The sequence below is a fragment of the Eleutherodactylus coqui genome, chromosome 8 (genome assembly GCF_035609145.1).
Source record: "Eleutherodactylus coqui strain aEleCoq1 chromosome 8, aEleCoq1.hap1, whole genome shotgun sequence".
Lineage (NCBI taxonomy): Eukaryota > Metazoa > Chordata > Amphibia > Anura > Eleutherodactylidae > Eleutherodactylus > Eleutherodactylus coqui.
The window spans coordinates 196227418-196367863 of NC_089844.1; the positions used below are offsets into that span (position 1 = coordinate 196227418).

The 140446-nt window shown below is 52.6% G+C and overlaps 5 protein-coding genes across 17 annotated transcripts; 3 read left to right on the forward strand and 2 right to left on the reverse strand.

Moving 5' to 3' along the window:
- The first annotated feature begins 28728 nt into the window (after positions 1-28728).
- Positions 28729-53143, forward strand: PAQR4 (progestin and adipoQ receptor family member 4). Of its 4 annotated transcripts, none has more exons than XM_066577207.1 (4): positions 28770-28986; positions 34499-35019; positions 51479-51697; positions 51936-53143. In XM_066577207.1, the coding sequence occupies exons 2-4, from the start codon at positions 34854-34856 to the stop codon at positions 52367-52369; spliced, it is 819 nt and encodes a 272-aa protein (XP_066433304.1). In that variant the 5' UTR covers positions 28770-28986; positions 34499-34853; the 3' UTR covers positions 52370-53143. The 4 variants fall into 4 exon arrangements, with proteins under 4 accessions (XP_066433302.1, XP_066433304.1, XP_066433305.1 ...); XM_066577208.1 differs by having other exon boundaries at positions 28819-28901; XM_066577205.1 differs by lacking the exon at positions 34499-35019 and having other exon boundaries at positions 28729-28901.
- A 71-nt stretch (positions 53144-53214) lies between these two features.
- On the reverse strand, positions 53215-66022 carry PKMYT1 (protein kinase, membrane associated tyrosine/threonine 1). Of its 8 annotated transcripts, none has more exons than XM_066577197.1 (8): positions 65860-66022; positions 57886-58287; positions 56863-57359; positions 56677-56783; positions 56390-56562; positions 56041-56288; positions 55713-55802; positions 53215-53747 (listed from the first exon to the last, which is right to left on the reverse strand). In XM_066577197.1, the coding sequence occupies exons 2-8, from the start codon at positions 58240-58242 to the stop codon at positions 53567-53569; spliced, it is 1653 nt and encodes a 550-aa protein (XP_066433294.1). In that variant the 5' UTR covers positions 58243-58287; positions 65860-66022; the 3' UTR covers positions 53215-53566. The 8 variants fall into 8 exon arrangements, with proteins under 8 accessions (XP_066433294.1, XP_066433296.1, XP_066433297.1 ...); XM_066577199.1 differs by lacking the exon at positions 65860-66022 and adding an exon at positions 65355-65840; XM_066577200.1 differs by lacking the exon at positions 65860-66022 and adding an exon at positions 64770-64790.
- ELOB (elongin B) lies at positions 65500-72958 on the forward strand. The gene is made up of 4 exons (XM_066577209.1): positions 65500-65733; positions 72125-72259; positions 72333-72441; positions 72509-72958. Exons 1-4 carry the CDS (start codon positions 65515-65517, stop codon positions 72619-72621), a joined length of 576 nt encoding a protein of 191 aa, XP_066433306.1. The 5' UTR covers positions 65500-65514; the 3' UTR covers positions 72622-72958.
- Positions 72959-88751: 15793 nt separating this feature from the next.
- Positions 88752-105818, forward strand: LOC136577323 (cytospin-B-like). 3 transcript variants are annotated; one of them, XM_066577211.1, is made up of 15 exons: positions 88752-89824; positions 90103-90170; positions 90253-90417; positions 92027-92446; positions 92672-92709; positions 92848-92902; positions 92980-93041; positions 93163-93296; positions 102078-102171; positions 102244-102310; positions 102987-103059; positions 103182-103284; positions 105120-105236; positions 105317-105376; positions 105451-105818. In XM_066577211.1, exons 3-15 carry the CDS (start codon positions 90375-90377, stop codon positions 105538-105540), a joined length of 1356 nt encoding a protein of 451 aa, XP_066433308.1. In that variant the 5' UTR covers positions 88752-89824; positions 90103-90170; positions 90253-90374; the 3' UTR covers positions 105541-105818. The 3 variants fall into 3 exon arrangements, with proteins under 3 accessions (XP_066433308.1, XP_066433307.1, XP_066433309.1); XM_066577210.1 differs by having other exon boundaries at positions 88752-90170; XM_066577212.1 differs by lacking the exon at positions 90103-90170.
- A 2808-nt stretch (positions 105819-108626) lies between these two features.
- On the reverse strand, positions 108627-113329 carry CD2BP2 (CD2 cytoplasmic tail binding protein 2). The gene is made up of 7 exons (XM_066577214.1): positions 113212-113329; positions 113071-113134; positions 111842-111977; positions 111205-111362; positions 110593-111127; positions 110427-110521; positions 108627-109004 (listed from the first exon to the last, which is right to left on the reverse strand). Exons 2-7 carry the CDS (start codon positions 113131-113133, stop codon positions 108894-108896), a joined length of 1098 nt encoding a protein of 365 aa, XP_066433311.1. The 5' UTR covers position 113134; positions 113212-113329; the 3' UTR covers positions 108627-108893.
- Positions 113330-140446: the final 27117 nt, after the last annotated feature.

The window sequence follows — 140446 nt, forward strand, 5'->3', positions numbered from 1 at the left end:
GAATCTACCGTACCACTATGTCTATATACTGAGGAGAAGCTACCGTAACTCTATGTGTATATACTGAGGAAAATCTACTGTACCTCTACGTGTATATAGCGAGGAGAATCTACCTCATCTCTATGTGTATATACTGAGGAGAACCTACCTTACCTCTCTGTGTGTATATACTGAGGAGAATCGACCCCACCTCTGTGTATATAGTGAGGAGAATCTACCTCACCTCTCTGTGCATATAGTGAGGAGAATTTACCTCACCTCTATGTGCATATAGTGAGGAGAATCTACCTCACCTCTATGTGTATATAGTGAGGAGAATCTACCTCACCTCTGCGTCTGTATATAGTGAGGAGAATCTACCTCACCTCTGCGTCTGTATATAGTGAGGAGAATCTACCTCACCTTTGTGTGGATATACTGAAAAGAATCTAACTGACTTCCATGTGTATATACTTAGGAGAATCTACCTCACCTCTGTGTGTATATACTGAGGAGAATCTACCTCACCTCCATGTGTATATACTGAGGAGAATCTACCTCACCTCTGTGTGTGTATATACTGAGGAGAATCTACCTCACCTCTATGTGTATATAGTGAGGAGAATCTACCTCACCTCTATGTGTATATAGTGAGGAGAATCTACCTCACCTCTATGTGTATATAGTGAGGAGAATCTACCTCACCTCTATGTGTATACAGTGAGGAGAATCTACCTCACCTCTATGTGTATATACTGAGGAGAATCTACCTCACCCCTATGTGTATATAGTGAGGAGAATCTACCTAATCTCTATGTGTATATACTGAGGAGAATCTACCTCACCTCTGTGTGTATATACTAAGGAGAATCTACCTCACCCCTATGTGTATATACTGAGGAGAATCAACCTCACCTCTCTGTGTATATACTGAGGAGAATCTACCCCACCTCTCTGTGCATATAGTGAGGAGAATTTACCTCACCTCTATGTGCATATAGTGAGGAGAATCTACCTCACCTCTATGTGTATATAGTGAGGAGAATCTACCTCACCTCTGCGTCTGTATATAGTGAGGAGAATCTACCTCACCTCTGCGTCTGTATATAGTGAGGAGAATCTACCTCACCTTTGTGTGGATATACTGAAAAGAATCTAACTGACTTCCATGTGTATATACTTAGGAGAATCTACCTCACCTCTGTGTGTATATACTGAGGAGAATCTACCTCACCTCCATGTGTATATACTGAGGAGAATCTACCTCACCTCTGTGTGTGTATATACTGAGGAGAATCTACCTCACCTCTATGTGTATATAGTGAGGAGAATCTACCTCACCTCTATGTGTATATAGTGAGGAGAATCTACCTCACCTCTATGTGTATATAGTGAGGAGAATCTACCTCACCTCTATGTGTATACAGTGAGGAGAATCTACCTCACCTCTATGTGTATATACTGAGGAGAATCTACCTCACCCCTATGTGTATATAGTGAGGAGAATCTACCTAATCTCTATGTGTATATACTGAGGAGAATCTACCTCACCTCTGTGTGTATATACTAAGGAGAATCTACCTCACCCCTATGTGTATATACTGAGGAGAATCAACCTCACCTCTCTGTGTATATACTGAGGAGAATCTACCTCACCTCTCTGTGTATATAGTGAGGAGAATCTACCTCACCTCTATGTGCATATACTGAGGAGAATCTACCTCACCTCTCTGTGTATATACTGAGGAGAATCTACCTCACCTCTATGTGTACATACTGAGGAGAATCTACCTCACCTCTATGTGTACATACTGAGGAGAATCTACCTCACCTCTATGCGTATATACTGAGGAGAATCTACCTCACCTCTATGTGTACATACTGAGGATAATCTACCTCACCTCTATGTGTACATACTGAGGAGAATCTACCTCACCTCTGTGTGTATATACTGAGGAGAATCTACCTCACCTCTATGTGTATATACTGAGGAGAATCTACCTCCCCTCTATGTGTATATACTGAGGAGAATGTACCTCACCACTTTGTGTATATACTGAGAAGAATCTACCTCACCTGTATGAGTACATACTGAGGAGAATCTACCTCACCTGTATGTGTATATAATGTGGAGAATCTACCTCACCTGTATGTGTATATACTGAGTAGAATCTAACACTTCTCTATGTGCATATACTTAAGAGAATCTACCTCACTTCCATGTGTAATATATACGATTGAAAGATTTACAGTTTTAGCGACCATTTTGCATAAAGTGTTAATGGACACTAATGTCCATTAACACTTTATTAGCTTCATTGGCATGTAAAAGGGCCTATGGGAGGTGGTTGCAGAGCACAGCAGGCAGTCTAAGCTTTGCACACAGCTCCTTTTTTCTCACAGGGGCTGCCGGCAGAATATAATCTAATCTCTGATTTCAGTACAACATAGCATGCGGTCCCTGTTATCTTTTCTCCAGCTGAACGATGGATTTTAAGCTCACCTTAAAATCATCGTTCAGCCGAAGAGTGGACGATGTCAATGTTTACCGTTTTATGCCATCATTTGAACGAATTTTGAGCAATAATTGTTGCATGTAAATGGGCCTTAAGAAGGGTCTGCAACCTCCAGTTGGGGTTAAATTTGAATAAAAGGGGCGTTACCTTTAAGGGTATAAAGTGAGGAGAGTGGGAGGGGTGGCACATTTTGCAGAGGGACATTGGTACAAGTAGTCTTAGGAGAATCTAATGCTCCTCTATGTCTATACATATTTTATTCCTCGGTTCCTCTGAAGTAACCATGACTTCATAAAATTTTACGTGCGAACAACAGGTAAACTCCTCTACCAAATTAACTTGGGTGAAGCTGGGTATATCAGCTAGTCATGATATACTCCAGTTACAGCTAGAGCTGCAGTGACAGTTCTATTGTTACATCATATATTAGATGCCTGACACATACAGAGCTGCACTTACAATATTGCAATCCTACACCGATTTACAGATATATGATACTGACTGTCTTAGCACTGACTTGTCAGTTTGTCTATTATCATCCCTATACTGGATTTAGGGGCGGAGGGGTGTTACTTCTTGGGACAGGATGGCACAGTCATCATTTTTTAACCCTCAACCGTCCCCCTGTATCCACTAGTAGTGTACTGATTGTGTACTAGCCCTAGACCAAGGAAAAATTGGTAGCTGTAGGGGTTGGGATACCTGGGCAGAAGGGGAAATATAACAACATAAAAACACTCACAGAAAATGGCCATATACTTACTGACTAAGGAGGGCAGATTGCTACCTGCATACTGAGGGGATGCAACTAACTGCCAAATGAGGGAGCTAATTACACCTATGGGCGTCACTGATGAGACAGCCACTCACACAGCCTCTTAATATAGAGGGGGGTAGCTGCTTGGTGTATACTCCCACACAGAGTAGATACAAAGTGTCACACCTTCTGATACATGTAGTTCACCATGCAGACCTATTAATAACGCCATAATAATTCGGCAGGTTGTCCTGCACCTCAAAAAGTGAACCACATTGGTACTGCCACCATGGGCTTCCCCTGGCGTTTTAAAGCCACACTGCGTGTGACTTTAAAAACACTCACAGAAAATGGCCATATACTTACTAAGGAGGGCTGATAGCTGCATCTCCTCAGCATGCAAGTAGAAAACTACCAAAGGTTTGCTACCTGCATGCTGAGGGGATGCAGCTATCTGCCCTCCCTAGTGAATAAGAATATGGCCATTTTCTGTGAGTGTTTTATATTTCCCCTTCTGTGACGTATTTATATTAGTGTAGGGACTTCCTAAAAGCAAGGAACCTTGACGTGGTTAGTGGGCTCATGTATCTTGGCCAAAATCCAACTAATGCCTTGCATTTATTATATATTATTCACATGCAGTGTGGGTTTAAAACGCCAGGGGGAGTCCAAGGTGGCAGTACCAATGTGGTTCACTTTTTGAGGTGAAGGGCAACCCGCCGAATTATTATGGCATCAGGTTGCTGGTCTGCATGGTAGACTATATGTATCAGAAGGTCTGCCACTTTGTATCTAGTCTGTGTGGGAGTATACACCAAGCAGCTACCCCCCTCTATATTAAGAGGCTGGGTAAGTGGCTGTCTCATCGGTGTCCCTCACAGGGGTAATTAGCTCCTTCATTTGGTAGTTTGCTACCTGCATGCTGAGGGGATGGTGTTCTGTGCCCTCCTTAGTCAGTAAGTATATGGATATTTTCTGTGAGGATACCTGGGCAGAGTTTAGGGTTCTTATCCATGAAGTAGAGGAGCCCTGGCCACTGTAGTAACTAAAACATCTGTTCTGACCTTGAGGGATTTTTTAACTGATTACCTATCTTTTGGATAGGTCATCAGTAGTTGCTTGCTGCTCAGGACCCTTGTCCACTAGCTGATAGGTTGGCCCCACTGTCAATGCAGCAGGTTGGATATTACTAGTAGACGGAAGAGGAATTGGGAGCACTGGCTGCACTCCTATTTAAATCAGTGGGAGTGTCGCACTGCTCTTACACTTCCTGCTCAGGATCATGGTCAGGCTGTCCTGAGCAGGAACTGTGGCGCTCCCATAGACTTCAGTGGGAGGGAGGCCACTGCTCTGACAGCGGGGCTGGACAATCAGCTAAAGATGAGGGTCCTAAAAAGTGGGCACCTGTCCATCGACTAATGATGACCAATCAAAAGCCCAGAATACCCTTTTAAAGGCACCCTTATTACAGGTGACATGTACAAGAGATGATCCCACCGATCCAGGCAGTGCGACAACTCAGAGCCACTGCTTTAGGGGAAACTGACCCCTCAGTGATTTAGCAGCACCAGGTTGTGATCACAAGAGAGCAGAGCCACAGAGCATTCTTCTATTTGCATAGTGCTCTTCTATATGATTGAAAAGGGGGAGTTAACAGTGCTCCTCTATATAATGAAAAGAAGGTAGAGCTTTCGCTATACAGTGACTAGCAAAACTATTCACCCCCTTGGTGACTTTCCTGTTTTGCTCCATCACACTCTAGCATTATATTGTTATTTGGGGGTTTGTACTCGATGATAACGCATCATGTCAATCACTCTCAAGGTACATAATATTTTCACTGTGACACAAACAATAACACAAAATGTGCATAAGTATTCACTGCCAGAGAGACAATACTTTGTGCAGCCATCTTTTCTTTTGGAGTACAGGATAAAAATGGGTGAACAATAGCCAGAGCTCCAGGGAATACATTGGCAGAGAGTAGAAGTAAGGAAAATTAACTTTACAGGTGGGTCTCCATTGAGAACACCCTTCCTGGTTGGCGATGTACCACAATGGTGTGACCAAGGGCTTGGATAATCGATCCACCGGAGGTAAGGTTTCCAGGGTTTATTCATAAAGTTATAAGATGGTCGTACCCCAAGGGAGGTCGGGGCAAGGAAGCTCAACCCACTTCTGGTTCAACAGGGGGTAGACTAGCACGTTACCTGAGCCAGTGGCAGGGGATAATATCTAACCCCTGGGTACTTCAGATAATTGAAGCGGGGTACTGAATTGAGTTTCACTCTCTACCTCCTAGGAGATTCCTCCTAACCTCCCCCGTGTCCCTGCAAGAACAGGGAAACCTGCTAAAGGGCATCTAAGAGCTTAAGGACCTAGGGGTCATTACACAGGTTACTGATCGCGATAGGGGTGTGGAATTTTATTCCCCCCTTTTTCTGATTAAAAAACCGAGCGGCTCTTTTAGAACCATCTTCAATCTCAAGGCCCTAAATAAATTCATTTCCTATAAGACATTTAAGATGGAAACCGTGAGGTCCATTGTATCACTAATAGATCCCGATAGCGTCATGTGCACTAGATATCTCAGACGCTTACTATCACGTCCCAATAGCCGCAGTTAACCACAAATACCTGAGATTCGCCCTGCGGAACGGTGACGTAACCCATCACTATCAGTTTATGGCTCTACCCTTTGGAATCTCGACTGCCCCTCAAGTCTTTACAAAGATAGTTATAGAGATGGTAGCTTATTTCAGGCGAAACCAGATTCTTATTTTTCCATATTTGGATGACTTTTTGTTGGTGTCAAGAACAACAGAGGCCATACGCACAGACCTGTCCGTAGTCCTGTCTACCCTGAATGATTTAGGGTGGATAATTAACAAACGATAGTCCGATTTGACCCCAGGTACACGTAAGGTAGACCTGGGCGTACTACTAGACTCCCACATCCAGGAATCTCGGCTTCCACTATCCAGGAGGGAAGACCTTATTCAAGCAGTAACCTCTCTGTTCCGGGCTACTACGGTATCTATCAGAGAAACAATGTAAGTGCTTGGTATCCTGACAGCCTGCATACAGATAATTCCGTGGGCGCAAGCCCATAACCGACAACTACAAGGGTTCATCCTTGCCAGGTGGGACAAATGGCAGACCTCCCTAGACAAGAAGGTGAGCCTGACCAACCAAGTTAAAGAATCCCTACACTGGTGGACCTCGCAGAGGAACCTGAGTAAGGGTACCTCCTGGTCATGGGAACCCGCCATATCTGTCACAACAGATGCCAGCAAAACAGGATGGGGAGCGCAAGTAGCCGACCTAACCCTACAGGGAACCTGGGACTCCCAAGTAGCAACACGCTCGTCTAATTATAGAGAATTAAGAGCAATCTGGGAGACCCTTCGTGCGGCAGAACCCCATTTAAGAGGAAGGCATATTAAAATCTTGACCAATAACATGACAGCCCTGTTGTTTGTTCGTCACCAGGGGGGAACGCGACACCCACACCTCCAACAATTGACGACAAAGATACTTCGCTGGGCGGAATCCACCGTGCTGTCCCTTTCAGCGATTCATCTAAAAGGGTCCACAAACGTCATGGCCGACTTCCTAAGCAGACAGAGCGTCCTTCCAGGAGAATGGGGTCTCAACCAGCAAGTCTTTCACCAACTAACCTGCCAGTGGGGAGAACCGCAGATAGATCTGTTCGCCACGAGGGGAAATACCAAATGCTGGGACTTTTATTCGCTCAACGCAAGAGACAACCCGTGCGGAGTAGATGCCCTGTCTCAAAGTTGGGACATGGACTTAGCCTACGCTCTCCCCCCCTTCCCACTGATCCCGCACACCCTCAGAAAAATCCAGGCCAGTCGGGCGTCAGTGATCTTACTCGCCCCAATGTGGGACAAGAGACCCTGGTATCCCCTACTAAAGGCTTTAACAATCCGGGGTCCACTTCGACTACCGGCCATGGAAGATCTCCTCCAGGACCCGCTAACATACTCGGGGGTCGAAAAACTGAAACTAGTGGCCTGGATGCTGAAGGCGTGATAGTTCGAGGGAAGGGACTTTCCCACAAAGTAATTACTACCTTGACCAAAAGTCATAAGCCTGTAATTATAGCCATCTACGCCAGGATATGGAGAAAATTCTCAGACTTCTGTAAGTTAGATCCAGGCAAAATTCCAGAGATTGACATACCCACAATTCTGGAATTCCTGCAGGCAGGCCTAGAGAAAGGCCTTAGTCCAAGAACCCTTAGGGTCCAGACAGTGGCATTAGGATCATACCTAGACTTTCCCTTGGCGGAACACCGCTGGGTTCGTAGGTTCCTCAAAGGGCAGACAGGCTTCGGCCTTTTATTAGGGAAACTTTCCCTACTAGGGGCCTAAACCTAGTCCTAAGACTACTCACGCTAAAAGTTGCTCTTTTAGTCGCCATAACTTCGTCCCGGAGAGTAGGAGAACTACAAGCCTTATGCTGTGTCGAACCACATATGCTAGTACAGGACGACAGAATTACGTTTAAATTAGACCCAGCCTTTCTACCAAAGGTGGTGTCAAAATTTCATAGGGAGCAGACAATTACTCTGCCCTCTTTTTGCCAAAACCCCCGTAATGATAGAGAACGAGAGTTTCACAACTTAATGTCAGAAGGGCCGTTCTAACGTATTTAGAGGCTACCCACTCTTTCCGAAAGAATAACAACCTCTTTGTACAATTTCAGGGGCTGGGCAAAGGAAAGACTGCATCTAAAGGCACTATTGCAAGGTGGATCAAGACTGCCATCCAGGAGGCGTACAAAGCCAGGGATCTTGATCCCCCGGGAAAAATTAGAGCCCACTCCACACGCTCTCTCTCCTCCTCATGGACAGAGAAGGGCCAGGCGTCTGCCGAGCAAATTTGAAAAGCAGCCACCTGGTCTAGTATACACACCTTTATCAAGCACTATAGGGTTAACGTCCAGTCGGACAAAGATTTGGGATACGGACGAAAAGTCCTCCAGGCAGTAGTTCCACCCTAAAGTCGCGTATAATTTGGTATTACTCCATTGTAATGGGGCCGTCAGGATGACAACCTGGAAAGATACAGATTACTTACTGGTAGTCCCTTTTCCAGGAGTCATCACGATGGCCCATAGTTCCCTCCCCTTTAGAATAATTATGTTCTTTTCAATGTAAATATGACCGAATAAAGGTAAATTTTGGTTCAGTCAACATTGTCCACCGTAATAATTTGAAAGTCACTGAAGCATGGTGGAAAGGGAGGTGCTTTTAAGGACTCTTCCTGTCCCTACAGAGGTCAGAGGGCAACCTCCATTGTAATGGGGCCGTCGTGATGACTCCTGGAAAAGAGACTACCGGTAAGTAATCCGTATCTTTCCCTACAACATCATGACAGCATACGCTGGAGGTTACTCCCCTGCTGAACTAAAGGCACAGGAAGAGGCAGAGCCTGAAAGAAACAACCCCTCCACCAACACCAGTGTTTTTCGTGTTTCTTCAGGACAGCAGTGGGAAGTACCTCACCTGGGTGCTAACCAGGGACTGCGTGGGCCTGGGTCCAAGAACGGGCTTTCTGGCACCACCGTGGCTGTCATCCAGGCGGTGGCCGCTGCATCGGCTTTCTGGAGCTAGTGGCTGACACGAGACACTCCGCAAGGGGATGGGGCGTCAGATGGAGTGCATGGAGGGGGCGTAGCCTAGCCTAGCTTGGCACTAAATTCAAAAATAAAAAGCCCCTGCACCAGCAGAATACTGCAGGCGGCTACTACAGACTGGGATCAGTTCCTAAGGACAGGAGTCCGAACCCACAGTGCAGGATGTCGGCCAGGTAGGAACCAGACAATCTCCAAACTGTAAGTGGTCCTGTGGGCCAACCTACAAACACCTGCACTACACTCCCTTTACTAAAGGAGTTCTACCTTGTTCAGGACAGGGATACTCAAAAACCAGTATGCTTAGCGAAACTGGACATCTACTATACTAAAACGCTATGTGTTGCGTGTTCAGCAAAGATTCTGCAGGAAGAAAAATCTTCCCTTATGTCTGAAATTCGGGCGGTCATCCGGGAAGAAGTGCAATCCTTCCTTTCTGATCTCCAGCCAGGGCCCTCGGGGGCCGCAAGAAGATCAGCTATGGCAATGTCAGAGTCTGACTCTGACATGGTTGAGGAATTCGCTTTGGGGGAATTAAGCAAAGTGGCGCAGGAGGAGAAAAAATATCTATTCTCCAACGCTAACATGGATCATTTAAAAGCCGTCCGTAAGACCATGCAAGTTGAAGATAAAATACAACAACCTCGCACAGCACAAGATGACATGTTTGCGGGCCTGTTACTTCAATGCAGATCCATGTTTCCCGTGAACGTCACACATAAACAGTTGATTCTAAATGAATGGAATTGTGTGGATCAAACTCCTGTGATTTCTAAGGAATTTAAGGAGCGACTTTTGTTTTCAGATGAAGACATTGCTATCTTTGACAAAACGCCGAAGATAGATACAGATATCTCTATGGTGGCAAAGAAAACAGGGCTCCCCTTTGAGGATATGTCCCATCTGAAAGAGCCAATGGATAACAAGGTGGATATGACCATGCGGAAGGCTTGGTCCACATCGAGTTTGGTCATGAAAACCAACACTGCTGCCACTTCGGTAGCACGCTCCATGGCAGTCTGGTTGGATCAGCTTACCTCTCTAATTGATCAAAAAGCCTCGAGAGAGGAAATTGCTAGTGGCATTCCTTTACTTCAGATGGCCACAGGATTCCTGGCAGATGCTTCCATGGAGTCAGTCCGCTTTGGAGCCCGCATGGCAGCTTTATCCAACATGGCCAGAAGGGCAGTCTGGGTAAAAGAATGGTCAGGGAACGTTACCTCCAAAAACAAACTGTGTACATTACCCTTTCGAGGTCTACGCATGTTCGGACCAGACCTGGATCGCCAGCTTGAAAAATTGGCAAACAAAAGCCCGGGGCTGCCAGCTATTAGACCTCCTAAAAGACCCTTAACTCCGCGTCTGTCAGTTCTGGCCTTTATAGGGAAAGGAAAGACCGGGAGATGGTCTTATCCGAAAGGAGGAAGGGGTAAGGTCCTTACAGCTGTCCCTCAGTCTACATCTCCGTGCCCGATAGGCGGAAGATTAGCCTATTTGGCAGAATATAACAACCAATGAATGGGTTCTACACCTGGTAGTGGCGGGTTACAAGATTGAGGTAGAATCTCGTCCCCTAGATAGATTTGTGTTAACCTCGTTGCAGTTTCCAATTCTAGAGCAGGCTCTCCTTAAGGGACTGCAGAACCTGTTGGACCTTGATGCTGTTATCCCCGTCCCCAGAAGGGAATGGGGAAAGGGTTTTACTCTCCATTATTTCTGGTTCCTAAACCAGATGGCTCTCACTGCACCATAATCAATCTTAAAGAGCTAAATAATTTTATAGAGTACATGAAATTTAAGATGGAGATGATCAGAGCTCTAACCTCCCTAATTGATCTGGATAGTGTGATGGCTACTATTGACCTAAAGGACGCGTATTATCACGTCCCCATCTATGTTCACTTGCAAAAATTCCTAAGATTTGTGCTGGAAATTGAAGGGGTAATCAGTCACTATCAGTTTATTTGCCTTCATTTCTGTTTTTTTCCAAGGTTGTTATGGAATGATAGCCTTTCTGCCTAATCTGGGAATTGTTATTATCCCATATTTGGATGACTTCCTTCTGGTGGCGGATTCTCCGACAATTCTGAAGTCTCACTTAAGTACCACACTTCGGTTACTCTGGGACCTGGGCTGGATCATTAATGATCTGAAATCAAACGGCTATAAACATTCAAAGATCGCCTATTTTTGTTTTTTTACCAAAGTTCCAGTTCAGGTATTACCTAGGCCAGGACCCTCTGATGCCTTTTATCCTTCTCAATAATAACCATTTCACTTTACATTGGTCCACAGAATTTTTATTTAGATTTTTAATATACCTTTTTACTCCCAATAAATTTTATATCATTTAACATTTATTCCAAGAGAGTTTTACTTTAAAACCTTTACATGCTATGAGTATTTTAATGATTTTTTTCCATGATTATAAGTCAATCCAGGTTTCTGTTGCAGTTCCTTTGGTGGCCCCCTCTAGGCGCAATTTCTTCCCTGGATTTCCGAAGTATTTTTAACTTTTATATTACATGTAATTTAAAACACTCCGTATCGCCACTCCACGTACCCGTTTTAGTCTTTATTTTATATACTTGGTCGTCATAGCCCATACCTTTTATGATGATCGATTAACTCATCTCTCTAAGCAGTTCCTGTATTTTATCCTGAAGTACTTTCAAGGTTTGAGTTTCCCCCCTTGGTACCTTATGTATTTCTTTTTATTTAATTATTCATTTTTGTAATTTTAACTTCAGTAGCCGTATAACGGTCCTTCTTAGGGCTGCCTGTGACCGTGTGCATTTAACTCCGTGGTTGCTGGGAGTTGTAGTACCTCAGTATTGCACAGCAGAGCCAGCATGCAGCCTTCATGTAAATATTTTTCGGTCCGCAGTTAGTGTTACGTCAGCGCTGTCTGCCTCTAAGTCTACGCCAAGAAACCACAAATTTTTGACACCGCTCTGTGTTACATGCGTGCTGTCTCAGAAGTGTACGGTGTGTCTGACGCCCATAGATTGAAAGTGCAATACATACTGCATAGCCTCAGCCTGCATTGCATCGAAAAAAAAGGAAATTTAAAAAAGCAATCCTTTTTACGGCTGACGGTGACCCAGTGCATTTGCCGGCGTGGCCTGTGGGACTTCACATCCATCCAAACATTTTTACCGCTCTATCTCTGCTCAATTCTTAATCCACCATGCTGAGGGGTAGGGGTAGAGGACGGGGACGCGGGCGAGGACGCGGAGTTCCAAGTGAGGGTGTGGGTATAGGCCGAGCTCCTGGTTCAGGCGAATCACAGCCGGCTGCTGCGGGAGTAGGAGAGAGGACAGTTTCTGGGGTCCCCAGCTTCATATCACAATTTTTGGGTCCACCTGGTAGACCTTTATTAAAAACCGAGCAGTGTGAGCAGGTCCTGTCGTGGATGGCAGAAAGTGCATCTAGCAATCTATCGACCACCCTGTCTTCTACGCCGTCCACTGCTGCAACTCTAAATCCTCTGGCTGCTGCTCCTCCTTCCTCCCAGCCTCCTCACTCCATGAAAATGACACATTCTGAGGAGCAGGCAGACTCCCAGGAACTGTTCTTGGGCCCCTGCCTAGATTGGGCAACAATGGTTCCTCTCCCACCGGAGGAGTTTGTCGTGACCGATGCCCAACCTTTGGAAAGTTCCCGGGGTCCGGGGGATGAGGCTGGGGACTTCCGGCAACTATCTCAAGAGCTTTCAGTGGGTGAGGAGGACGATGACGATGAGACACAGTTGTTTATCAGTGAGGTAGTAGTAAGGGCAGTAAGTCCGAGGGAGGAGTGCACAGAGGATTCGGAGAAAGGGCCGCTGGACGATGAGGTGACTGACCCCACCTGGTGTGATAAGCCAACTGAGGACACGTCTTCAGAGGGGGAGGCAATTGCAGCCGCAGGACAGGTTGGAAGAGGCAGTGGGGTGGCCAGGGGTAGAGGCAGGGCCAGAGCGAATAATCCACCAGCTGTTTCCCAAAGCACCCCCTCACGCCAAGCCACCGTGCAGAGGCCAAGGTGCTCTAAGGTGTGGCAGTTTTTCACTGAGACCGTGGACGACCGGCGAACAGTGGTGTGCAACCTTTGTCGCACCAAGATCAGCCGGGGAGCCACCACCACCAGCATGTGCAGGCATATGATGGCCAAGCACCCCACAAGGTGGGACGAAGGCCGTTCACTGCCTCCGGCTTGCGCCACTGCCTCTCCCCCTGGGCCCCAACCAGCCACTGAGATCCAACCCACCTCTCACGACACAGGCACGACCATCTCCTGTCCTGGACCCACACCCTCACCTCCGCTCTCCTCGGCCCCATCCAGCAATGTCTCTCAGCGCAGCATCCAGCTGTCGCTAAGAGAATCGTTGGAGCGAAAGCGCAAATACGCCGCCACGCACCCGCACGCTCAAGCTTTAAATGTCCACATAGCCAAATTGATCAGCCTGGAGATGCTCCCCTACAGGCTTGTGCAAACTGAGGCTTTCAAAAACATGATGGCGGTGGCAGCCACGCGCTACTCTGTCCCCAGTCGCCACTATTTTTCACGGTGTGCCGTCCCAGCCCTGCACGACCAAGTCTCACGGAACATTGTACGCGCCCTCACCAACTTGGTTACTGGCAAGGTCCACTTAAAAACGGACACGTGGACAAGCACAGGCGGGCAGGGCCACTATATCTCCCTGACAGCACATTGGGTGAATTTAGTGGAGCCTGGGACCGAGTCAGAGCCTGGGACCGCTCATGTCCTACCCACCCCTAGAATTGCGGGCCCCAGATCGGTGCTGGTTTCTGCGGCGGTGTATGCCACCTCCACTAAACCTTCCTCCTCCTCCAACGCAACCTCTATCTCGCAATCAAGACTTGTCAGCACCAGCACGTCGCCAGCACTCGGTGTCGCGGCGCGGCTGCACAGTGGGGGCAAGCGTCAGCAGGCCGTGCTGAAACTACTCAGCTTAGGAGAGAAGAGGCGCATGGCCCACGAACTGTTGCATGGTCTGACAGAGCAGACCGACCGCTGGCTTTCAACACTGAGTCTGCAACCGGGCATGGTCGTGTGTGACAACGGCCATAACCTGGTGGCGGCTCTGCAGCTCGGCAGCCTCACACACGTGCCATGCCTGGCCCACGCCTTTAGACACAGATACCGTTACTACTGAAATGTAACTGATACTGTGCTCTGCCTATACTGCAGCTACTGAAATGTTACTGGGGTCCGTCTATGCTGTAACTACAGAAGTGTTAATAGGGTCTCTGTATACTTATAAAAAAAACCCAGTCTGACAGGGGCATGCAGTGTGGGCCAACGCCCACCTGTATTTTATCTGACGGTACCTCAGCTGTGCAGGGCACTGCAATGGGATTTATTTATGTACCGCCGGTGGCTTCCTGGGACCCACCCATGCTGTCGGTCTACACGGACTTCGCATTAGGGAGTTGGACCTGCCTGTGTCGACTTCTAAAAAACCCCAGTCAGACTGGGGCATGCAGTGTGGGCCGAAGCCCACCTGCATTTTATCTGACGTTACCTCAGCTGTGCAGGGCAATGCAATGGGATTTATTTATGTACCGCCGACGGCTTCCTGGGACCCACCCATGCTGTCGGTCCACACGGAGTTGTACCTGCCTGTGTCTACTTATAAAGAACCCCAGTCTGACTGGGGCATGCAGTGTGAGCCAAAGCCCACCTGTATTTAATCTGACGTTAGCTCTGCTGTCCAGGGCACTGCAATGGGATGTATTTATGTACCGCCGGTGGGTTCCAGGGAGCCACCCATGCTGTGGGTGCACACGGAATTCCCATTGCGGAGTTGTACCTGCCTGTGACTATTTATAAAAAAACCCAGTCTGACTGGGGCATGCAGTGTGGGCCGAAGCCCACCTGTATTTAATCTGACGTTAGCTCTACTGTCTGGGGCACTGCATTGGGACAAACTACAGGAGCAGTACAGCGCTAATGAGACGTGCACAGCTACGCTAGCATTGGAGTCCGCTGTAGGCCCGCGATTGCTGAGGGTTTGTGCAGAGGCCTATGTCCTGGGTGCAGTGAAAGTCCGCTTCCTGCCTAGGATTGCTGAAGCTGTGGGCCGAGGCCTATGTCGTGGGCGCGATGCAAGTCTGCCATGTTTGGCCGCTCAGATCAATTTTTTGTACATGTCTCGGGTTTCCTAGGACCCACCTATGCTGTTGGTGCAAAATTAGTTCCCATCGCAGTGTTTGACCTGTCTGGCACAAAGACACTGACTGACTTGGGTAGGGGGCAGAGCGCAGACTGCTTTCCCCTTGCAGTGTCGATTGAGCTATGCGACACCTTGACAGAATGAATACTGTGTGGCACATGGATTCCCCATTGCTATGCCCACGTTTGCAGCTCCTGACGGAGGTGGCACAGGATTGGATTTCTCATTGCTTCTGTACAGCATTGTGGGCTATCGCCCCGCCCCTTTTAAAGAGGGTCGCTACCTGGCCCTGCCAACCCTCTGCAGTGTATGCCTTCGGTTCCTCCTGATCGCGGACACACTTATAAATAGACATGATGGTGGTGTGGCTGTGCAGCTAGCGTGTGGCATGAGGGCAGCTGAAGGCTGCGCAGGGACACTTTGGTGTGCGCTGTGGACGCTGGGTCGTGCGGGGGCGTTGGGCAGCATGTAACCCAGGAGAAGAGGCAGCGGTATGTTCCGCAGGCAGTGCTTGTGCTTAGTTGGAGGTAGTGTCGTGCTTAGCTAGGGTGTGCCTTACTAATGAGGGTTTGTCCGAAGTAAAAATTGTTAGGGGGGGGCACTCTTGCCGCTATTGTGGCTTAATAGTGGGACCTGGGAACCTGAAATGCAGCCCAGCATGTTGCCCCTCGCCTGCCCTATCTGTTTCTGTGTCGTTTCCATCACTTTCTTGGGTTTTGCAGATTTTCACCAATGAAAACCTTAGAGAGCATCAGCGATATACAAAAATGCTCGAGTCGCCCATTGACTTCAATGGGTTTTGCTACTTAAAACGAACCCTCGAGCATCGCGGAAAGTTCGACTTGAGCAATGAGCACCCGAGCATTTTAGTGCTCGCTCATCTCTAATGTTCACCCTTTTGCATGGTTCTTTGTGTTACCCAGGAAACACCACATGGAGGTAACCATGCAACGTTTCCTTTATATAAAATGACATCGGGAAGTGAGAGAATTAGATTCCATACGTAAAATTTGGATGCTAATTCTTTTGCGCTTAGAATTGAATAATCGAGTTGGGACCCAATAACTTTTCCTATTTATGACATAATCAATGCTTGTGCCAAATTTCAAGTTTATATGACATCGGGAAGTGAGAGAGTTAGATTCCATACATAAAATTTGGACGGTAATTCTTTTGCGCTTAGAATTGAATAATCGAGTTGGGACCCATTAGCTTTTCCTATTTATGACATAATCAATGCTCGTGCCAAATTTCAAGTCTTTATGACATCGGGAAGTCAGAAAATTAGATTCCGTACATAAAATTTGGACGCTAATTCTTTGGCGCTTAGAATTGAATAATCGATTTGAGACCCATTAACTTTTCCTATTTATAACATAATCAATGCTCGTGCCAAATTTCATGTTTCTACGACATCGGCAAGTGAGAGAATTAGTGGCAGTGATGGAAATCGAACGATCTACGTGGGGGGGGGTGTAACTGTCGACGACGCTCACACACGCGCCACCTATCGTAGGATAGTTGTACTATGCCAGTAATCTTCCCAGGAGTGTACTCAACAACTTCCCAAAGTTTCATGGCGATCGGATGAATGGTGTAGTAGCGCATAAAGGACAAACACACACACAGACAGACAGACACACACACATACATTCAATTTTATATAGATAGACTAGCTGATATACCCGGCTTCGCCCGAGTTAGTTTGGTACTGGTGTTTATCTGGTGTTCACACGGAAAATCTTATGAAGTCGTGGTTACTTTAGAGATACCGGGAAAAAATATGTTCACCATTTTGCATAGTTCTTTGCGTTACCCAGGAAACACCACGTGGAAGTAACCATGCAACGTTTCCTTTATATAAAAGGACATCAGGAAGTGAGAGAATTAGATTCCGTACATAAAATTTGGATGCTAATTCTTTTGCGCTTAGAATTGAATAATCGAGTTGGGACCTCTTTACTTTTCCTATTTATCACATAATCAATGCTCATGCCAAATTTCAAGTTTCTATGACATCGCGAAGTGAGAGAATTAGATTCCGTACGTAAAATTTGGACGCTAATTCTTTTGCGCTTAGAATTGAATAATCAAGTTGGGACCTCTTTACTTTTCCTATTTTGGACATAATCTATGCTTGTGCCAAATTTCATGTTCCTATGACATCGGGAAGTTGGAGAATTATTGGCCAGTTTGTCGGTCGATCAGTGAGTGAGTGAGGGCTTTCGTCTTTATATATATAGATTTATTTTGCATCATATCTGAACTCCAGAGCACTTTAATGCCTCCAACCCTTTGGAGCCCAAGGGGGTGCGTTCCAGAGATTCTACACTTGGACACAATACGCCGTTTGGAAAGCACAACATTGGTAAATGAGGTAAAGTCACTCTCCGAAATGCGCTGCACGCTTTCTTAACTACTTATCATATATTTAGTATTTTTTATAACAAACTAGCTTACCCGTCGCGCGTTGCTGCGAAGACAGACAGACAGACATACATTCGTTTTTATGTATCTAGATAACAACCAATCACAGCGCAGCTTTCATGTTACCTCAGCTTTATAATATATAACACCCAATCACAGCGCAGCTTATATGTTACCTCAGCAGTATAAAATATAACAACCAATCACAGCGCAGCTTTCATGTTACGTCAGCAGTAAGAGAAATAACAACCAATCACAGCGCAACTTTTATTCTGCCTCAGCAATATAAAAAATAGCAACGAATCACAGCGCAGCATTCATTTTACCTCAGCGGTATAATATATAGCAACCAATCACAGCACAGCTTTTATTTTACCTCAGCATTCTCAATATCCAGGAATTGTCTTGTGATACGTTTGGCGGATGCATCATTTTGTAGTTGAACACGCATCCCGTTGCTCGTAATGCCTTTTGCTTTTGTGCTTGAGATGGAAATCAAACGATCTTTGTCTGGGGGGGCATAACTGTCGACGACGCTCGCACGCACCCCACCTATGGTAGGATAGATGTACTATGCCAGTAATCTTCCCAGGAGTGTACTCAACAACTTCCCATTAACTTTTCTTATTTATGACATAATCAATGCTCGTGCCAAATTTCAAGTTTCTATTACATCGGGAAGCGAGAAAATTTGATTCCGTACGTAAAATTCGGACGCCAATTGTTTTGCGCTTAAAATTGAATAATCGAGTTGGGACCCATTAACTTTTCCTATGTATGACATAATCAATGCTCGTGTCAAATTTCGAGTTTCTATTACATTGGGAAGCGAGAGAATTCGATTCTGTACGTAAAATTTGGGCGCTAATTCTTTTGCGCATAGAATTGAATAATCGAGTTGGGACCCATTAGCGTTTCCTATTTGTGACATATTCAATGCTCGTGCCAAATTTCGAGTTTCTATGTGAGAAAATTACATTCCGTACGTAAAATTTGGATGCTAATTCTTTGGCGCATAGAATTGAATAATCGAGTTGGGACCGATTAGCGTTTCCTATTTATGACATATTCAATGCTGTGCCAAATTTCACGTTTCTATGACATTGGGAAGCGAGAAAATTAGATTCCGTACGTAAAATTTGGACGCTAATTCTTTGGCGCTTACAATTGAATAATCGAGTTGGGACCCATTAGCTTTTCCTGTTTATGACATAATCAATGCTTGTGCCAAATTTCATGTTTCTACGACATTGGGAAGTGAGAGAATTAGTGGCAGTGATGGAAATGGAACGATCTACGTGGGGGGGGGGCGTAACTGTCGACGACGCATGCACGCGCGCCATGTATCATAGGATAGTTGTACTATGCCTATAATCTTCCCAGGAGTGTACTCAACAACTTCCCAAAGTTTCATGGCGATCGGATGAATGGTGTAGTAGCGCATAAAGGACAAACACACAGACAGACACACACAGACAGACAGACAGACACGCATACATTCAATTTTTTATATATAGATGAATATTGCTCAGCTCACATATTACTTTATGAATAAACCCTGGATACCTTACCTCCGGTGGATCGATTATCCAAGGCCTTGGTAACACCATTGTGGTACATCGTCAACCAGGGGGGTGATCTCAACGGAAACCCCAATATAAAGTAAGTTACATTTTCCTTCCTTCTACTCTCTGGAAACATATGGTCATATTCCCTGGAGCTCTGGGTATTGACGCTCTCCTCTTCTGGATGCTCGTATGACCAGGAACCATCGGATAACTTCTAAGCAAATGGGGATATCAGGTGTGACGGACTGTCCTTTCTAGAGTGGCCAGATTGTGCCAGGTAAAGGCACAGGAGGATTATTGTTCTGGTTGTTCAGGCTCCTGTGGGGTTTTGAATGATAATCGTCTCGTGCAAAAGCATGCAGAAACTGAATGACTGGATGATCGTGCGGGGTAAACGGCGGCCGTTCGTACTGAATGACTGGATGATCGTGCGGGGTAAACGGCGGCCGTTCGTACTGAATGACTGGATGGTCGTGCGGGGTAAACGGCAGCCGTTCGTACTGAATGACTGGATGATCGTGCGGGGTAAACGGCGGCCGTTCGTACTGAATGACTGGATGGTCGTGCGGGGTAAACGGCGGCCGTTCGTACTGAATGACTGGATGATCGTGCGGGGTAAACGGCAGCCGTTCGTACTGAATGACTGGATGATCGTGCGGGGTAAACGGCAGCCGTTCGTACTGAATGACTGGATGATCGTGCGGGGTAAACGGCGGCCGTTCGTACTGAATGACTGGATGATCGTGCGGGGTAAACGGCGGCCGTTCGTACTGAATGACTGGATGATCGTGCGGGGTAAACGGCGGCCGTTCGTACTGAATGACTGGATGGTCGTGCGGGGTAAACGGCGGCCGTTCGTACTGAATGACTGGATGATCGTGCGGGGTAAACGGCAGCCGTTCGTACTGAATGACTGGATGATCGTGCGGGGTAAACGGCGGCCGTTCGTACTGAATGACTGGATGATCGTGCGGGGTAAACGGCGGCCGTTCGTACTGAATGACTGGATGATCGTGCGGGGTAAACGGCAGCCGTTCGTACTGAATGACTGGATGATCGTGCGGGGTAAACGGCGGCCGTTCGTACTGAATGACTGGATGATCGTGCGGGGTAAACGGCGGCCGTTCGTACTGAATGACTGGATGATCGTGCGGGGTAAACGGCGGCCGTTCGTACTGAATGACTGGATGATCGTGCGGGGTAAACGGCGGCCGTTCGTACTGAATGACTGGATGATCGTGCGGGGTAAACGGCGGACGTTCGTACTGAATGACTGGATGATCGTGCGGGGTAAACGGCGGCCGTTCGTACTGAATGACTGGATGATCGTGCGGGGTAAACGGCGGCCGTTCGTACTGAATGACTGGATGATCGTGCGGGGTAAACGGCGGCCGTTCGTACTGAATGACTGGATGATCGTGCGGGGTAAACGGCAGCCGTTTGTACTGAATGACTGGATGATCGTGCGGGGTAAACGGCAGCCGTTCGTACTGAATGACTGGATGATCGTGCGGGGTAAACGGCAGCCGTTCGTACTGAATGACTGGATGATCGTGCGGGGTAAACGGCGGCCGTTCGTACTGAATGACTGGATGATCGTGCGGGGTAAACGGCGGCCGTTCGTACTGAATGACTGGATGATCGTGCAGGGTAAACGGCGGCCGTTCGTACTGAATGACTGGATGATCGTGCGGGGTAAACGGCGGCCGTTCGTACTGAATGACTGGATGATCGTGCGGGGTAAACGGCGGTCGTTCGTACTGAATGACTGGATGATCGTGCGGGGTAAACGGCGGCCGTTCGTACTGAATGACTGGATGATCGTGCGGGGTAAACGGCAGCCGTTCGTACTGAATGACTGGATGATCGTGCGGGGTAAACGGCGGCCGTTCGTACTGAATGACTGGATGATCGTGGGGGGTAAACGGCGGACGTTCGTACTGAATGACTGGATGATCGTGCGGGGTAAACGGCGGCCGTTCGTACTGAATGACTGGATGATCGTGCAGGGTAAACGGCGGCCGTTCGTACTGAATGACTGGATGATCGTGCGGGGTAAACGGCGGCCGTTCGTACTGAATGACTGGATGACCGTGCGGGGTAAACGGCAGCCGTTCGTACTGAATGACTGGATGATCGTGCGGGTTAAACGGCAGCCGTTCGTACTGAATGACTGGATGATCGTGCGGGGTAAACGGCGGCCGTTCGTACTGAATGACTGGATGATCGTGCGGGGTAAACGGCGGCCGTTCGTACTGAATGACTGGATGATCGTGCAGGGTAAACGGCGGCCGTTCGTACTGAATGACTGGATGATTGTGCGGGGTAAACGGCGGCCGTTCGTACTGAATGACTGGATGATCGTGCGGGGTAAACGGCGGCCGTTCGTACTGAATGACTGGATGATCGTGCGGGGTAAACGGCGGCCGTTCGTACTGAATGACTGGATGATCGTGCGGGGTAAACGGCGGCCGTTCGTACTGAATGACTGGATGATCGTGGGGGGTAAACGGCGGCCGTTCGTACTGAATGACTGGATGATCGTGCGGGGTAAACGGCGGCCGTTCGTACTGAATGACTGGATGATCGTGCGGGGTAAACGGCGGCCGTTCGTACTGAATGACTGGATGATCGTGCGGGGTAAACGGCAGCCGTTCGTACTGAATGACTGGATGATCGTGCGGGGTAAACGGCGGCCGTTCGTACTGAATGACTGGATGATCGTGCGGGGTAAACGGCGGCCGTTCGTACTGAATGACTGGATGATCGTGCAGGGTAAACGGCGGCCGTTCGTACTGAATGACTGGATGATCGTGCGGGGTAAACGGCGGCCGTTCGTACTGAATGACTGGATGATCGTGCGGGGTAAACGGCGGTCGTTCGTACTGAATGACTGGATGATCGTGCGGGGTAAACGGCGGCCGTTCGTACTGAATGACTGGATGATCGTGCGGGGTAAACGGCAGCCGTTCGTACTGAATGACTGGATGATCGTGCGGGGTAAACGGCGGCCGTTCGTACTGAATGACTGGATGATCGTGGGGGGTAAACGGCGGACGTTCGTACTGAATGACTGGATGATCGTGCGGGGTAAACGGCGGCCGTTCGTACTGAATGACTGGATGATCGTGCAGGGTAAACGGCGGCCGTTCGTACTGAATGACTGGATGATCGTGCGGGGTAAACGGCGGCCGTTCGTACTGAATGACTGGATGACCGTGCGGGGTAAACGGCAGCCGTTCGTACTGAATGACTGGATGATCGTGCGGGTTAAACGGCAGCCGTTCGTACTGAATGACTGGATGATCGTGCGGGGTAAACGGCGGCCGTTCGTACTGAATGACTGGATGATCGTGCGGGGTAAACGGCGGCCGTTCGTACTGAATGACTGGATGATCGTGCAGGGTAAACGGCGGCCGTTCGTACTGAATGACTGGATGATCGTGCGGGGTAAACGGCGGCCGTTCGTACTGAATGACTGGATGATCGTGCGGGGTAAACGGCGGCCGTTCGTACTGAATGACTGGATGATCGTGCGGGGTAAACGGCGGCCGTTCGTACTGAATGACTGGATGATCGTGCGGGGTAAACGGCGGCCGTTCGTACTGAATGACTGGATGATCGTGCGGGGTAAACGGCGGCCGTTCGTACTGAATGACTGGATGATCGTGCGAGGTAAACGGCGGCCGTTCGTACTGAATGACTGGATGATCGTGCGGGGTAAACGGCGGCCGTTCGTACTGAATGACTGGATGATCGTGGGGGGTAAACGGCGGCCGTTCGTACTGAATGACTGGATGATCGTGCGGGGTAAACGGCGGCCGTTCGTACTGAATGACTGGATGATCGTGCGGGGTAAACGGCGGCCGTTCGTACTGAATGACTGGATGATCGTGCGGGGTAAACGGCGGCCGTTCGTACTGAATGACTGGATGATCGTGCGGGGTAAACGGCGGCCGTTCGTACTGAATGACTGGATGATCGTGCGGGGTAAACGGCGGCCGTTCGTACTGAATGACTGGATGATCGTGCGGGGTAAACGGCGGCCGTTTGTACTGAATGACTGGATGATCGTGCAGGGTAAACGGCGGCCGTTCGTACTGAATGACTGGATGATCGTGCGGGGTAAACGGCGGCCGTTCGTACTGAATGACTGGATGATCGTGCGGGGTAAACGGCGGCCGTTCGTACTGAATGACTGGATGATCGTGCGGGGTAAACGGCGGCCGTTCGTACTGAATGACTGGATGGTCGTGCGGGGTAAACGGCGGCCGTTCGTACTGAATGACTGGATGATCGTGCGGGGTAAACGGCAGCCGTTCGTACTGAATGACTGGATGATCGTGCGGGGTAAACGGCAGCCGTTCGTACTGAATGACTGGATGATCGTGCGGGGTAAACGGCGGCCGTTCGTACTGAATGACTGGATGATCGTGCGGGGTAAACGGCAGCCGTTCGTACTGAATGACTGGATGATCGTGCGGGGTAAACGGCGGCCGTTCGTACTGGATGATCGTGCGGGGTAAACGGCGGCCGTTCGTACTGAATGACTGGATGATCGTGCGGGGTAAACGGCGGCCGTTCGTACTGAATGACTGGATGATCGTGCGGGGTAAACGGCGGCCGTTCGTACTGAATGACTGGATGATCGTGCGGGGTAAACGGCGGCCGTTCGTACTGAATGACTGGATGGTCGTGCGGGGTAAACGGCGGCCGTTCGTACTGAATGACTGGATGATCGTGCGGGGTAAACGGCAGCCGTTCGTACTGAATGACTGGATGATCGTGCGGGGTAAACGGCAGCCGTTCGTACTGAATGACTGGATGATCGTGCGGGGTAAACGGCGGCCGTTCGTACTGAATGACTGGATGATCGTGCGGGGTAAACGGCAGCCGTTCGTACTGAATGACTGGATGATCGTGCGGGGTAAACGGCAGCCGTTCGTACTGAATGACTGGATGATCGTGCGGGGTAAACGGCGGCCGTTCGTACTGAATGGCAACTGCTTACAATAAATGAAGAGGGCCGGGGGAGAGAAATCTTCTCCAGCCGCCTCGCCTCCCTGCTGGCCGCACTGTCAGCGATATTCGCTCCTGTGTAATAGCACAGGAGCGAGTATACACGGAGACAAGTATCAGGAATCGTTTGCCCCACACATGTCCTGTGTAAAAGGGCCTTTAACCCTTTCCTTTCCAATCCACTGTCTGATGTCTTCAGACATTCTGATTGAAGGCTGTACAGCTCCGATGTCGGAAGACGTCCAGCAGGGTATTCTTACTGTATATTACTGGCCGCTCTGTTGTCGGGGGGCTCTCCAGCATGTCATATACCGCAGTACTGCTTCTAGCCAGCAGATGGCACCATTGTATAATGCAGAAAGAGAAAAAACCCTAGGAAACCCTGAATCCAAAATTGTATTGCAAAGGGTTAACCACCTCTGTTTTCTTGCAGTTTCTATCTTCCTACCTCAGGAGTGCTGCCCTTGTTTATTATTACCTCTCATTACCTTTTTTTTTTCTTGGGGTCTCTATTAGCTCAGCACAGTGGGATTTGTGCCCATTCTTCTGGGTTGTGTTGGTGTCCGACCATCTACAAGTCATGCCACAGATTCTCCATTGGGTTGAGGCCATATGAAGACATTTCTGTGTCCCTCCTTACATCCCTGCAGTGTAGCTTTATCCATATGTGTAGGGTCCTTGTGAGACTGGGGTGACAAATGTGTCATTTACACTGACGACAGACACGGCTTTTTGTGCATGGTGACCACCTTCTTCTGGCTTAGGCTCATATTCCCGTTCATTGATACAAGACCTGCAGAAGGTCTTGTAGGAATGCTGCCTTCCAATAGGTGGCGCTGATGAGGTATTGTAACATCTCTCAGATCATGTGACACTTTGATTGCACACCAATTCTATAACTCGTCACGTTAAGGCTGGGTTCACACAGGGCGGATTTGCTGCGGTTTTGCCGCTGCATATCCGCATTGCGGCAAAACTGCTGCGTTTGCAGTGCAATGCAGCACAAATGTGTTTGGGCAAAAAGCTGTTCTCACAGGACGGATTTTTTCCGCACAGCCGCAGTGCTGAAATGCAACTGCAGCACGGTTTTTCAAGATCCAGCATGTCCATTCTTCTGTCTTTTCCGCAGCGCTTTTTTGTCCATAGACCTCTATGGACGCAGCAAAATGCGCACCAAAATCCGCTGCAAAAAGTAAAAAAGCGCTTGCGGATTTTTCCGCAAGAAAATCTGCAAGCCAAAATTAACCTTTGAAGCGGTTTTGTCGCAGAAGCAGTTCTTCTGCGGCAAAACTGCAACGGAAAAAACGCGGCAAAACCGCAGCAAATCCGCCCTGTGTGAACCCAGCCTAACGGGTTGGGCAGAGCTCAGGGTGCGTGCATATGGGCGACTTTCATCCTAGATATATGACCGATTACGATTTGGTGAGATATTACATGTGGAAAGAACACTTTACTTTACATGTTTCTTCAGGAGAGCTCGTTCTCGTGGCTTAGCGGGCTGAGAGTCGCTGCATGTGCTACTTTAGGGTGGTTCCGTTTAAGAATTGCCCGTTACTCCTTATGGGAATTTTTTTAAAAAAATTGCGTCGCTCTGGCGTGTAAATGGGCCTCATGTGAGGGCAGTGCGACTTTTCCATCTTTACTATTGTACGAAACATGCGACCTTCACGTGTGACAATCACACAGAGACGGTCACTATTTTGAACGTGCGATATCCGTCTGGGTTTCTCTGACTCCCATGTGAATGTAACCTTATTTAGGGGGTTTATAGCGCAGGGGGTGAATACTTCTGCACTGAAGATTTAATGCATCAGTCAGGTTGTCAGAAAGTGTGTGTTTCTATGTATGTATTCAGGTGTGTGACCATGTGTATGTCTGTACATGCATGTATTTGAGTATATGCATGTATGTGTATTTCCACGTACATGTATGTTTGCACATGTGAACTTATTTACATATGTGTATGTATAGGTATGTGTACATGAGTGTATGTAAGTGTATATGTGCATACCTGTGTGTGCATGAACATGTATACGTGTGTGTATGTATACATCTGCGTGTTCTTCTCTCGGCTCTATTACATACAATCTAAAAGTGAAATCCATATTAATTCCAAGTTGTAATTCAACAAAGCAGGAAGAACAAAGCAGGAGGTGAATATTGTCACAAGGCACGGTATATGAGGCTGAGATTGGGGCACTGGCTTCTCTCATTCACTCTGGGTTTGGGTCCTCTAACAGATTTGGGGTACAGGTCCTCCTCTCCTAGATTTGGGGTACGGGTCCTGCTCTCAGGGCGGGGGCACAGATCCTCCTCTCAGGGCGGGGTCACGGGTCCTCCTCTTAGAGTTGAGGTATTGGTCCTCTTCCCATTAATTAGGGGACATGCCCTCTGCTTACAGGTTTGGTCCTCTTCTCAGGGTTGGGATACAGGCACATCTCTCAGGGCTGGGGTACGGGTTCTAATCTCAGGGCTGGGGTACGGATCCTCCTCTCAGAGTTGGGGTACAGGCACACCTCTCAGGGCTGGGATACGGGTCCTCCTCTCAGGGCTGGGGTACGGGTCCTCCTCTCAGGGCTGGGGTACGGGTCCTCCTCTCAGGGCTGGGGTACGGGTCCTCCTCTCAGGGCTGGGGTACGGGTCCTTCTCTCAGGGCTGCGGTACGGGTCCTCCTGTCAGAGTTGGGGTACAGCCCCACCTCTCAGGGCTGGGGTACGGGTCCTCCTCTCAGGGTTGAGGTACGGGTCCTCCTTTCAGGGTTGAGGTACGGGTCCTCCTCTCAGGGCTGGGTTAGGGGTCCTCCTCTCAGGGCTGGGTTACTGGTCCTCCTCTCAGGGCTTGGGTACGGGTCCTCCTCTCAGGGCTTGGGTACGGGTCCTCCTCTCAGGGCTTGGGTACGGGTCCTCCTCTCAGGGCTTGGGTACGGGTCCTCCTTTCAGGGCTTGGGTACGGGTCCTCCTCTCAGGGCTGAGGTACGGGTCCTCCTCTCAGGGCTGAGGTACGGGTCCTCCTCTCAGGGCTGGGGTATGGGTCCTCCTCTCAGGGCTGGGGTACGGGTCCTCCTCTCAGGGCTGGGGTACGGGTCCTCCTCTCAGGGCTGGGGTACGGGTCCTTCTCTCAGGGCTGCGGTACGGGTCCTCCTGTCAGAGTTGGGGTACAGCCCCACCTCTCAGGGCTGGGGTACGGGTCCTCCTCTCAGGGTTGAGGTACGGGTCCTCCTTTCAGGGTTGAGGTACGGGTCCTCCTTTCAGGGTTGAGGTACGGGACCTCCTCTCAGGGCTGGGTTAGGGGTCCTCCTCTCAGGGCTGGGTTACGGGTCCTCCTCTCAGGGCTTGGGTACGGGTCCTCCTCTCAGGGCTTGGGTACGGGTCCTCCTCTCAGGGCTTGGGTACGGGTCCTCCTCTCAGGGCTTGGGTACGGGTCCTCCTCTCAGGGCTTGGGTACGGGTCCTCCTCTCAGGGCTTGGGTACGGGTCCTCCTCTCAGGGCTGAGGTACGGGTCCTCCTCTCAGGGCTGAGGTACGGGTCCTCCTCTCAGGGCTGGGGTACGGGTCCTCCTCTCAGGGCTGGGGTACGGGTCCTCCTCTCAGGGCTGGGGTACGGGTCCTCCTCTCAGGGGTGGGGTACGGGTCCTAATCTCAGGGCTGGGGTACGGGTCCTAATCTCAGGGCTGGGGTAGGGGTCTACTTCAACTAAATTAGGGGACAGACCCTCTGCTTACAGGTTTGGGGTACGGGTCCTCCTCTCAGGCCTGGGGTACAGCCCCCTCCCTTAGGGCTTGGGTACGGGTCCTCCTCTCAGGGCTGGGTTACGGGTCCTCCTCTCAGGGCTGGGGTATGGGTCCTCATCCCATAAATTAGAGGACAGGCCCTCTGCTTACAGATTTGGGGTACGGGGCTGCTTTGATCATCCCATAGATTTGGGTTATGAGTCCCGTCATACATTTGGGTTATTAGGTTAAGGGCTCTTTCTCCACTTCTCCCAGATTTGGGGTAGTCCCCGCCGCTCTCCTCATATACGGGACTCATATTTGCACTAACTGCTTAGGTTAAGCAGCACTGCTGATTAGAGCCACCTGATTGGCTCTTCGGCACCACGTGACTATACAGCGTGCACGCGCATTGCCTTCAGCAGCCGTGCACTACACACTACAGTTAAGCAGACGTGCGCTACACACTACACTTAAGCAGCACGGGGTTAGGTTTAGGGTTAAAGCTAACCCTAAACCTAACCCTAAACACTAACCCTCAAACTAACCCTACACCTAAACCTAACCCCGTGCTGCTTAAGTGTAGTGTGTAGCGCACGTCTGCTTAACTGTAGTGTGTAGTGCACGGCTGCTGAAGGCAATGCGCGTGCACGCTGTGTAGTCACGTGGTGCCGAAGAGCCAATCAGGTGGCTCTAATCAGCAGCGCTGCCTAACCTAAGCAGTTAGTGCTAATATGCATACGGGACCATCTTTGCTCCACCCCCTCCGGATGAGGCGTAGTCTTTGGTTGCTAGGAGACCGCTCCTCTTCACAGACTGTGGTACCGATGGGCGATGCCGCTTTGTCGCTATGGGCGGAGCATTAGTGAAGGGCGGGATTCACGCAGTAGGCGGGAAAACGGCTGACAAGCAACGGATGAGAAGGGGCGGAGCCTGGAGCGGCCGAGGGGAGACGGCGCCGGTGAGAGAGGCCGGAGGACCCGGGAGAAGGGGCACAGGCAGCTCCCGTGTGGGACCCGCCATCCCCCGGACCGACCCCATCAGCAAAGGACCGCCTCAGAGACCTAACCATACCTACCCCATCAGTAAGAGATCCCCTGACAGAGACCTCCCTGTACCGACACCATCAGTGAGAACTCCTCACAGAGACTTCCTGTACCGGGACCCCGAGTAAGAAACACTCTCAGTGAGAGACCCCCCTCACAGACCTCATCAGTAAGAGACCCCCCCCCCCTCAGAGACCTCATCAGTAAGAGACCCCCCCCCTCAGAGACCTCATCAGTAAGAGACCCCCCCCCCTCACAGACCTCATCAGTAAGAGACCCCCCCTCACAGACCTCATCAGTAAGAGACCCCCCCCTCACAGACCTCATCAGTAAGAGACCCCCCCCCCCTCAGAGACCTCATCAGTAAGAGACCCCCCCCCTCAGAGACCTCATCAGTAAGAGACCCCCCCCCCCTCACAGACCTCATCAGTAAGAGACCCCCCCTCACAGACCTCATCAGTAAGAGACCCCCCCCCCCTCACAGACCTCATCAGTAAGAGACCCCCCCCTCACAGACCTCATCAGTAAGAGACCCCCCCCCCCCCTCACAGACCACATCAGTAAGAGATCCCCTGATAGAGACCTCCCTGTACCAGGACCCCGAGTAAGAAACACTCTCAGTGAGAGACCCCCCTCACAGACCTCATCAGTAAGAGACCCCCCCCCCTCACAGACCTCATCAGTAAGACCCCCCCCCCTCACAGACCTCATCAGTAAGAGACCCCCCCCCTCACAGACCTCATCAGTAAGAGACCCCCCCCCCCTCACAGACCTCATCAGTAAGAGACCCCCCCCCTCACAGACCTCATCAGTAAGAGACCCCCCCCCCTCACAGACCTCATCAGTAAGAGACCCCCCCTCACAGACCTCATCAGTAAGAGACCCCCCCCCCCCTCACAGACCTCATCAGTAAGAGACCCCCTGATAGAGACCTCCCTGTACCAGGACCCCCAGTAAGAAACACTGTCAGTGAGAGACCCCCCCCCCCTCACAGACCTCATCAGTAAGAGACCCCCCCTCACAGACCTCATCAGTAAGAGACCCCCCCTCACAGACCTTGTCAGTAAGAGACCCCCCCCCCCCCCACAGACCTCGTCAGTAAGAGACCCCCCCCCTCACAGACCTCGTCAGTAAGAGACCCCCCCCCACAGACCTCGTCAGTAAGAGACCCCCCCCCCACAGACCTCGTCAGTAAGAGACCCCCCCCCCCTCACAGACCTCGTCAGTAAGAGACCCCCCCCCTCACAGACCTCGTCAGTAAGAGACCCCCCCCCCCTCACAGACCTCGTCAGTAAGAGACCCCCCCCTCACAGACCTCGTCAGTAAGAGACCCCCCCCTCACAGACCTCGTCAGTAAGAGACCCCCCCCCTCACAGACCTCGTCAGTAAGAGACCCCCCCCTCACAGACCTCGTCAGTAAGAGACCCCCCCCTCACAGACCTCGTCAGTAAGAGACCCCCCCCTCACAGACCTCGTCAGTAAGAGACCCCCCCCCTCACAGACCTCGTCAGTAAGAGACCCCCCCCTCACAGACCTCGTCAGTAAGAGACCCCCCCCTCACAGACCTCGTCAGTAAGAGACCCCCCCCTCACAGACCTCGTCAGTAAGAGACCCCCCCCTCACAGACCTCGTCAGTAAGAGACCCCCCCCTCACAGACCTCGTCAGTAAGAGACCCCCCCCTCACAGACCTCGTCAGTAAGAGACCCCCCCCTCACAGACCTCGTCAGTAAGAGACCCCCCCCTCACAGACCTCGTCAGTAAGAGACCCCCCCCCCTCACAGACCTCGTCAGTAAGAGACCCCCCCCCCTCACAGACCTCGTCAGTAAGAGACCCCCCCCCCTCACAGACCTCGTCAGTAAGAGACCCCCCCCCCTCACAGACCTCGTCAGTAAGAGACCCCCCCCCTCACAGACCTCGTCAGTAAGAGACCCCCCCCTCACAGACCTCGTCAGTAAGAGACCCCCCCCTCACAGACCTCGTCAGTAAGAGACCCCCCCCTCACAGACCTCGTCAGTAAGAGACCCCCCCCTCACAGACCTCGTCAGTAAGAGACCCCCCCCTCACAGACCTCGTCAGTAAGAGACCCCCCCCTCACAGACCTCGTCAGTAAGAGACCCCCCCCTCACAGACCTCGTCAGTAAGAGACCCCCCCCTCACAGACCTCGTCAGTAAGAGACCCCCCCCCTCACAGACCTCGTCAGTAAGAGACCCCCCCCTCACAGACCTCGTCAGTAAGAGACCCCCCCCTCACAGACCTCGTCAGTAAGAGACCCCCCCCTCACAGACCTCGTCAGTAAGAGACCCCCCCCCCTCACAGACCTCGTCAGTAAGAGACCCCCCCCCCCCTCACAGACCTCATCAGTAAGAGACCCCCCTGATAGAGACCTCCCTGTACCAGGACCCCCAGTAAGAAACACTCTCAGTGAGAGACCCCCCCCCCCTCACAGACCTCATCAGTAAGAGACCCCCCTCACAGACCTCATCAGTAAGAGATCCCCTGACAGAGACCTCCCTGTACCAGGACCCCCAGTAAGAAACACTCTCAGTGAGAGACCCCCCCCCCCCCTCACTGACCTCATTAGTAAGAGACCCCCCTCACAGACCTCATCAGTAAGACCCCCCCCCCTCACAGACCTCATCAGTAAGAGACCCCCCCCCCCCCTCACCAGTAAGAGACCCCATTAATAAGAGATCCCCTGATAGAGACCTCCCAGGACCCCGAGTAAGAAACACTCTCAGTGAGAGACCCCCCCCCCCCCTCACAGACCTCATCAGTAAGAGACCTCCTCACAGACCTCATCAGTAAGAGACCTCCTCACAGACCTCATCAGTAAGAGACCCCCCCTCACAGACCTCATCAGTAAGAGACCCCCCCTCACAGACCTCATCAGTAAGAGACCCCCCCTCACAGACCTCATCAGTAAGAGACCCCCCTCACAGACCTCATCAGTAAGGGACCCCCCCCCCCTCACAGACCTCATCAGTAAGGGACCCCCTCCCTCACAGACCTCATCAGTAAGAGACCCCCCCTCACAGACCTCGTCAGTAAGAGACCCCCCCCCCCCCCTCACAGACCTCATCAGTAAGAGACCTCATCAGTAAGAGACCCCATTAGTAAGAGATCCCCTGACACCTCTCTGTACCAGGACCACCAGTAAGAAACACCCTCAGTAAGAGACCCCTCCCCTCACAGACCTCATCAGTAAGAGACCTCCTCACAGACTTCATAAGTAAGAGACCCCCCTCAGAGACCTCATCAGTAAGAGACCCCATTAGTAAGAGATCCCCTGACACCTCCCTGTACCAGGACCACCAGTAAGAAACACCCTCAGTAAGAGACCCCCCCCCCCTCACTGACCTCATCAGTAAGAGACCCCCCCCCCCTCACTGACCTCATCAGTAAGAGACCCCCCCCACTGACCTCATCAGTAAGAGACCCCCCCCACTGACCTCAACAGTAAGAGACCCCCCCCCACTGACCTCAACAGTAAAAGACCCCCCATCACTGACCTCATCAGTAAGAGACCCCCCATCACTGACCTCATCAGTAAGAGACCCCCCCATCACTGACCTCATCAGTAAGAGACCCCCCTCACAGACCTCATCAGTAAGAGACCCCCCTCACAGACCTCATCAGTAAGAGATCCCCTGACACTTCCCTGTACCAGGACCATCAGTAAGAAACACCCTCAATAAAAGACCCCCCCCCCCCCCACTGACCTCATCAGTAAGAGACCCCCACACAGACCTCATCAGTAAGAGACCCCCCCCCCCCAGAGACCTCATCAGTTAAGAGAGCCCCCTCAGAGACCTCATCAGTAAGAGACCTCATCAGTAAGAGATCCCATTAGTAAGAGATCCCCTGACACCTCCCTGCAGCAGGACCACCAGTAAGAAACACCCTCAGTAAGAGACCTCCCCCCCCCCCTACTGACCCCATCAGTAAGAGACCCCCCCCCCTCACTGACCTCATCAGTAAGAGACCCCCTCACAGACCTCATCAGTAAGAGACCTCCTCACAGACCTCATCAGTAAGAGACCTCCTCACAGACCTCATCAGTAAGAGACCCCCTCACAGACCTCATCAGTAAGAGACCCCCCTCACAGACCTCATCAGTAAGGGACCCCATTAGTAAGAGATCCCCTGACACCTCCCTGTACCAGGACCACCAGTAAGAAACACTCTCAGTAAGAGACCTCCCCCCCCCCACTGACCCCATCAGTAAGAGACCCCCCCCCCCTCACTGACCTCATCAGTAAGAGACCCCCCTCACAGACCTCATCAGTAAGAGATCCCCTGACACCTCCCTGTACCAGGACCATCAGTAAGAAACACCCTAAGTAAGAGACCCCCCCCCCCCCCTCAGAGACCTCATCAGTTAAGAACCCCCCCCTCAGAGACCTCATCAGTAAGAGACCCCCCCTCAGAGACCTCATCAGTAAGAGACCCCCCTCAGAGACCTCATCAGTAAGAGACCCCCCCCCCTCAGAGACCTCATCAGTAAGAGACCCCCCCCCCCCTCAGAGACCTCATCAGTTAAGAGACCCCCCCTCACTGACCTCATCAGTAAGAGACCCCCCCTCACTGACCTCATCAGTAAGAGACCCCCCCTCACTGACCTCATCAGTAAGAGACCCCCCTCACTGACCTCATCAGTAAGAGAGCCCCCCTCACAGACCTCATTAGTAAGAGACCCCCCTCACAGACCTCATCAGTAAGAGACCACCTTTCACAGACCCCATTAGTAAGAGATTCACTGACAGAGACCTCCCTGTACCGACACCGTGAGTTCTCAGTGAGAACTCCTCAAAGAGACCTCCTGTACCAGGACCACTAGTAACAAACACTCTCAGTAAGAGACCCCCCTCCCCACAGACCTCATCAGTAAGAGACCACCCTTCTCACAGACCACATTAGTAAGAGACATCCCCCTCACAGACTATATCAGTAAGAGAGGCCCTGACAGAGACCTCCCTGTACCGACACTATCAGTGAGAACTCCTCACAGAGACCTCTTGTACCAAGACCACCAGTAAGGGACCCCCACTAACAGACACCACCAGTAAGAGACCCTCCTGACAGACCCCACCAGTAAGAACCCCCCCTGACAGACCTACTTAGTAGGAACCCCCCCTCCCCGACAGGCCCCATTAGTAAGAGCCCCCCCGATAGACCCAATCAGCAAGAGCAACAACCCCCCCTGATAGACCCCCATCAGTAAGAGCCCCCCCCCGACAGACCTCATCGGTAAGATTCTCCCCCCCCCCCCTCCAACAGACCCCATCAGTAAAACCCCCCCCTGTCAGACCCCATCAGTAAGAGCCCCCCCCCCCCCCAACCGACAGCCACCATCAGTAGGAGACCTCTTCACCAAGAATTCCCCAGACCATCGCCATTAGTAAGGGACCCCCTTAGAGACCTCAGCATACAGACCCCAGCAGTAAGAGATCCCCTCACAGAGACCCCATCAGTAAGAGACCTCACCATAGCAACAACTTTAATAAGAGACCCCCACCCGGAAAGAGGCCCCCTCAGTCTGAACCCCGCTCAGTAAAAGACAACCCCCACCAGTAAGAGTTCCCCTCAGTCTGAACCCCCCTCAGTAAGAGACCCTCTGGCGGCTTGTTCTCCAGGCACACATGATGCAGGACGATAGGAGTGATGGAGGTTGGAGCTGACAGCGGCAGCGGGGGAGGTGGCAGTAGACTGCTGGATACATGTGTGGCCCGTGGACTCCGGGTAGTATCTCCAGAGTTTGACGCGTTTGGATTAGACGCTGGACCCTCCCTCTGAGACTGGTATCCGTGTAGAGGGCAGCTTGTATGAAGGTGTTACCTGTGATCACAGCCTCTGTGCCCGGGGTCGGAGAGAGACGCCTCCTGGCCGGGGAGACCTCTGCCTGTCCTTCCTTCTGCTACTGATGCCGGCTCGGAGATGTCCAGGTGGAGTTACACCAGCGCTCTGAGTCTGTGAGAAGACGGTGACCTCATGGCGTTCCTCAGCGGTCCCCGGCTCCTGGACTGGGCCAGCTCCCCCCCACACCTGCAGTTTAATAAGTTTGTGCTGACGGGATACCGACCTGTGGCCAGCGGAGCGGAGTGTATGCGGAGCCTGTTCTACCTGCACAATGAGCTGGGCAACATCTACACACATGGTGGGTGAGCAGGCGTGTGAATGCTGTGTGAGCTGCCCATGACTGCTGCGCCGACTGTCCACATACTCCTACGCGCTACACGTACCGTCCACATACTCCTACGCGCTACACGTACCGTCCACATACTCCTACGCGCTACACGTACCGTCCATATACTCCTACGCGCTACACATACCGTCCATATACTCCTACGCGCTACACGTACCGTCCACATACCCCGTCCAGACACTCCCGACGCGCTGCACGTCCGTCCATATACTCCGACGCGCTGCACGGACCATGCACAGACTCCGTCCAGACACTCTGACGTGCTGCCCGTACCGTCCACATACTCCTACGCACTACATGTACTGTCCACATAGTCCTACGCGCTCCGCGGACCGTCCACATACTCCGACGCGTTGCACGCACCGTCCATATACTCCGTCCAGACACTCTGACGCGTTGCTTGTACCGTCCATATACTCCAACGCGCTGCACCTACCATCCATATACTCCGACGCGTTGCTTGTACCGTCCATATACTCCGTCCAGACACTCCGACGCGCTGCACGTACCGTCCATATACTCCGTCCAGACACCCCTACGCGCTGCACGCACCGTCCGTATACTCCGAGGCGCTGCACGCACCGTCCGTATACTCCGAGGCGCTGCACGCACCGTCCGTATACTCCGAGGCGCTGCACGCACCGTCCGTATACTCCGAGGCGCTGCACGCACCGTCCGTATACTCCGAGGCGCTGCACGCACCGTCCGTATACTCCGAGGCGCTGCACGCACCGTCCGTATACTCCGAGGCGCTGCACGCACCGTCCGTATACTCCGAGGCGCTGCACGCACCGTCCGTATACTCCGAGGCGCTGCACGCACCGTCCGTATACTCCGAGGCGCTGCACGCACCGTCCGTATACTCCGAGGCGCTGCACGCACCGTCCGTATACTCCGACGCGCTGCACGTACCGTCCATATACTCCGTCCAGACACTCTGAGGCGCTGCACGTACCGTCCATATACTCCGTCCAGACATTCCCGCACGCTGCGCGTACCGTCCATATACTCCGTCCAGACATTCCCGCACGCTGCGCGTACCGTCCATATACTCCGTGCAGACATTCCCGCACGCTGCGCGTACCGTCCATATACTCCGTCCAGACATTCCCGCACGCTGCGCGTACCGTCCATATACTCCGTCCAGACATTCCCGCACGCTGCGCGTACCGTCCATATACTCCGTGCAGACATTCCCGCACGCTGCGCGTACCGTCCATATACTCCGTGCAGACATTCCCGCACGCTGCGCGTACCGTCCATATACTCCGTCCAGACATTCCCGCACGCTGCGCGTACCGTCCATATACTCCGTCCAGACATTCCCGCACGCTGCGCGTACCGTCCATATACTCCGTCCAGACATTCCCGCACGCTGCGCGTACCGTCCATATACTCCGTCCAGACATTCCCGCACGCTGCGCGTACCGTCCATATACTCCGTGCAGACATTCCCATACGCTGCGCGTACCGTCCATATACTCCGTCCAGACATTCCCGCACGCTGCGCGTACCGTCCATATACTCCGTCCAGACATTCCCGCACGCTGCGCGTACCGTCCATATACTCCGTCCAGACATTCCCGCACGCTGCGCGTACCGTCCATATACTCCGTCCAGACATTCCCGCACGCTGCGCGTACCGTCCATATACTCCGTCCAGACATTCCCGCACGCTGCGCGTACCGTCCATATACTCCGTGCAGACATTCCCACACGCTGCGCGTACCGTCCATATACTCCGTCCAGACATTCCCACACGCTGCGCGTACCGTTCATATACTCCGTCCAGACATTCCCACACGCTGCACGTACCGTCCATATACTCTGATGCGCTGCACGTACCGTCCATATACTCCGTCCAGACATTCCCACACGCTGCGCGTACCGTCCATATACTCCGTCCAGACATTCCCGCACGCTGCGCGTACCGTCCATATACTCCGTCCAGACATTCCCACACGCTGCGCGTACCGTTCATATACTCCGTCCAGACATTCCCACACGCTGCACGTACCGTCCATATACTCTGATGCGCTGCACGTACCGTCCATATACTCCGTCCAGACATTCCCACACGCTGCGCGTACCGTCCATATACTCCGTCCAGACATTCCCACACGCTGCGCGTACCGTCCATATACTCCGTCCAGACATTCCCGCACGCTGCGCGTACCGTCCATATACTCCGTCCAGACATTCCCACACGCTGCGCGTACCGTCCATATACTCCGTCCAGACATTCCCACACGCTGCGCGTACCGTCCATATACTCCGTCCAGACATTCCCACAGGCTGCGCGTACCGTCCATATACTCCGTCCAGACATTCCCGCACGCTGCACGTACCGTCCATATACTCTGATGCGCTGCACGTACCGTCCATATACTCCGTCCAGACATTCCCGCACGCTGCGCGTACCGTCCATATACTCCGTCCAGACATTCCCGCACGCTGCACGTACCGTCCATATACTCTGATGCGCTGCACGTACCGTCCATATACTCCGTCCAGACATTCCCACACGCTGCGCGTACCGTCCATATACTCCGTGCAGACATTCCCACACGCTGCGCGTACAGTCCATATACTCCGTCCAGACATTCCCGCACGCTGCGTGTACCGTCCATATACTCCGTCCAGACATTCCCGCACGCTGCGTGTACCGTCCATATACTCCGTGCAGACATTCCCACACGCTGCGCGTACCGTCCATATACTCCGTCCAGACATTCCCGCACGCTGCGCGTACCGTCCATATACTCCGTCCAGACATTCCCGCACGCTGCGCGTACCGTCCATATACTCCGTCCAGACATTCCCGCACGCTGCGCGTACCGTCCATATACTCCGTCCAGACATTCCCGCACGCTGCGCGTACCGTCCATATACTCCGTCCAGACATTCCCGCACGCTGCGCGTACCGTCCATATACTCCGTCCAGACATTCCCGCACGCTGCGCGTACCGTCCATATACTCCGTCCAGACATTCCCGCACGCTGCGCGTACCGTCCATATACTCCGTCCAGACATTCCCGCACGCTGCGCGTACCGTCCATATACTCTGTGCAGACATTCCCACACGCTGCGCGTACCGTCCATATACTCCGTCCAGACATTCCCACACGCTGCGCGTACCGTCCATATACTCCGTCCAGACATTCCCACACGCTGCGCGTACCGTCCATATACTCCGTCCAGACATTCCCACACGCTGCGCGTACCGTCCATATACTCTGATGCGCTGCACGTACCGTCCATATACTCCGTCCAGACATTCCCACACGCTGCACGTACCGTCCATATCGCTGCACATGATGTAAATATTCCAACGCAGTGCACATGCCATGTGTATACCCCAGCACATGGTATGCACCCTGTGTATCGCAGCACGCTGCATGTGTCATGTACATAACCCAGCTTGCTACATGTATCTCATTGCACATCTCACAGAGTGTATTTCGCCCCACTCCGTGCTTCCCTCTACACATATTCCTGCCTTGCCCATATCCCAGCTTACTGCCATGGCTATAGGGGTTATTTTCTACGGAGGGGGCACTGCAGGAGTGTGTAACCTCGCGTTGGTGAAGAATGCAGGAAGGAGCTGGGTGTGTGGGACTAAAGTCCACATGTGGACTGTCTGTATGATCTAGTGGTCCTGAGCTCCTCCCATAGGACAGATGTCACTGCGAGCTGGGAGATCCACCATCATCTAGCTGGAGGCTTATTATAAAGGTGGCCTCATTCACACAAGACAGTACTGCTGCCGTCAAGGAGATCCCATTCACATGCCATGGAAAAATCTGCATAAATTGACCTGTGCGTTGGATCTCTAAACACGCAGTCTGTCACTTTACACGGTGGTTTCTCACAACATATATCACTTCTTCAAATGAGGGATGAAATATGTGTAACACCTCCCCAGCGGGAGGCGCAAGTGAGCTGATGCTGCAGACATTCTGTGATGTAAAAGGGTTACCCCATGAAAGGCATTAACAGAGGTCACCGGTGTACACTACTGCTCCATTGACAGTCGGAGTGAAGGAGGCAGCAGAGTTCAGCACGTGACAATCTCGTTTTGGCCCTTTAAGCAGTGAATGGAGCTGCAGTGCATGTGCCTGACCTGGAATGGAAGCTCAGGACCCCTGTTTTAGTGGTAGGTGGGGTCCCATTTATTACCTATCCTGTGGATATGGGATAACCCCAGTAAGTGGATACTCGTGCAGTCATTCCTGTGTCGGTCCCGTTGATGTGGCTGCAGCGATCTGCAGTCCACCGGGGCCACATGACTGCAACTGATTTGGTGCAATAAATATATACCACTTGTGAAGTCAGCTGCTCCATCTTGGCTCAGTGTGGGCAGCAGAGGGTTAAGTTAAGAATTTAAAGTCTTTAGAAGCTTTGAGGTGAGTCTGAGGAGCCGCTATAAGGAGCTCTAAGTCTTAATCTGTTTACTAGTGACCTGGATTCCAGGAGCCGCGCACGTTCGGGGCCCGGACCAAGTGCTGATAGCTTTAGGTTTTACGGCAGTCTGGTGCAGTTTGTCCTTTGCCAGTACGTAGAAGCAGAGTCCACCGGTTTCTTATAGAATGTGCACATCTTAGCCGCAGCCAAGCCTACTGTTTGTGCCCGCACATGGGCTGTGCGTTACGTTCAGGCCACGCTCTGCTCATTGCTTTAGGTCAAGTCTTGTTAATGCAAATCTTATAATGTTCTTTCACAAATGACCTTCCACTGACGTCACCGTTGACCCCCACCCGGCACTTTTCCGATGAGGTGACCACTCAGCTCCTTTAGAAGAGGAATTTCTAAAAGCGGATTGAGCCAGAAAGATGGAGGACATTGCTTAGTCAGCTGCTTCATCCCCATCCCCCAAATCCTGCTGCTCCCAAGAGCCCCGTGCAGTGTTGGAGGGATGTCACACCTGCAGTGTCCCTGCGGCACTGACCCCTTCAGCAACTGTGTAAACTACCAACAGTCAGAACAATGTACTACACTGCATTATGGGGAAGGTAAATCAGCAGTCGCATGATCGGGCGGGCCTCAGTAGTGGCATTATCAGAGTGAGCTCCCAGGACACTCCTTGTGTAAACCGCACTCCCTCCTGTGTGCACAGAGTAAATACTAAAACTGCCGCTACTAAAACCAGAACTTTCCACAATGGTGCAAAACTATGCAGCACCTCTCCCCCATCACATTTAGGCCCCAGTCACATCTATCATTGGGATTCCATGTTCCTGCTCTGTTATGGCAGCAGGTAAACTGACTCCCTCCTGCCGAGAATGAAACTGTGCTATGATGGAATGGGAAAGGCCCCATCGGAGTCTTGTCTGGTGTCAGTCATTCCCGGGCAAAATAGTTTGGTAAGCTGTGCTATTTGAACTGAGATTTTGGGACGGATAGGTGCCTCTGGTGGAGGTGTAAACAGTCTTACTGTCTTTCTTTGCCACTCTCACCTGTGTCATACAGAAAGCTACAGATGCCAACGTGGTGCAGCTGATCGGAGCAGCATCAGTCTGGCTGTACTTTTTATAAGCCCAGAAGGTATCACTGTCCCCTGTATTACTTACAGAACTGGCATTAACCCCCTTGTACCACCCATGCATGTTTTCATGTCCTGGGTAGACAATGTCCAGACGGCACTATAAAATAAAGCTGCAGGGTTGGGGAGTATGACAGCTTAGAGCTGTTACTGGGGGCCGTGGTGTATAGTCCTCGTTCACGTGATCACCATTATTTAACAGATAACTACGTGAAAGTTAAAAAAAAAAAGTTTAAAAAGTTAGTTTTGTCTCAACGATCCGATTGGTGAGGGGAGATGAAACTCCTTACCAGAGGCCTCTGATGATGTCCCACGACGCGATCTTCGTCCACGGACCTTTCCCGGCTTCCGCGCATGCGCTCACTGGCAAAATGGACCCATGCACAGAAGCCGGGTAGAGACCGCAGAATTAAAATCTCCTTGCTCCCAGGTACCAAAGGTAGTGGAGAGCCTGGAGCAGTGACCAAGGGCCATGGCGAGTGGTCACGTGATTGCCGATATCCAATGGATAACGGCAATCACATAAAAGTTAACATAAAAGGAAAAAAGTTAGTTTCATCTCCCCTCACTGATCCAGTTGCTGAGGAGAGATGAAACTTCTTAGCTGAGGCCTCCGGTGATGTCCTTCAGTCCTGAGCCCCTCAGCTGATATGCGCATGGTGATCTACAGACCACCACAAGTGTCCCAGAAATAAAAAATTTTGAAGGACCAAGAGATGGTCCTGCCTACAACAGAATGAATAATCTGAGGCCCCTAATCTCCTTGCTGAAAGAATCCTCTGTAATAATATATACACCCCTCCAAGAGAAACCCGTCAGTTGACAAGTCCCTAATGAGCCTCACAGGCGGCTTTTTTTCCGGCAGCTTATCCCATCTAAATGCCCCAGGTATGGAGTCAAGTTATATAGGGTGTGCGAGGCCACTACAGGATATACCTCTGATTTCATATATCAGATATGAAGGCAGGGACCACCACCGTAATCCCCTAGCTTGCCAGACAACAATGGCATGAATGGGAAAATAGTTTGGGAGCTCACGGGGCTGTTTTTACACAAGGGGTACCATGTATACACAGACATTTACTACACCAGTGTCCCACTATACAAATCTCTCCATGCCACAAATACGGGGGTTTGCGGGAAAACCAGCGGGATTCCCGCAACACCTTAATATCCAGGCGTCATATATGCTTGCAAGTGACCCAGTGAGTGTAGTCAAGTGGCACAACTAGAAGGCCTTCTACATTCTCTGGACGCCACGTAGATACCTCAGTAGCAGTAAGGCTTGGTTCACATGGGACTAAAGTCTCACAGAATGACCACACGGAGGTACCGCGAGATTTCCGTGGGGGAAATGCAGCTTCAAAGCCCGCGGGTTTTGGAGCGGCTTCGCCGCCAGCATTCCGCTGCGGCCAGCTCTCCCCATAGAGAGGAGAGAGACTACCACAGAAAATGGGGAAAGAATTGGCATGTAGCGTCTTTTGAATTCGGCGTGGCATGTCAATTTAAGCATGGCTCGGCCGCAGCGTGTGGACAGCATTTTTGCAAATCTCGTCCACTTTGCTGGCTAATCCCAGGATTAAAGTCGCAGGCAGCCTTTCTGCACGAAAATTCCGCGGCACTTACACCCCGTGTGAACCCAGCCTTAAGGAGAGGGGGGGCTGCCACAGACTACTCCTTATTTAAGTTTATGGGGGGTGTAGACCTGTCCGACCAGGTACTTCAGCCATACCCGGTGAGGTGAAAGACCAGGGTATGGTATAAAAAGGTAGCGATCCACCTTATTCAGATCGCTACCTGTAATGCCCACGTCCTTTACACGACGTCCCCGGGAACACTCACCTTCCTGCAGCTCCTGGAGCAGCTGGAGAAGCCCCTTGTGTGTGAGACCACCGCACGTCAGCAAGCTTACAAGTCTAAGGAGGTGGGAAGGTTCACAGAGCACCACTTTCTACACCACATCCCTGCCACGGAAGTCAAGAAATAACCCCCCAAAATTGTTGGGTTTGCAGTAAGCATGGGAGGAGGATGAATACCCAATTTTATTGCCCCATGTGCCCATCCCAACCAGGCTTCTGTAATTACCGGTTTTCAGACAAGCTACATTGTTTTACATTATAACTTTTATGTAATATTTAGTGAATGCCAAAAAGAGGGGTGAGGGGGATTCCTTTTAGAGAGTCAATTTTTTAAAAATTTTACTGCAACTGAATTTATTCAGTTGTGCCCTGAAAGCAAAGGGTGTTCCTCCATCATAGGCCTAGTCATGAGTCCAGTGAGCAGATTGGGGCTACAATGGGTATGTTTCTGAACATGGAGCAAACAAGGGGATCCATTCTGCGGTGCAGGCCTTCATTCATATGTGTTCTGTACAAAGAAAAAGCTTTTTAAAATGACATAATTGCCAAAAAACTGAAAATCGTAATTTTTTTTTTCTTCTGCCTTGTTTAGATTCATTCAAAAGCTGTGGCGTCAAAATATGCAGTTCAGCCCTTGAATTTGTTAAGGGGTCTAGTTTTCAAAATTGGGTCATTTGTGGGGTTTCCCCCTTGTTTTGGCAGCTCAAGAGCTCCACAAGTGGGCAATGGGGCCTGAAGCACCTTCATGCAAAATGTCTGTTCTGAAAGCCACCGGCTGCGCCATTCATTTTGGGCCCCATTGTGCATAGAGACATAAGATTAGGGCCACAACACGTATGTTTCTGAACACGGGACAAACAGCGGGATCTATTTGGTGATGCAAATCTAATTTTCTGCGCTGCAGAATGTTGTCGCTATATAAATAAATATTATGAGCGTGTGCACTATAGAAAAAAAAACTAGTCTTTAAAATGACACACATATAGAATTGTATTTTTTTCTCCTTTAAATTGCGTTGACTCCTAAAAAAACAAAACAAAAAAAACTGTTGGAGTCAAAGTACTTATGGCACCCCTTAGTGAATACAATAAGGGGTGTATTTTTTTTAAAATGGGGTCATTTGTGGGGGTATCTATCATTCTAACACCTATGAGCCTTTGTAATCTTGGCTTGATGCAGGAAAACAAAGTGTTCCTAAAAATTTTTAATTAGTGTTACATTTGTATGTCTCCTAAATGGTTAAAAAAGCTAGTGTTTTTCACTTGTGCTTCCAGAATAAAGTAAACAGATGGAAATATATATTTCAATCAACACTTTGTACAGTATGTTTGCACATATTTAACATATTGCAGTTGAAAATGAAAAAGACATTTTTTTTCAAAATTTTCCCGATTTAATTTAATTAATGTACAAATTCTATTGATCTACTTTTATCACCTAAATGAAGTACAAATGTGACGGGAAAAAAACTTGGATACATAAAACCTTTATGTGACATGTCAAATTTCCAAAATTTGGTCTGGTCATTAAAGCACAAACAGGCTTGGTCACGAAGGGGTTAATAGGTAAATTTCACTATGTTTTGTAGTTTACAAGCACATCTAAAATGTGTGTCGGTCCCACAGCCAGACCTACAGTAAGCTGTGAGCCTGTACACTGTGTATATATATATACACCTGCAAGGTCAAAAACCTTATATTGTATGCAGTTGCATTAAAGCCCATAGATCACAGCACTTCCCAATACAGTTGGGTCTGTGGGATCAGAACGGTCAGCGACCAAAAGACTGTAGTGTTGGTGTGTATACTGACACTGTGCCAAGGACAGAGGGGATTTAAGAGTATTATAGCTAAAATCTATGCCTGCTTGTTGATAATGCCAATTTCAAATTGTGGAATAGGGACGGCCGAATGTATGAAGAGGCTACACAGTAAGACCAGTCTACTAAGCAGTCTAGATTAATTTGCCCCCTAGTGGACTGTGTGTGGTATAGCCTGAACTTCTAACTCTCAGGTCTGTGTTTACTCAGGGACCTTTCACACAAATGCTTTTTTCCCCACTGGGATGCAGCAAAATTTACGCTGCCGAATTTCACACCAAAATCCGCAGGGCCAACTGTAGTGCGCTGTACGGGGATCTCTGTGCAAATTTGTTTGCAAGTCCTTCAAATACTAAAGATTGACTTTCCGCTAGAAGACTTAATTATAAGACGTTATTTTTTAGGTGAGCTGAAACTAAACCAGTGTGTGAATTATTGCTAGTCACCCCGTTCGTGGTCCGGGTTACGTAGGACATCTCTTGTTTGCATTTACTCATCATCCTGTAGAAAAAGGTTCTTTTAATCACAGCCTAAAACCTTATACCGTAGTTTAACCACTCTTTTCTACATACTCCCTCATCCTACCGTGTCCCATACACCTCACATCTGTCCGTGCAGCCACCACCTCACTGTGTCCCATACACCTCACATCGGTCCGTGCAGCCACCACCTCACTGTGTCCCATACACCTCACATCGGTCCGTGCAGCCACCTCCTCACTAACGTGTCCCATACGCCTCACATCGGTCCGTGCAGCCACCTCCTCACTAACGTGTCCCATACGCCTCACATCTGTCCGTGCAGCCACCACCTCACTAACGTGTCCCATACACCTCACATCTGTCCGTGCAGCCACCACCTCACTAACGTGTCCCATACACCTCACCTCTGTCCGTGCAGCCACCGCCTCACTAACGTGTCCCATACACCTCACATCTGTCCGTGCAGCCACCACCTCACTAACGTGTCCCATACACCTCACATCTGTCCGTGCAGCCACCACCTCACTACCGTGTCCCATACACCTCACATCTGTCCGTGCAGCCACCACCTCACTAACGTGTCCCATACACCTCACATCGATCCGTGCAGCCACCACCTCCTCACTAACGTGTCCCATACACCTCACATCTGTCCGTGCAGTCACCGCCTCACTAACGTGTCCCATACACCTCACATCTGTCCGTGCAGCCACCGCCTCACTACCGTGTCCCATACACTTCACATCGGTCCGTGCAGCCACCTCCTCACTAATGTGTCCCATACATCTCATATCGGTCCGTGCAGCCACCACCTCACTAACGTGTCCCATACACCTCACCTCTGTCCGTGCAGCCACCTCCTCACTAACGTGTCCCATACACCTCACATCGGTCCGTGCAGCCACCACCTCACTAACGTGTCCCATACACCTCACATCGGTCCGGGCAGCCACCTCCTCACTAATGTGTCCCATACACCTCACATCTCTCCGTGCAGCCACCACCTCACTAACGTGTCCCATACACCTCACCTCTGTCCGTGCAGCCACCTTCTCACTAACGTGTCCCATACACCTCACCTCTGTCCGTGCAGACACAGCCTCACTGTGTCCCATACACCTCACCTGTCCGTGCAGTCACCTCCTCACTAACGTGTCCCATACACCTCACATCGGTCCGTGCAGCCACCTCCTCACTAACGTGTCCCATAACCTCACATCTGTCCGTGCAGCCACCGCCTCACTAACGTGTCCCATAACCTCACATCTGTCCGTGCAGCCACCGCCTCACTAACGTGTCCCATACACCTCACATCTGTCCGTGCAGCCACCGCCTCACTAACGTGTCCCATACACCTCACATCTGTGAATACTGCGACCGGCATTCTACCATGTCCCATACACCTCACATCGGTCCGTGCAGCCACCGCCTCACTAACATGTCCCATACACCTCACATCTCTCCGTGCAGCCACCACCTCACTAACGTGTCCCATACACCTCACCTCTGTCCGTGCAGCCACCGCCTCACTAACGTGTCCCATACACCTCACATCTGTCCGTGCAGCCACCACCTCACTAACGTGTCCCATACACCTCACATCTGTCCGTGCAGCCACCACCTCACTACCGTGTCCCATACACCTCACATCTGTCCGTGCAGCCACCACCTCACTAACGTGTCCCATACACCTCACATCGGTCCGTGCAGCCACCACCTCCTCACTAACGTGTTCCATACACCTCACATCTGTCCGTGCAGTCACCGCCTCACTAACGTGTCCCATACACCTCACATCTGTCCGTGCAGCCACCGCCTCACTACCGTGTCCCATACACCTCACATCGGTCCGTGCAGCCACCGCCTCACTAATGTGTCCCATACATCTCATATCGGTCCGTGCAGCCACCACCTCACTAACGTGTCCCATACACCTCACCTCTGTCCGTGCAGCCACCTCCTCACTAACGTGTCCCATACACCTCACATCGGTCCGTGCAGCCACCACCTCACTAACGTGTCCCATACACCTCACATCGGTCCGGGCAGCCACCTCCTCACTAACGTGTCCCATACACCTCACCTCTGTCCGTGCAGCCACCTCCTCACTAACGTGTCCCATACACCTCACATCGGTCCGTGCAGCCACCACCTCACTAACGTGTCCCATACACCTCACATCGGTCCGGGCAGCCACCTCCTCACTAATGTGTCCCATACACCTCACATCTCTCCGTGCAGCCACCACCTCACTAACGTGTCCCATACACCTCACCTCTGTCCGTGCAGCCACCTTCTCACTAACGTGTCCCATACACCTCACCTCTGTCCGTGCAGACACAGCCTCACTGTGTCCCATACACCTCACCTGTCCGTGCAGTCACCTCCTCACTAACGTGTCCCATACACCTCACATCGGTCCGTGCAGCCACCTCCTCACTAACGTGTCCCATAACCTCACATCTGTCCGTGCAGCCACCGCCTCACTAACGTGTCCCATACACCTCACATCTGTCCGTGCAGCCACCTCCTCACTAACGTGTCCCATACACCTCACATCTCACCGTGCAGCCACCTCCTCACTAACGTGTCCCATACACCTCACATCTCACCGTGCAGCCACCACCTCACTAACGTGTCCCATACACCTCACATCTGTCCGTGCAGCCACCGCCTCACTAACGTGTCCCATACACCTCACATCTGTGAATACTGCGACCGGCATTCTACCATGTCCCATACACCTCACATCGGTCCGTGCAGCCACCGCCTCACTAACATGTCCCATACACCTCACATCGGTCCGTGCAGCCACCGCCTCACTAACGTGTCCCATACGCCTCACATCTGTCTCTGCAGCCACCGCCTCACTAATGTGTCCCATACTCCTCACATCTGTCCGTGCAGCCACCACCTCACTAACATGTCCCATACACCTCACATCTATCCGTGCAGCCACCACCTCACTAACATGTCCCATACACCTCACATCTGTCCGTGCAGCCACCGCCTCACTACCGTGTCCCATACACCTCACATCGGTCCGTGCAGCCACCACCTCACTAACGTGTCCCATACACCTCACATCTGTCCGTGCAGCCACCACCTCACTAACATGTCCCATACACCTCACATCTATCCGTGCAGCCACCACCTCACTAACATGTTCCATATACCTCACATCTGTCCGTGTAGCCACCACCTATTGTGTCCCATACCTCACATCTGTAAATACTGCGACCGGCATACTACCACGTCCCATGCGCCTCACATCTGTCCGTGCAGCCACCGCCTCACTAACGTGTCCCATACACCTCACATCTATCCATGCAGCCACCGCCTCACTAACGTGTCCCATACGCCTTACATCTGTGAATACTGCGACCGGCATTCTACCGTGTCCCATACGCCTCACATCTGTCCGTGCAGCCACCGCCTCACTAACGTGTCCCATACATCTCACATCTGTCCGTGCAGCCACCGCCTCACTAACGTGTCCCATACGCCTCACATCTGTCCGTGCAGCCACCACCTCACTAACGTGTCCCATACACCTCACATCTGTCCGTGCAGCCACCGCCTCACTAACGTGTCCCATACACCTCACCTCTGTCCGTGCAGCCACCGCCTCACATCTGCCCATGCAGCCACCGCCTCACTACCGTGTCCCATACGCCTCACATCTGTCCGTGCAGCCACCGCCTCACTAACGTGTCCCATACACCTCACCTCTGTCCGTGCAGCCACCGCCTCACATCTGCCCATGCAGCCACCGCCTCACTACCGTGTCCCATACGCCTCACATCTGTCCGTGCAGCCACCGCCTCACTAACGTGTGCCATACACCTCACCTCTGTCCGTGCAGCCACCACCTCACTAACGTGTCCCATACACCTCACATCGGTCCGTGCAGCCACCACCTCCTCACTAACGTGTCCCATACACCTCACATCTGTCCGTGCAGTCACCGCCTCACTAACGTGTCCCATACACCTCACATCTGTCCGTGCAGCCACCGCCTCACTACCGTGTCCCATACACTTCACATCGGTCCGTGCAGCCACCTCCTCACTAATGTGTCCCATACACCTCACATCGGTCCGTGCAGCCACCACCTCACTAACGTGTCCCATACACCTCACATCTGTCCGTGCAGCCACCGCCTCACATCTGTCCGTGCAGCCACCGCCTCACTAACGTGTCCCATACACCTCACCTCTGCCCGTGCAGCCACCGCCTCACATCTGCCCATGCAGCCACCGCCTCACTACCGTGTCCCATACGCCTCACATCTGTCCGTGCAGCCACCGCCTCACTAACGTGTCCCATACACCTCACCTCTGTCCGTGCAGCCACCGCCTCACTGCCGTGTCCCATACGCCTCACATCTGTCCGTGCAGCCACCGCCTCACTAACGTGTGCCATACACCTCACCTCTGTCCGTGCAGCCACCACCTCACTAACGTGTCCCATACACCTCACATCTGTCCGTGCAGCCACCACCTCACTACCGTGTCCCATACGCCTCACATCTGTCCGTACAGCCACCGCCTCACTAACGTGTGCCATACACCTCACCTGTCCGTGCAGCCACCAGCTCACTAACGTGTCCCATACACCTCACATCTGTCCGTGCAGCCACCGCCTCACTAACGTGTCCCATACACCTCACATCTGTCCGCGCAGCCACTGCCTCACTGTGTCCCATACACCTCACATCTATCCGTGCAGCCACCAGCTCACTAACGTGTCCCATACACCTCACATCTGTCCGTGCAGTCACCGCCTCACTACCGTGTCCCATACACTTCACATCGGTCCGTGCAGCCACCTCCTCACTAATGTGTCCCATACACCTCACATCGGTCCGTGCAGCCACCACCTCACTAACGTGTCCCATACACCTCACATCTGTCCGTGCAGCCACCGCCTCACATCTGTCCGTGCAGCCACCGCCTCACTAACGTGTCCCATACCTCACCTCTGTCCGTGCAGCCACCGCCTCACATCTGCCCATGCAGCCACCGCCTCACTACCGTGTCCCATACGCCTCACATCTGTCCGTGCAGCCACCGCCTCACTAACGTGTCCCATACACCTCACATCTGTCCGTGCAGCCACCGCCTCACTAACGTGTCCCATACACCTCACCTCTGTCCGTGCAGCCACCGCCTCACATCTGCCCATGCAGCCACCGCCTCACTACCGTGTCCCATACGCCTCACATCTGTCCGTGCAGCCACCGCCTCACTAACGTGTGCCATACACCTCACCTCTGTCCGTGCAGCCACCACCTCACTAACGTGTCCCATACACCTCACATCTGTCCGTGCAGCCACCACCTCACTACCGTGTCCCATACGCCTCACATCTGTCCGTACAGCCACCGCCTCACTAACGTGTGCCATACACCTCACCTCTGTCCGTGCAGCCACCGCCTCACTACCGTGTCCCATACACCTCACATTGGTCCGTGCAGCCACCGCCTCACTACCGTGTCCCATACACCTCACATCTGTCCGCGCAGCCACTGCCTCACTAACGTGTCCCATACACCTCACATCTATCCGTGCAGCCACCAGCTCACTAACGTGTCCCATACACCTCACATCTGTCCGCGCAGCCACTGCCTCACTAACGTGTCCCATACACCTCACATCTATCCGTGCAGCCACCAGCTCACTAACGTGTCCCATACACCTCACATCTATCCGTGCAGCCACCACCTCACTTAATTAGCTGTGAAATTACCCATTCCCACGATCAGAGGTGCGTGTTATTCTGCTCCCATGGCTCATGCACTAAAGATAGATCAGGTCCCATCTTTTCATGCACCACGCGCACCTTAGATGCCAGCTTTGCTGTCGCATCTACATTAGGTGCAAGTATTCTGCGCCTCTAAAATTCCTGACTGTGAAGGCTTTTATAGGAATGCGTTGGTTCTATTAGATCTTTTCACGTGCCTAAACTGTGCTAAAACCACGCTTATGTATACGGCACTATTATAAGCTGCTATCTACGTGCACATGAAGCAAAGCATTTGATGATGTTCCATTGTTTTAACCATGCAGAGGCCTTTAGGTGATTCAGTACAATATCAGTTGGAAATAGCAGTACGAGAGCTTCGGGAGACCGTAGGGCAGTATTATATCAGGAACTGCTGTGAGATGTGAGTAACAGAGCTGGGCTGTAACGCTTGGTGTATTGTGAGATCTTGGGTCAGTAAATAAGACTGCAGTTCAGATTACAGGTGTGATAGGATACGTGCATTTAGCGGGATCATGTTGAACACTGCTCTGGGCTTAGACTACATGGTTCTCACATGTGGAGTGAGATGTAAACACAACTCTGCTTGTGATGCTTCTTGCTTCTGCAGCAGCAGAAAAACCAAAAAGGAGCTAACAGCACAACAATCCACCCCCAAGGTGTGGGTAAGAACATGCATCTCCCCTCCATAGAAGGGAAACCACCGTGACAATATATCGGGTGCAACAATTAAAACAAACTCTCTATTCCTCCTCCAACAGCAACATTTGGACTATCCTTGTCTTATCAAGCATGCTGGTGAAGGAGAAATAAAGCGTGTTGCACCCGATATGCTGCCAAGTTGTCCTCCTTCTTTGGGTCACTATTGGGGTGGGGAGGACAATACATGCCATTAGCCAACATAATAGGACATCAGCTCTCACTGTCACTCTTCTGTTTCAGGGATCCCACTCCTTGGATTTTTGTTCTTGCTCCCTCTACAAATTCCCTGGCGCCAGCTGGCTGTCCCTTGGCTTGGTTTGGTCCACTATCTGGCCTGTGTCAGCCCTCAGCTGGGCAGTGTGCTATATCATCTTTTCATGAACCACCATGGTGGGGCATCGGTCTACCACAGACTTCTCACTCTTGACATGTGCGGCATCTGCCTTGTCAACACTTTGGGTAAGTTTTACCTCTTTTGCACCTTTGTCCTCATTGGTTAGCACCAATAGAAAATATTGCACATGACCACCGCTGCCCCATAGTGCACTCGTAATACATCAGCTGTACTGATGATGGGAGGGCAGCAGGTACATGGAGCTTTGCCCAGTAGGATAACATGTGTAAGGGGTTCTCACAACAGGGAGAGGAAAACCATCATATAATCCAGCATTACTTATCACGTGTTCTCCCTCCACAGGTGCTCTCCCCATTATTTACTGCACGCTCCTCTGCCATCCCTATACCCGGAGCCTGGCCCTCCTGGCGTACACTGGCTTGTCTAGTTATGTGATCTTCTGCGCAGTCAGCGCTCACAGTAACATTAGCCGGCTCTGCTCGTTCGCCTGGCAAGCTGCCTTCCGCTTCTTCTTCTTTTATCTCCGCTGGGCAGGACTGGGCTCTGGCCATCCATCCTCACTACGCTGCTACCTCCTTATGGACAGTCTGGCCCTACTTGGAGGCGTCATTAACATTTCCCGCCTTCCTGAACGTTTACGGCCTGGAAAATTTGACTACTGGTGCAACAGTCACCAGATTATGCACGTCCTAGTAGTGATCAGCATCTTATATTTGCACTGGGGTGTAACCTCTGACCTCACTTGGATAAGCAGTTATCCGTGTCCGCTGGATTGACACACTGACCTCCGCCAAGGTTTAGTGAAGCACACGGGATGCATCAGCAGATACTGGAGACAACAACGTGGAGGCATACATGTAGCCGAACACGCAAGTGGAACCAGCAAAACCAAACTTGAAATCAAACTTTTGTCTAGATTTTTTTTCACTAAGTGAAGGATAGGGTGGAGGTATTTATTATTTCCCACTATAAGGACTAATACAACTAGGAACATCCATATCAGTATTCAGCAGCTTGTGAACTGTTGTACATATCGCCCTAACATCTGAAGAAGGACATCAGTTGTCAGTGTGGTGGCAGCTGAACCAATTGGTACATCATAGGATGATGGAGGACACCCTGTGACCTCAATGTATTGTCTGTTACAGTGATATACTCCAGTCAGAGGGGAGAGTCGTACACACAGGACATAAGAAAAACCAAGCTGACCCACTTACATAGCACCTCCACATTCAGGGACAGGTCAGAAGTAAAAACCTTGTCAGATGTACAGACAGGTTAGAACTTGTGTGATCCACAGGTCCAGGGACACTCCTGCCCCAGTGTCTATACAGAACAGGCAGTTTTAATAGACCCCACCGTCATCAAGTACCAACCTCAGCATACGAGCCTGTAGTTCCCCTTTCTTGTGGGCCCGGGAGGAATAGTTGCCTTACACCTCTTCTAGATTAAGGAGCCTTTACCTGCTCCTCCTGGGATGGCTGGAGCATACGGACAGGGCTTTGCACGAGGCCAGTATTACTAATGCAATAATAAATCTTTTATGATAACTGGGGTGTGTGCTGTAACTCTGTGGATTTTCCTAGAAGCACTACCTACCCTAAAGGAGGAGACAGACAGGTAGGTGACAAAGGTGTTTTACTGTCCTTAAAAACTCAATACATCCAATAAAACACTGCAGCAAATCACTGTAGATAGCCAACTGTGGCATAAACAGAGGCGATCCTCACCAAGGAGCGAGAGAGTCACTGAAGTCATCTTTAATAAACTCTGCTGCCTTCTCAGGACAAAAAGTAACAAGTGCGCTCATCATCGGAGAGCGGAAGGATTAGAACTTGCGCTCCACATCCTGCTGTATCAACATGCCATTGTATTAATGTATAGTTTATAGACACCACCCAAAAAAGGTTGGAGGGGCCCAAAGATGAGCGATCACCTTCATTCTCAAGTCTACTGCAGGCCCATGAAGATTTCTACTGCTCAGTCGCCTCATCAAACATACTGAGAAGATTCCGGGGTAGAAAAGAAGAGTGAGGAGCTTCAGTGTCCACAAACCCAGAAGAAATGCCACTGTTTTCAGGGGTCGCAGACTTCACACTACATGGAGAGTCCTGGCTAATCCGGCTTATGTTGGGCGTCAGACGTAGAGTTGACCTGGAAGAACAGACATTATGTCATACGGGACAGCATTCAGCACTACTGGAGAAACAACTCCTGTACTTGGCATAATGGGGGGATTTTCTGGTGCAATTTCTATCTGTAAGGGTATCTTCTCGTGGCAAACTTGCATATTGCAAATCAAGATTTACTACAGGAGCTGCAGCGTAAAGGTGAGGTAGAAACAGATTTCTGTCGCTGATAAGCTGTAAAACCACACAAGGATTAGTCCCATTCAATAGAGCTAAATACACCAGCGGTTTCATGCCGAATGTGAAAATAAGTAGCAGTAGACAAATCTGCATGGAAGTTTTCTGAAACGTGTGAACTGCATGCATGGGTTGTCCACTGTCACTGGCTTTCCATGTCAAATCCAGCAAGTCTGAATGGACTTTTAGGGCATGCTCACAGTGGATTTCACTGCTGAGTTTTCTATAGCAAATTCCACCTTAAAAACTGTGGCATTTTGCGTGGTTTTTGGTATGAATCTGCACTGTCAGTGGGCAAGATCTGTGCGGAATTCCAATGTGGAAATTCACATTTGTGTTAAACAGAAGGCCGCAGATTTTGATGTTTATCTTTGCCGCAGAGAATACAACTGTAGAATCCTAGAATAGCAGAGTCGGTAGGGACTTCCGGGGCCATCGGGTCCAACCCCCTGCTCAGTGCAAGATTCACTAAATCATCCCAAGATGTCTGACCAGCCTCTGAAGACTTCCATTGAATAAGAACTCCCCACCTCCCGTGGTAACCTGTTCCACTCATTGATCCCCTCACTGTCTAATATCTAATCTGGGTCTCCTCCCTTTCAGCTTCATCCCATTGCTTCTAGTCTTTCCTTGTGCAGATGAGAATAGGGCTGATCCCTCTGCACTGTAACAGCCCTTCAGATATTTGTAGACCGCTATTAAGTCTCTTCTCAGCCTTTTTTGCAAACTAAACATTCCTAGATCCTTTAACCGTTCCTCATAGGACATGGTTTGCAGACTGCTGTGTGAACACACGCTTAGAGTCATATGAAGCATATATGCTGAAGATGTTCACAGCAAATTTCAACTCTTCAGATCAGCAGTGAAATCAACACATCCATATGTAACACGCGATTTTTGCTGCAGAAAATGCATCCTATGAGGACGTACCATAAAAGTGCATTCACATGTCGCTGATTTGCTGCGGATTTGGCCACAGATTTTGGTGCAGATCTGCAGCACATTCCACCCTTTCAATTGAAGTGGTGAAATCTTCTGCAAAGCTGCAGCATGTTTATTCACCCAGCAGAATCAGACATGGATTTTCCCATTTACATTCCAGCTTTAAGTGTGGATTCATGCCATGGTTATAAAGGTGGACTCTGCATGGGAAAATCCATGTCAGATTCCACTGTGTGACTATACCCTCAGGGCGCATTCACGCGTCTCCGATTTGCTGCACCTTTTGTAGCAGGTCTGCAACAAAATCAGCGACATGTGAATGCACCCCAAGTGGTTTATTCACCCCGCAGAATCAGACATTACTTTTTCCATGCAAATTGCATCTTCAAATCCATGGCATGAATCCACTCAGCCTTTGGAAAGGTGTAAAATCTGCATGCCGAATTTTCAAAACAAATCCTGTGTCAAAGCATGTCACTTTTTTCTGCAAAATGGATTTTGGGGCCGCATCGTGACCATGATGTGGATTCTTATTCGAATAAAGGGGACATAGTTTTGTTGCAGAAGCCATGTCAAATTCAGCTGTGTTAACATACCCAAAGCGTGGCTTTACACTTCCATCATGCATGATTCAACTGATCGTAACCAACAGACATGTGCAACTATTGCAGCAGATTCACCATCAGGGTAGATGCAAGTTAAAAGGAAAAAAAAGACCTAAAATCTCTCTACATAGAAAAGGGGCAGAAAATATTGATAAATATGCAGCTACGAAGCAAAGATAAGTGCGCACAGGGCACAAGTCACTTGCCTCTGCCGCAGGCTGTAGTCCGGAGATTGATTGCGAGGGGTGGATGTGCTTCCCAAAGACGGCCGCGGTAGGTCTGGAGAATGCCTGCTACTTAAAAATGACAAGAATGATTAGTAGAGTACACCGCAAGGGATGGAAGGCATTTACTGCCTCATACACGAGCAAATATTGGGTTAGTGTGGTGCCAGATTATTGGGGTGCGCACAGACTATTCCACAGTACTGAGTCCCTGATGCACAAAAGGCAGAAGTGACCTTGTGACTTACTGCACCATTAGGCACTTTCTTGTACCCATTGGTACCTATCTTACAGGGGGCAGCACACATACCCGAGGGGAAACTCCTGTCCATGGAAGGTCATATTTCTCGGGTAACCCAGAGGGCTTGGCGGTACTTCAAAAACATCATCCCCAAGACTTTCATCTTCCCAATCACTGGAGAAGCTGCTTCCTAAGAAACGGTTTTGAAATGGTGAAGAGGGTGGAGAGTCCGTAGCAGTGCTAGATTTCCAGCGTAAAAGCCGCATTACTGGACGCTTCAAGGCGCAGGACACCAAGGTCACGAGCCACAGTACAAACTGCAAAGAAAAGGAAAAAGAAAACACAGGTGAGCAAAGAGAAAAGGCAGACGAGAAGATTCCTCAAGGCAGTTAGAATGGCACTAGAACAGACTCCTCACCTGGAATACAGTCAGCATTTTAGTAAGGACTCCTCGTGTTATTAGGGACATCCTTCGCCACTTCTCAGCACTATGGATTACAGGGAGAGACAGCAGCCAGTCCACAGTAGCCCGACACCGATAATCTGGCTCCAACATGCCAGACAGCACTTTCAGGAAGTCCGAGGGCAGTTCTGAGAAGTAGTGAACATGGTGGCAGATGAGGCAGCCAGCAAGCCACAGCGGCAGAATACATAGCACAGGGGGCGCTTGTTATAAATGACCGCAGATATGAGAATAGCACCTACCTGATGTGAACTCTGTTGGAAGGTGCCCCTGGCGCAGTTGCTGCCAACCTTCCCCACCCTTTGGGAGCTCCATATTACAAGCCACTTCTAGCAGCGTCATTCCAAGGCTAAGACATGGAGAGACACATGAGAAGTGGCTCAGGAGATACTTGGGCCACAGCACAGAAATCAGCGGGGCGCCCTCACCTGAACAAGTCTGCAGCCTTCGTAAACACCCCATCCAGCAGCTCCGGAGCCATGTAGCGCGGGTCTCCCTCCTGGGCCTCTCCACTCCCTCCTGCTCCATCCAGCTCCACCATGAGACCAAAGTCCCCTAGCTTGTAGACCCCAGAGGAGGAGATGAACACATTGGCAGGCTTGATGTCCAAATGTAGCAGGTTGCGGTCATGGAGATGTTTGAGGCCCCGCAGGAGGTCGCAGGTTATATTCCAGGTTTGTCGTGGAGGAAGAGGTTCTCCCAACTCCTCTGAATGTTGCTGCAGGCTGCAGACGCACAGCTCTGTCTGCAGGTACAGCAGCCTCTTCTCCTCCCAGGCCCGCACAAAGTGCAGACAGTTGGGATGCTCCCCGACACGTTCGTGTTTCCTCACCTCCTGGAGCTTGCAAAGGCGGTCAGATTCACTATGGAACGGTGATACTGAGCGTTTCACGGCATACAGATGGCCATCCTCGCGACTCCGGACCTACAGATAGGGAAAGGTCTGCAGCAGCTGTACACGGAAACCAACAGAAGAATAATCTTGCCAGATGATTGGTAGGGCTCATTCACACGAGCGTAATTTCATTGCGTATTATGTGGTGAATGGAGTCAATGAAAATATATTGATCGTCACACTTGTGTATAATATTCATGTAAAAAAAGAATGCAGCATGTTCTATTTTACCGCATGTTGAGCCCGATGGAGCCATATTCTCTACGGAGGCATATAAAATGCTGTACATACGCAATGTTGGTGAGCGACAGAGCAGAGCTATACCAGCTCACACCACGGCAAACCGCTGCGTTATATATGCATTTTACCACACGCTCGTGTAAATAAGCCCTTAATGTTACCTCAAGAATGAAAGGAAACCCCAGAAAAACAATCCAACATGGTCATCTACCAACAACCACCAACACATGACATGCAGCACCCCGCATTCTGCCATGCCACCCACCACATCAAATGAAGACCACTCAGTAAACCCACATTCCCCTGTCTTTCATACCTTATACACTTCCCCAAATGACCCCATTCCAAGCTTGCAAAGGGTCTGGAAACACTGCTTGAAGAAAGTCTCCTCTTTGCTGTGGTCATACAAGCGGCTGTCCGGCTGCTTATGTTGGGGGCTACGGAAGGACACGCTCTGCGGGCGTGGCTGGCTCCAGGAACATTGCTTATTAGGAAAGATTCGACTAATTGGAGGGAAGCTCTTAACAGGGGGCCGTGGGGGCAGACTGTAGCAGAGCGCCCGGGCTCTCTTCTTGTGCGAGAAGCTCTGCTCTGCTTGGGTGAAATGCATTGGCACTGGGATGGGTGTGCGGGTCATCAGAGCGTCGTCCATCTCATCTCTGGCCACCGGCATGACGTGTCCCCAGCACTGCGAAAAGTCCACTGACCGGGACAGAGTCTGGGGAGGAGAAACATACGAATTACAGGCCACAGCCATCAATAGAAAAGTCATCTGTACCTCCCCCAAGCTCCAACATGTCGTCAGTTAGGCCTCATGTCCACGGGGAAAATCAGCTGCGGATGCACTGTAATTGTCTTTTAGTTTTCATGCGGGAGATCAGTTGCGCCATGTGCTCTATGAGCTCCCACACGCGTGATCCGCACTAACATGGAGCATGTCCATTTTTTTTCATGCTCCAGAAATTTTTTTATTCACTTTTAAATACCATCCACGGGTATTATCTGCCCGCGGGTGGTCAATGCATTCCTATGGGGCATGCGGGAAAAACGCTGCGGATTTTAATTCTTATTTTCCCCGTGGACATGAGTCCTTATCCGATTGGTGGGGTCTGCTGTTGGGATACCCACCCATCCGAGGATCAGCCATCAGTAACTCAGGACATGCATTACATGCCGACGGTTGTCCCAGCAATCATTGCTCAGTGAATGGAGGTGGAGCGTGCAGATCTCCTCCGGCTGTCCGCCTACATTCAAAGTAAACCAGCAGTCGTTCATCAAAGTTTACAGGGGACAATGACTGGCCAGCAGAACCGAGCCAGGAGAGATTTATGAAGAAAATAAATTTAAAAAAATATATCTCTCTCTTTTAGGTCTTCATCAGGACAACATAAAGTGGTAATAAGTTTACGTCCTGGCAGCCTGGTACTTCCCGCAACAGGACGTAAACTTACATCCTGGAGATAGCGCGGGATCATATGTGATCCCGCGCTATCCCGCAGCGGGAGCCGGCTGTCAGTCACAGCCGGCGTCCCGCTGCAACAGCGGGGCGTCATCGGAGATGCGCCCCTCGCTGTTAACCCCTTCCCTGCCGCGATCTAAGTAGATCGCGGCAGGGAAAGAGTTCACAGAGGGAGCGCGGCTTCCTCTGTCTCCGGCCGGAACTCGCGATGTCATCGCAAGAGCCCGGCCTGTCACCATGGCAACAGGACGCCAGACACTGGCGTCCTGTATTGCCTATGCCTATAATCGCTGTATAAGCGATAAGGCATGGCAGAGCAGTAGCTCTGCCATGCCTTATACCAGCGATCATCAGGGCAGTGGTTAAAGTCCCTCAGAGGGACACAAACAGTGTAAAAAAAAAAAACAAAGATTAAAAAAAGAATTTAAAAAATGTAAAAAAAAAGAGTAAAAAAAAACATTTTTTAATGCTTTTTCTCAGATTAGCATAAAAAAAGGTAAACAAAATTAAAATCCCACATATTTGGTATTGTCGCGTCCGTAACGACGCGTACAATAGGTTGCACATGCTTTTGACTGTGCACGGAAAAAAACGCTAAAAAACTGAGGCAAAATGCTAATTTTTAGCATTTTGCCTCACTAAAAACGCAATAAAAGTGATCAAAAAAGCCGTATGTACCCCAAAATGGTACCAATAAAATCTACAGCTCGTCTCGCAAAAACTAAGCCCTCATAGAGTGCCGTACATCAAAAAATAAAAAAAAGTTACAGGACTTTGAATGCAGCAATTTAGAAAAAAAAAAAAAAGATTACCCAGAAAAAGGGTTTTTATTGCAGAAAAGTGGGAAAACCTAAAAAAAATGTAAGAATTTTGGTATCGTTGTAACCGTACCGGTCCGCAGAAAAAATGGAATGTCTCATTTATGCTGCATGAGTACCGCTGTTAAAAAAAAAAAAAAAATCTATGGCAGAATTGATGCGTTTTCTCTCCCTGCTATCATTAAAAAAAAAAAAAAAGTTTTACAATATAGTCTATGTACCCAAAAGTGGCACCGATAAAAACTACAGTTCGCCATGCAAAAAACAAGCCCTCATACAGCCGCGTCGACGGAAAAATAAAAAAGTTATGACTTGATAAACGGAGAAGAAAATCCGCCAAAAATTGTTGCGTCCTTAAGCCCAAAATAGGCCATGTCATGAAGGGGTTAAAGGGGTTTTCCAGGGAGAATACTACCGATGACCTATGCTCAAGGTAGGTCATCAATAGTTGATCAGATGGGGTCCATCACTCAGGACCCTGACCAATCAGCTCAGCAGGCGAATGCTTTCAGCGCCGCAAATACAGAAGTCGGAGCGGAACTCTCTGCGCTGACCTCTGTGTAGTGGTCGGCGCAGAGACTTCCACTCTGACCTCCGTGTATTTGCAGTGCTGACAGTCCTGAGCAATGACCTATCCTGAGGATAGCATTCTACATGGAAAATCCCTTTAAAGTCTTCAGACCTTTTTTTTTTTTTTTACATGTTATGTTGTGGCCTTGTGTTCCACCTCATTCTGCACCCAGTACCCCATAATGACAAAGTGACAACAGAACTGGGGACATATTTGAACGATTGTTTTAAAATGAAAAACTACCATTCTGCATTGCCATAAGTATTCACACTCCGGCTTGATACCGTCAAAGCTGATACGGACATGGATATCACAGAACTGAAAGAAGCAGTGCAAAACCGAAAAACATGGAGGGAGCTCGCCTTTAGGGTCGCAGAGGACTAAACCGCTAACAGTCACACCCATTCTGCAGCGACATAAGTATTCACACCCTGTACTCAGTTGAAGCCCCTTCGGCAGCAGTTCCGGCCTCGCCTTCTTAGGGGGATGATGCCACAAGGTTTGCACCTCTGGATTTGAGTATTTTCTGCCCTCTGTGGACAACCATATTCAGGTCTCTCCACAGATGGTTGATTGGGTTAAGGGTTCTGGCTTGGTCACTCAAGCACATTCAGAGTTGCCCCCCCCCCCCCCCTCTCCTGTGTTGTCTTAAGGCCTTTTTTAATTAAAACACAGGACAATTATTGTTCTGGTTGTTCAGGCTCCTGCGCTCCCACTGGGATTTCAACGATAATCGTCCCGTGTAAAAGCATGCAGAAACTGAATGACTGGACCACATAGTCCTGAATGACCGTTGATCAGTGTAAACAGCAGCCATTCAGTACTGAATGACCGCGGCTTACAGTGAATGGAGAAAGCGGGTAGAGAACTCTCCTCGAGCGGTCCTGCTGACTGCGCTGTGAGCGATCCAGCTATACTCGCTCCCGTGTAACAGCATGGGAGTGAGTATACACAGACGAGTGTCAGGCTTCGCTTGCCTGACACTCATGCCGTGTAAAAGGGCCTTTAGGGTCATTGTCTTGTTGGAAGCCTTCTGCCCAGTCTGAGGTTCCTTGTGCTCTGGATCAGGTTCTTCCTATCTCTGTACTTTGCTGCATTCCGTTTTCCATCCACCCCGATCAGCCTCCCCTTCCCCAGCATGATGCTGCCACCACCAGGCTTCACTGTAGGGATGGTATTGGACAGGTGGTGAGCGGCGCCTGGTTTCCTTCACAGAGAACACTCTAGGAAGAGTCCTGGTTGTTCTTCCATGTAAGTATTATAGAGGCCGCTGGGCTCTTGGGAACTTTCAGGGAAGCAGAAATGTTGTTGTAGCTTCTCCAGATCTGTGACTCCACACAATCCTGTCTATGAGCGCTACAGGCAGTTCTTTCCACCTCATAACTTAGTTTTGGTTCGGATATGCATTGTGAGCTGTGAGACCTTATATTAGAAAGGTAAAGGGGGATTATGTCCAATTTACCACAAGTAACTGCAATCAAGATGCAGAAACATCTCAGAGATTATCACAAGAAATAAGGGGCTCCAGAGCTGCTTTTTGGCCCAAGTCCCGCAACATAACATATAAGGAAAGTGGTGATGTCTGCAGACTCACGGCCCCCGGTCTGCTGGGTGCAGGCTGCCACGCTCGTCTATACAGCAGCAAGTAGTACGCGGCAGGTTTGTACACAATGCTTACATTGTGTCGGTGGAGCAGTCCGGCACCTCCAGCACAAGGTCCCTCATGTAATGACGATGGGCACCATTTGTTTCTGTCACAGGACGTCTCAACCCACCATCATCATTCTGGTTTTCTGTTCACAAAAATGCAGTCCCTCAGCCGTCTCACCCCGCAGGGCTGCCTCCCCGTCAGCTCGGTGCCCCCTCAGCCCAGCCGTCTCACCCCTCAGGGCTGCCTCCCCGCCAGCTCGGTGCCCCCTCAGCCCAGCCATCTCACCCCGCAGGGCTGCCTCCCCGCCAGCTCGGTGCCCCCTCAGCCGTCTCACCCCGCAGGGCTGCCTCCCCGCCAGCTCGGTGCCCCCTCAGCCCAGCCATCTCACCCCGCAGGGCTGCCTCCCCGCCAGCTCGGTGCCCCCTCAGCCGTCTCACCCCGCAGGGCTGCCTCCCCGCCAGCTCGGTGCCCCCTCAGCCGTCTCACCCCGCAGGGCTGCCTCCCCGTCAGCTCGGTGCCCCCTCAGCCCAGCCGTCTCACCCCACAGGGCTGCCTCCCCGCCAGCTCGGTGCCCCCTCAGCCCAGCCGTCTCACCCCGCAGGGCTGCCTCCCCGCCAGCTCGGTGCCCCCTCCGCCGTCTCACCCCGCAGGGCTGCCTCCCCGCCAGCTCGGTGCCCCCTCCGCCGTCTCACCCCGCAGGGCTGCCTCCCCGCCAGCTCGGTGCCCCCTCCGCCGTCTCACCCCGCAGGGCTGCCTCCCCGTCAGCTCGGTGCCCCCTCCGCCGTCTCACCCCGCAGGGCTGCCTCCCCGTCAGCTCGGTGCCCCCTCCGCCGTCTCACCCCGCAGGGCTGCCTCCCCGTCAGCTCGGTGCCCCCTCCGCCGTCTCACCCCGCAGGGCTGCCTCCCCGCCAGCTCGGTGCCCCCTCCGCCGTCTCTCGCCCCCGGTTCCCCCTCCGCCGTCTTACCCCCCAGTGCTGCTGTCTGCCAGCCGTCTCTTCCCAAAAGCTCGGTGTCTCAGCTGCCTCACCGCCAGTGCTGCTGTGTGTCAGCCGTCTATCCCCCGCAGTGCTACCGTCTTTTCCCGTCAGCTCGGTGTCTCTCAGCCGTCTCACCCCCCCCACTGCTGCCGTCTTTTTCCGTCAGCTCGGTGTCTCTCAGCCGTCTCACCCCCCCCCCCCCCACTGCTGCCGTCTTTTCCCGTCAGCTCGGTGTCTCTCAGCCGTCTCACCCCCCCCCCCCCCACTGCTGCCGTCTTTTCCCGTCAGCTCGGTGTCTCTCAGCCGTCTCACCCCCCCACTGCTGCCGTCTTTTCCCGTCAGCTCGGTGTCTCTCAGCCGTCTCACCCCCCCACTGCTGCCGTCTTTTCCCGTCAGCTCGGTGTCTCTCAGCCGTCTCACCCCCCCACTGCTGCCGTCTCTCAGCCGTCTCACCCCCCCACTGCTGCCGTCTTTTCCCGTCAGCTCGGTGTCTCTCAGCCGTCTCACCCCCCCACTGCTGCCGTCTTTTCCCGTCAGCTCGGTGTCTCTCAGCCGTCTCACCACCCCACTGCTGCCGTCTTTTCCCGTCAGCTCGGTGTCTCTCAGCCGTCTCACCCCCCCACTGCTGCCGTCTTTTCCCGTCAGCTCGGTGTCTCTCAGCCGTCTCACCCCCCCACTGCTGCCGTCTTTTCCCGTCAGCTCGGTGTCTCTCAGCCGTCTCACCCCCCCACTGCTTCCGTCTTTTCCCGTCAGCTCGGTGTCTCTCAGCCGTCTCACCCCCCCCACTGCTGCCGTCTTTTCCCGTCAGCTCGGTGTCTCTCAGCCGTCTCACCCCCCCACTGCTGCCGTCTCTCAGCCGTCTCACCCCCCCACTGCTGCCGTCTTTTCCCGTCAGCTCGGTGTCTCTCAGCCGTCTCACCCCCCCACTGCTGCCGTCTTTTCCCGTCAGCTCGGTGTCTCTCAGCCGTCTCACCCCCCCACTGCTGCCGTCTTTTCCCGTCAGCTCGGTGTCTCTCAGCCGTCTCACCCCCCCACTGCTGCCGTCTTTTCCCGTCAGCTCGGTGTCTCTCAGCCGTCTCACCCCCCCACTGCTGCCGTCTTTTCCCGTCAGCTCGGTGTCTCTCAGCCGTCTCACCCCCCCACTGCTGCCGTCTTTTCCCGTCAGCTCGGTGTCTCTCAGCCGTCTCACCCCCCCACTGCTGCCGTCTGTTCCCGTCAGCTCGGTGTCTCTCAGCCGTCTCACCCCCCCACTGCTGCCGTCTTTTCCCGTCAGCTCGGTGTCTCTCAGCCGTCTCACCCCGCAGTGCTGCCGTCTTTTCCCGTCAGCTCGGTGTCTCTCAGCCGTCTCACCCCGCACTGCTGCCGTCTTTTCCCGTCAGCTCGGTGTCTCTCAGCCGTCTCACCCCGCAGCGCTGCCGTCTTTTCCCGTCAGCTCGGTGTCTCTCAGCCGTCTCACCCCGCAGCGCTGCCGTCTTTTCCCGTCAGCTCGGTGTCTCTCAGCCGTCTCACCCCGCAGCGCTGCCGTCTTTTCCCGTCAGCTCGGTGTCTCTCAGCCGTCTCACCCCGCAGTGCTGCCGTCTTTTCCCGTCAGCTCGGTGTCTCTCAGCCGTCTCACCCCCCCACTGCTGCCGTCTTTTCCCGTCAGCTCGGTGTCTCTCAGCCGTCTCACCCCCCCCACTGCTGCCGTCTTTTCCCGTCAGCTCGGTGTCTCTCAGCCGTCTCACCCCGCAGTGCTGCCGTCTTTTCCCGTCAGCTCGGTGTCTCTCAGCCGTCTCACCCCGCACTGCTGCCATCTTTTCCCGTCAGCTCGGTGTCTCTCAGCCGTCTCACCCCCCCACTGCTGCCGTCTTTTCCCGTCAGCTCGGTGTCTCTCAGCCGTCTCACCCCGCAGGGCTGCCGTCTTTTCCCGTCAGCTCGGTGTCTCTCAGCCGTCTCACCCCGCAGCGCTGCCGTCTTTTCCCGTCAGCTCGGTGTCTCTCAGCCGTCTCACCCCGCAGCGCTGCCGTCTTTTCCCGTCAGCTCGGTGTCTCTCAGCCGTCTCACCCCGCAGCGCTGCCGTCTTTTCCCGTCAGCTCGGTGTCTCTCAGCCGTCTCACCCCGCAGTGCTGCCGTCTTTTCCCGTCAGCTCGGTGTCTCTCAGCCGTCTCACCCCCCCACTGCTGCCGTCTTTCCCCGTCAGCTCGGTGTCTCTCAGCCGTCTCACCCCGCAGTGCTGCCGTCTTTTCCCGTCAGCTCGGTGTCTCTCAGCCGTCTCACCCCGCAGTGCTGCCATCTTTCCCCGTCAGCTCGGTGTCTCTCAGCCGTCTCACCCCGCAGTGCTGCCGTCTTTTCCCGTCAGCTCGGTGTCTCTCAGCCGTCTTTTCCCGTCAGCTCGGTGTCTCTCAGCCGTCTCACCCCGCAGTGCTGCCGTTTCAGTTTTCGCGCCTCCGTCAGTGACACTGTTTTCGCGCCAGAACGTTTCAGCTGGTGATGTGGTGCCGTCACACCGCCACGCCCCCTTCAGCGCAGTCACGCCCGGCGTCGGATGGCCGCCACACACAAGATGGCGCTGTAAGAGTGAGCAGGCGGCTGCGCGGCGCGGTGCACGTCGGGAGGGAGGTCAGAGGATACTCGAAGCGCAGTGTCGGGCGCTGGCTCTTTGTCTGGTCACAGCCTCCCCGGGACGGACGGGCGGACACGGCCGGGATGGTGAGTATGGGAGGCGCAGGGAACAGGGTTGTGAGATACGCTCTCGGGTGCGGAGAGAGGAGGTACGGGGTAGAGAGGCTGCGTCTGCGGTGTGGATGGCCTAGGCCGCAGCGCTCCCGTACTGACCTTCTCAACATGGCGGAGTAAGGCCGATAACAAGGCACCGAGCTGAGGAGCCGCCACCGCTTCCGGTCTCCCCACCGCCCGGTGTGAGCCTACCGACCCCGACCGGCTCAGCCCTCCACAACATCTCGGCCCGCGCAGCCTAACCGCCTGCTAACGGCACCGCGCAGTTCCACCCCCAAGATGGCCGCCGTAGGCTCGCCTGTGGGGGGCAGTGATGAGCCTTATCCCTGCCCCCCATTAGTATATTAAAAGGAAATCTACGTCTTGCACACCACATAGTAACCCCCCCCCCCCCCAAAACACAGTGTTGTCCCCCTCCCGATGTTTAATGTACCACCATCGCAATGGTGTCCCCCACTCCGGTATATCACGTCCCCCACTCCGGTATATCACGTCCCCCACACCGTTGTCCCCCACTCTGGTGTATCACACCTACACACAATGTTGTCATGCGCCACCCCCCTCCCTCCCGGCGCACTCAATGTTGACCCCCCCCCCCCCCCTCGCGCACACAGAATGTTGTCCCTCTTCCGATGTATCATGTCCCATTCCCCCATCTCTGGTGTGTGAGCCCCACCCCCCAGGAGCACACAATGTCCGTCCCCCCCACCCCCCAGGAGCACACAATGTCCGTCCCCCCCACCCCCCAGGAGCACACAATGTCCGTCCCCCCCACCCCCCAGGAGCACACAATGTCCGTCCCCCCCACCCCCCAGGAGCACACAATGTCCGTCCCCCCCACCCCCCAGGAGCACACAATGTCCGTCCCCCCCACCCCCCAGGAGCACACAATGTCCGTCCCCCCCACCCCCCAGGAGCACACAATGTCCGTCCCCCCCACCCCCCAGGAGCACACAATGTCCGTCCCCCCCACCCCCCAGGAGCACACAATGTCCGTCCCCCCCACCCCCCAGGAGCACACAATGTCCGTCCCCCCCACCCCCCAGGAGCACACAATGTCCGTCCCCCCCACCCCCCAGGAGCACACAATGTCCGTCCCCCCCCTCTTCCCCCGCAATGTTATCCTCCCTCCAGTGTTGAGGTTCCTCCCCTCCTCTGCCAATGTTCAGCCCCCTGGTGTATAATTTACCCCCATCCCCCTCCGGTGTGTAATAACTCCTCACTGCCTGTTGTATTCTGGTTATGGCAGAGCTACGGCCTCCTGCCCTCCTGCACGCACTGCTGGGGGCCACGGCGGACATGGAGATGGAGTGGGCAGGGTCTTCTCTGGATCCAGCTCTGCTCGGCACGGGCCGGATCTTCTTCCTTCGGCATGGCGGATCTGTTCGGGCGCGCCGTGAACATTTTTGTTTAAGTCTGCTTTCCTGCGGATCCACGGCACGTCCGCAGTGACAGCCGCAGTGACAGCCGCAGGCATGCTGCCAGTCTGGACGGCTCCCTGCATTGACTTCAATAGAAGCCGTCTGTGCGGGAGAGCCGCAAGAAAACGGAGCATGCTTCAATGGAAGTGGTCAAACAACGGCTGGACCTAGTCCAAATCTGTCTGGGGTGAGCTAGTGATCCTGCACTGGGCAGGGGGTCGGACCCGGTGACCCTGGAGGTCTCTGCCAACTCTACCAGTCTGTGACTCTATACAGGCAGGCATGAAGGGCCTAGTACCCTGTTGTACCAACTCTAGCTTGGATACAAGATGTGATACAGGTGGGCATGGAGGCTCCAGTGCCCTGTTGTACCACCTCTAGCTTGGATACACGATGTGATACAGACAGGCATGGAGGCTCTAGTACCCTGTTGTACCGCCTCTAGCTTGGATACACGATGTGATACAGACAGGCATGGAGGCTCTAGTACCCTGTTGTCCCACCTCTAGCTTGGATACAAGATGTGATACAGGCGGGCATGGAGGCTCCAGTGCCCTGTTGTACCACCTCTAGCTTGGATACACGATGTGATACAGACAGGCATGGAGGCTCTAGTACCCTGTTGTACCGCCTCTAGCTTGGATACAAGATGTGATACAGACAGGCATGGAGACTCTAGTACCCTGTTGTCCCACCTCTAGCTTGGATACAAGATGTGATACAGGCGCGCATGGAGGCTCTAGTACCCTGTTGTACCGCCTCTAGCTTGGATACAAGATGTGATACAGGCGGGCATGGAGGCTCTAGTACCCTGTTGTACCACCTCTAGCTTGGATACACGATGTGATACAGACAGGCATGGAGGCTCTAGTACCCTGTTGTCCCACCTCTAGCTTGGATACAAGATGTGATACAGGTGGGCATGAAGGCTCTAGTACCCTGTTGTACCACCTCTAGCTTGGATACAAGATGTGATACAGGTGAGCATGGAGGCTCTAGTACTTTGTTGTACCACCTCTAGCTTGGATACAAGATGTGATACAGGCGGGCATGGAGGCAGTACTGTTGTATTATGTAGTCACCGGAAGTAAGGTGTGGCGACATAATACAGCTGTCTGAAAATTTAGTAATGCCCCCAGCTTCTGATTGGCTGGGGGCGCCGGCCTCTCTTCTAATGTTGCGGCGCTCAAGGCTGTGGAACAGCCCGTCACGCTGTCCGCAGCTTTAGCTGAGGCGTCCGCTGATGGCAACTTCGCACCCCTGCCTCCACTGCCTTCAGCAGCTGTCACGTGCGCTGCTGCCGAGAGGACCACGGGGAGCGGAGTAGCTGCCAGCGGCCGCATCCCTCCTGCACTCCAGGGGCGCCGATGCCAACAGGCGCACTCCCTTTGCCGGTGGAGCGCAGGGTAAGGACTGTGACAGCGGGGCCGCCACTAGCAGAGATGCAAGGCTGCCAGGGGACTTGTGAGAATAGACCTGCGAGGGCAGCTGACAGCAGCGGGATTGGGAGCTCCAAGACGCAGTAGGACACCAGTCCCCGAACACTAACAGCGCCGACAGGGACAGGGCTCAGTGTAATGTGCAGGCGGCTGCGCTCTGGGGTCCCCACTGTCAGGGAGGATCGCCCTCGCCTTCCCCGCTCTTCCATAGTGTGCCATGCAGCTAATTGGTGGCTATGGGCGTGACAGGGCCGTTTCCTCCTGCTAAGGGCTGTCAGACCCCTAACGTCCGTTGGTGTCAGGGTACAATAGTACCCATGGAGGCATACAGGTTCCATATGGTCTCCTCCTGCAGATCGCTCCACATTTGCTGTAACTAAGCCCCTTGATCGTACAAACTCAGGCTGTAGATGTTGGTGTCCCAGATGGTTCCATACATGTTTTGGTGATAAATCTGGTGACTGGGCAGCCACTGAAGTGTGACAATGTTGTGGGGGCTTCTTGTGACCCTCTTGTGTGTGCGGCCGAGCATGGAGGCTCTAGTACTCAATTCTACTGCCTCTAGCTTGGATTCAAGATGTGATACAGGCAGGCCTGGAGGCTCTAGTACCCTGTTGTACCGCATCTAGCTTGGATACATGATGTGATATGGGGGGCATGGAAGCTCTAGTACCCTGTTATACCACATCTAGCTTGGATACAAGATGTGATACAGGCGGGCATGGAGGCTCTAGTACCCTGTTGTACCGCCTCTAGCTTGGATTCAAGATGTGATACAGGCAGGCCTGGAGGCTCTAGTACCCTGTTGTACCGCATCTAGCTTGGATACATGATGTGATATGGGGGGCATGGAAGCTCTAGTACCCTATTAGACCGCCTCTAGCTTGGATACAAGATGTGATATGGGGGGCATGGAGGCTCTAGTATCCTGTTGTACCGCCTCTAGCTTGGATACAAGATGTGATATGGGGGGCATGGAGTCTCTAGTACCCTGTTGTACCGCCTCTAGCTTGGATACAAGATGTGATATGGGGGGCATGGAGTCTCTAGTACCCTGTTGTACCGCCTCTAGCTTGGATACAAGATGTGATATGGGGGGCATGGAGTCTCTAGTACCCTGTTGTACCGCATCTAGCTTGGATACATGATGTGATATGGGGGGCATGGAAGCTCTAGTACCCTATTAGACCGCCTCTAGCTTGGATACAAGATGTGATATGGGGGGCATGGAGGCTCTAGTATCCTGTTGTACCGCCTCTAGCTTGGATACAAGATGTGATATGGGGGGCATGGAGTCTCTAGTACCCTGTTGTACCGCCTCTAGCTTGGATACAAGATGTGATATGGGGGGCATGGAGTCTCTAGTACCCTGTTGTACCGCCTCTAGCTTGGATACAAGATGTGATATGGGGGGCATGGAGTCTCTAGTACCCTGTTGTACCGCCTCTAGCTTGGATACAAGATGTGATACAGGCGGGCATGGAGGCATACAGTTTCCATATGATAGCCTTATGGCATATCGCTCCACATTTGCTATAACTGAGACTCTCTGGATTGTGCCACCTCGTAGGCTGTTGAAGCTGGTGTCCCATATATGTTCTATTGATGATAAATCTGGTGACCAGGCAGCCATCGAAATGTGTGTGTGCGGCCGAGCATTATCCTACTGGAAGCCGCCACGAGAGGCTGCAGGACGTCCTGAACGTATCGCTGAGCTGACATTGTCCCTCGTACCACCACTAGGGGGACTGACTGTATGCGATGCCCCCCAGACCACCAACTTTTGGGGGTGGGAGTGTTTTCTGAGTGTACAACACATGGTCCCAGTATCTTCTCGGTGATTCTGTCCCGGACGGTGGGCTTATGGGTGGTAATGAGATGATGCAAGAGTGACTGAAACCGGGTGGGGGAAAAGATACTGAAGGGAGAGGTGATTCAGAATGCGGGTGGGTGATGGCATAGGGTGGAGAACTGACAGCCAAAAGAATGTATTTGTCAAGTTTGATTTTGTTAGCACCAGCGTGGTCTTAGAAATACTCACTTAACCCCTTCATGACACGGCCTATTTTGGGCTTCAGGACGCAACAATTTTTGGCGGATTTTCTTCTCCGTTGATCAAAAGTCATAACTTTTTTATTTTTCCGTCGACGCGGCCGTATGAGGGCTTGTTTTTTGCGTGGCGAACTGTAGTTTTTATCGGTGCCACTTTTGGGTACATAGACTATATTGTAAAACTTTTTTTTTTTAATGATCGCAGGGAGAGAAAACGCATCAATTCTGCCATAGATTTTTTATTTTTTTTTTTACACCGTTAATCATGCAGCATAAATGAGACATTCCATCTTTTCTGTGGACCGGTACGGTTACAACGATACCAAAATTCTTACATTTTTTTTTAGGTTTTCCCACTTTTCTGCAATAAAAACCCTTTTTCTGGGTAATTTTTTTTTTTTCTAAATTGCTGCATTCAAAGTCCTGTAACTTTTTTATTTTTTGATGTGCGGCGCTCTATGAGGGCTTAGTTTTTGCGAGACAAGCTGTAGATTTTATTGGTACCATTTTGGGGTACATACGGCTTTTTTGATCACTTTTATTGCGTTTTTAGTGAGGCAAAATGCTAAAAATTAGCATTTTGCCTCAGTTTTTTAGCGTTTTTTTCCGTGCACAGTCAAAAGCATGTGCAACTTATTGTACGCATCGTTACGGACGCGACAATACCAAATATGCGGGGTTTTTTTTTTTTACCTTTCTTTTTATGTTTTTAAAAAGCATTAAAAAATGGGTTTTTTTACTCTTTTTTTTTTTATATTTTTTTAAATTCTTTTTTTAATCTTTGTTTTTTTTACACTGTTTGTGTCCCTCTGAGGGACTTTAACCACTGCCCTGATGATCGCTGTTATAAGGCATGGCAGAGCTACGGCTCTGCCATGCCTTATCGCTTGTACAGCGATTATAGGCATAGGCAATACAGGACGCCAGTGTCTGGCGTCCTGTTGCCATGGTGATAGGCCGGGCTCTCGCGATGACATCGCGAGTTCCGGCCGGAGACACAGAGGGAGCCGCGCTCCCTCTGTGAACTCTTTCCCTGCTGCGATCTACTTAGATCGCAGCAGGGAAGGGGTTAACAGCGGGGGTCGTATCTCCGATGCCCCCCCCCCCCCCCCCCCCCCCCCCGCTGTTGCAGCGGGACGCTGGCTGTGACTGACAGTTGGCTCCCGCTGCGGGATAGCGCGGGATCACATAAGATCCCGCGCTATCTCCAGGACGTAAGTTTACGCCCTGTTGCGGGAAGTACCAGGCTGCCAGGACGTAAACTTGCGCCCTGCAGCGGGAAGGGGTTAATGTTGGTCTGTGCAGAGCGTGATCAATCTGTGTCTCTGTGATCCATCGGCCGTCTGTGCCCCCATGGTCCGGGGCTGGAGCGATGAGTATAGCAGGTGGAGCGTAGCCTCCCATGTATCAGTCCCCTCCTTGTGACGGCTCCTCCTCGTCTTCTTCCCCTAGGACGTATTTTTGATGATCCGCCGTAATAAAACCACCATCTTCACGGACGCCAAGGAGAACACAACCGTGTATGAGCTCAAGAGGATTGTGGAGGGAATTCTGAAGAGACCCCCAGAGGACCAGCGACTGTACAAGGTAAGCGGTCAGCCACTACCCCGCTGTCGCACGCTTTGCTTCCTGCTGTTCACCATCCGCCCCTTTCTTCCAGGACGACCAGTTATTAGATGACAATAAGACTTTAGGTGACTGCGGCTTCACCAGTCAGACTGCGCGGCCCCAAGCTCCGGCCACGGTGGGACTGGCATTCCGCTGCTCCGGTGAGTAGGGTCAGGGGTGGGAGGAGGTGCCGCTACGTTGCACGGGGCTGACTCTTCTGTCTTGCAGGAGACTCCTTTGAACCTCTGCGGGTGGATCCCTTCTCCAGTCCCCCTGAACTCCCAGATGTCATGAAGCCGCAGGAGACGAGTGGCAGCGCCAACGAGCAGGCAGTGCAGTGAATGCTGGGAGATGCTGCAACTGCCCCCCGCTCCCTGACCTTCCCTGTCATTACCCCACCCTGCCCCGGTGAAACACTGCAGCTTATGCCTCGCAACGTCTGGCAGGAGCAACTGTCGCCATCATCCTGTTTCACCTCTGTGTTCAAAGTGACCGCTGTCCTCCCAATGAGATGGGAATAGGCTTGTGCAAGATCTCTCTCTGTCCACATGGGGGCAGCCCCTGAGTTCACCTGTCATGGCCCCGCCCCTCCACACTTTCTGTTTTTGGGGTTTGGGATGCTCCGGTATTGATTATGTTCTATTTTATTTTATAAACACAATAAATTGTTTGCCTGTGTGCGTCCGGCTCGTCATGTCACTCGCCGGCGGCGGGGGCCGGGTGGGCTTACACTCCAGGTGCCATTGATGTGCTGGTAACATAGGTTCACAAAGAGCACTAATCTGCCCTGACACGTGTGTACGTGGTGCCAGGCCTGTGGTGGGGATGGGATAGATGTAGTTCTGTAACCACCAGGTTTGGGTGACTTCACACTGTACCATATAACCCGCCCACCAGCGGACTTGTACTATGTATCTAATGCAGAATCTTCACACCACAATCTACTCCTGCTGCTGAATAACACCATATTTCATTAACCCCTTAAAGGGGTTGTCCCGCACCGAAACGTTTTTTTTTTTTATTCAATAGCCCCCCCGTTCGGCGCGAGACAAACCCGATGCATGTGTTAAAAAAAAAAAACGTTTAGTACTTACCCGAATCCCTGCGCTGCGGCGACTTCTTACTTACCTTACTAAGATGGCAGCCGGGATCTTCACCCACGATGCACCACGGGTCTTCTCCCATGGTGCACCGTGGGCTCTGTGCGGTCCATTGCTGATTCCAGCCTCCTGATTGGCTGGAATCGGCACACGGGGCGGAGCTACGCGATGACACGTAGAAGGGGGCGGAGCCATAACTCCGCTCGTGCCGAGACCCAAGAGAAGGGAGAAGACCCTTCTGCGCAAGCGTGTCTAATCGGGCGATTAGACGCTGAAATTAGACGGCACCATGGAGACGAGGATGCCAGCAACGGAGCAGGTAAGTGAATAACTTCTGTATGGCTCATATTTAATGCACGATGTACATTACAAAGTGCATTAATATGGCCATACAGAAGTGCATAACCCCACTTGCTTTCTCGGGACAACCCCTTTAAGGACATGGCCTATTTTGGGCTTATCGCTTGTATTCGTGATCACAGGCACTGACAATGCAGGACACCTGTATCTGACGTCTTATTGCCAAGGCAACCTGTCGGGCTCTCCGTGATTACATCGCGAGAGTCCAATGACATCATAGGGAGCGCGCTCCCTCTGTACACCCTCTACATGCCGCGATCTACATAGATCGCGACAGGGCAAGGGTTAATAGCGGGGGTTGCTGTTTTGACGCACCCCCGCTGTTGCAGCAGGAGGCCGGCTATCGGTGACGGTCAGCTCCCACTGCCAGATAGCGCTTGATCACTTATGATCTCGCACTATCCCCAGGGCGTAAGTGTACGTCCTCTAGCATTAAATACCCCTCTGCCAGGATGTACATTTACGTCTTGTGACGTTAAAGGGGTTGTCTCGTGGCAGCAAGTGGGGTTATACACTTCTGTATGGCCATATTAATGCACTTTGTAATATACATCGTGCATTAAATATGAGCCATACAGAAGTTATACACTTACCTGCTCCGTTGCTGGCGTCCTCGTCTCCATGGTGCCGTCTAATTTCGCTGGCAGCTTGCTTTTTTAGACACGCTTGCGCAGTCCGGTCTTCTGCTCTGAGCACGAGCCGCTTCAGCGTGCACGCCGCTACAGCTCTTCTGCGCATGCGCAGACGAGCTGTCACTGCTCGGGAGCGCGCTGGAGCGGCCATTCTGCTACCATCCTCTCTTAGAGGAAGGTGCAGAAACTTGAGCCGCCCAGCCATGCCGAGAAGCCGCCCAGGTAAGTGATGGGTGACGGACTGCTGCCGGGGCCCGCCGCTGGGGCGACTGTGGCCCAAGAGCGTGTGCCGTGGTCGGCGGCTGTGGGGCGTCTGGTTGTCAGGGAGACACAGCTAGTAGCGTCTCGGGAGCGCGCACGTCGGGCTACAGCAAGCGACGTGAAGAGAGCCGGCGGCCATCTTGGGGAAACTTTTTATAAGTTGCTGGAACTGTAAGTAGAAACCGGCTAGAAAAGTCATTTAAACGGGTGCTTAGTAATGTATGCTTAATAAGGGGGACTGGGCAAAAAAAAAATGTCACTGCTTCCTCGAGACAACCCCTTTTAAGGTCTCATTCACATGATCATATGCGTAAAAAGCTGTGGATGTCCAGCATTGTTTTACCTTTCTGTGTGATACTGACAGACGACGCATGGCAGCGAGTGCACTGCACATGACCGCATTCACACTTCTTGCACACGGGCATGCGCAGTGGGACTTTAACAAAAAAAAAAGAAAAAATTGCCGTTCTGCCTTATAGTGGGGTTGCATATGAATTACATGGTAACATAGTATGTTAGGCTTAATGACAATGTCCATCTGGTTCAGCCTGTTTTAACCCCCACCCTTGTTGGTCCAGAGGAAGGCAAAAAAAAAGTTAATTTAGCTCATTTGGAGGGAAAAAAATCCTTCCTGCCTCCATAATGGCAGCCAGAGTAATCCCTGGATCAACATCTGAGATCTTCAAACCCGCTGGTCACTTAATGTCTATATCCTGTAATATCATTGCGCTCCAGAAAGACATCTAGTCCCCCTTGCACTCCCCTATGGATTTTGCCATCACCATGTCCTCAGGCAGAGAGTTCCACAGTTTCACTGCTCTTATAGTAAAGAACCCCCTTCTGTGTTGGTGATGAAACCTTCGTTCCTCTAGACCAGTGTTTCTCAACTCCAGTCCTCAAGGACTCCCACAGGTCTTTTTTTTTCTTTTTCAGGATTTCCTTAGTGTTGTACAGGTGATGTAATTATCATCGGTGCCTCAGACATTGCCACGGGTGTTCTTACTATAGGAGATCCTGAAAACATGACCTGTTGGGGGTCCCGAGGACTGGAGTTGAGAAACACTGCTAGCGGATGCCCTCTTTTTACAGTCACAGTCCTGGGTATAAACAGATCATAGGAGAGATCCTTGTATTGCCCCCTAATGTGTTGCATACGCTCCCCTTACCAAAACTATAGGGGTCACGTGTGATACGCGGAGAAATGGCGCATGCTGCAATCATTTTCTCGTGCGAACAGATCAATGCAAATTTTCCACGTGGAGGGTCCTCCGCTTTTACAAACTGTGGTAAAGAGTTTAGAAGAAAATGCTTTGGTGTGGTATGGAGAAAATCGGTGTGAGATCTGCAGCAGACCAGACGCGGTGTGGATTTTAACCCCTTAATGACAGTCACTTTTATAAGCCCTTGATAAGTTTTTACACTTAACAACAAGTTTAGGTAAACACTCCATATTTGCAGTGTTTCATCCCCCCCCCCCCCCCCATCCCCACATCAACCTTTTTTGTGTGTTGCCCAAGAATTCTGCAATTTACCCCGAAGTGCTGATCGGCTCCTGGTCATGGACCCAACATGTCAATGTGTCTTTTTCACTTCTTCCCTATCACACGGTGCTCCGTTATGCTGGGAAAAGTATTGTTCATCGCCACATTAAAATAAGGGTCCACACTGTAATTATTGGGTCTTTGCTTAAACTTTATGTATTGTCAAAAGTTTAAAAACTTTTGAAATTCTTATAAATGTACATGGGTAACCATAGAAATAGTAAGGGCGCTGTCACACGGTCGTGAAGAGTTGTGCGTTGCAAAACACACACATATAAACAGCATTCTTTTTAATGGGGTCATATACACGAGCGATTGACCAAAAGAAGCACAATTCCGGCAGCGTGTTATTTCCTACAGATCGGACGCAGTGATGACAAATGTTTCTGCTTTTTGGTTTCTTTATTATAAATATGGGAAAAGGTCTTATCTAAACTTTTTTCTTTTTTAATGATTTTTCTTTAGACTCCTTTCCCAGGACGTCTCCACGACAGCACCACCTGAGATCGCCTCCTCCTGATAGGACAGGAACACACCGAGAGGTTAAAATCACCCCCCCCCCCCCTCCCCTCCTCAGTGTTTTCCTGTCCTGCCAGGAGGCAGGATCACCGAGAGGGGCTGGTGGAGACGCCAGCCAGAAGAATGTACCAGCGGATCGGAAGGCAGTGGTCCAGCCTGTCCTCCCTTCCTGCAGAGCGACTCCCGGGACGCCACATGGGGTGGTTCCCCCGGGCCAGGTTCCTCCCGCGGCAGCCCATGGGGGGTTCAATGCGGGGCTCCAGCTCTCCTCAGCGCCGGCTTAGGAACGAGCGCGGCGCTTCCTGCCTTCCTTTAACGAGCAGGGAGGGGGGCGGGGCGCCGTGCCATGTGACTAACGCGATGACGTAAGCGCGGCCGGCGCTCGGAGAGGGCGGGGCTTAAAATTAAAGGCGCCAAATAAAAAAATAAAAAAAAGATGAATTTAAAAGGAACCTGAGAGAAGATGGCGCTGAGTGAGTAAGAGCCTGTCAGTGAGTATTGGCTTACTGCCCCAAGAGTGTCTGCAGCACCAGTGACAAAGCAATGAGTGCTCCAGCACCAGAGGTCGCGGAATGTTCAACCGTGGCGGGAACCGTAAGTAGCCAGTGGGGCAAAACAAGGCATGTATATTTGCGTATGTTATTAATGAATGTTGCATCCTTACATGCAAATTTTGTTTGTCTGCCAGGGGGATAAAAGAGATGCCCCTCCCAGAGCCAAAGCGAAAAAGTGCGCAGAATGCGGCGCAAGACTGGCGGCTTCGGGGGGATTCCTCGAGGACGTCAGGAAGCTCGTCCGAGAGGAAGAAAGGTCAGCCCTGACGACTCCTAAAACGCCACCCAAAGGGGCATCAGGGGCAAAACGCCGAAGAAAGGCGTATAGCCCAGAGGAGCACTCAGACTCTGAGGAGAGTTCGGGATCAGAATCGGAAGAGCTGGTGCTCGAGGAGTCCTCAGAGGAAGAGGAATACAAAAAATACCTCTTCCATAGAGAAGACCTAACGGAGCTTATCAAATCCGTTAGAGCCACACTAAAGATGGAAGAACCCAGGGAACCCCGCACCATGCAGGACGAGGTCTTTGGGGGATTAGGAGAGAGGCGGAAGCATACCTTCCCAGTCCACGACAACATATCCAAGTTAATACACAAGGAGTGGAAGAAACCCGACACGGGATCCTTCTCCTCTAGGGGATTTAAGAGGCGCTATCCGTTTGAGGAGGAGGCATGCGCAAATTGGGAGGAAGTACTCAAGGTGGACGTCCCAGTGGCTAAGGTGGCTAAGAGGACAACCTTGCCCTTTGAAGATGCCACACAGCTTAGAGACCCAATGGATCGGAAGGCGGAGGGCCTATTAAGAAGATCCTGGGAGGCAGCTGCCAGTACGCTCAGACCAGGTGTTGCAGCTACGTGTGTCGCTAGAACCCTGGGAGTGTGGCTAGAGCAACTGGAGCTGCTGAACAAAACACAGAGGGAACAAATTATAGATTCCCTCCCTATGCTAAAAATGGCCACCAATTTCCTGGCGGACGCAGCGGCGGAGTCGGTGAAACTTTCGGCAAAAACAACGGCCCTAACCAACTCGGCCAGAAGAGTCCTGTGGCTGAAGTCCTGGTCGGGTGACCTGACATCAAAAAATAAATTATGCTCGCTCCCCTTTCACGGGCAGTTCCTCTTTGGTCCGGATCTGGACAAGATCCTAGAAAAAGCGTCAGATAAGAAGAAAGGATTCCCAGAAGAAAAACAGCGTAAGGGGAGGACCTTCTTCCGGGTCCCAGCACAACCGCCGGAACCGTACAGAGGCAAAGGCAAGACGGGCCGCTGGAGTTACCCCCAAGGGGGGCAGAGGGAGGAACTTCGTCTTCAACCCGCATCAGGGGAATCCAGCCAAGCAGAAGCCCTGACGCCATCCCAGTGGGGGCAAGGCTGTGGAGCTTCGCGGATCGATGGGCCTCAATTTGCAGGAGCCCGTGGATCCCGGAGATCCTGCAGCAGGGATACCGAATCGAGCTGGTATCCCTCCCCAGGAGAAGATACATTACCACGCGAGGTCCAGCGCAACACCTGCACCCGCTCCAGCAGGCGGTACAGGACCTACAACGTCTAAAAGCAGTGTCCTTCGTGCCACAAAGAGAGGAGACCTGGGGGCACTACTCCAGACTCTTCCTAATAAAAAAAAACCTGGCGGAGGCTCACGCATGATAATAAATCTAAAACCCCTGAACGTTTTCGTCAAATATCGGAAGTTCAGGATGGAATCAATTACTTCAGCAGTAAGGTTGATCCCCAAGGGTGCCTACATGGCATCGATCGACCTAAAAGACGCCTACTTTCACGTACCAATCCACAGGGATTCAAGGAAGTACCTAAGGTTCGCACTAGAGCTGGGCAAGAGGACAAGACCTCTCCAATTCAGATGCTTGCCCTTTGGAATCTCCTCAGCACCCCGCATCTTCACGAAAATCATGGCGGAGGTTGCAGCCTACCTAAGGCAGAGGTCGATTCTGATAGTCCCCTACCTGGACGACATCCTAATTATAGCCGAGTCCAGGGAACGCCTAGCAGAAAACCTGGCAACGGTGCTCAACCTATTACAGTTCCTAGGTTGGATAATAAATTGGGAGAAGTCCAGCCTAAACCCCAGCACGGAGAAGGTGTTTTTAGGCATAATACTCGACTCAGAAGCTCAGTGCTCCTTCCTCCCCGAGTCAAAAGTGCAGAAAATCCGACAGATGGTGGAATCCTTCATTCGGAGACGATCATGCTCAATCCGGGAGGCTATGTCCCTCCTGGGAAGTCTAACGTCATGCATCCCGGGGGTAGCATGGCACAGGCGCATACCAGGCCGCTGCAAGCAGCAGTTCTCTCAGCATGGGACGGCAGGCAATCCTCGCTAGAAAGGAGAATGCAAATCAAGAACTCGGTGAAAATATCCTTGCGCTGGTGGACGTCCCCGGGAAACCTAGGAAGGGGGGTCCACTGGATATTGAACCCGGCGGTGCAGGTCATGACAGACGCAAGCTCCTGGGGGTGGGGGGCGCACGTCGGAGACCAGCTCCTACAGGGCCCATGGCCACTGGGGATGAAACGCCAGTCCTCGAACTACAGAGAACTACAGGCGATCTGGAAGGCCCTACAGCACCTGGGGGACACTGTAAAAAAACAGCACGTACGAGTGCTATCGGACAATACCACGGCAGTGGCCCATATTCGGCACCAGGGGGCACGAGGTCGCCAGCTCTACAGAGTATCACACAAAGAATATTTCGCTGGGCAGAGGGCCGCATCCTCTCATTATCGGCAGTACACTTGAAGGGATCCCTGAATCAAAGGGCAGACTTTCTTAGCCGAAGGCGTTTAGACCCAGGGGAATGGTCTCTATCCCAGGAGGCATTCCGGATTGTGACGGACAAATGGGGTCTCCCACAACTGGACCTGTTCGCGTCAAGACAAAACGCCAAGGTGGAGAACTTCTTCTCCCTCAGACGGGAGGACCGACCAACAGCGGTGGACGCGCTGAGCCAGGATTGGGGGGGGGGGGAGAACTGGCATACGCCTTTCCCCCAATCCCATTAATCCCAAGGGTACTGCAGCACTTCAGGTCACAAGTGGCTCCCTTTTGGCCAAGAAGGAGCTGGTTCAGCCTCTTAAGGAACCTGAGCATCCAGGAACCAGTCACCCTTCCGGCTCAAGCGAATCTCCTAACGCAGGGGCCCTGGAACTACCCCGACATAAGCAGACTCCATTTAACAGCTTGGTTACTGAAGAATCCATACTGAGGGGCAGGGGATTCTCAGACAAGGTAGTCAGGACGCTAATGGCAAGTAGAAAAGCGACAACCAACCGCATATACCAGAAAATCTGGAAGAGGTTTACCTCTTGGAAACAGGAGAGAGACTCCTCGAGCAGTGGCGCGGACATCCCTTTGATCCTGGACTTTCTGCAGGAGGGCCTGGATATGGGACTCGCCCCAAGCACCCTAAGGGTCCAAACAGCAGCCCTTAGCGCCCTATTTGACACTAAGTTAGCTGGGGACAGGTGGATCAGTAGATTCCTGACCACGGCAGATAGGCTACGACCCAGACCCACCAACATATGCCCAGACTGGAATCTTAATTTGGTCTTGGGGGCCATGTCAGGGGAACCCTTCGAACCAATTGAGGGGCTCTCAATAAAAATGCTCACAGTGAAAACAATCTTCCTAGTGGCCATTTCCTCAGCCAGACGGGTCGGCGAGCTACAAGCCCTATCCATCCACCACCCGCTCCTCAAAATTACAGACACCAAATTAGTCTTCAAAACGGACCCGACCTTCTTGCCTAAAGTAGTATCCCCATTCCATAGGGCCCAAAACATAGTAATCCCCTCGTTCTATAATCACCCAAATGACGAGAGAGAACGAGCCCTAAATTGCTTAGACGTCAGAAGAGCGGTCCTGACGTACATTGAGGCTACATGCCCATGGAGGCAGGACGACAACCTGTTTGTCCAGTTCTCAGGCCCTAACAAGGGAAAGAAAGCAGCTAAAAGCTCTATAGCCAGGTGGATCCGCCTGGCCATTAGCGAGTCATATAAGACATTGGGGAAGGAGGCCCCCTCGGCTCTTAAAGCCCATTCCACGAGGGCAATAGCGACCTCATGGGCCGACCATAGCTCGGCATCAGTAGAGCAGATATGCAAGGCAGCAGTATGGAAAAAGCCCCATACTTTCGTCAAACATTACAGGGTAAAGGTGCAGCTTGATGAGGACATGTCCTTCGGTCGTAAGGTCCTCTCAGCAGCAATCCCACCCTAGAATAAATTTAGTTGATACGTCTCAGGTGGTGCTGTCGTGGAGATGTCCTGGGAAAAGAGTGATTATACCTACCCGATAATCGGGTTTCCAGGAGTCTCCACGACAGCACCACCTGAGATCGCCTCCTCCTGATAGGACAGGAACACACCGAGAGGTTAAAATCCCCCCCCCCCCCAATCCTCCCCTCTTCAGTGTATTATAACGAAACTGCCGGTGTAGGAACTAACTAAAACTTTTTACCTATCTGGTATATGTATGTATATATGTATATGTGTATATATGTATATGTGTGTGTATATATATATATGTATATGTGTGTATATATATATATATATATATATACACATATACATACATATACCAGATAGGTAAAAAGTTTTAGTTAGTTCCTACACCGGCAGTTTCGTTATAATACACTGAAGAGGGGAGGATTGGGGGGGGGGGGGATTTTAACCTCTCGGTGTGTTCCTGTCCTATCAGGAGGAGGCGATCTCAGGTGGTGCTGTCGTGGAGACTCCTGGAAACCCGATTATCGGGTAGGTATAATCACTCTTTTTTACATTTCTATTAGTCATGGGCGCCTTGTGGTTATGAGCCCTCAGAGTGTAAAGCAATACCATAGGCATACCATGTTTTGCAGCAAAACAAGTAGTTCTTGGGGGCGGGATGTTTTTTTTTTGACAGAGTATTGAGGTTTCTCACCTGTTTTTAAGCCTTCCGTACAACAGGCTGGTGCTGTACAAGGTGCGGGCAGAGATTTCAAAAATCATAACATGGAGCCGAAATTTTCTGCAATAAATCTGCAGCACTTCTAAAAAATGCTGCAGTTTATACTATTTATACTGTGGATTTCAACCCTTGAACTAAAAGGGTTAAAAAAAATGGCCAGGTTGTTATGAGCAGAAATATGATGTCTCATCAGTGGCAAAGAGATTTTAATTAGAGGGATTGTCTGGTTACTGGGGACCCTGTTTGCATAGGATCCCTTGGATTAAAATAACGAACTATATTTATCCCTCTGACCACTTGAATCCAGCACTTCAGTCCCGCTGTGGTCCCAGTGCTTGCTGAGATAGAAGATGTCACAGGAACTCTAGGGATCATTACAGCCAGAGCCCCATGATGCCATGGCTCCAGGGACCTGATGCTACAGTCTCTCGTTGGCTGCAAGTGGTCACCTGATTTCTTGTGACATCTGTTGCAGCAACCACTGGGGCTGCAGCATTGGCCCCCTACGACCGATGAGAGGTAAATATAGTTCACTTCATTATTTTAATACAGGGTCCTATTAAAGAAGAGGTCTCCAGTAAGTGGACAACCCCCTAACACCACTGGATGTAAATGTACGTCCTGGCTGCGGGGTACTTAATGAAACAGGACATACACTTACATCCTGGGGATAGCGGGAGATCAGAAGAGGTCCCGCGCTAGCTGGCAGTGGGAGCCGACCGTCACCGATAGCCGTCCTGAAATGCCTTATCATAGTGATCATAGGTGCTATTATAAAAGTCCCCTACAGGGGCATAAAAAGTGTAGAAAAAAAACAAAAAACTTTTTTTTGTGCTTTTCCCAATACTAGATTAAAAATTAAAATACCTCTTGGGTATTGTCGTAGCCATAGCAACACATACAATAAATTGAACACGCTTTTTAGCCTGCACGGCAAAAAGCGTAAAAAAAAAGACTGAGGCAAAATACTTATCTTTTTCATTTTGCCTCCCAAATAACTCAAGTGATCAAAAAAAGCCATATGTACCCCAAAATGGTACCAATAAAATCTACAGGTCGTTTCGCAAAAAATAAGCCCTCACCGATCTCCGTCAATTCCGAAAAATGAAGTTATAGGACTTTGATACAGTGCTTTAAAAAAAATTAAAAAAAATATTCCAAAAAAAGCGTTTTTATTGTGGAAAAACCTTAAAAAAAAAGAATTTTGGTATTGTTGTAACCGTACCGACCCGCAGAAAAAATGTATTCTGTCATTTATGCTGCATGATTAACGCTGTAAAAAAGAATTGTCAGAATTGATGCGTTTTCTCTCTCTCTCCTATTCTAAAAAAATTAATAAAAGTTTTACAATATAGTCTATGTACCCAAAATTGGCACCGATTAAAAACTGCAGTTCGCCACGCAAAAAACAAGCCCTCATACGGCCGCGCCGCTGGAAAAATAAAAAAGTTATGGCTTTTGAAAAATGGAGATGAAAATCCGCCAAAAATCGTTGTGTCATTAAGCCCAAGATAGGCCATGTCATTAAGGGGTTAATACTTGTTTGTATTTTGTTTTTTGGGGGGAATGTGTCGAGAATGGCAGATACCAGAGAACTGAAACCTGGTGTAAAACTTTTCACGGTGCCTGATTTACTCATGTGGCAGATTTGGTGCAGATTGTTCTAATTGTTTGGCCGTTCATAAAGAGACAACAGCACTCCATTCCTATATGTTAGCTATGCGGTCGTTGTGTACATATATTTTCTTGGCCCAGGACTGCAGATCTGTTTCTTGGAGTGCAGTGTATTACTAAAATTACATACTAGCACGCTGTGTGGACTGGTGTCTGCAGCAGCCAATCTCTACCTCCCCTCCATGCTGCACTCCCTGCAGTACATGACCTACTATTGTCCCTGCAGGAAGAGACCTATAGGGGCACAGTGATAGTAATTACAAAGAATCATAGAATAGTAGAGTTGGAAGGGGCCTCCAGGGTCATCAGGTCCAACCCCCTGCTCAGTGCAGGATCCACTAAATCATCCTAGATAGATATTTGTCCAGCCTTTGTTTGAACACTTCCATTGAGAGACCTCCCCACCTCCTGTGGTAACCTGTTTCAATCATTGATCACCTTACTGTCTAATATCTAATCTGTGTCTCCTCCCTTTCAGTTTTATCCCATTGCTTCTAGTCTTTCCTTGTACAGATGAGAATAGGGCTGATCCCTCTGCACTGTGACAGCCCTTCAAATATTTGTAGACAGCTATTAAGTCTCCTCTCAGCCTTCTCTTCTGCAAGCTAAACATTCCCAGATCCTTTAACCGTTCTTCATAGGACATAATTTGCAGACCGCTCACTATCTTGGTAACTCTTCTCTGAACTTGCTCCAGTTTGTCTGTCTTTTTTAAAGTGGGGGGCCCAGAACTGGACATAGTATTCCAGATGAGGTCTGACTAAGGAGGGGTTGAGGGGGATAATGACCTCACGTGATCTAGACTCTGTTTCTCTTGATACATCCCAGAATTGTGTTTTCCTTTTTGGCTGCTTCATCACATTGTTGACTCATGTTCAGTCTATGATCTATTAGTATACCCAAGTCTTTTTCACATGTGCTGCTGCTTAGCCTAATTCCTCCCATTCTGTATGTGCTTTTTTCATTTTTCTTGCCCAGATGTAGGACTTTGCATTTCTCCTTGAATACCATTCTGTTAGTCGCTGCCCACTGTTCAAGATTTTCTAGATCTTTTTGAATACTCGCTCTCTTCCCTAGTGTTAGCTATCCCTCCTAGCTTTGTGTCATCGGCAAATTTGATCAGTTTCCCATCAATGTCCTCCTCCAGATCATTTATAGAAATGGTGAACAACACTGGGCCTAGGACAGAGCCTTGTGGTCCCCACTTGACATATTCTTCCACTTGGATATGCAGCCATTTATTACCACTTTTTGAGTATGATCACCCAGCCAGCTGTGAATCCACCTAACAGTTGCCTTGTTAGGGTGCCTACCCACTAGCGATATATTTTCTTGTGATGCGAGAGAGTGAAAACACATGATTATGAAACCAATGATTTTCAATGGTTTCATACTGATTTGCGGTTTTTACTCTCAAGCCTCGCAGCGCAGAGGAAATAATTTGCGATATCGCTCAGTGTTTTCAATGGGGCCGGTGGCAGCGGGGCTGGTGGCAGCAAAGCCGGCCCCATTGAAAACATAGGTAGTACATCACGGACTTCTGTCATAGCTGTGGCAGAAGTTCATGATGCTATCGCGTTGCTTTTCATGGGGTAAGCAGTGCTGCGGCCCCATTGAAAGCAGTGGGTTGCAGCCAAAGTCCGCAGCGATGATTTTCGGGGAAGGGGTTGAAATATAAGCCCTTCCCTGAAAATCATCCCTAGCTGTGTAAAAAATAAAAAATTCTCACCTAGAAGAGCCATCCGGCTCCTCGGTCCAGCCTCGCCACTCATCTTCTGTCTTTTGGAGGCCTGGGAATGGAAGATTCCCACCCCCAGAAAGCACTGGTCTCATTGGTTGAGCGCTGCCTGTGATTGGCTGAGTGCTGTGACCAATCACAGGCAGCACTAAGCTGTCATTCAATGGCTCAGCACTGCCTGTGATTGGCTGAGCACTTAGCCAATGAGACCAGCGCTTTCTGGGGGTGGGGATTTTTCAATCCCCAGCCTCCAATAGACAGAAAAGGACTGCCGGGGGCCGGAAAGCTCTGCTAGGTGAGTATAATTTTTTTTTCTATTACAGCTAGGGATGATTTTCAGGGCAGGGCTTATATTTTAAGCCATTCCCCGAAAATAAATGCTGCGGGGGCTGCCTGCAACCCACTGCTTTCAATGGGGCTGCAGTAGTGCCAACCCCATTGAAAGCAATGGGATAGCATCACAGATTTTCTGCCATAGCTGTCACAGCTGTGGCAGAAGTCCGCGATGTACTCCCTATGTTTTTATATTCAACACTGAGCGATATTGCAGAGTTTTCTCTGCGCTGCGAGGCACTTGCTCTTGCATAGCAAGAAAATATATTGCTAGTGGGTAGGCACCCTCAATCCCATATTTGGTCACTTTTTTCAATAAATATGGTATGAGATACTTTGTCAAATACTTTACTAAAGTCAAGATATACTATATCCACCGCATTTCCCTGATCAACCCAGTCAGTGATTCTTTCATAGAAGGAAATTAGATTAGTCTGGCATGACTTGATTGTTACAAACCCATGCTGGCTCTGATTAATTACTCTATTTGTACCTAAGTACTTGCATACATGCTGTTTAATAATTTGTTCAAAGATCTTTCCCGGAATAGAAGTCAGGCTCACAGGCCTGTAGTTTCCTGGATCCACCTTCTTCCGTTTTTTGAACATAGGGACAACATTTGCCCTTTTCCAATCTTCTGGGACTTCTCCTCTTCTCCACGAATTTTGAAAGATTATGTCGAGTGGTCCAACAATTACCACTACTGCTTCCTTTAGTATCCTAGAATGTAATTCATCTGGACCTTGAGACTTGAATTTCTTTAAATTAGTTATGTGTTCCCTCACCATTTCTCTGCTTATAGACAGCCTGCATTATTTCATTCCCCAAATAGTACAGGGAAGATCAGTTGATGTTCCATCTACTTTCTGAGAGAAAACAGATACAAAATATTACAAAAAAATTACAGTGCAGTTACCTACAATGTGATGTGAGCTCCAACTTTCTACTGCAATGTAAAGAGTGTCAGCTGCCCCTCTCAGAAGTACACTCCAGAACTACACTCCAGTGTATGACTCTGTCAAAAACAGCAAGTAACCGCTGGAGCTTGTGATTGGTGGCACAAAGAATGAAACATGCCAGCTGCATCTTTACATGGCCGAAATCCTCCTGCAAGATTTGTGTGTTGCGAGATGCCCAAATCTCGCACGAATATGGACCCCATTCTTTTGAATAGGATCATACACGAGTGATTTAAAAAAAAAAAAATTTTCTTGCAGCATGTCCTATAATTTGGGTATGCCCTGGCATCTCCTATTGTGTGGTTTCGACACAGCGGAGGATTACTACTTCCCTGAAGGGATGGGAGACCTTTTTGATACAAGAATGCCCCACATCTGCTGTGAAATCGCATATTGGCAAACTCGAAGGTGGTTCACAGCTCAATAACGCACGTGCCAGTGTAAAGTTAGCCTTACAGGGTTAAAATGGGGGCTTCATCACTGAAGGGGAAGGCATGGGGTCACAGTATTTTAGGCTGTAAAAAACCTTGTGTCCATCCAGTTCAGCCTATTTTCCTGCAATGTTACTCAAAAACCCCAAAGAGGTGGAAGCCAATTTTGTATGGCTTATTTCATTATTTACAGCATTTCCTTATCTCCACAGCGGTTTTTATCTCGGAAAACCCCTTTAAAATGAAAACGTTGTGCCACAAAGTCTGCATGCAGCCCCAACCTGACTATATATAAAGTTTTTACCTGTTGATGCCTCACGCTGTCAACATATACCCTCACTGGTTCTGATTTTCAGTTCCCGTCTGCCCTGACGGGTCACTGCAGCCTCCGACACTCCAGTGATTCTGCTCCTCTCTTCACGATTCATTGGTGATCAGGCTATGGTCTTGGGCTCGATGTTCCCCAGTCTGGGGTCAGAACAGATCACTGTATGAGACGAGACTCCCAATGATCAACAGAAGTAGTCTTCAATCATCTGGTCCGGACTACTTCCAGCATCTCTCCGGCCTCGGAGTGGTGTCTTCACCATCTATTCGGCTATTTCTCAGTTAAGGGTAATGGGGGACCAGCATTCATAGTCGTTATTAAGGAGTCCGCAGGGGTTCTCGGGAGCTTTCCAAAGACCCTGAGGCCAGTTTCAAATGGGCTAGAAAATTGCGCGATGCGAGAGTGAGTAAACAAACAGAATTATGAAATCAATGATTTTCAATAGTTTCCTTCACATTAGCGATGTTTTCACTGATGCAATGTTGCGAGAGAAAAAAAAATTGCGGCATGCCCTATCTTATTGCAATTTGCAATTTTTATTTCCCATGTTTCCATATAGAGCCTCCTTTTTATCGCAATGCACCAAACTTCCGATACAAAATTTCGTGATTTTACTGCGAGCGGCAGCGATGCGAGATTATTCTCAAGGAAAAGCATCACGGAGGCTCAAAAATTACGGGAACGAAGATGCGATTTTTTTTTTTTTCGTGGCAAAATCGCAATCGCCCGTGTGAAACTAGCCTGAGTAGCATATATACCCGCACTGCTATATAGTATTACATCCCACTACTGTTCTGTCAGTCAATGTAATGCCTGCAGGGTTATTATAAAAAAACACAACAAGTAGCTGAAGGTGAATGGGAGTTTACCTCCCTGATAGCGCGAGGGATTGTGGGGGGACAGAGTGACCCCATGATGTAAAGGACCCTGTGAATCCCTCTCCGCTGTAGCAGGTGTCGGTGACTTGCCTGGCTGCACACAGGTCACGGCATGTGGCAGGGAGTGGTTAATATGTGCTCATTGTGTGGAGGGTGTGGAGGTTGTGTCATGTGTGTGCCAGGGTGTTTGGGTGTGCACAGTATTTCAGTCACACACAGAGTTTTATCACAAGGGACAAGAGGAACGCAGTAGATGAGAAAGTTTTGCAGCAGAATTAAAAAGAAAAAGCTGCTGCTCCGCAGCCCCTCAAGGCTTCTGCTCCAGCCCAGCACTCTCCTGCGCCAGACCTTTACATTACTACACATCCATGGAGTTCTAAAATTCCAGGGCAAACATTTCCCAGAAAACCCATCCTCCTAGGACAACGCCCCAAGTCCTGGAAGCTTCATCCTGCTCCTCAGACTACCACCTGTATCCTGAAAGCTCAGTCCCTCTCTTAGCACTACTATCCAACTTCTGGAAGCACTACCACCTGTCTACCAAGAGGAACCTCATTCTCCAAGGACTACCACCAATTTCTGAGAAGCTCCATCCTCCTCCTAGGACTACCACCTGTCTCCAGGAGTGTCTATCCTTTTCCTAGGACTATCACTTGTCTCTGGGAGGGTCCATCCTCCTCCCAGGATTACTATTAGTCTCCAGGAGGGTCCATCCTCCTCCTAGGACTACCACTTGTCTCCAGGAGGGTCCATCCACCTACTAGGACTACCACTTGTCTCCAGGAGGGTCCATCCACCTCCTAGGACTACCACTTGTCTCCAGGAGGGTCCATCCACCTCCTAGGACTACCACTTGTCTCCAGGAGGGTCCATCCTCCTCCTAGGACTACCACTTGTCTCCGGGCGGGTCCATCTTCCTCCTAGGACTACAACTTGTCTTCCGGAGGGTCCATCCTTCTCCTATGACTACCACCTGAGTCCTAGAAGCTTCATCCTTCTCCTCGGACTAGCACCTGTCTCCGAGAACCTCCATCCCTCTCCATAGAACTACCACCCACATTCCTGAATATCTTTCTCTTAGAACTACCATTTGGCTCCCAGAAACTGTTCTTCGCTTAGCACTATCATCTGGAAGCTCTATTTTTCTAGGACTACCATTTGTCTCTCAGAAACATCATCCTTCTCCTAGGACAATCACCTGTCTCCGAGAAGCTTCATCCTCCTCTCAGGAGTATCATCTGTTTCCCAGAAGCTCCATCCTTCTCCTAGGTTAACCACCTAGCTCCCAGAAGCATTATCTGTCTCATGAAAGCTCCATTCTTCTCCTGGGTCTACCACTTAGGAAGGTCCATTCTTCTCATTGCTCTCCTGCAAGCTTTATCTTTCTCTTAAGTCTATACTATCAACTCTTGGATGCTTCTATTCTTTTACTTGGACTACCTGGCTCCTTTATGCTCCATTCTTCTACTAGGAATATTACTTGTCACCTGGAAGTTTCATCCTTCTTGTAGGAGTATCACCTTTCTCATGCTCTTTCCTTCTACTAGGAGTAATATCTGTCTCCAGAAGCCCCATCCTTCTCCTAGGACTATCATCTGTGAACTTCATCCTTTGAGTAGGTCTGCCTAACAATTGTTTCTTAAAAGCTGTCTTCCTTTCCCATGTGTGACATTTGAACATTTCTTTCTGCTTCTCAGTACTCCTGTGTCTACCCCTTTAAGAGATGATTTCTTCTGTACACTATGGTTGACCTTCGTACATAAGTACTTAACCGTGGAGCATCCTTGGTCTCTTATACTTGTACCCTGTGACGTCTGTGATGGGTGGTAACAGCGTGAAGAATGCTTCCGATGTGCAGAGCGGTAAATATCCAGTCATGATGCCTCTGTCTGCAGACTCTTGGTATTCTGTACTCCACTGCTTTACTACTGGACACAAATGCAACATTCTAGCCATGGCTTTAGAAAGGCCGAGTAGTTGTAGTAATAAATGTTCTAGTAGTGGTAATAATAGTTGCCACAATAGTAGCAGTAATCTTAATTGGGATAACTGAAAAGGCAAAAAAGGAGACTCTGGCGCTCAGGGTGACCCAAAGAAAGAACACCAGTATAACAACATGTAGAACAGAGGTGGACCTCTATTCCTGGTCGATGAGAATCAAGGATATAGATCCTGAGTACTTAAAGAATAGATATTTTATTATGAAAGGTACAGAGTGCAACGCGTTTCAGAGCTTTAAGCTCCTTTTTCAAGCACAAATCTATCGGTGGCGGTGTTACAAGAATAACCAGATAACCATTAGAGATATTGTGACACATGACAACCCAATCTGGCTCCACCCACAGAGGCGCTGTCCTAACCATCTATCATTTTAGTAATCTTAAATGAAGAAGTAGCATTAGTAGTACCTTTACTAGTAGGAAAATAGTAATAATAATAGTATCAGTACTAGTATTAACCCCTTAAGGGCTGGGGTGTTTTGGTCCTAAAGGACAAACACCTTTTAGGGATTTTATCCATGATGTGGTTTTACTGCCCTATTTTTTGCCTTGAGCTACCAAAATTATTTTTGCTGCATTTTTTCTCCCATGACTTAAAGATCAATTTTTTTTTTATATATCTTTTTCTCAGTGACACTTTTTTTTTTGTGGGCAAGAAGCCAAAAAAAGATTTTTCTCAACGTATAGTTTTTTATTTTTAGTATATTTACGCAAAAATAAAGTATAGAAATGGGTTTCTCATTTTGTTTTGGACGTTTTGATATATAATATGTACAGTTTTGGATTACAGGCGCATAGAGCAACGGTTTTGGTTGGCGTCGGCGGTGGGTCATTTTATATTTTATATATATACTTTTATTTTATTTTGTAATTTCTATTACTTTTGTAACTTTTTTTTTTTTTTACCATCTATGTCCCATTATTGAGCATTATGTAGCCTGGAAAGGAGAAAGCTGACTAACAGCTCAGGACCTGAACCACTCCTGCTTGATTGCAGAAGCAGAGGCTTTAATTCCACGCCATATATCTGCTATCGGCTGGGATTAAAGCCCAGGACCACGCAACGTAAATTTACCATGCTTGGTCCTTAAAGGGTTAAAAGTAGTAAAAGGGTTAAAGGAGTTCTCCCACATGTAGCTGTTTTTAAACAGCTCTGTACATAGCGCAGTGGCTTGGGTTGGTACTGCAGGTCCCAATTACTTAAATAGGATTCAGCCTGAAGCACCAACCTGGGCCACTGCGCAATGTACAGAGCTGTCTGAAAACAGCCATAAGTGGGAGAACCCCTATAAGGTAAATAGTAGTAGCAATGATAAGCTGCAGTAATAATAGTAGTAACAAAACTAGCAGTAACACATCATGTTCTCCACCTTTTTTCTGGGACTTCTAGAATCTTTGCTTTTTTTCTCCTTGTGTCTATTGCTGGTTGATCTCTCAGTTGTGTCCATCGTTCTGAACTTTGCATCCACAGATCCCACCATGGGTCCACCATCACCGACACTCTACAAGATTCACCAATCCCCAGCAGGTTCCTCCACGCAGGACCCATTCTACACATCCCTAGCCAGTCCTGATGGAAAGCCCACTCCCATGGACACAGGTCCCTCCCCTGAAGGATTAAACACCCACCAAGATGAACATAGGAGTGTGAATGGATGGGGGGCCCCTTTTGGTTGGGCAATGAAGAGGATCCAAAGAGCAGCATGTGCTTTGGATGAGATGCACATTCAGCTGCAGGGCCTTCTGACTCCTAGAAGCAGCACCGAGGGCCACCGGATCCTAGATTCAGCGTTGGGTTGGGAGGCTCGACTGACTGAAGTAAGAAAAGACCTAAAGGGAGGCCTGCGAGAACTGGGTGACCTGAGAAGACAGTACGAGGCACTGAGTGCAGGTATGACATAGGGCTACCCACTGAGGGCCCGCCCCATTGAATCAATTGTGCCATATTGTTCTATGTCATCCCAATCATGGCCCAAAGTGTAAGTTACTAGAACCAGCTAGAGGAGTGTAATAGGAGGCCCTACACAATCCCTCATCTGCAATGGGGTGTTAGCTATCATAGGTAATAAAACTAGACCCACCCAACCGATCTCTTCAGTCTGTCTCTATCTTACAGGTTCAGCAACAGAGAACACAAAGCCCACAGACATTCAGGTGAGATGGACTGCTTCTTGTGGCCAAGTAAGGAAGGCCTGTGTGTGGCCCCATCAGGAAGGCGACTGCATGTGTGGCCCCTTCAGGAAGGTGGCGCCACAGCCCTAAGAATAATCGTACATATCTGATTTCTGACAGGAACACCTGAGAATGCTGGAATCGGAGGAGAGGCTAGAGAGGGAAAAACTGCAGGGTAGGTACACAGATATGTTCTGCATTGAATACTAGAGAGATGCTCTGCAACCGTACTCAGCTCCTCTACCCTCACAGACCGCATTCGGCAGCTACAGAAAGAAAACTTGAAACTAACGGAGAGAATCATTGAGCTACAGGTGAGACTCCGAGTCATGGCTGCACCAGATGTACCAGCACCTTGTTCATCTCCACTCCAGCTCCATACAGTGCATCGATCTTCTCTCATGCTCTGTGGTTTTCTTCATTTTATCCTCACAGGGTGAAGTACAGGATCTCAATATGCTGCAGTCAGATCTCCGCACAGCCGTCTCCGTGGCAGAGAGGTTCAGAGAGGAGGCCCAACAGAAACTGGAGATATGTGAGCGAGAGAACCAGAGACTGAGAAGCAAAGGGTAAGTCGACTCCAGATCGCAAAGCTCTAATACAGAAAAGGCCCTGACTAGTGGTGGATCCTGCTGTGATGGTAACACGGCTCTGGGTGATGATGGATCCCTCTTTGGTGGCAACACGGCTCTGGGGGATGATGGATCCCTCTGTGATGGTAACACGGCTCTGGGGGATGATGGAGCCCTCTTTGATGGCAACACGGCTCTGGGGGATGATGAATCCCTCTGTGATGGTAACACGGCTCTGGGGGATGATGGAGCCCTCTTTGATGGCAACACTGCTCTGGGGGATGATGGATCCCTCTTTGATGGTAACACGGCTCTGGGTGATGATGGATCCCTCTATGATGGTAACAGCTCTGAATGATGATGGATCCCTCTGTGATGGTAACAAGGCTCTTGGTGATGATGGATCCCTCTTTGCTGGTAACACGGCTCTGGATGATGATGGATCCCTCTGTGATGGTAACACGGCTCTGGGTGATGATGGATCCCTCTGTGATGCTAACACAGCTCTGGGTGATGATGGATCCCTCTCTAATGGTAGCCGGCTCTGGGTGATGATGGATCCCTCTCTAATGGTAGCCGGCTCTGTGTGATGATGGATCCCTCTCTAATGGTAGCCGGCTCTGGGTGATGATGGATCCCTCTCTAATGGTAGCCGGCTCTGGGTGATGATGGATCCCTCACTGAAGGTAACACAGCTGAGTGATGATAAATCTCTCAATGCTGTTAACACAGCTGAGTGATGGTGCATCCCTCTGTGATGGTTACACAGCTCTGGATGGATTCTTCTCTGGCGACGTACTTCAGTAGTGGTGGATCCTTCTATGATGGTTACACAGCTCTGGATGGATTCTTCTCTGGCGACGTATTTCAGTAGTGGTGGATCCTTCTGTAATGAGAATCACAGAGGCAGAGGGAACTAATTTGTAAAACGCCCAAATCACAGAAGATCCCTTAAAACTAGAATATTTTATTCCTATTACATTAAAACACATATATTGGGCTCAAGACACTCATCAACTGATGAAAGGGTAAGACAAAAACAAAACAACAATGAACAGAACACAACACCCGTGCTAATGAATGTCACGGTGTTGCCACACAAAGGAAGTATAATTTTCGACTCAGTTTATACGTCTCCGATATGGCTATGCAGTTCTCGTGCCATAGGAACTTCCCATTAGGGGGACAATATACACATGGAGGGATAGGACATCGCCAATCTCCCTCATTGTATCTCCCATATATCTGAGATATATGTGTGATATGTTAGATATTATAGGATATTGTTCCAGTTTCTTCTAATATTCATGTGTAATTAGCCTGAGGAAACAAAAAATTCTAGACCTCAGTGAGTTGATGTAATCACTGACTGCATCGAGACATTTAATGATTGATTCAAAATGAATGGTTCGAGTGGTTCAATGCATTTCAGTCGGAAGCACGACTTTTCAAGAACCGGGTGGTCAATTGTTTAAAATACATATGTCCATCAGTGTGGAAGGTTTGACAGATATATGAATCAAAGTAGATATATCTCGGTAGTTAGTTGTTTATGCAAGAGAATAGTTGCTAATATAGCTTGATTGTTTGTTAGCTCTCCTAATTGGCAGGTGTCAATTTGATATTCATACACCGCCTCTTAGCAGCTACCATTGGTCTAACCGATGTGATAATATCGGTAACAGAGATGGATTATTATTTTATAACACCGTTCTCCTGCTATACAGACCAGTGTCTCAGCGCTCAGAGAAAGAAATAAAGATCAAGATTAGGGAGACAATACCCCCCAGATTGAATCTAGATCTGCAAAAAGGTCAGCAGGTTTACTTGTTTAACTCACTAGACCTTCAGTCAAATGTTTGACCCAGTTTACTGACCGTCTAGACCAGGGGTCCCCAACTCCAGTCCTCAGGGACCACCAACAGGTCATGTTTTCAGGATATCCTATAGTAAGAACACCTGTGGCAATGTCTGAGGCACCAACAATAATTACATCACCTGTGCAAGACTGAGGAAATCCTGAAAACATGACCTGTTGGGGGTCCCTGAGGACTGGAGTTGGGGAACACTGGTCTAGACTCAGCAAGCATAGGAGGAAAAAATACCCCTCCACTTAAATCTAGATCTGCAAAAAGGTCAGCGAACTAGCTAGTGTAGCTAACTGAGCCCTTGGTCAAATAATCTTGACTCCGTTAACTGACTATCTACACTGAATTAAAGCGCTGAAAGAAGAGCAATTTTCTTTAGGCTAAATTAGATAGAGGTTGGTGTAGCCTCCTGCCCTGATGGTGGGTAGGTGGCCATCAGAACTGCGTAGCCATATCGGAGACGTATAAACTGAGTCTAAAATTATACTTCCTTTGTGTGGCAACACCGTGACATTCATTAGCACGGGTGTTGTGTTCTGTTCATTGTTGTTTTGTTCTTGTCTTACCCTTCCATCAGTTGATGAGTGTCTTGAGCCCAATATATGTGTTTTAATGAAATAGGAATAAAATATTATAGTTTTAAGGGATCTTCTGTGATTTGATCCTTCTGTAATGGTAGCACAACTGATTGATGATGGATCCCTCTGATTGTAACAGGGCTCTTGGTGGTGATGGTGACACAGCTCTGAGTGATTATGGATCCCTCTGTTATGGTGACACAGCTCTAGGGTGGTGAATCCTTCTATGATGGTTACACAGCTCTGAGTGATGGATCCTTCTGTGATAGTAACATGGCTCTGGGTGATGGTAAATCCCTCTGTGATAGTACATATCTGGGTGCTGACAAGAGATGAGCGAACGTACTCGTCCGAGCTTGATACTCGTTCGAGTATTAGCGTGTTCGAGATGCTCGTTACTCGTGACGAGTACCACGCGATGTTCGGGTTACTTTCACTTTCATCTCTGAGACGTTAGCGCGCTTTTCTGGCCAATAGAAAGACATGGAAGCCATTACAACTTCCCCCTGCGACGTTCAAGCCCTATACCACCCCCCTGCAGTGAGTGGCTGGCGAGATCAGGTGTCACCCGAGTATAAAAATCGGCCCCTCCTGCGGCTCGCCACAGATTTATTCTGACATAGAGGAGGGAAAGTGCTGTTGGTGCCGGAGCTGCTATAGGGAGAGTGTTAGGAGTATTTTAGGCTTCAAGAACCCCAACGGTCCTTCTTAGGGCCACATCTAACTGTGTGCAGTAGTGTGGAGGCTGCTTTTTGCAGTGTTGCACTTTTTTTTTTTTTTTGTATATCGGCCGTGCAGAGCATTGCGCCCTGCAGTAATTATACATACTCCAGGGCCAGTAGTGGTGGTGAGGCAGGGACAGAAGACATATTTATTGAATATAGGCAGTGGGCCTTTCCAAAAACATTTGGGGAAAAAAATATATTTGGGCTGCCTGTGGCTGTCCTCAGTGTACTGGGTCTGTGCTGGGTGTAGTTGTCCTCCTAATTCATACGCAGCCAGCTAAGTGTTACAGCAGGCTTGCGCAAAATTATTTCCTGGCGTTCTGTAAGCGAAGTCAGCCTCCAACCACAGGCCAATAAGCGGCACATTTAATTACAGCGTTCTGTTTCTGCACTACTGGTAATACACCATGCTGAGGGGTGAGGGGTAGGCCTAGAGGACGTGGACGCGGGCGAGGACGCGGAGGCCCAAGTCAGGGTGTGGGCATAGGCCGAGCTCCTGATCCAGGTGTATCGCAGCAGACTGCTGCGGGATTAGGAGAGAGGCACGTTTCTGGCGTCCCCACATTCATCTCACAATTAATGGGTCCACGCGGTAGACCTTTATTAGAAAATGAGCAGTGTGAGCAGGTCCTGTCGTGGATGGCAGAAAGTGCATCCAGCAATCTATCGAACACCCAGAGTTCTGCGCCGTCCACTGCTGCAACTCTGAATCCTCTGGCTGCTGCTTCTCCTTCCTCCCAGCCTCCTCACTCCATGAAAATGACACATTCTGAGGAGCAGGCAGACTCTCAGGAACTGTTCCCGGGCCCCTGCCCAGAATGGGCAGCAATGGTTCCCCTCCCACTGGAGGAGTTTGTCGTGACCGATGCCCAACCTTTGGAAAGTTCCCGGGGTCCGGGGGATGAGGCTGGGGACTTCCGGCAACTGTCTCAAGACCTTTCAGTGGGTGAGGAGGACGATGACGGTGAGACACAGTTGTCTATCAGTGAGGTAGTAGTAAGGGCAGTAAGTCCGAGGGAGGAGCGCACAGAGGATTCGGAGGAAGAGCAGCAGGACGATGAGGTGACTGACCCCACCTGGTTTGCTACGCCTACTGAGGACGGGTCTTCAGAGGGGGAGGCAAGGGCAGGTTGCAAGAGGCAGTGCGGTGTCCAGGGGTAGAGGCAGGGCCAGACCGAATAATCCACCAACTGTTTCCCAAAGCGCCCCCTCACGCCATGCCACCCTGCAGAGGCCGAGGTGCTCAAAGGTCTGGCAGTTTTTCACTGAGTGCGCAGACGACCGACGAACAGTGGTGTGCAACCTTTGTCGCGCCAAGATTAGCCGGGGAGCCACCACCACCAGCCTCACCACCACCAGCATGCGCAGACATATGATGGCCAAGCACCCCACAAGGTGGGACGAAGGCCGTTCACCGACTCCGGTTTGCACCGCTGCCTCTCCCCCTGTGCCCCAAGCTGCCACTGAGATCCAAACCCCCTCTCAGGGCACAGGCACTACCGTCTCCTGGCCTGCACCCACACCCTCACCTCCGCTGTCCTCGGCCCCATCCACCAATGTCTGTCAGCGCACCGTCCAGCCGTCGCTAGCGCAAGTGTTGGAGCGCAAGCGCAAGTACGCACGCACCCGCACGCTCAAGCGTTAAACGTGCACATAGCCAAATTGATCAGCCTGGAGATGCTGCCGTATAGGGTTGTGGAAACGGAGGCTTTCAAAAGTATGATGGCGGCGGCGGCCCCGCGCTACTCAGTTCCCAGTCGCCACTACTTTTCCCGATTTGCCGTCCCAGCCCTGCACGACCACGTCTCCCGCAACATTGTACGCGCCCTCACCAACGCGGTTACTGCCAAGGTCCACTTAACAACGGACACGTGGACAAGCACAGGCGGGCAGGGCCACTATATCTCCCTGACGGCACATTGGGTGAATTTAGTGGAGGCTGGGACAGTCAGAGCCTGGGACCGCTCACGTCCTACCCACCCCCCGAATTGCGGGTCCCAGTTCGGTGGTGGTATCTGCGGCGGTGTATGCTTCCTCCACTAAACCACCCTCCTCCTCCTCCTCAACCTCTGTCTCGCAATCAAGATGTGTCAGCAGCAGCACGTCGCCAGCAGTCGGTGTCGCGCGGCAGCACAGCGGTGGGCAAGCGTCAGCAGGCCGTGCTGAAACTACTCAGCTTAGGAGAGAAGAGGCACACGGCCCACAAACTGCTGCAGGGTCTGACACAGCAGACCGACCGCTGGCTTGCGCCGCTGAGCCTCCAACCGGGCATGGTCGTGTGTGACAACGGCCGTAACCTGGTGGCGGCTCTGCAGCTCGGCAGCCTCACGCACGTGCCATGCCTGGCCCACGTCTTTAATTTGGTGGTTCAGCGCTTTCTGAAAAGCTACCCACGCTTGTCAGACCTGCTCGGAAAGGTGCGCCGGCTCTGTGCACATTTCCGCAAGTCCCACACGGACGCTGCCACCCTGCGCACCCTGCAACATCGGTTTTATCTGCCAGTGCACCGACTGCTGTGCGATGTGCCCACACGGTGGAACTCTACGCTCCACATGTTGGCCAGGCTCTATGAGCAGCGTAGAGCTATATAGTGGAATACCAACTTCAACATGGGCGGCGCAATGGGAGTCAGCCTCCTCAATTCTTTACAGAAGAGTGGGCCTGGTTGGCAGACATCTGCCAGGTCCTTGGAAACTTTGAGGAGTCTACCCAGATGGTGAGTGGCGATGCTGCAATCATTAGCGTCACCATTCCTCTGCTATGCCTCTTGAGAAGTTCCCTGCAAAGCATAAAGGCAGACGCTTTGCGCTCGGAAACAGAGGCGGGGGAAGACAGTATGTCGCTGGATAGTCAGAGCACCCTCCTGTCTATATCTCAGCGCGATGAGGAGGAGGGGGAAGAGACAGCTTGGCCAACTGCTGAGGGTACCCATGCTGCTTGCCTGTCTTCCTTTCAGCGTGTATGGCCTGAGGAGGAGGAGGAGGATCCTGAAAGTGATCTTCCTAGTGAGGACAGCCATGTGTTGCGTACAGGTACCCTGGCACACATGGCTGACTTCATGTTAGGATGCCTTTCTCGTGACCCTACAGATTACTGGGTGTACACACTGCTCGACCCACGGTATAAGAAGAACCTTTCCACTCTCATACCCGAAGAGGAAAGGGGTTCGAGAGTGATGCTATACCACAGGACCCTGGCGGACAAACTGATGGTAAAATTCCCATCCGACAGCGCTAGTGGCCGAAGGCGCAGTTCTGAGGGCCAGGTAGCAGGGGAGGCGCAGAGATCAGGCAGCATGTACAGCACAGGCAGGGGAACACTCTCTAAGGCCTTTGACAGCTTTCTGGCTCCCCACCAAGACTGTCACCGCTCCCGTGTCAAGGCTGAGTCGGCGGGAGCACTGTAAAAGGATGGTGAGGGAGTACGTAGCCGATCGCACGACCGTCCTCCGTGACGCCTCTGCCCCCTACAACTACTGGGTGTCGAAGCTGGACACGTGGTCTGAACTCGCGCTGTATGCCCTGGAGGTGCTTGCTTGTCCTGCGGCTAGCGTCTTGTCAGAGAGGGTGTTTAGTGCGGCTGGGGGAATCATCACAGATAAGCGTACCCACCTGTCAACCGACAGTGCCGACAGGCTTACACTCATCAAGATGAACAAAGCCTGGATTTCCCCAGACTTCTCTTCTCCACCAGCGGACAGCAGCGATACCTAAACAATACGTAGGCTGCACCCGCGGATGGAAGCTACGTTCTCTATCACCATCAAAAACGGGGACCTTTTACCTTCATCAATCTGTGTATAATATTCATCCTCCTCCTCCTGCTCCTCCTCCTGAATCCTCACATAATCACGCCCAACGGGCAATTCTTCTTAGGGCCACAAGGCTCACTCATATAATTTTTGTAAACAATTTTTATACGTTTCAATGCTCATTAAAGCGTTGAAACTTTCACCTGAACCAATTTTTATTTTAACTGGGCTGCCTCCAGGCCTAGTTACCACTTAAGCCACATTAACCAAAGCGATTAATGGGTTTCACCTGCCCTCTTGGTTGGGCATGGGCAATTTTTCTGAGGTACATTAGTACTGTTGGTACACCAATTTTTGTGGGCCCTCGCCTACAGTGTAATCCAATTAATTTTTTGCCCACCTGCATTAAAGCTGACATTACATCAGCTGTGATGGGCAATGCAATGGGATATATTTATGTACCGCCGGTGGCTTCCTGACACCCACCCATGCTGTCGGTCCACACGGAGTTGTAACTCCATGTGTACACTTCTAAAGAACCCCAGTCTGACTGGGGCATGCAGTGTGGGCCGAAGCCCACCTGCATTTAATCGGACGTTACCTCAGCTGTGATGGGCACTGCAATGGGATACATTTATGTACAGCCGGTGGGTTCCCGGGAGCCACCCATGCTGTGGGTGCACACGGAATTCCCATTGCGGAGTTGTACCTGCCTGTGACTATTTATAAAAAACTGCGGTCTGACTGGGGCATGCAGACACCTTGACAGAATGAATAGTGTGTGGCACATAGGTTCCCCATTGCTATGCCCACGTGTGCAGCTCCTGATGGCGGTGGCACAGGATTATATTTCTCATTGCTTCTGTACAGCATTGTGGGCTATCGCCCTGCCCCTTTTAAAGAGGGTCGCTGCCTAGCCGTGCCAACCCTCTGCAGTGTGTGCCTGCGGTTCCTCTGGCAGACGCACTTATAAATAGACATGAGGGTGGTGTGGCATGAGGGCAGCTGAAGGCTGCGCAGGGACACTTTGGTGTGTGCTGTGGACACTGGGTCGTGCGCGCGCGGGGGGGGGGGGGGTTGGGCAGCATGTAACCCAGGAGAAGTGGCAGCGGAGTGTCATGCAGGCAGTGATTGTGCTTTGTTGGAGGTAGTGTGGTGCTTAGCTAAGGTATGCATTGCTAATGAGGGCTTTTCAGAAGTAAAAGTTGTTGGGAGGGGGGGGGGCACTCTTGCCGCTATTGTGGCTTAATAGTGGGACCTGGGAACTTGAGATGCAGCCCAACATGTAGCCCCTCGCCTGCCCTATCCGTTGCTGTGTCGTTCCCATCACTTTCTTGAATTGCCCCGATTGACTTCAATGGGGTTCGTTACTCGAAACGAACCCTCGAGCATCGCGATAATTTCGTCCCGAGTAACGAGCACCCGAGCATTTTGGTGCTCGCTCATCTCTAGTGCTGACTGATTAGAGACTGGATCATTATACTTGAATTTGTGTGTTAGAAGTCAATTCTAAATAATGGTGGGGCAGGCAGTTCCTTTGAATTACTATGTCTTCTTGGATGAAAAAGAAAAACAGAGCAGATCTGCACTGATGTGTGATGAACATTGACATGACAGGTAAGGACTAGAGATGAGCGAACTTACTTGGTTCGGGTGTTTTTGGACCCGAGCACCGCTTTTTCCGAGTAACTGACTACTCTGACGAAAAGATTCGGGGGGAGTGAGGGGGGAGAACGCCGAATCTTTTCATCCGAGTAGTCAGTTACTCGGAAAAAGCGGTGCTCGGGTCCAAAAACACCCGAACCGAGTAAGTTCGCTCATCTCTAGTAAGGACTGATCCTTGTCTTCTCTTGCAGATCTGACACTGTGGATTGGGCAGAGACTACCACCAACAGCTCTGTCCAGGGATATCACAGTCTTCCACGGGGAGTCCTACTGTCCTCCAAGCGGGTAAATACACCAGTCCCATCCTACTTACGGTCTTGATACCAGCACTTGCTCTTATCTGAACTGTCATTGCAGGAGCCCATTCTCAAGTCCAGCAGTCTCATGAGTGTTCCTCCTAGCAGCTCTCTAGCCCAGAATTCAGGTGAGAGGGGATTTACACATGCAAAAGCCACGGAACATCAAGTGTACCAGAGGGCTCACTCACAAAGGCTTCTACTATCTCTGACCATGTGTCTTGAGGACACCACTTGTTTACTTACCTTTCTCAATAACCTCTTATAGGTAGCACCACCAGGCCTCTCCGGCCTTCCTCTGCTCTCAATGTTTCCTTTCACACTATAGTCTATGAAGTATGTTATTATTAGAGATGAGCCAGCACCCAAATGCTCGGGTCCCCGTTATTCGAGTCAAGCTTTTCGTAAAAATCGAGAGCTCTACTGGAGTAACGAACCCCATTGACTACAATGGGAGACTCGAGCATTTTTGTATGTGGGACGCCGGGTCCTGAGCTTTTTTTTTTCTTGGTGCATGTTCTCGTTTTCTCTCTCTCTCCCCGCCTGCCAAAAAATTTGCCAATGACACGCGCTGCGTCACGACGGGGCCAAAACAGGAACGTCACAGCGGGGAGAAGCCAAAAACTGGGGCGGGGGTCAAACACGATTTGATGCTCGATCGAGTAACGAGCACCTTCGAATACGCTAATACTCGAACGAGCATCAAGCTCAGCAGAGTATGTTTGCTTAACTCTAGTTATTATGTATTGAGCTCTGTATAATGAGAGTTTTTGTCCTATAAGCAATATCTATATGTGTCGTCAGTATTAGAAGCTGCATCATCCCGAAAAGAGAGAAGAGGAAGCCTGGAAACATTATTAAACCAGTCAAAAGCCACGTGAGTGACATACAGCTCTCCACTTGTAATACCCATTCTGATCTCTAAAGCCACAAACTGAACCCTGGACATAGTGGCTCATGGACAGCAGCCACGTCTTGATGCTTATTCTATTCATGCAGAGAGAACTTGACTGAAGATTCTGGGTCATTCTTCCGTCGTTATGGAGGTTCAAAAAGAGGTGTGTTCCTGCGCTGGGCTCAGGACCGCACCTGCGGGTATAAGGTGGGTCTACTGAGAAATGTCCCCCAACCAATCTCCTACATTACACAACGCAACGTGAGGAATAACCAGAGAACTGCTGGTCACAGCACCCAATTCTATGACCATCGTCGTCCACCCGATCTGATAGAAAAGCGGCAATTATAATCCAGCTTCTGTGATAATGAGAATCTCTCAATCTCCAATAGGCAGACAAAAAAAAAGAGAAATACCCCGCTACAAAGATAGAAATTTCTATTAAAACCCCACTTCCAAAAACATTAGGACACATCGTATAATGTAAATGAGAAAAAAGAATTCAATGATTTGGAGATCTTATCTAACCCTATTTCATTCACAATACAAGGGTTTATTCAGACGACCGTATATCCGCCAGGTTTTCACGCCCGGCCGATATACGGTGTCCCTCTCTTCAGGGGGAGGAGGCTGGAAGAGCCGGGAGCAGTGCACTGAGCTCCTGCCCCTCGCCACTATTTGCAATGGGAGGGCGCGGAGCTAAGTTACGAGACTTAGCTCCGCCCACACCCATTGCAAATAATTGCGAGGGGCTGAGAGGGGGTGGGGGGGAGCTCAGTGCACTGCTCCCGGCTCTTCCAGCCTCCTCCCCCTGCAGAGAGGGACGCAGTATATCGGCCAGGCATGAAAACCTGGCCAATATACAGTCATCTGAATAAGCCCTAACACTTAGAAGGAGGAGTGGAGACATTGTTCCATTTCATTAAAAAATTTAATTCACTTAGAAATTGATGGCAGCAATACATCTCACAAAAGTTGGGCCAGGGGACACAAAACGCTGGAAAAGTAAGTGGTACTAATAACAAACAGCTGGAGGGTCAGTTCAACTAATACCTCATGACTGTGTATAGAAAGAGTATGTTAGAGAGGCAGAGTCTCTCAGAAGCAAAGCTGATTGGAGGTTCACCAATCTGTAAAAAAAAAAAAAAAAAACCTAAACACTGTTGAACACTTTTTCAAAAAATGTTCAACATAAAACTGTGCAGAGTCTGAATATCCCCCCCCCCCCCCCATCTACAGTACAGAATATCATCGGAAGATTTAGAAAATTGGAGGAATTCATGTGCACAAAGGACAAGCCTGACGGTTAATACTGAATGCTGGAGATCTACAGACCCTCAGGGGGCATGATTCTGTGATGCAAATCACCTCATGCCCTCAGGAATACTTCCAGAAGTCACTCTCTGTGAGCACTGTTCACCGTGCAATCCACGTGTCCCCTCCCCCTGATATGGTTTATGTCCTGTTGTGAATAAAATGGGGTTAGATGAGATTTACAGATCATTGTTTTTCTTCTTTACATTTATTAACATTTTACAGAGCTGCTCCGGCGTGTTGCGCCGGAGAGCTGGTCTGCGCATGCGCAGAAGACCTCGGCGGCGCGAGCACGCCGAAGCGGCCCCATTGAACAAAGCAGAAGACCGCACAGCGCAAGCGCGTCTAATGGAAGGAGAAGACAGCGTTAGTCGGCGCCATGGAGACGAGGACGCCAGCACCGGAGGGGGTAAGTATATAACTTCTGTATGGCTCATATTTAATGCACGATGTACCTTACAAAGTGCATTAATATGGCCATACAGAAGTGTATAACCCCACTTGCTTCCGCGGGACAACCCCTTTAATGTGCGCCGCCAATGTTTGGATGCCAGTGGAAACTAACAGAAACAAAGATTCTTTTAGAATTTTTTTTTTGGGGGGGGGGGCTTGAAGACTTGGATAGACATCCTTTTGCTTTAGCTGCAGGGATCGCCTGACAGCCGCACCAACTGCAGGGACAATCTGTTAGTCACTCCAGACATTGAAGTGATGTGTCTGTCTTGCAGCATGTGGTCATCACAAACTTCAGCACCTCCTGGGTGGACGGCATGGCCCTCTGTGCACTTTTGCACTCCTACCTCCCACAGAGTATCCTGTATTCACAGCTTCGCCCCCTAGAGAAGGTATGCAGCCATCACCGTACCATATGGCAGCCACTAGGGCACTCCGGCTGTACTCACCAACATCACATTCTATCTTACAGAGGAAGAACCTCCAGTTGGCTTTCCATGTAGCTGAGAGTGTGGGGATCCCCTCGCTGCTGGTAATCCCTTGCCCCGTGTACCGTGTCTGTCCTTTTCATAGTTTGTGTCGCTGACGCTTCTCTCCCTCTTGTAGACCATCGACCACATGCTCCAGACCCCAGGTCCAGACTGGCAAAAAGTTCTTCTCTATGTTGAATCTATTTACCAGAAGTTTGAGGCCTGACTTTTACTCCTGGGACTGACAACCTCTTCTCCTGGTCACATGCTGCTGTGGGCGACGTAGGCTACAATGGCCATCCCCAGTCTGTTACATGGATTCTCCCAGGAGACTACTCATCCTCATGGCATCTTGTCTTCTGAGATTGGACGCCCCTCCCTGTGGACTGTGCAGGTGATGTGTAGACAACCATTGGACAAGGCTTTATCTTTGGACTGATGCCTTCAATGGAGTTGCTGCTTTTGAGAGACATGCTGCAGAATAAAGCACATTTATTTACATTCCTACTGATTTCTGCTGGTCTTCTGTTAAGTGTTGCACCAGGAGCCTGACCAAGTGGTGGGTAGCTCATTCAGGGGGTAAAGGGGATTTCTGGATTCAAACCCCTGGAACTTATAAGAAACTAGCTGATATACCCAGCTTTGTCTGCGTTAATTTGATACATTATTTAAGGTTTACCTGTTCACATGGGAAATTTTATGAAGTCGTGGTTGCTTCAGAGGAACCGAGGAATAAAATATGTAAACACAGAGGAGCGTTAGATTCTCCTCAGACTGCATGTACCGATGTCCCTCTGCAGAACGTGACATCTCTCCCACTCTGCTCACTTTTTATCCTTAAAAGGTAATGCCCTTTTTTATTTAAATTTACCTCCAGACTGGAAGTTGCAGCCGAACGATTACTCAATGTAAATGCAGGCAGAGACTAAATGACGAACAAGAAGTAGTTTGCTTCTCAGCTGTCGTTTAGTTTCTACATGTAGAAAACCCAACAGTGAATTGGAGTGTACCCAGGCAGTTGTTCCCATAGGATTACTGTGAAGGGAGGCGGACGGGCCATAACGAGCCCCGGCCGCTCCGCCTGCATTCACTAGCGATGCTCATTTCAGTAGTAAAACACAAGAAAGATTATAGCTGGGAGAATCTGCCCGCATCTGCGCACGACAAGACGTTCAGTGTAAAAGCACTTTGTGTATGGTGAGGGTCCGTTTACAGCGAACGATGTGAGGCTTCACTCGTGCCGGCCGTTTATACAGCAGATACATTGGTTGCTCATTCAAACAAGATATCGTTCAGTTGTCAAATTCGCTGTATAAGTGACAATGACTGACTGAGCGCTATTTAAACTTAACGATCAGCGAATGAGCCAACGATTTTTACGCCTGCATGAAATGAACAAAAAGTGAATATTTTAGCGTCTGTCATTGGCTGCGTTTACAACGAACGATTATTGTTCGTTTCCGTTTCTTTAAATGATAATTGTTCCATGTAAAAGGGTCTTAATGTGTGGGGTCTCATGTCAGGTCACAGTGTAACGATCAGGGAGGGGCTGCGACTTCTCAAGAGGCTGGAGTGCCATTAGTTCTGTGGTACACTTAATTTACCATCAGCCAGCAAAGAGGAGTCCACTGTCTGTGATCACCAACTGCACGCAAGCCGCTTCCTGATCTTTAGTTCTATTCCCAGATAGTATGGCCGCCAGCGCCACACTTCCAATCAGATGTACCAAACACCCCAACAGGTACAAGAAGGGCTGATAGTGAATCGCGCTCGAGAGTCGCACATCCATCTTCTGTGTGATGTTCGGGATACCACACCGTTGCATGTACTATTCTTGTACGAGACCAACAAGAAAATAGGACATGCTGCTTTCTTTCTGCCTCACAGCAAAAGAAAAATTGCACACGCGTAAAACTGGTGCGGGATATTGGCCGTGTAAATGCAGCCTGAGAGACGGATCTTCCTGAAGCACCCAAGGAGTTTCCCCTGAACTCCAGCATGTTGGCAGCCGCAGCGATCTTCCTGCCCGGAGCACAATAGGGAGCGGGTGGGAGTCATGTACGGAGAACTTCATTCTACATTTTCTCAGTCACTCCTGTTCAGCCTTTGTTCTGAGGCTCAAGAACACCAAGCCTAAAACTCCCCCATCCCCTCCATTAGGGCTTTAAGGTGCAGCTCCCCACGTCATGTTGTCATCCAGACAAAAACAACAGATGAGTCAGAGACTCTCGCTCAACCAGTTCTTCTTGCCGGTGATGGACTCCCAGGCAGATCCAGACATGCGCCCAGTTGGAGCTCCACAAAATGCGGCGTTTTGATGTAACTTGACGGTCGGATCAGGGCGTCATCCACGGTACCCAAGCTCCCTACACTCTCCCAGGAATCCAGTATCAGACCAGAACCATAGGGTCAATCCACCCCATCAGGAATAGCTGAAGAGCACGAGGACCCCCAACTCTTGTGCTATCAGTAAGTAGTAAAGGCTGCAACTCAAGGGGGTCATTCACATACAGAAGGAAGACACAGGCGTCAGGAAGGTGAGGAACGTGCCAGCCAAGTCACAGCACAGTAAAAAAGGACCCAAATAACAGTCTTAATACAGCGACTATCTCCCATGCTTTACCCTGCTTCATCTATTTCGTAGCATGCACGGGGAGCACACGCACATATAGATCCCCATGCACTGAAAATACAGGCACCTGAATATGCCCCATATACAGTATTTATTGCACCTTCCTGAGCCCGAGGTACATATATGGCGCTGGATCCCCATTGCTGCTGCTCTTCTTTCTACAATTTGGGGTAAGGAGAACGCCGGTCATTCAGGCACAGAGGTCAGGCAGCGATGTCAGATGAGCTCGGCATTCTGTAAGTACTTCTTCTTCTATTATCTCTAGTTGTCGCAGGTGGGAGCCTTTTGCAAAATGAGGTCACACAATCCGAAGCCCCCCTACTCATCAGCCATCACGGTCACTTTACACTGAAGCTTTACCCTCCCAAAAACTAAAAGGGACTAAATAATGAAAGAAAAAAAAAACCCAACAAACAGTCCCAGATGTTATTCCTCCCTCCATACCTTCCAGCTCTGTGAGAAGGTCCTGTTCTCCAGGCATCAGCCCACCCAGGTCTCTCTATGTACCAGTTACAGAGCTCATCCGGAATACGATATACAGCACAACAGAAGCTGGCACAGTGGAACCGACTGGTCATACGGTGACACCTCTGGATGAGGTCATATGGTAGGTGTCCATGTCAGCATGGCTCGGTCGTTGGGTGGCAGGAGATGGCGCCTTCTTAGAAACTGCACCCAGATGAATAAAAGTCCTTTATTACAAACATCTCACACTGCACACGGACAGAAGTTATCGCACCCGGGGCCATTTGTACAATGACAATCACACAAACCTCAGATCCACAGATAGGACATTTCAGTTATGACACCTGGGGAAGGGAGCAACTCTCACTTTAAAAGCATCACGAGATGGGACGATCGTCCTGGGAGTACAGCCGCTATCACACAACCTGTCGCTGCGTCATCCTTAACAGAAGCACATGACAAGGGGCCAACCTGCCCCATTCTCATACGTAGAGATCAAAGTCTAGTCGAAGAGAGTTGTAGAACTGCCCACTGCCACTGTCCACTCGCCGGCAGTACACACCTTCTGCGAAGTAGCCATCGTCCACCCATTCCTGGAATGAAAGCCAACATAATTCCCCATCACACAGAGAATACACTCCTTGACAAAAAGTAATAATGCACTCCAATAGAAATGTCAGATTGCTGCAAGACGCATCCGGCAGTTCTGGCTCAGGCAGATGTGTAAATGGCTACAGTCATGGGATGATTAGACACGGGATCGTGCCACCCCAGGCAGTGAAAGTGCTTCCCCCATCGCCCTATGAAAAGGCTCTCAGACGCTGCTTGGGTGTAGCGGACCTCGTTGGGAGATCGCTGTCCACTAGATGCCTCTACGACGCACTCAGACGTTTTGCCCAGTCAACAGACTTTGACAAGATGCGCATCATTGGAACGAGAGATGCTGGATGATCGTTTTGATCAACTGCCCGCCATCTGGGCCGTTCTGACCAAGCTGTTAAAGGTTGGGACCACTGGTTAAGTATTGGCACACAGACAAGGCTAGCGGGCCTGGACAGATTACCATTAGAGAGGATCTGCTGATCCACCGACAAACATGAAGTCTTATAGTCCACCGTCCTGCCACATGTGGCACCTTCAGTACAGAGCGCTGTCTGTGCTCAGACTAATTCCAGGCACTCAGGAGAAGGAAATTTAGTGTCACAGCGCCATTATGACTCCTGCCATCAACACCCCAACAGCGTTGGCTTTGTGTGCAGTGGTGTCATGAACAATAAACCTAGACTGCTATCAAATTGTCTTTAGTGACAAATCAAGGTTTAGTTTGGGCGCTGACGATGGCTGTGTTAGTGTCTGGAGACCTCGGGGTGAGGGCCTCAATCCTGCCTTTGCTGTGAAGTGGCACACTGCCCCCTGCTGGTGTGATGGTCTACGAACCCATCGCATACGACAGTCTGTCCCCGGGACAATGACAGCTCAGAGATATGTTCAGGACATCCTGCAGCCATGTGTTCCTCTTATGGGGGCTTCCAAGAGGCAGCAGGATAATACTCCGCCGTACACATGAGGGGGTCACAGGAACCTCCACAACATTGTCACACTTCCGGAGCCTGCCCAGTTAGCAGATATCCCATATCGAGCGTTTATGGGACCAGCTTCGGCAGCCTACAAGTGTGCACGGTCTAGAGACCCACTCGCAAAGTCTGTGGGCATACTGAGCCTGTATACCTCCATGCCCGAGCATATCTCATGTATCCAGCCTAGAGGCGGCCCAACGTGGTACTAGTGCAGCGTCTTGAGGACTGGCGTTTGGGAAACACTGTACTAAAGCCTCCATTAAATTGTACAATCTACCCCCAAAATCTACTCTTTTGCTCTATTGTAACCACTTGTATCATTACAATCACACAGAGAATGCATCATCTGATTCTAACAACTTCTTCTAGGTGCATTTGTTTTGTCAATGAGTGTATAGGGGAGGGGGAAGTGCTGAGACAGGACAGGTGGCATCTTACCTGCATCTGGGTGCTGGTGAATGGGCCGTACAGCTCTGCACCCTCCTTATTCTCCCATCTATACTCCCACAGAACGTCATCGTCCGCGTGCACCACTACAACGAGAAGGCAGTGTCAGAGCGCCAGCCACTGCCAGCACTGGGCTCCTCGGCCCAGACCTCCTTACCATCTTTGGTTGCCAGCTTCTCCTCTTCCACCTCATCTGCAAACATGTCAAGGGCGGGCGCAGGTGGTGGCTCCAGAGCACGCAGTTTATATGCCAGCTTCTCATAGGAGTCCTGATACACATCATACACCCCAAGAGCCACCATCTGATCCGCAAGGGAGATGAGCTGATCCAGAGGCTCCAACTTCTCATCTGGACAGACAGTGTCCTCCGGCTGTGGGTCTTCGCCACTCGGCACCTCCGCAGTCCGCGGTGCGTCTGTTCTGTCCTCTGCACTACGCTGTGTCACCTCGGCTGCATCCTTCAGGTCGGAGTTTGGCGGCCCTCTGCGTTGCTTGACCCTCTTGGATTTCTTCTGAGATCCACCCCCTCCCAAGCGCTGGATGCCTTTGGCTACAGTTTCCCCCGGCTGCAACACCTTCAGAATCTCCTCCAAGATGTTTTTCATCTCCATGGGAGCCCTGCCTTCATCCGAGTCCGACTCCTCATCCTCACCAGAGACAGGAGGCGGAGCTTGCCGCTCCTTTATTCGAACCTGAGGGACAAAGCAGCGTCAGTGGTCAGCGGCTGGTATGGTTAGTGGCTGGGATGGTCAGAGCCCAGATCTCTTACCCAATCAATGTTCTCGAGCCAGTGATCTCGGATTTGAGCTTCCTTACGCAAGAAATAGTTTCCCTCTGAGTCGAAGTGTCCCTCCTCCATCTCTTCATTCAGGTTGAAGGGCGTAATCTGCACCCCGCCCTCCGACTCCAGGGTGGCATTCTCCTGCCCTGCACAACCAAAATACAAGTCAGAGACTACAGGAGATCCCCCCCCCCCCATATACATCCTGTGAACCAGCCCAGTAGAATCATAGAATGGTAGAGTTGGAAGGGACCTCCAGGGTCATCGGTTCCAACCCCCTGCTCAGTGCAGGATTCACTAAATCATCCTATATTTGTCCAGCCTTTGTTTGACCACTTCCACTGAAAGAGAACTCCCCACCTCCTGTGGCAACCTGTTCCACTCATTGATCCCCCTCACTATCTAATATCTAATCTGTGTCTCCTCCCTTTCAGTTTCATCCCATTGCTTCTAGTCTTTCCTTGTGCAAATGAGAATAGGGCTGATCCCTCTGCACTGTGACAGCCCTTCAGATATTTGTAGACGGCTATTAAGTCTCCTCTCAGCCTTCTGCAAGCTAAACATTTCCAGATCCTTTACCCGTAGACACAGTAGTCAGCCTCCTCTGCCATCAGGGGGCGCTCACCTTCTACATCCTCTGGTGCCAGCATGTTATACTTGGAGGATTCCCCAGATCCATCCTCTTCCTCGTCTTCCTCATCACTGTCCAGAGAATGCTTTCCCTTAAAGCGGCTGCCGGGACCTCCCACAGTATCGGGAAACTGCGACAAAAAGCCAAGTCCTTGTATAAGTATAAGACAACCCTTCACGACCCACTAGTACCCCCGGCCGGATACGACAAACACAGAGACCACCCCCACCAAGACACAACGAAGTTCTCTATCCCCGGGGTGGAAGCGGACCCCCCCCCCCCAGGGAGAAGCGAGGGATGGAGGGGGGCCGCCCGTCTGTCCCCTCTCCCTGGGACGGAAGCGAAGGGGGGCCGCCCCTCGCTTCCGTCCCCTCTCCCTGGGACGAAGCGAGGGGGGGGGCCGCCCCTCGCTTCCGTCCCCTCTCCCTGGGACGAAGCGAGGGGGGGGCCGCCCCTCGCTTCCGTCCCTTCTCCCTGGGACGAAGCGAGGGGGGGCCGCCCGTCTGTCCCCTCTCCCTGGGACGAAGCGAGGGGGGGCCGCCCGTCTGTCCCCTCTCCCTGGGACGAAGCGAGGGGGGGGGGGCCGCCCCTCGCTTCCGTCCCTTCTCCCTGGGACGAAGCGAGGGGGGGGGCCGCCCCTCGCTTCCGTCCCTTCTCCCTGGGACGAAGCGAGGGGGGGCCGCCCGTCTGTCCCCTCTCCCTGCGACGAAGCGAGGGGGGGGCCGCCCGTCTGTCCCCTCTCCCTGGGACGAAGCGAGGGGGGGGGGCCGCCCGTCTGTCCCCTCTCCCTGGGACGAAGCGAGGGGGGGGGGCCGCCCGTCTGTCCCCTCTCCCTGGGACGAAGCGAGGGGGGGGGGGCCGCCCGTCTGTCCCCTCTCCCTGGGACGAAGCGAGGGGGGGGGCCGCCCGTCTGTCCCCTCTCCCTGGGACGAAGCGAGGGGGGGGGGCCGCCCGTCTGTCCCCTCTCCCTGGGACGAAGCGAGGGGGGGGGCCGCCCGTCTGTCCCCTCTCCCTGGGACGAAGCGAGGGGGGGGGGCCGCCCGTCTGTCCCCTCTCCCTGGGACGAAGCGAGGGGGGGCCGCCCGTCTGTCCCCTCTCCCTGGGACGAAGCGAGGGGGGGGCCGCCCGTCTGTCCCCTCTCCCTGGGATGAAGCGAGGGAATCTGTCTGTCTGTCCCCCCCTGGGATGTGAGATAACCCCCCATGCTAGAAGCCCCTCCTCACCCTTCTCTTGCTTTTCTCCTCTTCTTCAGGAAGATCTTCAAATGTAACTTTTCTCTTCGACATCCTACAGGAAACCGAATACAAAGAGGTGAGAAGTGGCAGCAGAGACCGGGGAGGAGCCTACAGGCGGCCCGCCCTCACCTGCGCGGCGGCTCACACGGCGCTCCACACGGTTGTTTTGACTCATGAAGATGACGTCGGCGCACAGGAGATACGTCACAGCATCACGTGGGCAGACCGCGCTTCTCGCACCGTCATCAGCCCCTCCTACATCTTTCACACCCCGCCCACCAGAGCCCATGTCTTCTCTACAGTTTACGCTTAGGACGCGGCAGCTTCTGTCCACAGGAGGGCGCTCACAGGATCTGCGAGCCTGCCGTACCGGGGGTATATATCCCTATTCAACACCACCTCTACATGCGGACCTGGGACCGCCAGGGGGTGCCGCACGCGGGAGCTGAGGGGCTCCACTGCGACCAGAAAACAACTACAGGTGTAAAATAAAGAAACCGCCGCTCTGCCGTGTGACCCGCAGCTAATCAGCGGCTCTGTCGACGGCACGTCACGGCTGCAGGGACCTCTGGGTTCTGTAAGGGCTGCGGCATCCTCTAGGGTTGGTTGGTGAGGGCTTCGGCGTCCTGCGGGGTCGGTCTGGGATCAGTGAGGGCTACGTTGTCCTGTGGGGGTTGGTGAAGGCTGCAGGGGTCGGTGGCTGCGGTGTCCTGCGGGGGTGTCGGTGAGGACTGCGGCACTTGCGGGGTCAGTGAGGGCTGCGGCGTCCTGCGGGGTCGGTCTGGTGTCAGTGAGGGCTACGGTGTCCTGCGGGGTCGGTCTGGTGTCAGTGAGGGCTGCGGGGTCGGTCTGGTGTCAGTGAGAGCTGCGGGGTCGGTCTGGTGTCAGTGAGGGCTGTGGGGTCGGTCTGGTGTCAGTGAGGGCTGCGGGGTCGGTCTGGTGTCAGTGAGGGCTGCGGCGTCCTGCGGGGTCGGTCTGGTGTCAGTGAGGGCTACGGCGTCCTGCGGGGTCGGTCTGGTGTCAGTGAGGGCTGCGGGGTCGGTCTGGTGTCAGTGAGGGCTGCGGGGTCGGTCTGGTGTCAGTGAGGGCTGCGGGGTCGGTCTGGTGTCAGTGAGGGCTGCGGGGTCGGTCTGGTGTCAGTGAGGGCTGCGGGGTCGGTCTGGTGTCAGTGAGGGCTACGGCGTCCTGCGGGGTCGGTCTGGTGTCAGTGAGGGCTGCGGGGTCCGTCTGGTGTCAGTGAGGGCTACGGCGTCCTGCGGGGTCGGTCTGGTGTCAGTGAGGGCTGCGGCGTCCTGCGGGGTCGGTCTGGTGTCAGTGAGGGCTACGGCGTCCTGCGGGGTCGGTCTGGTGTCAGTGAGGGCTGCGGGGTCGGTCTGGTGTCAGTGAGGGCTGCGGGGTCGGTCTGGTGTCAGTGAGGGCTGCGGGGTCGGTCTGGTGTCAGTGAGGGCTACGGCGTCCTGCGGGGTCGGTCTGGTGTCAGTGAGGGCTGCGGGGTCCGTCTGGTGTCAGTGAGGGCTGCGGCGTCCTGCGGGGTCGGTCTGGTGTCAGTGAGGGCTACGGCGTCCTGCGGGGTCGGTCTGGTGTCAGTGAGGGCTACGGCGTCCTGCGGGGTCGGTCTGGTGTCAGTGAGGGCTGCGGCGTCCTGCCGGGCCGGTCTGGGATCAGTGAGGGCTACGGCGTCCTGCGGGGTCGGTCTGGTGTCAGTGAGGGCTACGGCGTCCTGCGGGGTCGGTCTGGTGTCAGTGAGGGCTACGGCGTCCTGCGGGGTCGGTCTGGTGTCAGTGAGGGCTACGGCGTCCTGCGGGGTCGGTCTGGTGTCAGTGAGGGCTGCGGCGTCCTGCGGGGTCGGTCTGGTGTCAGTGAGGGCTGCGGGGTCCGTCTGGTGTCAGTGAGGGCTACGGCGTCCTGCGGGATCGGTCTGGTGTCAGTGAGGGCTACGGCGTCCTGCGGGGTCGGTCTGGTGTCAGTGAGGGCTACGGCGTCCTGCGGGGTCGGTCTGGTGTCAGTGAGGGCTACGGCGTCCTGTGGGGTCGGTCTGGTGTCAGTGAGGGCTACGGCGTCCTGCGGGGTCGGTCTGGTGTCAGTGAGGGCTGCGGGGTCCTTCTGGTGTCAGTGAGGGCTGTGGCGTCCTGCGGGGTCGGTCTGGTGTCAGTGAGGGCTACGGCGTCCTGCGGGGTCGGTCTGGTGTCAGTGAGGGCTACGGCGTCCTGAGGGGTCGGTCTGGTGTCAGTGAGGGCTACGGCGTCCTGCGGGGTCGGTCTGGTGTCAGTGAGGGCTGCGGGGTCGGTCTGGTGTCAGTGAGGGCTACGGCGTCCTGCGGGTTCGGTCTGGTGTCAGTGAGGGCTACGGCGTCCTGCGGGGTCGGTCTGGTGTCAGTGAGGGCTACGGCGTCCTGCGGGGTCGGTCTGGTGTCAGTGAGGGCTGCGGCGTCCTGCGGGGTCGGTCTGGTGTCAGTGAGGGCTGCGGCGTCCTGCCGGGCCGGTCTGGGATCAGTGAGGGCTGCGGCGTCCTGCCGGGCCGGTCTGGGATCAGTGAGGGCTACGGCGTCCTGCGGGGTCGGTCTGGTGTCAGTGAGGGCTACGGCGTCCTGCGGGGTCGGTCTGGTGTCAGTGAGGGCTGCGGCGTCCTGCGGGGTCGGTCTGGTGTCAGTGAGGGCTGCGGGGTCGGTCTGGTGTCAGTGAGGGCTGCGGGGTCGGTCTGGTGTCAGTGAGGGCTGCGGCGTCCTGCGGGGTCGGTCTGGTGTCAGTGAGGGCTGCGGCGTCCTGCGGGGTCGGTCTGGTGTCAGTGAGGGCTACGGCGTCCTGTGGGGTCGGTCTGGTGTCAGTGAGGGCTGCGGCGTCCTGCCGGGCCGGTCTGGGATCAGTGAGGGCTACGGCGTCCTGCGGGGTCGGTCTGGTGTCAGTGAGGGCTACGGCGTCCTGCGGGGTCGGTCTGGTGTCAGTGAGGGCTACGGCGTCCTGCGGGGTCGGTCTGGTGTCAGTGAGGGCTGCGGCGTCCTGCCGGGCCGGTCTGGGATCAGTGAGGGCTACGGCGTCCTGCGGGGTCGGTCTGGTGTCAGTGAGGGCTACGGCGTCCTGCGGGGTCGGTCTGGTGTCAGTGAGGGCTGCGGCGTCCTGCGGGGTCGGTCTGGTGTCAGTGAGGGCTGCGGCGTCCTGCCGGGCCGGTCTGGGATCAGTGAGGGCTACGGCGTCCTGCGGGGTCGGTCTGGTGTCAGTGAGGGCTACGGCGTCCTGCGGGGTCAGTCTGGTGTCAGTGAGGGCTGCGGGGTCCTGCGGGGTCGGTCTGGTGTCAGTGAGGGCTGCGGGGTCGGTCTGGTGTCAGTGAGGGCTGCGGCGTCCTGCGGGGTCGGTCTGGTGTCAGTGAGGGCTGCGGCGTCCTGCGGGGTCGGTCTGGTGTCAGTGAGGGCTGCGGCGTCCTGCGGGGTCGGTCTGGTGTCAGTGAGGGCTGCGGCGTCCTGCGGGGTCGGTCTGGTGTCAGTGAGGGCTGCGGCGTCCTGCGGGGTCGGTCTGGTGTCAGTGAGGGCTGCGGCGTCCTGCGGGGTCCGTCTGGTGTCAGTGAGGGCTGCGGGGTCGGTCTGGTGTCAGTGAGGGCTGCGGGGTCGGTCTGGTGTCAGTGAGGGCTACGGCGTCCTGCGGGGTCGGTCTGGTGTCAGTGAGGGCTACGGCGTCCTGCGGGGTCGGTCTGGTGTCAGTGAGGGCTACGGCGTCCTGCGGGGTCGGTCTGGTGTCAGTGAGGGCTGCGGGGTCCGTCTGGTGTCAGTGAGGGCTGCGGGGTCCGTCGGGTGTCAGTGAGGGCTACGGCGTCCTGCGGGGTCGGTCTGGTGTCAGTGAGGGCTACGGCGTCCTGCGGGGTCGGTCTGGTGTCAGTGAGGGCTGCGGGGTCCGTCTGGTGTCAGTGAGCGCTACGGTGTACTGTGGGTCGGTCTGGTGTCAGTGAGGGCTGCGGGGTCCGTCTGGTGTCAGTGAGGGCTATGGCGTCCTGTGGGGTCGGTCTAGTGTCAGTGAGGGCCACGGCGTCCTGCTTGGTCCGTCGGGTGTCAGGGCCACGGCGTCCTGCGGGGTCGGTCTGGTGTCAGTGAGGGCTACGGCGTCCTGCCAGGCCGGTCTGGGATCAGTGAGGGCTACGGCGTCCTGCGGGGTCCGTCTGGTGTCAGTGAGGGCTGCGGCGTCCTGCGGGGTCGGTCTGGTGTCAGTGAGGGCTGCGGGGTCCGTCTGGTGTCTGTGAGGGCTACGGCGTCCTGCTTGGTCCGTCTGGTGTCAGTGAGGGCCACGGCGTCCTGCAGGGTCGGTCTGGTGTCAGTGAGGGCTACGGCGTCCTGCGGGGTCGGTCTGGTGTCAGTGAGGGCTACGGCGTCCTGCGGGGTCGGTCTGGTGTCAGTGAGGGCTACGGCGTCCTGCGGGGTCGGTCTGGTGTCAGTGAGGGCTGCGGCGTCCTGCGGGGTCGGTCTGGTGTCAGTGAGGGCTTCGGCGTCCTGCGGGGTCGGTCTGGTGTCAGTGAGGGCTACGGCATCCTGCGGGGTCGGTCTGGTGTCAGTGAGGGCTGCGGCGTCCTGCGGGGTCGGTCTGGTGTCAGTGAGGGCTACGGCGTCCTGCGGGGTCGGTCTGGTGTCAGTGAGGGCTACGGCGTCCTGCGGGGTCGGTCTGGTGTCAGTGAGGGCTACGGCGTCCTGCGGGGTCGGTCTGGTGTCATTGAGGGCTGCGGCGTCCTGCGGGGTCGGTCTGGTGTCAGTGAGGGCTACGGCGTGTTGCGGGGTCTGTCTGGTGTCAGTGAGCGCTACGGTGTCCTGTGGGTCGGTCTGGTGTCAGTGAGGGCCACGGCGTCCTGCTTGGTCCGTCAGGGGCACGGCGTCCTGCGGGGTCCGTCTGGTGTCAGTGAGGGCTACGGCGTCCTGCGGGGTCCGTCTGGTGTCAGTGAGGGCTACGGCGTCCTGCGGGGTCCGTCTGGTGTCAGTGAGGGCTGCGGCGTCCTGCGGGGTCGGTCTGGTGTCAGTGAGGGCTACGGCGTCCTGCGGAGTCGGTCTGGTGTCAGTGACGGCTACACTGTGCTGTGGGGGTTGGCGGCTGCGGTTTCCTGCAGGGGGTCGGTGAGGGCTGCTGCGGTGTCCTGTGGGGGTGTTGGTGAGTGATGTTGGGTCAGTCTGGTGTCATTGAGGGCTGCGGGGGTTGGTGAGGGCTACGGTATCCTGCGGGGGTTGGCGAGGGTCGGTGACGGCTGGGGTGGAGGGGTGGGGTGATGGCGGCGCTCAGTCTTCATTTTTTCTGCCTCTCGAATTTTTGTAAGTTCCGGAAACGCCCTGGTGTTTTTGCGCCGTGTTGTATTTTTCGGACGGGTTGCTGGTTGTTGCTGCGTTTCTACCACCAGAATAATATTATAAATATTTATGTTTGTTTAATAAATGATGTTCTTTTACGCCGACGTATCGGAGACATCTGGGGCGAATTCCAGATGCAGAATCTGCTATCGTGTCCGTGAGGAGGATCCGGCGCGAAATGCGGGCATTGAAAAGCATGTAAAATCACTTTTTTGCCCACATTTGCAGATCGGACCTATGTATTCCGCGAGCCGAGGAAACCTTGCAGCACGCTGTATTGTGCCACAGACGGCCTCCATTGAAGTTAATGAAGGCGTCCGACCCGCGCCCATACGGAATTAACATAGCAGATCCATCATGGCTACCAGTGTCATCGCTAAGCAACGCTGCGGGAAATACAAACATTCAAAAAAAAAAAACTGCGCATGACCGGTAATGATGTCATTATTGTGGGTCAGGAACGCTATCTTTTCTCCTTAGTGAGAGCACCTAGAAGGTGAGTGAGGAGACTTATAAGGCCATTTGTGCTCCTCTGGGTAATATGCAAATACGGGAGATGGAACAATACCTCTGCAGCGCCACCTACTGGAAGGCAGCATTCCTGCAAGTCAATGTTAGACTCTTTATACAAGCCTCTGGAGGACATCTCACCCAGGGGTGTCACAGGTAATACATTTAATACAGTGGCCACAATGTAGACTTTCCCTCTTGTACCTGCAGTCCTGGTGTGTAAGTAATGACCTCATACAGGCGATATATATCCACAAGGAGCCCAGAATACACACATATCACGCTAGATGTGGTCTGCTGCACTTCCGTCTCCTGTCAGGTGGAGAGTTGGACTAGAGACAATGGATATCATGTAACCAAATAGTCTAGAAATCACATTAGACTGGACAGCGAGCGAGCGCCATGATTGAGCTGTAATCACAGGAAGGTATATGAAGGTGTCAGTCACTTATCATACATGCTTCACACAATAATACGCTTATCATACTTGCATCACACTCATCATACACTCAAACACGCATCATACATACGTCATACACAGATCACGCATGCATCAAACACTCATCAGTAACAGAACATATCCCAGTGTTAGACATATAAACGTAGAGAAGGAATGACTTGACCTTAGTAAAGCATTTGATAAAGTATCTCATACCATACTTATTGAAAAAATGACCAAATATGGGATTGACAAGGCAACTGTTAGGTGGATTCACAACTGACTGAGTGATCGTACTCAAAGAGTGGTCATAAATGGCTGCACATCCAAGTGGAAGAATGTATCAAGTGGGGTACCACAAGGCTCTGTCCTAGGCCCAGTGTTGGTCAACAATTTATAAATGATCTGGAGGAGGGAATTGATGGGGAACTGATCAAATTTGCCGATGACACAAAGCTAGGAGGGATTGCTAACACTAGGGAACAGAGGGAGAGAGTATTCAAAAAGATCTAGAAAAGCTTGCACAGTGGGCAGCGACTAACAGAATGGTATTTAACAGGGAGAAATGCAAAGTCCTACATCTGGGCAAGAAAAATGAAAAAAGCGCATACAGAACGGGAGGAATTGGGCTAAGCAGCAGCAGCACATGTGAAAAAGACTTGGGTATACTAAGAGATCATAGACTGAACATGAGTCAACAGAGTGATGCAGCAGCCAAAAAGGCAAACAATTCTGGGATGTATTAGGAGAAGCATAGAGTCTAGATCACGTGAGCAGCGCTTGAGGGGTTCAAAGAACGGTGACTAAATTAATAAATGGAATATCCAAAGTTGGGATTATTTATCCTGGAAAAAGGACGGTTATGGGGCGATCAAATAACTCTGTATAAATACATGAGGGGACAATACAAGGATCTCTCCCAGGATCTGTTTATACCCAGGACTGCGACGGTAACAAGAGGGCATCCGCTACGTCTAGAAGAAAGCAGGTTTCATCACCAACACAGAAAGGGGTTCTTTACTGTAAGAGCAGCGAGACTGTGGAACTCTCTGCCTGAGGACGTAGTGATGGCAAAATCCATACAGGTTATAGACATTAGGTGACCAGCAGGTTTGATGATATCAAACGTTGATCCAGGGATTACTCTGGCTACCATTATGGAGTCTGGAAGGAATTGCCCTCCCCTAGACCAACAAGAGGAGTGGAAACTGGCTGAACTGGATGGACATTGTCATCATTCAGCCCAACATACTATGTAATGGCGTATCTGACAGAACTCAAATGTTTACAGAGGCGTCTCTTGGCTCTTGTATAGTTTTGGCAACGTCCGGCTCAGGAGAGTCACAGACCGCGGTGCAGATACCCCCACTTCTACCGGTGATTGGTTGCCGTATGTCATAAGTTGCTTGGTCCGTTGCGTTGGTGAAGGTAGCGGACATCCTCCGGACCACAGCGCTACATGGTCTATAACTGGGCTGAGACCTGAGTGATGCTCTGCAGGCGTCACAGTGACTCACGCAGGCTTGGTCTCTCCAGTCTGTCCTGCTGGGATACTTAGTGATCACCTTCTCCTCCGGCCATCCTGAAGTATTGGCCAATGTTCTGAGCATGGCTGATGTGAACAGCCATCAGGACTACCAACGCATCTTATGATTCTCTCCCTTATTTTCTCTGGCGATCAGTCATTCTGGCACATTTATACGCTAATGTGTGATTTACTGGGCTCCCTCTGTGGTGCTTGTATTTGTGCCTAATTTCTGTCCATCGCGCAGGTGCTGGTGATGCTTAGCAGGTGCTCGTCCCGAGTGAGATGTCCTGCAGAGTCCCCTAAAGAGCAGGCAGTCGACCCTGGGTAAGATGTCCTGAAGAGCAGGCAGTCGCCCCTGGGTGAGATGTCCTGCAGAGTCCAGTGAAAAGCAGGCAGTCGCCCCTGGGTGAGATGTCCTGCAGAGTCCCCTGAAGAGCAGGCAGTCGCCCCTGGATGAGATGTGCTGCAGAGTCCCCTGAAGAGCAGGCAGTCGCCCCTGGGTGAGATGTCCTGCAGAGTCCCCTGAAGAGCAGGTAGTCGCCCCTGGGTGAGATGTCCTGCAGAGTCCCCTGAAGAGCAGGTAGTCGCCCCTGGGTGAGATGTCCTGCAGAGTCCCCTGAAGAGCAGGCAGTCGCCCCTGGGTGAGATGTCCTGCAGAGTCCCCTGAAGAGCAGGCAGTCGCCCCTGGGTGAGATGTCCTGCAGAGTCCCCTGAAGAGCAGGCAGTCGCCCCTGGGTGAGATGTCCTGCAGAGTCCCCTGAAGAGCAGGTAGTCGCCCCTGAGTGAGATGTCCTGCAGAGTCCCCTGAAGAGCAGGCAGTCGCCCCTGGCTGAGATGTCCTGCAGATTCCCCTGGAGAGCAGGCAGTCGCCCCTGGCTGAGATGTCCTGCAGATTCCCCTGGAGAGCAGGCAGTCGCCCCTGGCTGAGATGTCCTGCAGATTCCCCTGGAGAGCAGGCAGTCGCCCCTGGCTGAAATGTCCTGCAGAGTCCCCTGAAGAGCAGGCAGTCGCCCCTGAGTAAGATGTCCTGAAGAGCAGGCAGTCGCCCCTGAGTAAGATGTCCTGAAGAGCAGGCAGTCGCCCCTGAGTAAGATGTCCTGAAGAGCAGGCAGTCGCCCCTGAGTAAGATGTCCTGAAGAGCAGGCAGTCGCCCCTGAGTAAGATGTCCTGAAGAGCAGGCAGTCGCCCCTGAGTAAGATGTCCTGAAGAGCAGGCAGTCGCCCCTGAGTAAGATGTCCTGAAGAGCAGGCAGTCGCCCCTGAGTAAGATGTCCTGAAGAGCAGGCAGTCGCCCCTGAGTAAGATGTCCTGAAGAGCAGGCAGTCGCCCCTGAGTAAGATGTCTTGCAGAGTCCCCTAAAGAGCAGGCAGTCACCCCTGGCTGAGATGTCCTGCAGAGTCCCCTGAAAAGCAGGCAGTCGCCCCTAGGTGAGATGTCCTGCAGAGTCCTCTGAAGAGTAGGCAGTCGTCCCTGGGTGAGGTGTCCTGCAGAGTCCCCTGAAGAGCAGGCAGTCGTCCCTGGGTGAGATGTCCTGCAGAGTCCCCTGAAGAGCAGGCAGTCGCTCCTGGGTGAGATGTCCTGCAGAGTCCCCTGAAGAGCAGGCAGTCGCTCCTGAGTGAGATGTCCTGCTGAGTCCCCTGAATAGCAGGCAGTCGCCCCTGGGTGAGATGTCCTGCAGAGTCCAGTGAAGAGCAGCCAGTCGCCCCTGGGTGAGATGTCCTGCAGAGTCTCCTGAAGAGCAGGCAGTCGCCCCTGGGTGAGATGTCCTGCAGAGTCCAGTGAAGAGCAGGCAGTCGCCCCTGGGTGAGATGTCCTGCAGAGTCCAGTGAAAAGCAGGCAGTCGCCCCTCGGTGAGATGTACTGCAGAGTCTCCTGAAGAGCAGGCAGTCGCCCCTGTTTGAGATGTCTTGCAGAGTCCCCTGAAGAGCAGGCAATTACCCCTGGGTGAGATGTCCTGCAGAATCTCCTGAAGAGCAGGCATTCGCCCCTGTTTGAGATGTCTTGCAGAGTCCCCTGAATAGCAGGCAGTCGCCCCTGGGTGAGATGTTCTGCAGAATCTCCTGAAGAGCAGGCAGTCGCCCCTGTTTGAGATGTCTTGCAGAGTCCCCTGAAGAGCAGGCAGTTACCCCTGGGTGAGATGTCCTGCAGAATCTCCTGAAGAGCAGGCAGTCGCCCCTGGGTGAGATGTCCTGCAGAGTCCCCTGAAGAGCAGGCAGTCGCCCCTGGGTGAGATGTCCTGCAGAGTCCCCTGAAGAGCAGGCAGTCGCCCCTGGGTGAGATGTCCTGCAGAGTCCCCTGAAGAGCAGGCAGTCGCCCCTGGGTGAGATGTCCTGCAGAGTCCTCTGAAGAGCAGGCACTCGCCCCTGGGTGAGATGTCCTGCAGAGTCCCCTGAAGAGCAGGCAGTCGCCCCTAGGTGAGATGTCCTGCAGAGTCCCCTGAAGAGCAGGCAGTCGCCCCTGTTTGAGATGTCCTGCAGAGTCCTCTGAAGAGCAGGCAGTCGCCCCTAGGTGAGATGTCCTGCAGAGTCCTCTGAAGAGCAGGCAGTCGCCCCTAGGTGAGATGTCCTGCAGAGTCCCCTGAAGAGCAGGCAGTCGCCCCTGTTTGAGATGTCCTGCAGAGTCCTCTGAAGAGCAGGCAGTCGCCCCTGGGTGAGACGTCCTGCAGAGTCCTCTGAAGAGCAGGCAGTCGCCCCTGGGTGAGACGTCCTGCAGAGTCCTCTGAAGAGCAGGCAGTCGCCCCTGGGTGAGACGTCCTGCAGAGTCCTCTGAAGAGCAGGCAGTCGCCCCTGGGTGAGACGTCCTGCAGAGTCCTCTGAAGAGCAGGCAGTCGCCCCTGGGTGAGACGTCCTGCAGAGTCCTCTGAAGAGCAGGCAGTCGCCCCTGGGTGAGACGTCCTGCAGAGTCCTCTGAAGAGCAGGCAGTCGCCCCTGGGTGAGACGTCCTGCAGAGTCCTCTGAAGAGCAGGCAGTCGCCCCTGGGTGAGACGTCCTGCAGAGTCCTCTGAAGAGCAGGTAGTCGCCCCTGGGTGAGACGTCCTGCAGAGTCCTCTGAAGAGCAGGCAGTCGCCCCTGGGTGAGACGTCCTGCACAGTCCTCTGAAGAGCAGGCAGTCGCCCATGGGTGAGACGTCCTGCAGAGTCCCCTGAAGAGCAGGCAGTCGCCCCTGGTTGAGATGTCCTGAAGAGCAGGCAGTCGCCCCTGGGTGAGATGTCCTGCAGAGTCCTCTAAAGAGCAGGCGTCGCCCCAGGGTGAGATCTCCTGCAGAGTTCCCTGAAAAGCAGGCAGTCGCCCCTGGGTGAGATGTCCTGCAGAGTCCTATAAAGAGCAGGCGTCGCCCCTGGGTGAGATCTCCTGCAGAGTTCCCTGAAAAGCAGGCAGTTTCCCCTGGGTAAGATGTCCTGCAGAGTCTCCTGAAGAGCAGGCAGTCACCCCTGGGTGAGATGTCCTGCAGAGTCCCCTGAAGAGCAGGCAGTCACCCCTGGGTAAGATGTCCTGCAGAGTCCCCTAAAGAGCAGGCAGTCACCCCTGGGTGAGATGTCCTGCAGAGTCCCCTAAAGAGCAGGCAGTCACCCCTGGGTGAGATGTCCTGCAGAGTCCCCTGAAGAGCAGGCAGTCACCCCTGGGTGAGATGTCCTGCAGAGTCCCCTGAAGAGCAGGCAGTCACCCCTGGGTAAGATGTCCTGCAGAGTCCAGTGAAGAGCAGCCAGTCGCCCCTGGGTGAGATGTCCTGCAGAGTCACCTGAACAGCAGGCAGTGGCCCCTGGGTGAGATGTCCTGCAGAGTCCAGTGAAGAGCAGGCAGTCGCCCCTGGGTGAGATGTACTTCAGAGTCTCCTGAAGAGCAGGCAGTCGCCCCTGGGTAAGATGTCCTGCAGAGTCCCCTGAACAGCAGGCAGTCGCCCCTGGGTGAGATGTCCTGCAGAGTCCCCTGAACAGCAGGCAGTCGCCCCTGGGTGAGATGTCCTGCAGAGTCCCCTGAAGAGCAGGCAGTCGCCCCTGTTTGAGATGTCCTGCAGAGTCCTCTGAAGAGCAGGCAGTCACCCCTGGGTGAGATGTCCTGCAGAGTCCGCTGAAGAGCAGGCAGTCACCCCTGGGTGAGATGTCCTGCAGAATCTCCTGAAGAGCAGGCAGTCGCCCCTGGGTGAGATTTACTGCAGAGTCTTCTGAAGAGCAGGCAGTCGCCCCTGGGTGAGACGTCCTGCAGAGTCCTCTGAAGAGCAGGCAGTCGCCCCTGGGTGAGACGTCCTGCAGAGTCCCCTGAAGAGCAGGCAGTCGCCCCTGGGTGAGACGTCCTGCAGAGTCCCCTGTAAAGCAGGCAGTCTCCCCTGGGTGAGATGTCCTGCAGATTCCCCTGAAGAGCAGGCAGCAACCCTGAGTGAGATGTCCTGAAGAGCAGGCAGTCACCCCTGGGTGAGATGTCCTGCAGATTCCCCTGAAGAGCAGGCAGTCACCCCTGGGTGAGATGTCCTGCAGAGTCCCCTGAAGAGCAGGCAGCAACCCTGAGTGAGATGTCCTGAAGAGCAGGCAGTCACCCCTGGGTGAGATGTCCTGCAGAGTCCCCTGAAGAGCAGGCAGTCACCCCTGGGTGAGATGTCCTGCAGAGTCCCCTGAAGAGCAGGCAGTCACCCCTGGGTGAGATGTCCTGCAGAGTCCCCTGAAGAGCAAGCAGTCACCCCTGGGTGAGATGTCCTGCAGAGTACCCTGAAGAGCAGGCAGTCACCCCTGGGTGAGATGTCCTGCAGAGTCCTCTGAAGAGCAGGCAGTCGCCCCTGAGTGAGATGTCCTGCAGAGTCCACTGAATAGCAAGACCTGGCCCCTGCCTGAGATGTCCTGCAGAGTCCTCTGAGTAGCAGGTGCTGCCCCCTGGGTGAGATGTCCTGCAGAGTTCCCTGAATAGCAAGAGCTGGCCCCTGGGTGAGATGTCTTGCAGAGTTCCCTGAATAGCAAGAGCTGGCCCCTGGGTAAGATGTCCTGCAGAGTCCCCTAAAGAGCAGGCAGTCACCCCTGGGTGAGATATCCTGCAGTGTCCCCTAAAGAGCAGGCAGTCACCCCTGGGTGAGACGTCCTGCAGAGTCCTCTGAAGAGCAGGCAGTCGCCCCTGGGTGAGACGTCCTGCACAGTCCTCTGAAGAGCAGGCAGTCGCCCATGGGTGAGACGTCCTGCACAGTCCTCTGAAGAGCAGGCAGTCGCCCATGGGTGAGACGTCCTGCAGAGTCCCCTGAAGAGCAGGCAGTCGCCCCTGGTTGAGATGTCCTGAAGAGCAGGCAGTCGCCCCTGGGTGAGATGTCCTGCAGAGTCCTCTAAAGAGCAGGCGTCGCCCCTGGGTGAGATCTCCTGCAGAGTTCCCTGAAAAGCAGGCAGTCGCCCCTGGGTGAGATGTCCTGCAGAGTCCTCTAAAGAGCAGGCGTCGCCCCTGGGTGAGATCTCCTGCAGAGTTCCCTGAAAAGCAGGCAGTCGCCCCTGGGTGAGATGTCTTGCAGAGTCCCCTGAAGAGCAGGCAGTTTCCCCTGGGTGAGATGTCCTGCAGAGTCGCCTGAACAGAAGGCAGTCGCCCCTGGGTAAGATGTCCTGCAGAGTCTCCTGAAGAGCAGGCAGTCGCCCCTGGGTGAGATGTCCTGCAGAGTCCCCTAAAGAGCAGGCAGTCACCCCTGGGTAAGATGTCCTGCAGAGTCCCCTAAAGAGCAGGCAGTCACCCCTGGGTGAGATGTCCTGCAGAGTCCCCTAAAGAGCAGACAGTCACCCCTGGGTGAGATGTCCTGCAGAGTCCCCTAAAGAGCAGGCAGTCACCCCTGGGTGAGATGTCCTGCAGAGTCCCCTGAAGAGCAGGCAGTCACCCCTGGGTAAGATGTCCTGCAGAGTCCAGTGAAGAGCAGCCAGTCGCCCCTGGGTGAGATGTACTGCAGAGTCACCTGAACAGCAGGCAGTGGCCCCTGGGTGAGATGTCCTGCAGAGTCCAGTGAAGAGCAGGCAGTCGCCCCTGGGTGAGATGTACTGCAGAGTCTCCTGAAGAGCAGGCAGTCGCCCCTGGGTGAGATGTCCTGCAGAGTCCCCTGAACAGCAGGCAGTCGCCCCTGGGTGAGATGTCCTGCAGAGTCCCCTGAAGAGCAGGCAGTCGCCCCTGTTTGAGATGTCCTGCAGAGTCCTCTGAAGAGCAGGCAGTCACCCCTGGGTGAGATGTCCTGCAGAGTCCGCTGAAGAGCAGGCAGTCACCCCTGGGTGATATGTCCTGCAGAATCTCCTGAAGAGCAGGCAGTCGCCCCTGGGTGAGATTTACTGCAGAGTCTTCTGAAGAGCAGGCAGTCGCCCCTGGGTGAGACGTCCTGCAGAGTCCTCTGAAGAGCAGGCAGTCGCCCCTGGGTGAGACGTCCTGCAGAGTCCCCTGAAGAGCAGGCAGTCGCCCCTGGGTGAGACGTCCTGCAGAGTCCCCTGTAAAGCAGGCAGTCTCCCCTGGGTGAGATGTCCTGCAGAGTCCCCTGAAGAGCAGGCAACAACCCTGAGTGAGATGTCCTGAAGAGCAGGCAGTCACCCCTGGGTGAGATGTCCTGCAGATTCCCCTGAAGAGCAGGCAGTCACCCCTGGGTGAGATGTCCTGCAGAGTCCCCTGAAGAGCAGGCAGCAACCCTGAGTGAGATGTCCTGAAGAGCAGGCAGTCACCCCTGGGTGAGATGTCCTGCAGAGTCCCCTGAAGAGCAGGCAGTCACCCCTGGGTGAGATGTCCTGCAGAGTCCCCTGAAGAGCAGGCAGTCACCCCTGGGTGAGATGTCCTGCAGAGTCCCCTGAAGAGCAGGCAGTCACCCCTGGGTGAGATGTCCTGCAGAGTCCTCTGAAGAGCAGGCAGTCGCCCCTGAGTGAGATGTCCTGCAGAGTCCACTGAATAGCAAGACCTGGCCCCTGCCTGAGATGTCCTGCAGAGTCCTCTGAGGAGCAGGTGCTGCCCCCTGGGTGAGATGTCCTGCAGAGTTCCCTGAATAGCAAGAGCTGGCCCCTGGGTGAGATGTCCTGCAGAGTCCCCTGAAGAGCAGGCAGTCGCCCCTGGGTGAGATGTCCAGAAGAGCAGGCAGTCGCCCCTGAGTAAGATGTCCTACAGAGTCCCCTGAAGAGCAGGCAGTCGCCCCTGGGTGAGATGTCCTGCAGAGTCCCCTGAAGAGCAGGCAGTCGCCCCTGGGTGAGATGTCCTGCAGAGTCCCCTGAAGAGCAGGCAGTCACCCCTGGGTAAGATGTCCTGCAGAGTCCCCTAAAGAGCAGGCAGTCACCCCTGGGTGAGATATCCTGCAGTGTCCCCTAAAGAGCAGGCAGTCACCCCTGGGTGAGATGTCCTGCAGAGTCCCCTGAAGAGCAGGCAGTCACCCCTGGGTAAGATGTCCTGCAGAGTCCAGTGAAGAGCAGCCAGTCGCCCCTGGGTAAGATGTCCTGCAGAGTCCAGTGAAGAGCAGCCAGTCGCCCCTGGTGAGATGTCCTGCAGAGTCTCCTGAAGAGCAGGCAGTCGCCCCTGGGTGAGATGTGCTGCAGAGTCGCCTGAACAGCAGGCAGTGGCCCCTGGGTGAGATGTCCTGCAGAGTCCAGTGAAGAGCAGGCAGTCGCTCCTGGGTGAGATGTACTGCAGAGTCTCCTGAAGAGCAGGCAGTCACCCCTGGGTGAGATGTCCTGCAGAGTCCCCTGAAGAGCAGGCAGTCACCCCTGGGTGAGATGTCCTGCAGAGTCCCCTGAAGAGCAGGCAGTCACCCCTGGGTGAGATGTCCTGCAGAACCCTCTGAAGAGCAGGCAGTTACCCCTGGATGAGATGTCCTGCAAAATCTCCTGAAGAGCAGGCAGTCGCCCCTGTTTGAGATGTCTTGCAGAGTCCCCTGAATAGCAGACAGTCGCCCCTGGGTGAGATGTCCTGCAGAGTCCCCTGAAGAGCAGGCAGTCGCCCCTGTTTGAGATGTCCCGCAGAGTCCTCTGAAGAGCAGGCAGTCGCCCCTGGGTGAGACGTCCTGCAGAGTCCCCTGAAGAGCAGGCAGTCGCCCCTGGGTAAGATGTCCTGCAGAGTCCTCTAAAGAGCAGGCGTCGGACCTGGGTGAGATGTCCTGCAGAGTTCCCTGAAAAGCAGGCAGTCGCCCCTGGGTGAGATGTCTTGCAGATTCCCCTGAAGAGCAGGCAGTCGCCCATGGGTGAGGTATCCTGCAGAATCCACTGAACAGCAGGCAGTCGCCCGTGGGTGAGATGTCCTGCAGAGTCCCCTGAAGAGCAGGCAGTCACCCCTGGGTGAGATGTCCTGCAGAGTCCCCTGAAGAGCAGGCAGTCACCCCTGGGTGAGATGTCCTGCAGAGTCCCCTGAATAGCAGGCAGTCACCCCTGGGTGAGATGTCCTGCAGAGTCCCCAGAATAGCATTCGCTGGCCCCTGGGTGAGATGTCCTGCAGAGTCCCCTGAATAGCAAGAGCTGGCCCCTGCGTGAGATGTCCTGCAGAGTCCCCTGAAGAGCAGGCAGTCGCCCCTGAGTAAGATGTCCTGAAGAGCAGGCAGTCGACCCTGAGTAAGATGTCCTGAAGAGCAGGCAGTCGACCCTGAGTAAGATGTCCTGAAGAGCAGGCAGTCGACCCTGAGTAAGATGTCCTGAAGAGCAGGCAGTCGACCCTGAGTAAGATGTCCTGAAGAGCAGGCAGTCGACCCTGAGTAAGATGTCCTGAAGAGCAGGCAGTCGACCCTGAGTAAGATGTCCTGAAGAGCAGGCAGTCGACCCTGAGTAAGATTTCCTGCAGAGCAGTCAGTCAACCCTGAGTAAGATGTCCTGCAGAGCAGGCAGTCGCCCCTGAGTAAGATGTCCTGCAGAGCAGGCAGTCGCCCCTTAGTAAGATGTCCTGAAGAGCCGGCAGTCGACCCTGAGTAAGATGTCCTGAAGAGCAGGCAGTCGCCCCTGAGTAAGATGTCCTGAAGAGCAGGCAGTTGCCCCTGAGTGAGGTGTCCTGAAGAGCAGGCAGTCGCCCCTGAGTAAGATGTCCTGAAGAGCAGGCAGTCGCCCCTGAGTGAGGTGTCCTGAAGAGCAGGCAGTCGCCCCTGAGTGAGGTGTCCTGAAGAGCAGGCAGTCGCCCCTGAGTGAGGTGTCCTGAAGAGCAGGCAGTCGCCCCTGAGTGAGGTGTCCTGAAGAGCAGGCAGTCGCCCCTGAGTGAGGTGTCCTGAAGAGCAGGCAGTCGCCCCTGAGTGAGGTGTCCTGAAGAGCAGGCAGTCGCCCCTGAGTGAGGTGTCCTGAAGAGCAGGCAGTCGCCCCTGAGTAAGATGTCCTGAAGAGCAGGCAGTCGACCCTGAGTAAGATGTCCTGAAGAGCAGGCAGTCGACCCTGAGTAAGATGTCCTGCAGAGTCCTTTGAAGAGCAGGCGTCACCCCTGGGTGAGATGTCCTGCAGAGTTCCCTGAAGAGCAGGCAGTCGCCCCTGGGTGAGATGTCCTGCAGAGTCCCCTGAATAGCAGGCGCTGGCCCCTGGGTGAGATGTCCTGCAGAGTCCCCTGAATAGCAGGCGCTGGCCCCTGGGTGAGATGTCCTGCAGAGTCCTCTGAGTAGCAGGTGCTGGCCCTTGGGTGAGATGTCCTGCAGAGTCCGCTGAATAGCAAGAGCTGGTCCCTGGGTGAGATGTCCTGCAGAGTCCTCTGAAGAGCAGGCAGTCGCCCCTGAGTGAGATGTCCTGCAGAGTCCTCTGAGGAGCAGGTGCTGCCCCCTGGGTGAGATGTCCTGCAGAGTTCCCTGAATAGCAAGAGCTGGCCCCTGGGTGAGATGTCCTGCAGAGTTCCCTGAATAGCAAGAGCTGGCCCCTGGGTAAGATGTCCTGCAGAGTCCCCTAAAGAGCAGGCAGTCACCCCTGGGTGAGATATCCTGCAGTGTCCCCTAAAGAGCAGGCAGTCACCCCTGGGTGAGACGTCCTGCAGAGTCCTCTGAAGAGCAGGCAGTCGCCCCTGGGTGAGACGTCCTGCAGAGTCCTCTGAAGAGCAGGTAGTCGCCGCTGGGTGAGACGTCCTGCAGAGTACTCTGAAGAGCAGGCAGTCGCCCCTGGGTGAGACGTCCTGCAGAGTCCTCTGAAGAGCAGGCAGTCGCCCCTGGGTGAGACGTCCTGCACAGTCCTCTGAAGAGCAGGCAGTCGCCCATGGGTGAGACGTCCTGCAGAGTCCCCTGAAGAGCAGGCAGTCGCCCCTGGTTGAGATGTCCTGAAGAGCAGGCAGTCGCCCCTGGGTGAGATGTCCTGCAGAGTCCTCTAAAGAGCAGGCGTCGCCCCAGGGTGAGATCTCCTGCAGAGTTCCCTGAAAAGCAGGCAGTCGCCCCTGGGTGAGATGTCCTGCAGAGTCCTATAAAGAGCAGGCGTCGCCCCTGGGTGAGATCTCCTGCAGAGTTCCCTGAAAAGCAGGCAGTTTCCCCTGGGTAAGATGTCCTGCAGAGTCTCCTGAAGAGCAGGCAGTCACCCCTGGGTGAGATGTCCTGCAGAGTCCCCTAAAGAGCAGGCAGTCACCCCTAGGTGAGATGTCCTGCAGAGTCCCCTGAAGAGCAGGCAGTCACCCCTGGGTAAGATGTCCTGCAGAGTCCCCTAAAGAGCAGGCAGTCACCCCTGGGTGAGATGTCCTGCAGAGTCCCCTAAAGAGCAGGCAGTCACCCCTGGGTGAGATGTCCTGCAGAGTCCCCTGAAGAGCAGGCAGTCACCCCTGGGTGAGATGTCCTGCAGAGTCCCCTGAAGAGCAGGCAGTCACCCCTGGGTAAGATGTCCTGCAGAGTCCAGTGAAGAGCAGCCAGTCGCCCCTGGGTGAGATGTCCTGCAGAGTCACCTGAACAGCAGGCAGTGGCCCCTGGGTGAGATGTCCTGCAGAGTCCAGTGAAGAGCAGGCAGTCGCCCCTGGGTGAGATGTACTGCAGAGTCTCCTGAAGAGCAGGCAGTCGCCCCTGGGTAAGATGTCCTGCAGAGTCCCCTGAACAGCAGGCAGTCGCCCCTGGGTGAGATGTCCTGCAGAGTCCCCTGAACAGCAGGCAGTCGCCCCTGGGTGAGATGTCCTGCAGAGTCCCCTGAAGAGCAGGCAGTCGCCCCTGTTTGAGATGTCCTGCAGAGTCCTCTGAAGAGCAGGCAGTCACCCCTGGGTGAGATGTCCTGCAGAGTCCGCTGAAGAGCAGGCAGTCACCCCTGGGTGAGATGTCCTGCAGAATCTCCTGAAGAGCAGGCAGTCGCCCCTGGGTGAGATTTACTGCAGAGTCTTCTGAAGAGCAGGCAGTCGCCCCTGGGTGAGACGTCCTGCAGAGTCCTCTGAAGAGCAGGCAGTCGCCCCTGGGTGAGACGTCCTGCAGAGTCCCCTGAAGAGCAGGCAGTCGCCCCTGGGTGAGACGTCCTGCAGAGTCCCCTGTAAAGCAGGCAGTCTCCCCTGGGTGAGATGTCCTGCAGATTCCCCTGAAGAGCAGGCAGCAACCCTGAGTGAGATGTCCTGAAGAGCAGGCAGTCACCCCTGGGTGAGATGTCCTGCAGATTCCCCTGAAGAGCAGGCAGTCACCCCTGGGTGAGATGTCCTGCAGAGTCCCCTGAAGAGCAGGCAGCAACCCTGAGTGAGATGTCCTGAAGAGCAGGCAGTCACCCCTGGGTGAGATGTCCTGCAGAGTCCGCTGAAGAGCAGGCAGTCACCCCTGGGTGAGATGTCCTGCAGAGTCCCCTGAAGAGCAGGCAGTCACCCCTGGGTGAGATGTCCTGCAGAGTCCCCTGAAGAGCAAGCAGTCACCCCTGGGTGAGATGTCCTGCAGAGTACCCTGAAGAGCAGGCAGTCACCCCTGGGTGAGATGTCCTGCAGAGTCCTCTGAAGAGCAGGCAGTCGCCCCTGAGTGAGATGTCCTGCAGAGTCCACTGAATAGCAAGACCTGGCCCCTGCCTGAGATGTCCTGCAGAGTCCTCTGAGGAGCAGGTGCTGCCCCCTGGGTGAGATGTCCTGCAGAGTTCCCTGAATAGCAAGAGCTGGCCCCTGGGTGAGATGTCTTGCAGAGTTCCCTGAATAGCAAGAGCTGGCCCCTGGGTAAGATGTCCTGCAGAGTCCCCTAAAGAGCAGGCAGTCACCCCTGGGTGAGATATCCTGCAGTGTCCCCTAAAGAGCAGGCAGTCACCCCTGGGTGAGACGTCCTGCAGAGTCCTCTGAAGAGCAGGCAGTCGCCCCTGGGTGAGACGTCCTGCACAGTCCTCTGAAGAGCAGGCAGTCGCCCATGGGTGAGACGTCCTGCACAGTCCTCTGAAGAGCAGGCAGTCGCCCATGGGTGAGACGTCCTGCAGAGTCCCCTGAAGAGCAGGCAGTCGCCCCTGGTTGAGATGTCCTGAAGAGCAGGCAGTCGCCCCTGGGTGAGATGTCCTGCAGAGTCCTCTAAAGAGCAGGCGTCGCCCCTGGGTGAGATCTCCTGCAGAGTTCCCTGAAAAGCAGGCAGTCGCCCCTGGGTGAGATGTCCTGCAGAGTCCTCTAAAGAGCAGGCGTCGCCCCTGGGTGAGATCTCCTGCAGAGTTCCCTGAAAAGCAGGCAGTCGCCCCTGGGTGAGATGTCTTGCAGAGTCCCCTGAAGAGCAGGCAGTTTCCCCTGGGTGAGATGTCCTGCAGAGTCGCCTGAACAGAAGGCAGTCGCCCCTGGGTAAGATGTCCTGCAGAGTCTCCTGAAGAGCAGGCAGTCGCCCCTGGGTGAGATGTCCTGCAGAGTCCCCTAAAGAGCAGGCAGTCACCCCTGGGTAAGATGTCCTGCAGAGTCCCCTAAAGAGCAGGCAGTCACCCCTGGGTGAGATGTCCTGCAGAGTCCCCTAAAGAGCAGACAGTCACCCCTGGGTGAGATGTCCTGCAGAGTCCCCTAAAGAGCAGGCAGTCACCCCTGGGTGAGATGTCCTGCAGAGTCCCCTGAAGAGCAGGCAGTCACCCCTGGGTAAGATGTCCTGCAGAGTCCAGTGAAGAGCAGCCAGTCGCCCCTGGGTGAGATGTACTGCAGAGTCACCTGAACAGCAGGCAGTGGCCCCTGGGTGAGATGTCCTGCAGAGTCCAGTGAAGAGCAGGCAGTCGCCCCTGGGTGAGATGTACTGCAGAGTCTCCTGAAGAGCAGGCAGTCGCCCCTGGGTGAGATGTCCTGCAGAGTCCCCTGAACAGCAGGCAGTCGCCCCTGGGTGAGATGTCCTGCAGAGTTCCCTGAAAAGCAGGCAGTCGCCCCTGGGTGAGATGTCCTGCAGAGTCCTCTAAAGAGCAGGCGTCGCCCCTGGGTGAGATCTCCTGCAGAGTTCCCTGAAAAGCAGGCAGTCGCCCCTGGGTGAGATGTCTTGCAGAGTCCCCTGAAGAGCAGGCAGTTTCCCCTGGGTGAGATGTCCTGCAGAGTCGCCTGAACAGAAGGCAGTCGCCCCTGGGTAAGATGTCCTGCAGAGTCTCCTGAAGAGCAGGCAGTCGCCCCTGGGTGAGATGTCCTGCAGAGTCCCCTAAAGAGCAGGCAGTCACCCCTGGGTAAGATGTCCTGCAGAGTCCCCTAAAGAGCAGGCAGTCACCCCTGGGTGAGATGTCCTGCAGAGTCCCCTAAAGAGCAGACAGTCACCCCTGGGTGAGATGTCCTGCAGAGTCCCCTAAAGAGCAGGCAGTCACCCCTGGGTGAGATGTCCTGCAGAGTCCCCTGAAGAGCAGGCAGTCACCCCTGGGTAAGATGTCCTGCAGAGTCCAGTGAAGAGCAGCCAGTCGCCCCTGGGTGAGATGTACTGCAGAGTCACCTGAACAGCAGGCAGTGGCCCCTGGGTGAGATGTCCTGCAGAGTCCAGTGAAGAGCAGGCAGTCGCCCCTGGGTGAGATGTACTGCAGAGTCTCCTGAAGAGCAGGCAGTCGCCCCTGGGTGAGATGTCCTGCAGAGTCCCCTGAACAGCAGGCAGTCGCCCCTGGGTGAGATGTCCTGCAGAGTCCCCTGAAGAGCAGGCAGTCGCCCCTGTTTGAGATGTCCTGCAGAGTCCTCTGAAGAGCAGGCAGTCACCCCTGGGTGAGATGTCCTGCAGAGTCCGCTGAAGAGCAGGCAGTCACCCCTGGGTGATATGTCCTGCAGAATCTCCTGAAGAGCAGGCAGTCGCCCCTGGGTGAGATTTACTGCAGAGTCTTCTGAAGAGCAGGCAGTCGCCCCTGGGTGAGACGTCCTGCAGAGTCCTCTGAAGAGCAGGCAGTCGCCCCTGGGTGAGACGTCCTGCAGAGTCCCCTGAAGAGCAGGCAGTCGCCCCTGGGTGAGACGTCCTGCAGAGTCCCCTGTAAAGCAGGCAGTCTCCCCTGGGTGAGATGTCCTGCAGAGTCCCCTGAAGAGCAGGCAACAACCCTGAGTGAGATGTCCTGAAGAGCAGGCAGTCACCCCTGGGTGAGATGTCCTGCAGATTCCCCTGAAGAGCAGGCAGTCACCCCTGGGTGAGATGTCCTGCAGAGTCCCCTGAAGAGCAGGCAGCAACCCTGAGTGAGATGTCCTGAAGAGCAGGCAGTCACCCCTGGGTGAGATGTCCTGCAGAGTCCCCTGAAGAGCAGGCAGTCACCCCTGGGTGAGATGTCCTGCAGAGTCCCCTGAAGAGCAGGCAGTCACCCCTGGGTGAGATGTCCTGCAGAGTCCCCTGAAGAGCAGGCAGTCACCCCTGGGTGAGATGTCCTGCAGAGTCCTCTGAAGAGCAGGCAGTCGCCCCTGAGTGAGATGTCCTGCAGAGTCCACTGAATAGCAAGACCTGGCCCCTGCCTGAGATGTCCTGCAGAGTCCTCTGAGGAGCAGGTGCTGCCCCCTGGGTGAGATGTCCTGCAGAGTTCCCTGAATAGCAAGAGCTGGCCCCTGGGTGAGATGTCCTGCAGAGTCCCCTGAAGAGCAGGCAGTCGCCCCTGGGTGAGATGTCCAGAAGAGCAGGCAGTCGCCCCTGAGTAAGATGTCCTACAGAGTCCCCTGAAGAGCAGGCAGTCGCCCCTGGGTGAGATGTCCTGCAGAGTCCCCTGAAGAGCAGGCAGTCGCCCCTGGGTGAGATGTCCTGCAGAGTCCCCTGAAGAGCAGGCAGTCACCCCTGGGTAAGATGTCCTGCAGAGTCCCCTAAAGAGCAGGCAGTCACCCCTGGGTGAGATATCCTGCAGTGTCCCCTAAAGAGCAGGCAGTCACCCCTGGGTGAGATGTCCTGCAGAGTCCCCTGAAGAGCAGGCAGTCACCCCTGGGTAAGATGTCCTGCAGAGTCCAGTGAAGAGCAGCCAGTCGCCCCTGGGTAAGATGTCCTGCAGAGTCCAGTGAAGAGCAGCCAGTCGCCCCTGGTGAGATGTCCTGCAGAGTCTCCTGAAGAGCAGGCAGTCGCCCCTGGGTGAGATGTGCTGCAGAGTCGCCTGAACAGCAGGCAGTGGCCCCTGGGTGAGATGTCCTGCAGAGTCCAGTGAAGAGCAGGCAGTCGCTCCTGGGTGAGATGTACTGCAGAGTCTCCTGAAGAGCAGGCAGTCACCCCTGGGTGAGATGTCCTGCAGAGTCCCCTGAAGAGCAGGCAGTCACCCCTGGGTGAGATGTCCTGCAGAGTCCCCTGAAGAGCAGGCAGTCACCCCTGGGTGAGATGTCCTGCAGAACCCTCTGAAGAGCAGGCAGTTACCCCTGGATGAGATGTCCTGCAAAATCTCCTGAAGAGCAGGCAGTCGCCCCTGTTTGAGATGTCTTGCAGAGTCCCCTGAATAGCAGACAGTCGCCCCTGGGTGAGATGTCCTGCAGAGTCCCCTGAAGAGCAGGCAGTCGCCCCTGTTTGAGATGTCCCGCAGAGTCCTCTGAAGAGCAGGCAGTCGCCCCTGGGTGAGACGTCCTGCAGAGTCCCCTGAAGAGCAGGCAGTCGCCCCTGGGTAAGATGTCCTGCAGAGTCCTCTAAAGAGCAGGCGTCGGACCTGGGTGAGATGTCCTGCAGAGTTCCCTGAAAAGCAGGCAGTCGCCCCTGGGTGAGATGTCTTGCAGATTCCCCTGAAGAGCAGGCAGTCGCCCATGGGTGAGGTATCCTGCAGAATCCACTGAACAGCAGGCAGTCGCCCGTGGGTGAGATGTCCTGCAGAGTCCCCTGAAGAGCAGGCAGTCACCCCTGGGTGAGATGTCCTGCAGAGTCCCCTGAAGAGCAGGCAGTCACCCCTGGGTGAGATGTCCTGCAGAGTCCCCTGAATAGCAGGCAGTCACCCCTGGGTGAGATGTCCTGCAGAGTCCCCAGAATAGCATTCGCTGGCCCCTGGGTGAGATGTCCTGCAGAGTCCCCTGAATAGCAAGAGCTGGCCCCTGCGTGAGATGTCCTGCAGAGTCCCCTGAAGAGCAGGCAGTCGCCCCTGAGTAAGATGTCCTGAAGAGCAGGCAGTCGACCCTGAGTAAGATGTCCTGAAGAGCAGGCAGTCGACCCTGAGTAAGATGTCCTGAAGAGCAGGCAGTCGACCCTGAGTAAGATGTCCTGAAGAGCAGGCAGTCGACCCTGAGTAAGATGTCCTGAAGAGCAGGCAGTCGACCCTGAGTAAGATGTCCTGAAGAGCAGGCAGTCGACCCTGAGTAAGATGTCCTGAAGAGCAGGCAGTCGACCCTGAGTAAGATTTCCTGCAGAGCAGTCAGTCAACCCTGAGTAAGATGTCCTGCAGAGCAGGCAGTCGCCCCTGAGTAAGATGTCCTGCAGAGCAGGCAGTCGCCCCTTAGTAAGATGTCCTGAAGAGCCGGCAGTCGACCCTGAGTAAGATGTCCTGAAGAGCAGGCAGTCGCCCCTGAGTAAGATGTCCTGAAGAGCAGGCAGTTGCCCCTGAGTGAGGTGTCCTGAAGAGCAGGCAGTCGCCCCTGAGTAAGATGTCCTGAAGAGCAGGCAGTCGCCCCTGAGTGAGGTGTCCTGAAGAGCAGGCAGTCGCCCCTGAGTGAGGTGTCCTGAAGAGCAGGCAGTCGCCCCTGAGTGAGGTGTCCTGAAGAGCAGGCAGTCGCCCCTGAGTGAGGTGTCCTGAAGAGCAGGCAGTCGCCCCTGAGTGAGGTGTCCTGAAGAGCAGGCAGTCGCCCCTGAGTGAGGTGTCCTGAAGAGCAGGCAGTCGCCCCTGAGTGAGGTGTCCTGAAGAGCAGGCAGTCGCCCCTGAGTGAGGTGTCCTGAAGAGCAGGCAGTCGCCCCTGAGTAAGATGTCCTGAAGAGCAGGCAGTCGACCCTGAGTAAGATGTCCTGAAGAGCAGGCAGTCGACCCTGAGTAAGATGTCCTGAAGAGCAGGCAGTCGACCCTGAGTAAGATGTCCTGCAGAGTCCTTTGAAGAGCAGGCGTCACCCCTGGGTGAGATGTCCTGCAGAGTTCCCTGAAGAGCAGGCAGTCGCCCCTGGGTGAGATGTCCTGCAGAGTCCCCTGAATAGCAGGCGCTGGCCCCTGGGTGAGATGTCCTGCAGAGTCCCCTGAATAGCAGGCGCTGGCCCCTGGGTGAGATGTCCTGCAGAGTCCTCTGAGTAGCAGGTGCTGGCCCTTGGGTGAGATGTCCTGCAGAGTCCGCTGAATAGCAAGAGCTGGTCCCTGGGTGAGATGTCCTGCAGAGTCCTCTGAAGAGCAGGCAGTCGCCCCTGGGTGAGATGTCCTGCAGAGTCCTCTGAGGAGCAGGTGCTGCCCCCTGGGTGAGATGTCCTGCAGAGTTCCCTGAATAGCAAGAGCTGGCCCCTGGGTGAGATGTCCTGCAGAGTTCCCTGAATAGCAAGAGCTGGCCCCTGGGTAAGATGTCCTGCAGAGTCCCCTAAAGAGCAGGCAGTCACCCCTGGGTGAGATATCCTGCAGTGTCCCCTAAAGAGCAGGCAGTCACCCCTGGGTGAGACGTCCTGCAGAGTCCTCTGAAGAGCAGGCAGTCGCCCCTGGGTGAGACGTCCTGCACAGTCCTCTGAAGAGCAGGCAGTCGCCCATGGGTGAGACGTCCTGCACAGTCCTCTGAAGAGCAGGCAGTCGCCCATGGGTGAGACGTCCTGCAGAGTCCCCTGAAGAGCAGGCAGTCGCCCCTGGTTGAGATGTCCTGAAGAGCAGGCAGTCGCCCCTGGGTGAGATGTCCTGCAGAGTCCTCTAAAGAGCAGGCGTCGCCCCTGGGTGAGATCTCCTGCAGAGTTCCCTGAAAAGCAGGCAGTCGCCCCTGGGTGAGATGTCCTGCAGAGTCCTCTAAAGAGCAGGCGTCGCCCCTGGGTGAGATCTCCTGCAGAGTTCCCTGAAAAGCAGGCAGTCGCCCCTGGGTGAGATGTCTTGCAGAGTCCCCTGAAGAGCAGGCAGTTTCCCCTGGGTGAGATGTCCTGCAGAGTCGCCTGAACAGAAGGCAGTCGCCCCTGGGTAAGATGTCCTGCAGAGTCCCCTAAAGAGCAGGCAGTCACCCCTGGGTAAGATGTCCTGCAGAGTCCCCTAAAGAGCAGGCAGTCACCCCTGGGTGAGATGTCCTGCAGAGTCCCCTAAAGAGCAGGCAGTCACCCCTGGGTGAGATGTCCTGCAGAGTCCCCTAAAGAGCAGGCAGTCACCCCTGGGTGAGATGTCCTGCAGAGTCCCCTGAAGAGCAGGCAGTCACCCCTGGGTAAGATGTCCTGCAGAGTCCAGTGAAGAGCAGCCAGTCGCCCCTGGGTGAGATGTACTGCAGAGTCACCTGAACAGCAGGCAGTGGCCCCTGGGTGAGATGTCCTGCAGAGTCCAGTGAAGAGCAGGCAGTCGCCCCTGGGTGAGATGTACTGCAGAGTCTCCTGAAGAGCAGGCAGTCGCCCCTGGGTGAGATGTCCTGCAGAGTCCCCTGAACAGTAGGCAGTCGCCCCTGGGTGAGATGTCCTGCAGAGTCCCCTGAAGAGCAGGCAGTCGCCCCTGTTTGAGATGTCCTGCAGAGTCCTCTGAAGAGCAGGCAGTCACCCCTGGGTGAGATGTCCTGCAGAGTCCGCTGAAGAGCAGGCAGTCACCCCTGGGTGATATGTCCTGCAGAATCTCCTGAAGAGCAGGCAGTCGCCCCTGGGTGAGATGTCCTGAAGAGCAGGCAGTCGCCCCTGGGTGAGATGTCCTGCAGAGTCCTCTAAAGAGCAGGCGTCGCCCCTGGGTGAGATCTCCTGCAGAGTTCCCTGAAAAGCAGGCAGTCGCCCCTGGGTGAGATGTCCTGCAGAGTCCTCTAAAGAGCAGGCGTCGCCCCTGGGTGAGATCTCCTGCAGAGTTCCCTGAAAAGCAGGCAGTCGCCCCTGGGTGAGATGTCTTGCAGAGTCCCCTGAAGAGCAGGCAGTTTCCCCTGGGTGAGATGTCCTGCAGAGTCGCCTGAACAGAAGGCAGTCGCCCCTGGGTGAGATGTCCTGCAGAGTCCCCTAAAGAGCAGGCAGTCACCCCTGGGTAAGATGTCCTGCAGAGTCCCCTAAAGAGCAGGCAGTCACCCCTGGGTGAGATGTCCTGCAGAGTCCCCTAAAGAGCAGGCAGTCACCCCTGGGTGAGATGTCCTGCAGAGTCCCCTGAAGAGCAGGCAGTCACCCCTGGGTGAGATGTCCTGCAGAGTCCCCTGAAGAGCAGGCAGTCACCCCTGGGTAAGATGTCCTGCAGAGTCCAGTGAAGAGCAGCCAGTCGCCCCTGGGTGAGATGTACTGCAGAGTCACCTGAACAGCAGGCAGTGGCCCCTGGGTGAGATGTCCTGCAGAGTCCAGTGAAG

Excerpts from the sequence above, each read along its gene's own strand:
- CD2BP2 (XM_066577214.1), bottom strand. The coding sequence starts at position 113,133 with ATGTCGAAGAGAAAAGTTACATTTGAAGATCTTCCTGAAGAAGAGGAG. Across the intron at positions 111,363-111,841 it reads GGCACCAGAGGATGTAGAAG|GGCAGGAGAATGCCACCCTG; the intron begins GTGAGCGCCCCC and ends TTGGTTGTGCAG. Across the intron at positions 110,522-110,592 it reads GAAGCTGGCAACCAAAGATG|TGGTGCACGCGGACGATGAC; the intron begins GTAAGGAGGTCT and ends TTCTCGTTGTAG.
- PKMYT1 (XM_066577197.1), bottom strand. The coding sequence starts at position 58,242 with ATGCCGGTGGCCAGAGATGAGATGGACGACGCTCTGATGACCCGCACA. Across the intron at positions 57,360-57,885 it reads CATTTGGGGAAGTGTATAAG|GTCCGGAGTCGCGAGGATGG; the intron begins GTATGAAAGACA and ends CCCTATCTGTAG. Across the intron at positions 56,563-56,676 it reads TCCAACAGAGTTCACATCAG|AACTGCCCTCGGACTTCCTG; the intron begins GTAGGTGCTATT and ends ACTACTTCTCAG.
- PAQR4 (XM_066577205.1), top strand. The coding sequence starts at position 28,733 with ATGAGAAGGGGCGGAGCCTGGAGCGGCCGAGGGGAGACGGCGCCGGTG. Across the intron at positions 28,902-51,478 it reads TAACCATACCTACCCCATCA|GGATCCCACTCCTTGGATTT; the intron begins GTAAGAGATCCC and ends CTTCTGTTTCAG. Across the intron at positions 51,698-51,935 it reads CTGCCTTGTCAACACTTTGG|GTGCTCTCCCCATTATTTAC; the intron begins GTAAGTTTTACC and ends CTCCCTCCACAG.
- ELOB (XM_066577209.1), top strand. The coding sequence starts at position 65,515 with ATGTGGTGCCGTCACACCGCCACGCCCCCTTCAGCGCAGTCACGCCCG. Across the intron at positions 65,734-72,124 it reads GGGCGGACACGGCCGGGATG|GACGTATTTTTGATGATCCG; the intron begins GTGAGTATGGGA and ends TTCTTCCCCTAG. Across the intron at positions 72,442-72,508 it reads ACTGGCATTCCGCTGCTCCG|GAGACTCCTTTGAACCTCTG; the intron begins GTGAGTAGGGTC and ends TCTGTCTTGCAG.
- LOC136577323 (XM_066577210.1), top strand. The coding sequence starts at position 90,375 with ATGGGTGGTAACAGCGTGAAGAATGCTTCCGATGTGCAGAGCG. Across the intron at positions 92,447-92,671 it reads GTACGAGGCACTGAGTGCAG|GTTCAGCAACAGAGAACACA; the intron begins GTATGACATAGG and ends TCTATCTTACAG. Across the intron at positions 105,377-105,450 it reads TGGGGATCCCCTCGCTGCTG|ACCATCGACCACATGCTCCA; the intron begins GTAATCCCTTGC and ends TCCCTCTTGTAG.